Genomic DNA, 123,896 nt, shown 5'->3' with positions numbered 1-123,896 from the left:
TTCAGGAGAACAATATTTGGGATCCATTTTGGGAGACCTAGATCAATTCGCAGAGCTATAGTTTGAATAATGTTGCATGCTTGAAACTGAGTCTCAGAAAACTTGTTAATAACTGTGCTACCATAGTAAAATATGCTGAAAATGCTGTTATTTGTTATATTGATAATATCTCTAGTTCTGGAGTCATGATTTTTTGATGCAAATATTTTGACACCATTTATCTTTTTGAATGCTTGAATTTCAGAGGTTTTTGAGAATTGCTGTTTTGATTCTTTTTAGAAAAGTGAACTAAAAAATTTAGTCGTTTAATGGGGTCAATTCACGGTCACGTGTCAGGTACCAAACAAACCGCTTCGGTTCAATTTTCAACCGTTCTGCGCATGTCGGGATGTCTGCCGATAACGTTGATGAAACTATTCTTTAGTAAATGTTACGCTAGCCAATCAATTATTAAAAACTTCTGATTTTTTTTTAAAGATATTATTTTGGATTATTTTCCCCAAATTCTCGTAGTTATATAATTTTATTTCTTATATCAAAATTTTAATTAGTATTTTCAATGGAATTATTGTTTTTGCATAATTAATTAACGTCGCTTTTTAATTCGTTTGGTGCTGCTTCATTCTTTCCTTTCCCATATCCTTTTAGCCCTCCTTTTTTTATCCAAAGGATACATTTTGACAAATGACTATGGCAGTGTTTTTGAAAAATTACATGTGTTCTTTTTTTACATATTATTTAAATATTATTGAATGTTGAATCTTATAAATATAGTTATTTTTAAAAATAAATTATTACTCTTAGATAAGTTAATATTTTAAAGCTTACTAATAAAATTATTACATTTTTTTTCTTATGTAATAATTTTTATTAATATTGAGACTTTGATGTTTTCAGTTTGCTTAGAGGAAAGTACATGAAATTCAAATTAGTATATATTGAATAAATTATGTTTACAATTTCAAATTATGAAATATAAAAAGTGTAGATACTTTTTTTTTTAAATCTACGCAACTTATGAATCAGTTATTTCATTTTAATTTATAGAGATCATTAAAGGAAAACAAATAAAATTACATTTTCATATTTTTTATTTACACATTACAAAAACAAAATATATATATCGATAAATTTTTTTGATAATTATTTGAAAAAATGTGATCAAATGGCAATAGGATATAAAGATGAGTTAGAAGAAACACTTTTATACTTTTATAGAATTTTATAATTCAAAATTGATATGTTAAAAAAATAGAAAAAAAAAAAGTAAAACATGCATGTAGCAATGAAGTTGGGAATAAAAATTATATAATAAATGCTGATATGGAAATTGATTTTCAATGAAAAGACCTGTATTTATTAAAACAGAAATCAGTGAGGTGCACAATGATATAACATGATATTATGATAACAGTCAATTTCAGTTTAAATACTATAAACTATTGACATTTCATTTTTGACAATAGAAAAGTTGTTTGATACTGATATAAATTCACTTTGAATCCATCACAAATCTGCAAATGTAATTAGAAAACTAGTAATAATGCTTTCTGGAGCCATCCATTTTGCTCTTTTGTTATTAGACATGATTACCCAGCAATAACTGAATAACATGAATTACTAAAAGATAAAGAAAACTTTAAGGTTCATAATAAAAAAGTAAAACTTCATAATACCTTTTATTATAATGCCAAAAACTAAAAATCAAATGCAAAAATTATTTGATGCTAATTAATGGTTTTTATACTTAACTAATTTATATATTTAATTAAATGACATGTGTTTTCAAAACTTAAATATATATATTTCTTATATATAGCATTCAATTTATCAAATTAAGAGCATTTTTAATAAAATACATCAATTATATATATATTATAACAGTCAATAAGAAAATTCAATTTTCAGTAGTTAGTAAAGATTTTACTTATTAAATAAATCTTTAAGAAATTTATTCACTTCCACCTAAGTTTAGCATTATAGCAGTTGTTATTTTTGCAGCAGGAGTTTGTTTACTTACATTAATTAAATTTAGATAAGATTTTTTAGAAAATGCAATGTAATATTCATGTAAACATTTTTAAACCTTCTAAGCATATTCAAAATTATCAGAAATTTCATCAAATGTGAATAAAGTGAATTAGAAATGCTCTCACGATTTTGTTTGATTGTTTTTGTTGGCAAATCGCTTACCAAATTCTTTTTTTTTTTTCGAAGAATTTTTCTAAAAAATTACTGCAACATTTGCGATTACTGGAATTCCATTTACGATTTAATAAATGAACACACACTGAATGAATTCTTCAAAATGATCGAAGCATATCACCAACTTTGAAGGCTTGAAAAAATCTATACCAAAGGTACCAACCCTAGGCAGGATTGTTGAAAGGAAAATAAGAAAACATTTTATCATGACAGTCACTCTTTTGTGTTTCGTATTAGAGCATCCATCAGCACATCAGTATTTCCTTTTTTAACACATAATAAGAAGAAAGAAAATTAATCAAAAATTATAACTTCAAATGTAAACAAAACAAATCCGCTTCATACTCGGCGGAGAAAGTTAATGGCAGACTAATCGACGAAAGCGGTGCGGATGAAACTTAAATGCCATGCGCGGATAGCTCATGACATGTGACTTTTACGTCACATGAATTGACCCCATTCCATTTTAAAGGGTGTACCGCATAAGAAACACGAGGATACGTTGCAATTTTTTTTCTTGGTCAATTCAGCTATTGCACTCTTCTCTGGAGTGGTTTCCAGTAATTACATCATTTGTATATGTTTTAAAATGTGTTTTAAGTTTTTTTTTTATTATGATTTCTCGAGAATGATGGCTACAAAATACAAAGATATCATCTGAAAAGAGAATACATTCAACACCTTCCTCTACGGTTTCATAGAGATCATGCATAAAAATGACGAATAGAATAGGTGAAAGAACAGTGCCCTGAGGTAAGCCCCTGTTCAGTGTTTTGATTCTAGAAAGAGACTACTTCCAGCGAATCTGGAAAGTTCTGGGAAGTTGAAAAACCATTTTGCCATATTACCTGTTATACCAAATTGTAAGCATTTGAAAATAAGGCTGTCAATATGAACAGGACCATATGCATTTTTGATATCAAAATTCACCCCAACAAAGTTTTTTTTTTTTTTTTTTTTTTTTGTGAGCTTCTGAGATTTTATCCTGAGTATAGTAAATACCGATTTTTTTAAAGTTAGATTTCTTCTGAAGGATATGAAACCATGTAGGCAATTGTCAACCTTTTTGTTACAAGTTAAATAATAGGTAATGCGTTGAGTAAGGATACGTTCAAAGACTTTGCAAAAACTGAGGTTAGGGCGATGGACCCATAGGAAAAAACTTTCGTTTTGTCTTTGTTTGGTTTCGAAATAGGAATGATTACAGTTTGTATCTATTGTTTGTAGATGGCAGCCGAATCAAATTTGTGTTGAAACAATTTCAAAATAATTTGAAGTTGGTCATTGTTGAGATTTTTGAACCAGGTGGCTGGGATGTTAGCTCCAAGAGTAAATGTTTTAGTTTTGTAGATTGCTTACTTAAGTTCCCTAATTTCGGATTTGCTGTTGAGGATGGAATTTATTCCAGAGAAACCTAAGGGAATGAGTTCAATATTAGTATTTTGATTAGAAAACTTTTTAGCAAATAGTTCAATTTGATGTGCTGGATCACAAATACAGCGATTGTTTTGTACAGTTTTTGTTGTGTTTAGAGTTCGGATTTGTGTGATTTGAAAGTTTGTTTAGAATTTTAAAAAGCAGTTTTGGATTACGAGATATTGTGCAAATTTTTTCCAATATTCTCTTTTTAACATGAAAACGAAACCGACTTGCAAATTTTTTGTGTTTTATCCAATCTGTCGCGGAAATGTTTCTGATTGCTTTTTTTTTCGAAAGTACTTATTGAGAATGGCAAGGAAGATTCCACCAAGAAGGATAAGACTTATACTATAATAGATTAAATGAAGTGTTTTGGGTTATTATCTCAGTTGCTGACCGTAATTCCTTCAATGGAACATTGGCTGGCATTGTTAAAAATTCCATGTGTTTGTTGTGTGATCCCCATCCAACTAATTGTTTTTAAATTGTGACTGACACTTTCTATAACCGACCAGAAAGCAGCTATCACGTTATGATTGTTGTTTAAAGTTGAATCCATTACATAACAAGAAGGTTGATTATAAATATCAGATGAACAGAGAGTAAAATCTAAGTTAGATTCAGTTCTTAAGGAACTGTGCGTGAGAATAGTTGTACTAAGAATTATGAAATGTGAATAAGTTAGCCGATCAACAAAATCGTTACTCAGAGCCGATGAACGGGTTGCTCCCCAAAGTGTGTGATGCAAATTAAAATCGCCGAAGATGAAAGTAGGTAAAGTTAGAGAATCAAAGAAGTGTTTTGCTTGATCAGTATCAAAACCTTGTGTAGCATATAAATTAATAATGTTGAGTTTCGTATTCTGGAATTTTATTTCGACTGCCAAGAGTTCCAAGTTAAAGTCTTCTTTAATATTGTTGGGATTATTCTTCCGGACACGTTAGCAAGAATGCCAATTAGAAGAACACTACCCGGTGTATTTTGTCTATGTATACGGGAAAAAATTTGTTCTGAAAGGAAAAAAATTCTGTTTCAGAAAGAAATGTCTTTTGAAAAACCTAAAAGGTAATGGTAGACAAAGGAGGGATTGAAAGCCTGAGCTTTCCCCTCTAATTCCCCTGCAATTCCATTGCAGAAAGGTCATAAAAAGACAGTAAAAAGGATTATTAGAAACTGATCCCAGCTTGAGACTTTAAAAAGGATGAAAACCAGGAGGCTCGCAAATTCGAACCCGAACTTTGAAAAGAAGGATAAGCAAATCCATCGTTTAGGGAAACGAAAAGCAAAAACACGAACAAAAAAAAAAGGAAAACGAGTAAAACTCATTCAAACAACTTTTTAAAGCTAAACTTGTAAGAACACCTGCATCCCATTGCATCGAAATGCCCGTAGCTTGAGCCACAACTTTTGTGGGTTTTTTCCCATTGGGAGGTGGCCTCTTGGTAAGATCTCGGCTTCAGAACCAGAGGATTTTGGATTCGAGACCCGATTCCACCGAAAAACCGTCGTGTAAGCGGGTCTGATGCACGCTAAATCCGCCCGGGCCAAACGTTCTCCCGCTGGTGTGGTGCTGTGTGGAGACGGGTGCCAGCTCAGGCATAGATCTCGTCCTCTATGACTGATCTATGACAACGGTTCAAAATTACGAGGTCCGTCCCAAAAAAGTCCTAGTGTTGCTTTCAAACGGGGCGTTAATATAAATAAACTAAGCTAAAATTCTTCTCCTATGGCATTTGTTTAATTCATCTTGATTAAGCATGTTGGCAACATTTTGCATTAATTTTCCTATAGTTTTTTGAAAAATTTCAATGAGCATATTTGTTTGCTGTTTTAATTTCTCTGTGATATTTATGACTATAGATTCAATTTTTTGGGTTACAGTTTCCTCACTTCAGTATATCAATTTATTTTGACTACGTTAGAATAACCTGATTTTGAAGATTGTTGGAAAGGCGTCTGATCTCTTCAGTCATTAGGTGGTTTTGACATTTAAATTCTAACATTTGATATATTCTGATGTAATGGAACAAGATTTCGATGTCGCTAAGTGCGGACCCTAGCACTATTCGGGCCTTTGACATTGACCATCATGTTTCACCACATATACAACAGATTTGTTGGATGCAAGAAATTGTGACATTTAATGCATTTGTCTGGGTCTATCTATCTATAAACTTCTGGATTTTTTAGTTTAACGAAAATCTTAATGGATTCTAGTAACGCAGGGCCGAGTATTGTAACGAGAACAGGAAAAGAGTCTCGAGTCGAGTTAGATTTAACAAATATTCTCATTTCAATGATTTCTATATCGTTATTACGTGTTAGTTCCTCGGCCAATTCTTCTAGAAATGTTTGAGTAGGTATATAAAATATCAGGAATTGTATATAGTGCGAAGTGCTTCAGCATATCAAATATCATTAGTGAATTTTTCACTCTTAAAAAAGAAGTTTCCGTTAGAAGTAGGATGCATGTTAATGCTAGTTGAAGCCTACCTTATTGAGGTACATTTTCAAACGAAGAGTTCGAAACAGTAAAGGCCGAGTGACTCGATTTAACTGAGTGAAAACTTTGCGGCTTTTAAAAAGAATATATATATATATATATATATATATATATATATATATATACTTTCATTTCCGCTAATGTTGATATCTACAATAATGTCTCTTATTCAGTTCACTAACTAGTAGGGATAACTCTGAAATCTGCTCTTGTAGTTTAAGTAAAACATTGTCATCTCTAGAGCAAGCTACAACGATATTCTGATGTGACGTGGGATTTTATTTCCCACATTTTATCGACCATTGTCACCAATTTGGCTAAATCGACGCCACTGATGGAGAAAATGCTCGAGATTGCCGCGGGTAATCTTTGAAGTCCGAGAGTTTTAAGAAAAGCTTTACCTACCTCATCTGAAGCTAAATTCTTCATTTCACATAACAATTGTGAAGATTTTCTATCACCCAATTCCACCTCAGTTAATAAATTTTGGTCTTTTGTGTTTCGGTTTCAGTGAAGATGGAAATTAATCTGTCTTTAAAAGCCACATATTTGTCATCCCTTGAGGGATTGGTCAGAATTTCCGACATTTGTGATAATACTTCAGCGTCAGTGGAACTCACAACATAATCGTATTTTCTTTGATCCGTCGTAATTGCAGCATTTCGATATTGAGCTTTCAGTTAGAGAAACCATATCTTTGGGTCCGGTTTCCAAAACGCAGGACATCCTAACTCTAGTGATCGATGTCGCAGCATTGCTTTTGTCTATCATTTTCGATTCTTGAGTATCATGTCCAGTCGTCACCAATGAAGTGGATATTTTACGTTAATCGTTTACCTGTAATAAACTTGTAACTCTTTAAATGAATAAAATTATATGAAGCGATAACTTAAGAAAAAGAACACAACTCGTTTTTTTTTTTAATCTAAACAATAATCTACGTTGTTGCCATCTTGCAAAAATTAAATCATAAAAATAAGATGAAGAGGGAACATAGAGGACTCTACACAATATGATGTAAAAATGAATTTGTGATTTTATATTTTCGTAAATTATTACGAAAAATCGTCGAAATTTCGCTTTTCAAGGTATACACATTCCGAATTTGATATATGTAGGTCAAACGGTGTGTCCTGTAAAGCGCTAAAACACACTAAAAATATAGATAGATAGATGAAATGACAGTTTTATTTTATATTCAACCTTATTAGAAAAAAAAATTAAATCTTTTAAAAAATTGTTAGCGTGATTAAAATATTATTTGCTTGGAACAAATTTTTGAAAATAACAAGACTATTTGCTATTTCAGATAATGCATTTTTATTTTTCGCTCTCTTTCTCTATGTTTTGGCTCCTCAATTTGTTTTCGAAGTATGAAATCTGAAATATACTGATATTTTGTGAAGTATTTCCAGCATAACAATAGTCCTTTAATTACAGTCTTGGTTTTTAATTTTTCACCGTAGTATATTTCCCTAAAAATTATTCCTGTAAAAATTATTGCATACCAACTGAAGTGAAAGTTATTTTCCCTATAAGTTGCTTATTTACTATGCTGATAACTGCAACTGTGTCAGTTTAAGCCGTACTATGACAGCAATGGAGTGTTGCGCGAAATTAGAAAGTTTTCTTGAAGAGCAAGAATTAACATGCATTTCAGAAACCACGAAAGAAAAGATTGTCGAAAAGTTCTTAAACTTTAATCAACTTATTACTGAACTCAGAAATGAAAACTCTGAGTTAAAAGTGATTTTAGGTAAGTTTGTCAAACTTGGAAGTTCAGATTACTTCTTGCTTATGTGCGTACATAAAAGAAATTCAAATCGCAGAACATACGTATTTCATGTGTACAATATTTCTTTTGCGCCACATGTAATGCACATCATTCCGTAAAAATTTACGAAAACGAGTAACAATTGAGAAATATTTGATCTGTTGATTTCCCAATTTTGTAATTATCTTCGCTACGAAACGGTAATTGTAAATCGTTTATTTAGATTGCGAATGCGTTACACTTACTGTCAGTGAAGAAATTGACTTCGTAGAATGTCAGCCAGTTTTCTTGAATGCATGGAAGTACATTGAAATTATTGTAACATTTTTAATATTCGTTAGAAGTACAAGTTTAGTTTTAGCTTTTCTTTTATGTTTCGCACTCCTTTTTAATATATTCATTTAGTTTATTAATTCTGAAAATTATGAAAAATAAGGAAAATTCTAATCTATTTTATTGTACTAAGAGAAGTTGTTGTTAAATATCTATTTATAATCTTGCTCTCTCTTCCACACTATATATATGTGTTGCTGTGATTTTGCTTAAAGTATAATATTTTACTTTTTAATTCTATTTCAATAAGTTTAAAAAGTATACTTTTGAATTCTATTCATTAAATTATCTGAATAAAAAGGATTGTCAATGTTTTTTGAGATTTAATTACGAAATCTAATTTTAAAAAAAGTATTGTCGTATTTATTTTATTCTAGATTGTACTATATAGATATAAACAAAGATTGTGTCAGAATGACATGTCATGTTGAATAAACAAATGCATGCTCTTATCATGAAACTTATATAAAATGAATGTAGAAACTAAAGTTTTTTATAATAAAAATATATTAGAAAATTCAATGTTTTCACCAGAAATCAAATTTTTAGTGTAGACTCCTATCTAAAATTTTTAAATAAATATTGCAACAACAATCAGAATATTTCAAATATATTTCAAATTCAGACATATTTCAAATCTAAGGTGAACAAGGGCGTGTGCACAGCAAAAATTTACTATAGTTTGGACATGGACAATATAGAATACGGAAAAGATACAATTATATTGTTGTTTCTTAACAAAGTTAGAGAAAATATTTTGTAAATATATGTAAAAACTTACTATTTTATGTAACATATGAGAAATGTATTTGTGAAAAATAAACTACTTAAACTTTGGATTCTCCATGTATTTCAAGGTATATTTAAGCTTAAAAAAACAGTGAAATTTATTAAAAAATAATTTGATCTTGAATATGGATTCCCAAATCTATTAATAGCATATGCTCTTATGATTAAGTAAATTTTCCCTTGAAGCTATTACAAGCTTATTTCACCCAAAAAGTGAGTTTTATCCTCTCAGTTGTATGTATAAATTTTTTTAACCCCTTCGTGTATAATGACAAGTCTGACTCACATATTGAACAACTAAATTTTTAATCTTAAAACTGAAATTAAGTGAATGTTTTAAGTAATTTAAAATATAAAAAGAACTTGAAAACATATCATCTCAATGCCCTTATATTATTTTAGGGATTAAAATAATAATAATTGTACCAAATGTTCCAAGATGTGCCATCTTATTAGGAAGTTAAGTAAATTCGTATCTGAAACATTTAATGTGTTATGTATAAATATTCTATGAATAATAATAATATATTTATATATAAATATTCTATTCTATTTAAATCATTTTATTTAGACATTTTTATCCAAAGTCTATTACAAATTTCAAAATACCTGAAATTCTATATTTTTTGCCACAAATAGTATTTGAAAGAAAAAAAGAAAATTAAAAAATATGTTCCCCAATTACATAATCAAAATACCGATTGCAGAATCTGATGAATTTAGGTAGTAATATAATTAATAAATTTAATACTACATGGATAAGCTCTTTTAGTATAGCTAAAATGCTGCAGTACAGCATATATTTTTTATCATCCATTGCAGCTCTTAATCTTTCTTTAGTGTAATAGTTTCAGCCTTTATAAATTAGATTGCAAAAAACAAATATTTTAATTGCTAAATAAACTTACTTCGCAATTATACAATTTACTTATTCCAGTGATTTATACTAAAATCACATAATTTGGAAGCAGCAAAATAACTCTTCTTAGCATGCATATTGCAGAAGAATGTTGGGATAAAAAAGTGTTTTAGTCAATTTAGTTTTACGATTAATAGTTTTTAGTTAGAGAATTTTCATAATGAAATAAATGAATTACCAATTCGTTACAGAGGAAATAAAAATTATATAAATAAAATGATGATTAATTCTAGAACTATTATTAATTGAATTTTGAATTAGGGAAAACAACTCTATTGGCCTCTTCTTATATAATGTAAAAATGGTTGCCTAATAATTCTACTGGCAAGTAATCAAATTACTCGACATGAACTATTTTTTTTCATAACCTATGATAACACTTTAATCTAAAGAAAAAGAACAATCAATAAAAATGCTATGCCTTATTCACTTGCCAGCTTATTAATTATTCTGCTAAATATAGTGCAAATTATAAGCTGAATAAATGACATTTAAATCGGATGTCTGAAAATTTGCGAACTGAATGGTGACAATATCTATCGCATTTGCCCCTCTGCTGACACTGCCTCTGTTTCAAATGACTATATTATTTTTTTATGGTATTTAATAAAGTTTTAAGCCATACAATTCTATTTTTTTTTTTTTTTTTTTCCTTTGGGAGTTTAGATTTTTTGATTTATTTGTAACACATTTTTAATAAAAAAAACAAGTTAAAAATAATATATGAATTTCTGTAATAAGATGATTTAAAATAGAAAGTGAAAAGAAAATTTACTATTATTGGTTTTGTGGATATTTAATATAATTTATTTTAAGATTTTAAAAGTTTCCAATGATACATTTTTTTATAGTTAAAATGTTTCTACAAAAATTGAAACTCAAAACTTAAGATTTACATTTGTCATTTTAGCAATTCTTTATAAAATTTTTATAGGCAGTTATAAAACAATTATAATTTGACAATTTATCAGAACTTCTGGATAGTTATGTAATTATTTTTATTAATTATATAATAGCAGTTTATTACATTTTAATTTTATGGAATGTTTAAATAAGCATCATTCAAATTTAGCAAATGAATGCAAAATTGATATTACATCGATTAATAAATAAAAATTCCTGATGTGGAATGTCAGTATGGTTTATTTTGTGATGAATTTTTTGTTTATTTAATTATATTGAATATTTTATAATCACAAACCTAATTTAAAGTTAAAAAGTTACTGTATACTGTTTAATAATCTAAAAATTAGTTTGTATTTCACATGAGGAAAATGTAATGTTTTTTTAGTGTAGGAAATGGATTAAGTTACTGTTTTTAAAAATTAGTTTTATTTATTTTGTTATTTCTTTTTTCTTTTACTATTGTATAGAATTTTTTAAATAATGTATATATCTAATTTATAATGTAATTATTGTTAATAAATTTGTTTTTTCAGAAAGTGAGCAATTTAAGTTTGAAAAAGAAATATCAGCCTCAAGACAACAGCTGCAACAAAGTACAGAATCATGTACGAAGCTAAAATTGCAGATAGTAGATCTAGGTATTGAAAATTATTTTTCGTGAACTTCAAAATTTTAAAATACTTTATATCTGGCAATTTTATTACTTCTCAGATTTGTAATTCCTGGTTGCCATTATAGGTCACATAGAAAAAAAATGTAATATACAAATAAAAAAAAATTAGATGTTATTTTATTCTCTGTCAAATTGTAATTAAATAAAATGAAAATAAAGTTTTTAAATTTCACTTTAAGAAATTTAAATGATTAAGAAATTTAAATGTGATATCCAACATGCAAAATCAGTGCAAACAGCTATTTTGTTCTCTTTACCTTAAAATTATTCTTGTCTTTCATATACTGCTTTAGAATACTTTTATTTATTTAAAACTCGTAAATTTCAGTGTAAAGATTTTTCAGTCTAAAAAAAAAAAAAAAAAAATTTATATATTTGTTACCTATTATCCATCTTGAGGAAGAAATGTTTTTAGCTATTTTGAATGATGTGTATTGTAAAAAGAGAGAGAGAGAAAAAAAAAGATTTTATTTATACTGTTTGAATACTTTTACCTACAATTTTTAAATGTTTAATTGAAATTAATGTATTTTTTGAAATTAATTATTCATTTTAATCTATTTTACTTAATTATTTATCATGAACGGTTTCATTATTGCTGTTAAAATGATAAATATTAATTACTTAAAATATTAATAATTTCTGAAACTGTTAAGAAGTTTGGTATTTATTCTATTAGTGGGGCTCTAGCTTACCAAACTTTAGTGATTACTATCATTATCATGTCTTTACAGTGAATGTTGTTGATGATCCACTGATGCAAATATTTAAGCTTGATGACGATTGGGACCTTGCCAATAGAATAACAGCATGAAGAGTTTCTTTCAGATCAAATCCACAAACTCTATAAATCTCATCTCCTCAAATTTTCATTAAATTTGGCACTGGTGTACTATTTATATAGAGTTAGGGAAAATGCCAAATTTTATTGAGTTGTCGACTCTGGATTGAATTATAGCTACATAATTAAAAATGTCTTAAGACTGCAGGCAATTTTTTTTAATTACTCTCTCTCTTAATTGTCTTAGAAAGCTGTCATTCTACAGCTTTTCATGCTATTTTTTGTCGTATGCAATATATTATAAGCATGTATAATTTTTTTTTGTATAAAAATCTAAATAAAAAAAAGTTAAATTTTAAAATTCCATGAATAATTACTATTGTTGTAAATTAATTGTCGTGAATAATTAGTAATGTTGTTAATTAATAATGATAATTTAGGGATGATATGTTAGTTGTTAAAAGTATTTTTAATAGATTATATTTTATATATCCCTCCTATTAGCTTAATATTACATATATACTTCTGATGATATATAGGTATATATATATACTTTGAAAATAACTGAGCATGCAAACTTAAGAAAATCTTTACTTCTTTTATAATGTAAAATCTTAAAAGTAAATATGATGAAGATAATACAGTAAAGTAAAATCTTTATTATTTAGATCTGTTTGTCATTTGAGGTCTGAAAAAATCCACATTTGCTCAACATTCTTCAGTTTAATCCACATAATTCACTGTTGTCAGAATGTCAATATTTCTTGGACATGAGAATAATATAAATGGCTTTGATGAGTGAAAAAAATGATTTTTATTTCATCAATTATTATTATTTATTTATTTATTTATTTTTTTGTAAAACATACCTGAGTTACCAGTTTCTCTCATAGATAGCTGTGAATGAATGTTTTTTAATTGTTTATTTGGAGATTTTGATACTTCTTTTTCCACCAACTCTGCAAATTATCTGAAAAGTATCTTAGAAAAAATTTTGATCTAGTTATTGTGAATGAAAATGCGTTATTGCTGTGTTCCTTGGATAATAAATGCTTGATCAAAGCAACTTTTCATGAAAATTCTGATTAAGTATATTCCTCTTGGGTTCAATATGCAGAGTCTATCTTAGTAATATTTTCATGTGTCATTTCAAAAATTATTTTTGTATTCAAGTTTGATCTCCATTTGTTCTTTCCAAACTAGTACTGGCTGCCAATCTTTTTTGAGGAAACCCTTCCTCCCTTCCCACGTTCCATTGCAAAATCCTTTTCCATATAATGCAATTGAAAAGTACCACTCTTCTTTTACTTTAAAATCTTTCCCATGATTATAGGGATTTAAATAATATTATATATTTTTTCATGGTACGACAGAATCATCTGAAAAATAAAGAATCTTGTTGGGAATTTTTTGAAGTTTAGATGTTAGAAAGGATATAAGTATAAACAACAACTGTATTGTATTCTAGGCAATCAGAAATAATTACATAATTAACATGTTAAACTTTATTTTCCCATTTGTAATATATTACAAAATTATGGACCGTTACCTACAAGCTTATTTCTCTGCTTCATCTTGTAATATTATGCAATTTTTTTTTCAGAAAAAATGCAGGTAACAAGATCCTGATTCTTTGAAATTTTTTTTTTAGTTCAATAATGTTTCTTTAGCATGGCTGAGAAAAATTTGTTTATAGTTTTTGGATAAAATTTTCGAAGTTTTATATTTCTATAATTCAAAGCCAAGTCGATATACCTTAATGAAATTTCAGTCATTATGAATAGTGACTGAATGGCTAATGTAATATTTATTAAAGTCTAAGATGGTGAGGTAAATTTTGTTTTAATCTTATTGATTTAAAAATTGGCTATTTTTAGTTATATTTTTAATTTCTACTAAAAATTTTTTTGAAGTATTAATTATATATTTTTCAAAAACATGCTAATGAATCTGTTTATTTTTTTTATTTATTATTTTTAAGATAGGGGATTTTAAAAACGGTCAAATGTGCAAATTGTGACTGATATATAACAAATGTCAATGTTCATTAAAAAAAATCGATTACTTTAGCTACAATGTATTTTCTCTGTAAATTTGAATGTAAATCTCTAATCAAATTTCTACTTAAAATTGCTGGAATTTTTTTTTTTGTTTCTTGTTTATTTTCATGATTTGTTGAAGAATTTAATTTTTCTTTTAAATTTTTAGAGGAAAATTTAAACTCTATACAGAAGCAATGGAGAGATTTGCAGAAAAATCACGATTCTGCTATGTTAGAATTGGTGAGTTAATTTATTTATTAAAAAATTACTATTTTATTTATTACTAAATTTATTTATTTAGTTGTACTTTTGATATTAAAACCTCTTGGTATCTAGTTATTGCAATCACTTGATATCAAATTTTAAAGACAATTTTTAAAAAAAACTGAATTCTTTCAATGTATAATGGACTTTTTCAAAATATTATATTCAATTTCAAAATATTTTAAACATATAATTTTAAGAAAATAGGAAAATAACTTCTATTATAAGCCCTCCATTAACCCTATGTACATCAGCATCAATGATATCTAATGGCAATTGAGTTCCAGATTCCTCACTTTCCGAAATTCAGAATTTCTGGATGTTTTATTGAAGCTCTCTAGCTTTCCTGAATTTTTTTCTTGTTATTCTTAAAATTTGGTTACTATCGCCAAATTAAAATTTTTTTTCAAGTCAACAGCTCGACAAACATAATGATTTAGACAGTTTTAGTTACAACCCTAAAAATGTATTGTTTCTTTTTATTTTAAAAAAAATTTATTTAAATTTAAAAAAAAGTAATAAAGAGAAAATTGGATGCTTATTTAGTGAAACTTCACTTTTGTTTTTTTATTGTTCTTTTTTGTGACTATTCAAAGTATTGTTGAACCTTTCATGAGCATGTCAACTAGGCCTTTACATAATTTTTACTGGAACAGATATATTATTGTAGCATTTAAACTTTGCTTTTGAATGTGTTCAGTATCATCAACTGATAGTTTAATTTTTGTTAAGTTTGAAATAAATATATTTAAAATGAATATATTTATTAAATTTACAAAAGTTTTTAAAGGTCTTATTAGGAAAAATTAAATGTGTACCTGGGGGGGGGGGCATGCATAAAATGAACTGATTTCATGGTGAAAAACTGTTGCCTCTAAAGAATTATCTTCATTAAGTTTGTAAGTTTTAACCACTTATAGTGGCAAGAAATTCATAACTGTATATACTAACTGTATTCGCTGAAATTCTCAGGTTATACAAATATCTGATCTTTATAAAAATTGGAAACAAAAATTTATATCTTTTAAATGAATTAATTTTTGATCTAAGAATGCTCCTGCAAATTTTGAATGTCTTATGTTGTAATTTTTAATATTGCTATCTGGAAAACAGTCTCAGTTGATGGGTTGCAAACATTATTCAGAGTGCATAGCATCATGAAATGTGCTTAAAAAGTGCTTAATTTTCTTTAAAAGTTCAAAGAAAACTTTTTGAGTAGTGCCTACACCTATTAAGATAAACTTAAAATCGTTTTTTCCTTCTACCTTTTTCTTTAACAAATGTGCATTGTTGCTTAATAATGGGAATATTAAAATATTGGGAAAATTATCCCCAAGGGGAAATACAATATACATATTATGTCATAGTTGTTACGAAAAATGTTCGAACTTTCGTAGAATTCAAAGATGATGAAGTGTTTTTTTTTACTGAAGTCAGACAAATGTATTTTAACATTTTTTATGTATTTTTAAAGAAAAATATGCAGATTGATCTAGTGAATGGAAAATAAGAATACAGCAAGATGAATAGGGTGCCCCAAAAAGCGTCTTTTAGTTTATTATACTTTCGAACGTTGTTCCCTTTAATATTTCTTTTTGGAGCAATCACTTGTACAACCTATTAAAGGGATTTACTATACACTGTCTATTGAATTCTTACTCATTGCAGTGTATAATTACGTTAGTCGACAGTATAATATTCAAGTATGATGAAATTTTAATTTGAAGCAGTAAGTTTTCAATGATTGTGATTTCTTTTATTATGGTTTCATTTATTTATTTATTTTTACATGTCTCTATCCATTTGAAAATTGTTATTTATTGGGCCAATCTCAGCGTTTTATTTTTTATATATATATAAACATCTGCTAGATCAGGTACTTAACATTTTTAAAAAGATTTTCAAAACTTTTATTCTTTAGATGATTTTTACTTTTTCTGTTTTTGTAACTCTTGGCTATTTATTGTTTCCCACTGAAATCGCTCTGTTCTTATGAAGATTTTCCTAGTTGACAAAGCAATGCTCAGAATTTAGGAACTTGAAATTTTGCAGGAAGTTGCTTCAGAGGTATTAGAAACCCATAAAGAACGGATTTTTCGAATTTTTTTTTATAAATTTAATTTAAAAAACCAGAGGGAGTGGTCTCTCCAAAACTTTCTCGCATTTTTTCTAGTAAATTTCTAATAATTGTCTTATAATCTTCTTGTCATAACAGAGACTGCCGTACTATAGTTATGGATCTTTAGCATGAAGTTATTTGTTTTTTTGAAGTTTGGCATTTGGAGTTATACCTTTAGCATGAATTTAGTATATTTTCTCCTTGGTGAATTATTTGGCAATTGATGCAGGGCATGCGTTAATAGTATCCAAAAATTGAATTTGTGTTTTAGGCATGTGTTTCTTAACCGATTGAAACAAAATTTGGCACAAAACTGCACTTGTAGTCACAAATTCTCATATGAAATGTGATATTTTTAAATTTTTGCATTTTTGAATTATCATTTATTTATTTTTGAAAGTACAGACCAACAGGAAAGTGCTTAAATAATTTTGTGATGTTCATATTTTTAAAATTGTGCTCAGTTTGTGCAATATATGTTAGTTTCCCCCCTCCCCCCAAATTGCCCTATTTCAATGAAATAATTTTAAAATATGCATGTATGTGCATTATATTAATATTCAATATTATATCAAATTTTTACTTTAGGATCATTTTCTTGATTTTTGATTGGCTTTATCATCTCTGTATCTATTTTTAAATTGAATATGTTAAAATTGGGGGACGTTTGATTGTTAGAAGAATTAATTTTTAAATAGTAACATATTTACTAAACCCTTTCCATTATGTATCTCATAATTAAACGTTTTTTATTGCTATTAGAATAAATTTGTTTACAATGGTAGAATAATTTCACTTTCATCTCATTTGCTCTTCATATCTACTGTGGACTGTTCTTATAAGGGCCACATTGCATAGCAGTGCACATCTCATGATGCAGACACTCTTTGAATATACCCAATGAATTTGTATCTTTATGTTCTTGTGATTGTGTTTTTTCTATGTCCATTCCGCAAATAAAAAGGGTTTAAACTTACCTGCAATATTTTATTAATTTGTGCATAATGCTTCTCTAGTAATAATAAACACATAGTTATACCAATTTGTGAAATTGTTTTTTTTAAATACCTGTTGCTGAAGGTTTTTAATTTGTTTTTAAAATTAAAGGTTTTTAACTTAATTCAGAAAATTGTTTTGGAAGTAAGTTGATATTTTTTATTTAATTCTGTGGTATCATACTTTAAATGATTTTAATAAGTATTGTAGTCAACTCTTTCTTTTATCTTTAAATATTAAATATCTTTTCAATTTTTTGTTATGTTTTGATTTAAAAAAAAAATTGATAATTTGATCCAAAAGCTAAATCAAAATTTTGCTTTTTTTTAATATTAATTACATTTTAATAAATTTTAGATTAAATATTAAAGAAGTTTCTAAGACTTATATTTTAGAAGTTTTGTTTTTTATATTGGCCTGTTCTATTAAAGAGCATTAATTTTACTTCTAAATTCTCTGCATATTATTGCACTAGCACAATGATCCTAGAAAAAGAATTTTATTCAGATAATGTATGTAAAGCAATCAACCTATGAAAGCAGTCTGCAATTGGAAGGACTTGTGGATTGGTAAACTGTTAAGAAACAAAGAAGAAAAATATCCATTTCCTATTTTCTTCTTTGAATCTGCTATGAAGATTTTTGAACTAAAAAAAAAAAACATTAAAGATCAATAAAAGATTGTTTAACTTTTCTTGTTTTAAGTTTGTTATTAATGTTTCAATTATTTCCTTAAAAAATATTTGAAAAAAATTTGAAATTTTCATTCTTAAGGAGGGTTTTTTTGAGAGGGGGAGGTGATTTTTTTTTTTTTTAAAGAACTTATTGAAACTCAATAAATTTCCTTAAATATCCTCAGAAAAATAATCATAATTATAGTTGTTTGTTCTGTCTGATGCATCATTTTTTTTTATCTGTTATAATCACAAATAATATTATCAGCAAAAAAAAAAAAAAAAAAAAAAAAAAAAATTTAAAATATTAAATAAAATATTATCTAAAATTTTAAAATGTGATCTAGATCTATTGAATCACTAAAATTGTACTACTTTTTATAGTTATTAGCAGACTAGATTTGTCTAAATGTTTCATATATGCATGGACATAAATATTTTTTTTCTGCATATATATGTATGTTTATGCAAGTCATATGATTTGAAGTAAGCTGTAAAAGAACTTGTATCTGGAAGTTTTTCTTTGAAATAAACTAATATATATATATTTTTTTTGCATAGTTTTAGAGAAAAATCAACTTATTTTTTCAATTTTATGTAAAAATGTTCAATTTTTGTGTTATTCATATCATTATCAATATAAATTTGAGCAAAATTGTTCCTTTTTCCTTATTGTAAAATTGTATAGTGTTAAACACAAAAATTTTATTTGCCGCTTGTTTATGGGAAGGTAATTTCATTGTTATAAAATTTTTTATCCTGTACAAGCTAATCCTTTTTTGTTTGTTCCCATAGCAATCTGTAAAAAGAGATAATGAGATATTAAATCAAGAAAAGAGAAATCTGACTGAGCAGTTGGAAAAACGAAGAAATGAAATTGAGAAGTTGAATGGTAATTTATTTTTAACATAAATATACATCTTTTTTGGCTAGAATTGTATGTAATAGAATTTTTCTGATTTAATGATCATTAGAAAGAATACTTTTGAATGCTACAGTAAATCATTAAAATTTTCTAATTTCAGCATTCTTTATATGTGATATGTATTACACATAAATTTAAATAACATTGGAGTTAAGAAGAGCAGAAAATTATATATTTTGTAGGTAGGGTAGTTGAGGCTTAATTGTGCAAGAACAAGATTTAATGTTATAATTGTAAGATAAGTAGGTAGATAGTAGAAGCAATGAAATGTGTAATTTTATGTTTAAATTATATTAATAAAATGTTGAGTTTGAAAAGGGGGAAAAGAATTATAAGCAAGAAATATTAGAAAAAAGTTTTATGTAAAAATTGAAATTGTGAACAACGAAATTGCCTCTTAGTTGGTTTTCAAATGCTTTTATTTATTCCAAATTTTTACTTTTTTTTTCACTACTCAGTGATAATTTTTTCTTACACTTTTTGTTATACATATATATATAGATTCATATCATACTATATTTAAATTATTTGTACTTAGCAATATCCCAAAGTCTTAAATTTGATGCATCAATCTTTAAAGCATAATTAAAGGTTAGAACAATAGCATTTGCATAGATGGTTTTATAATTAAAACAAACATGTTTTTATCATAATTTTTTGGTATAATTTTTGATTTTTTTTCTTGCCCTCAATTTTTAACAAAAATCTATTTAGTACTTTTAGTTACGACATCATTTTTTAAATATTTGTTGAAATTCTTTTCTATGCTTTTTTTCACTAGATGATCTCAAGAATTTATTGGATCAATTAACAGCAGCCAATGAAGCTAAATTTGAAGCTATTGCATCTGCTGAGGAATCTAAATTAAAGGAATCAAATTTGCAGGTATAAAACTTTGCTGTGTTTCAAGGGTTTTTTTTTTCTCTTTTTTTCTTTTTTTTCTGTGTATCATTTTTTAAAATGTGTGGTGTGTGTGCGGAGTGCAAATTGGATAGAACCAAACTGCTCTAATCAAAAAAGAACTTCTAGATGAAAGCAGAAATGTATGTATGGGGAAAGGAGAGGATGCAGATTTTTTTAAAAAATTTTTTCCTGTTGATGGTATCAGTGTAAATTTCTTCTTGCATTGTATGTGAGAAGAAAGATCGAAGAAAAAGAACAGGGGGAAAATTAGTTTTAAATAAAATGTTAACAATTTTTAAAAAATTACAACCATAACATATATAGATTATTAACTCTGATTGTGACTGCAATATTATGTAGGCAAAAATGAGAAAGAATTTGATAAATTCTTAGTTATAAGGAACCAGTTTTGTTCATCAATTGCTCATTGGTTTTTGTTACTTTTAAATATTTAAGGAAACTTCTTTTTTGATAACTTTTCAAGGAATTTAATGCTATGTAAAAACTTTATTCACTTAGTAAATTTGTTTTTATAATACGAATTGTGAACTTACACAGTGTGTCAAATAAGTTTTAAGACATGTCCCAGTGTGCAGGCTATAATGGTGCTATGAGAGTAAATGTGCATGTGTTATAATGTCCATAGTCTACCGGCACTCTGCCAACAACCTGTGCACATTTTATTAAATGACTGAGAGAAGGTGAGTGTTCATTGCAGAAGTGATTTTTTTTTTTTCATGTTGATTTTTTAAGATGGAGCAAGAAGTGAAATTTAACTTGGTAAAAGTTGTTCGGAAGTATACCAACTCAGAAAAAAATTTATGGCAACTGTTGTAAGTTGATCAATTTTTTTTTGTGTGGTACAAATGTTTTTTGATGGAAGTGATACTGTAGCGAAACTCTGTTATATAATATTTCAAATAATTATTCTGGGCTGACATCTACCCAATATCTGTTTTGGCTGAGTGAATTTAAAAATATACTGAATAAACAAGAATGTGACATATAAAACATTTAATCGCAACATAGCAGGGCATCAAAAAGTTTTTTAGTACATATATAAAAGTGAAAAGCAGAACAGCTGACATAATTTTTGATTAGCTCTGATTGGTTGGCTAGAGGATGCCATTCTCAATGTCCTCCCTCCTTTTTGAGGAGCTGAATACCTTCCAGGGGTGTTTGTGCTCCGGGGAAACCCCGGAATTCCGGGGATTTTGAACTTCGATACCCGGAAATTCCGGGGATCGTCGTTCAAAAGGAAGTAGGAATAATAATGAATTATTTATTTTGATCTGGGTAATTTTGTTTGCTTTGAAAGCAGAAAACGCAAGGTCAGTGTGTGTGGTGAAAACTTTTCCTTTCTTTCTCCAAAGGCAGTGATAATGCGTGAAAAGCGGGAAAAAACTTCTTTTTTGTTCTTTCCTTATTGCGAGTTATGACTCATCTCCCCGGTTCTCGGACATTCTCTTCTGGATTCTTTTCGGCAAGTAGGCGCGGCAGAAAAAAAAAAGGGAGAGACTTCGTTCAACCAGATGTGCGATAACGTGACTCTGGGTTCAAAGGTCTTATCTCTCCTGGCGTGGCGCCAATAAGTAGAGAAGGGGGATTTTTCGCTGTATTAGCTATTTGTTATTGATCGCTTCGCAACTTTTTTTTCTCTGCTGTGTAAAATTTTCGTTTCATTTATTGATGCACGTGTAAATTTTTCGTTTCGCTTATTGAAATATTTTTTTATTTATGTACGCAAGAGAATTTCACTTTGAAATTTCAGCATATGAAACAGAAATTACCCCTTAAAAATTCATATCTAATTAGTTTTACAGCATTAGATCCAGAGCTAAGAGGTAAAACCAGTACAATATTAGCTTTTGAAAAATTATCATCTTTTATGTCCCATATTTTTAGTGATAATGAAAAGTCAAAAGTAGAAGCTGAAATAAGGTTATACCAGAGTGATATTGATATCACCAAAGAAATGCTCTACACATCTGATGAAAGTGGAAATCAAGTCAAGTGTACAATTGATAAATATTGGTCTAAAGTTTTTAATTTAAAAGATGATTTCACAAATGATTATAAGTATCCTACATTGGCTAAATTGGTCAAAGCCTGCCTTAGCTGCTTCCATGGCCCATTAGTGGAAAGTGCATTCAACTTAATGGATACACTTGTCACTGACTATAGAACCTCTCTTAAGATTGATTCCCTAGATGCAGTGCAGACTATTAAATATGATTTAATGGCTTCTAAAGAAACCTCATGTGAAAAATATGGCTCAAAAAATCCAATGACTGATCCAATTCACAAAGATCTCTTACTGAATATGAACAGAAGTTGGAAAACATATCAAGAGGACTTAAAAACATGTATTTCAGATGAGTCGCCTATAAAAGTCTCTGAAAAACCTTCTACATTAGCAGAAAAGCAAACTGCTTCTACCTCTGCATGTGCAGTTCTCGAGGAAATTTCTTCAACTGTAAATGAGGAAAATAAAAGTCAACCTTCCTGCAATTATGAAGTTCACCACAAAAGAAAGACAAGCCCACAAACATCAGAAAATAAAAAAAAAAGCAGCAGAAATTAGATAATTTTTTTAAAAAGAATTAATTCAGGTAATTTAAAATATTTGCATAAAATGTAGTAGTTTATATGTTTGAAAATTTATGGCTATTAATTTTGCAAAAAAAAGTAATTCATTGAACTTTTATAATTAGGTCATTCAATACTTCATAATTGTAATTTTTCATTTCTCCCCCCCCCCTTCTCGAAACTCCAAAATGCCGGTAGTAAGTCCGTAAAAGTTTCCGGGGATTTTTTGGGGTCCCACAAACACCCCTGACCTTCTCAAAAACACTGGGGGAAGCCACCAAGTTTGATCTCTTGGGTTTTTTAATAGTATGACCATATCTGGACACCTGAGGCTGGTCAGCCTCCAAAGAATCAGTATTAAGAGTATTTATCGACGATTCAGTCAGTTCAACTTTCTGGAGTGGTAAACTCGTCAAGTCCTTTACACTGACCTCAAGTGGAAACACATATTGGATTGGACGAATACGAGTACAAGACTGAGTCTTTAATTGTACAGTTCTCACCAGTCTATCCTTTCCTAGAATCAATTTTATTACCCAAACTGAAGGCCACTTAATACGCTTTTTCACATCATCCCTAATTAAGACAATATCTCCTTCATGAATATTTAAAGACTGAGGATGTTGTTTCTGTTGTTGAGTCAGCTGCCATAGATACTCAATCCTAATTGCTGTCTCAATTCTTCCATTACTTTGGCTCAAAATCTTAATCTTTTGTGGTAATGATTAGCATTGACACATCTAAATCTTTAACCACAACATTTGATCTATCAAACAAAAACATTCCTGTTGTAATTGGAGTAATATTTTGCATGTCTTCAGAGAGAGATATTAATGGACGTGAATTAATGACCTTTTCACATTCACATAAGATTACACTATTTTCTCATAAGTAAACATAGCTTTGCCTAAAATTCTTCTGAGAAGCTCTTCCGTAGTTTTAGCAAGCCTCTCCCGCCAGGCAGCTGTGGGAGGTATAAATTTTCATGTGATATGTTGAATATCTGCATAGTGAGAAGCTTCATTTCAGTTGAAAGAAAACAGTTCATTAAAGTCATTTCTGAAAGTAATGTAATTGTCAGAATAAATTACTGGAGGTCTTCCTCTCCTAACTACAAAAAGATAACAAAAAGGCATAAGTGGAAAGCAAAGGGACTAATTCCAGATGTAATCCTCTACAAAGAGCACAGGTGTAAAGGATAGCCCAAGATTTATGACCCTGTTTAATGTACAGAGGGCCAACTAAATCTACACCTACTCTTTCCAACCTGGCTGCGTTTTCAACTCGTTCAGCAGACCATAAAACTGGATCAGTCATGGGAAATTTACTCTTAAATCTACACCACTCAGCGCAGACATTCCATATTTTTCTGATAGTTCTCCTGCCACCTAATATCCAATACTGGTCATGTATTATGCTGTGAAGCAATTGTGTTCCATCGTAATTCTCAGTATGGAAGTGCTCTACAAGTCTCTGTAAAGGTACATTTGTTAGGCATTAAGATTGGCGACAAGAAAGAAGGAGTATCTATATGTTCAGTAATTTGAGTTTTTTCACAAATAACATTATTTTTGTCTCTCAGTATACACATATTGGGTATTCTGATGATGATTAGGTGTGTGCCAAAAGTGGCATTATATCGGTAAAAGCTCATAAATAAAATTTTAAAATATAGAATTTAAATAGCTATCAAAGGACTAGCTATTGAATTTTTTTTTATAGCCTTGTGTACTTGAAGCAAAAAACAGCCAAGGGAATAAGAAATAATAATAATATTAATAAAAAATGGAGCAGGCATAAAAAGAAAAAGCAGAGAGGCCTAAATAGCCCAAGCAAAAGAACCTACATAATATTCCAACAGCATTATTGAAACATAATTTGTAAATAATAAAAATTACCGAAGATGGGCAATTTAAATTTAGAAAACAGAAAATAAATAATTACAAAAAAGAAAAAAATATATATAAGTAAACAAAAAAAAATAAATAAGCAAAGAGAAAAATATGAATAAACAAATGAAAAAATAAGTAAATAAATGAAAAAATAAACAAACAGAAAAATACTCAGTCTAAGGTAGAGTCCATGATCAGGAACAAAAGGCCAGATAGAGTTCTTCTTGCATTTTTTTCTTGTACTCACTAGATACTGCCCACTTTTAACAGTGCTTGACAAACTAGAATATAAACTATTGTTCAATTTGGAAAATTCTGTTTTCATTATGATATAGGAAATCCAAAATATTTTGAGCCTCTAAAATTAATTTATTCTTTAATAGAATTTGGGAAATATTTAGTTGAGGTTTAATAAGTTTTCTCAACTGATGAAGAATAGGGCAATGGAAAATATAGTGTGGAATGTCGTCATAAACATTACCATATCTACAACTTCTCAAACTAAATATTTTAAGATAATGCGGGCAAAGTCCATAGTTTGTGGTTAATTGGGCTAAATATTTATTGTCAATACATCTATTTCTTTTTACCTGAGAAAAGATACTGAAAGTAAAGTGGCCTTTTTCATTATTTTCCCATCTTAATTGCCATTCATCGATGAGAATTTTACGAAGACGATTGTTCTTTCAGATTCTGCAAGGTGATAGTCTGTTGCAGATTTAAGTGAAGCAGCTTTGGTAGCCAGATCAGCTAGTTCATTACCTGTGATGCCAATGTGGGCTTTAACCCATTGTAATAAGATATTACCATCTACCAGACTTTTAACATCTTCTACTGAATTATTTTTGGGGTTGAATTTTTGAAGTGCCTTTAATACACTAAGACTGTTAGTGAATAGATGATAATGCAAATATGGTTTATTATGGTTTTTCCAATTTAAAGCTTGCTATATTGCAAAAAGTTCTGCTTGAAAAATTGAACAGTGATTTTCAAGCCTATACTGAAACTCTTCAATTTTGTTTTCGCCTTCTAAAACACAAAAATCCGTACCAAATTGTTCATTTATTTTCAAACCATCTGTATAGATGGAAAGCGGAGCTGTCATTGCAGAAACATCCCACTGTATCTAGGGATTGCAATACCGGACCATAGATAGGGATTGCAATACCGGACCATAGATAGGGATTGCAATAAAGTTCAATATCGGTATTCGGTATTTTTTTAATCTTAATACTGGGATACCGGTATTAGAAATTTTAGAAAAAGAAAGAAAGCACAGATGTTTCTTTGTTTTATTTGCCAGTTTTGTTAGAGAGCGTAAATATCACAAAAAATAATTTGTAACTTATAAATTATAACAGTATATAATCACAAAAAAGTAAAGAAACATCTTATTTATTTAAATCACAAAAAAGTGTAAATATCACTATTCAGCCTGGGGTACTATTACAACTTTTTGAAATGTGATCTTAAAAAACATAATGTATCAATTGTACTGTCATTAAGCCTGAAAAGTAATTTTGTGTAAAAATTACCAGCTGTCGAAAACGCTCTTTCGGCATCTACGCTAGTTGGTGGTACTGTTAGCAATGCACAATATACTTTTTCCAAGTATTTACCTCTAAATCCCTCATCTTCAAATAAATTGATTTCTCGTCGGATGGTTTTGGATATAGCTGATTTCTGTATTGTATTTTGGTTTGTTGAAATTTTTTTATTTATCGCTAATTCTAATTTTTGTTCAAGAGACAATTCCTTTTCACTATCAACAGTAGTGACATCATAATTTTCAATAATTGAACCGAATTCTTTTGAATGTGGATAGGGTTGTGGGTAAAAAATTAAAAAAAAAATTTACTCTAAACTTAATCTGATTTGAAATGGTTATTTTCTTTTCTTCTTTTTCATTTTCATTTTTAAAAATCATTATAATTATGTAAATACCATAAGACATTTTCTATTTCGGTATGCCTTTCTTCTGTGTGATTTTTCAATGTAATATATAATTCTTCAGATAGTGATGTGTGCTGTTCTTTCAGTGACTGCCACATAAATTTATTGTTGAATTAGCTGTTAATAAATTAGAATCTCTCCAACATAATGCCTCAATAGTCAGTTTTATTGGAAGTAAAGCTGATATAGTTCTGGATATTAAGTCGAATTCACTATCTGAAAAATTAATTTACAGGTTTAAGTCGGTTATTGCTTTTTGGATTGGATTTTTCAGTTTCAAAAATCGTTTCATCATTAAGAGTAAACTATTCCGTGTTTTAGAATCTAATATTAACATATATTCTGTTTTATTTTCAGTTAGTATATATTTTAGTAAAATATCCTTTTTATAGGGGAACGTTTAAATATCTTAACAATTTTTCGAACTTTATAAATTATAGGAAGCAATTCTTGATAGGTTAATATTTCATCCTCATTAGCATTATCTTCAACAATTACATTGTCATTATCTTCATTGTCAATATCACTCTCACTCTTACTCTTTTCAAAGTTGGAATCCGAAATTTCTATATCCACAGTATTTGGATTCTTCTGTTCTTTATTTTTTTGGCATAATACATCTATTATTCCTAATTGAATTCCATGTGCATAGCACAACTGCTGATTTGCACCAATCAACATTCCAACTTTTTTCATAATTGTTGCTTCATCAGTCGTTAAGGATACAATATTTTCTTTCAGGAATAATCCATGTTTTGCTAATTTAGATTTAAGCAATTAATTAAGCCGTTAATTAGCTAATTCATTTCGCCCGTTATGGAGACATAAAAACAAAAACATATACTATTTTGCTATGTTCGCGATACCTGAACATATAATGGAGAAATTTTTAAAATTTCTAGTAAATACCGAAAAACCGGTATTTAAACTTGTGAATACCGATATTACAAAATTGTACAAATGGCTCAAAATATCGTTATCCCGGTATTGCAATCCCTATCTGTATCTTTTCAATCTTACTGGGGTGAACCCATCTATTTTCTTAACTAATCATTTTAGAGACCTGAATTGTTTGGTCAAAAATATTGATGTCTTTATGGTGATTTTTTTTTATCCAATACCAAGCAGTTTCAATATCGCATATCAGATCTACTGGTTCAAGTCGAGTAATTATTTGTAGAGTTGTAGATGTTGTACAAAAAGCCCCCCGTTATTGCTAACAGTGCTTTACATTGTACGCTATTTATCTTTTGCCTTTGTCTATTAGTGCCCTTCCACCAGGTTGCAACTGCATATACTAAAATTCTTTCCAGGGCTCTTTTGTATAAAATTTTGACAATTTTTTTCTGATAGTACTCTATTGTACTTGGCACCTGTAAGCCTTTTTAAAATTTTAGTCATCTTGCTTCCCACTTGATTTATATGGGCCATACCATTTTATCTGTCATTAGCAATAATCCCAAGAATCTTCTTATTAGGTATCACAGATTAAGTATAGCTTTCTCATGTGGAAGACTTTAAGTTTGTACAGATCGAATTAACCAGATCTCGGCACTCACTATTGTTTCTAGCAATAATTTCTCTTCCATTCTCTCATTAATAGTAGTTCTAGTATTATTAATAAATCTGAGAACAAATGTTTCTAATCTTGAGTGAAATTTGGAAAATTTTTCGTATTTTAAAATAAAGTGAAAATATGCAAGTGTTGCTGCTAATAAGGAAAGACTTGATGACATTCCAAAACTACTTGACAATGCTGTTACACTATTTGCTCTCTTGCTGTAAGGTAAAAGAATCTCAAAAAATCTATGATGGGGTGTTATTTCCAAATGAAGGGAAATGTTTTCAGTATCGGCAGAAATACTGATTGGATAACTTCAAAACCTATCAATAATATCCAGTACCTGTTCATTTAAATTTGGACCTCTATACAATAAATCTTTCAATGAAATTTTTTCAGTTTCATGATCTGATGGATCGAAAACTGCCCTTATTCTAGTAGTCTGTTTTAACAACTAGTTGATGGGGCAGGAACTGAGATGTTTCTGTTTCACTGTCAGTCCTTTCAATTAGTTTTAATTCTTCCATTCCTTAAACACAGCCTTATAATCCGCCAGAAGCCCATTTCGTTGTGTGCCTGCGTACATCTTTTCATGCCACTTCCAAGTCAATTCTTTATTGGAAAGCAACTCAATAACATCTGATTTAAAAGGCAAACCAAGTTTGTATTTACCCGTTTTGTTCCGCTGAATTTTCATATTGTTTTTAAATTCCTCATTCACTTTTGAATGCTTATTATTTTCATTTAACTTCTGAATTGGATCAAGAATTCCAATGCTTTCCAGACTCTACAACTCACTGATAGATTAATATCTTTAACTTTTAAGAAATAGCATTTAAAGCAGCGTCACTGTTTGTACAACCTGTTTTAGCAACTTCCCATTTCCCTGTCAAAATATATCCTAAAAGCATTTTAAACAAAAACAGAATCCAATCTGATAGATTCATCTAAAAACAAAACTCCAGCAATATCTGCTCCTTCAATAAATTAATTTTGCAGTTTTCAGATTTTAGGTCTGACAAAATTATATCCTTTTTATTCAACTCGTTAATCACAGTAGGATTACTAACTTTTGGCACAGTGCCACAAATCCTTTTTTCCACAATACAAAGATTGTCTGAGTCATCTAGTGAACTAAGAAGCAATTCATATGCATCATAAATCTGACTGCATTTCTCCCCCCCCCCCCAAATAACATATATTGCATTTTTATCATGTTATTTGATTTAATGCCCAACTTCTGGATTGTGTGTTTTGAAATATAATAATACTAAGATCCACTGTCAATCAAGGCTCTTAGTATTAGGACTCTGTAGTTATTAGCACACATTTTTCACAATTAAAGTCATTAGAAATATGTTATTTTTGCTACAACTATTAGGCAATGAATAAGTTTCAATTACATCAGACTTACATTAAATAATGGTGTGACTTGGCACAATATAAGCAGGAATTTTTTCTTTACAAAGCTTGGAAAAGTGCAAAACAGAGAAACAACAAAAATGTGCACGATTTTTCAAAATACTTTTTTTTTTCATCAAGAGACATATTTCTAGTTTCTAAACACAGTCCTTGGAAGGATGCTTCTTCATATAAAAGATGCATGGTAAATTCCATTTACTTGTGCATTTCCTACTATGAGTGCTCACCAGTGTCACAGCAGTAGGATAATTATCGTTTAATTATGACTCCTTTTTTCCCTTTGACTGGAAGGAGAACAGAAACACTTTATGCTAATTCCACATTTCTTCACCTTTTACTTGTTTGAGAAAATGCATCAATTTCTCTAGTGAGTAGTTTTTAACAGGAGATTCATCTTTCATACTTCTATTTCATTCACAAGCAATCAACATTTTAACAAACAGACACAACTCCACTAAAGAACTTTAAAAAAATCACTATATTTTTCTTGGGTATGTTCAAGACTCTCAATGCCGTTTCTTAGCTTCTAACTTATCGTATAAAACAGGTAGATTCGTTTTCGAACTTCCAGTAGTCGCGTTTTCCATAACCAAGGGTAACAAGTCCCTTACATATATTTAAACTAATTAATCGTCATGTCCGAATCTTTCTCAAAGCTGCGAGATCTCTTTTGGATATTCTCCACTGCAGCAGGGAAACGCTTATCACATGAGTCACTTTCGATTTAGGCACAACGGCTTGCAAGAGATGCTGCATTTTATCCTCATTAGGAATACTTGCGTCGTCCTGTATTTTCCGAAAATGACTCCAAAATGCTAAATAATCCTTATAATCATGGTTAAACTTTTTAAGCTCTATCTTCGGGAGCTTAAACTTTCTCTCCTTAGAAAATTCTTTCGTAGATGTATCTTTCAAAGACACTTGTTAAATTTGCGACCATAGCTACAAAATATTTGTCTCTGTATTTTTCAGCCGACAGGAAATCTTTTTTCATATGCTGCTTCGGCATCTTGATCTTTCAAAATAAGATAAGTTATTTCTGCTTTGCATTTTTCCAAGCACGTAAATTTATCACCAATTTCCGATTTCGAAATTGAAAGTTCTTTCATATTAGGAGCTTCTTTATTATGTTCAATTTTCTTAGCACAGGCTGTAAAAGACATAAGGAGAGATGTTTTAAGCTGTGTCACATTCATGTTTTAGGCTCAAAATATAAACTAACAGTCAAGACCTGCCCCACAATGGACTCCAGAAATTATGTAAAAAAACTCTATGCTACTCAATGTTTCAAATAATTATGCTGGGTTGACATCTACTCTGATTTGGCTGAGTGAATTTAAAAATATACTGAATGAACAAGAATGTGACATATAAAACATTTAATTACGACATAACGCTGCATCAAGAAAATTTTTAGTACATATATGAAAGTGTAAAACAGCACAGCTGACGTCACTTCTGGTTAGTTCTAATTGTCTAGGGGATGCCATTCGCATCAGGTACAGTAGAAGATGATCGGCGATATGGCAGAAAAATTTCATCTAGAACGTCTGAAGTTATCGAGAAAGTATGAAATTTCATGACGAAAGATCACTGTGCGTCATTGAGAATGATGAAAAACTCTTTAAACATCAACAATTCGAACCATTCTGCATAAAGATTTGTGTAAAACAAAAGTGTATGCTAAATTTGTTCCACACATTTTAACTCCTAAATAAAAAGCAATGAGAAGTGCACATTGCAGAGACATTTCAGCCATCATTCATTGGAAATCCATTGTTACAGGTGATGAAACCTGGTGTTTCCAATACGATATGATCTCGAAACAAAGCTACAAAGCGTGGAATGGAAGTCATAAAATTCATCGATAGCCAAATAAAACAAGGAAAGTTCCAATCAAAACAATGCTCATTACATTCTTCGATGATAAAGGTATTATCAACAAAGAATTTGTTTCAGCTGGGCAAACAATTACAGATCAATACTACTAGCTGTTTTAATGGCTAGAATTCGTTGCATTTGTCCAGACTATCGGACTGAAAGCAGTTGATGTTTGTAACACGACAATAGACCCACTATTATCGTGTATTGTTAATCGATCCCCCTTATTGCTTTTTTTGGCAAAAATTGTCTGTGTGGTGTACCATCCTGTATTCACCCGATTTAGCGCCTTGTGACTGCTCATTATTCCCAAAACTTAAAAATGAAGTAAAAGGGTAGTATTTTGAGGATATTTCGACCATACAAGCTTCGATGCTTGCTTTGCAGGCCATTTCACAAATTGATTTACAACGGGCGTTTGATTCATTAATAAATTGCTTTAAAAATTACATTGAAGCTGGAGGATCCTATTTGGAGTAAAAAAGCAAAACGGGTATTAATTTCTTGTTTCCATCTTCTTGTTAAAAAAATTTATATCATGTAATGTAGTTTAGATACTGATGCCACAATTTGTTTCTTCATTATTAAAATTTTGAAATAAGTCAAGGACATTTAATCTATTCTGTATATTATATAAGGTATTAAATTTTTTTAACTTTGAATAATTAATTCATATTTTTATTTTTTTAGCATCAAGTTAATCGCTTAGAGCAGGAAAAAGAATTATTAAACCGACAGATTAGTGATTTGCATGCTGAGTTAACTCAAAAGAATAGCGAAATTCATACTTTGAAAAGAGAAAAATCTAATAATAGTTTGGAATTAAAGACCCTGTTAGAGGAACGAGCTGATGAAGTAAGTATTTATATCTTTGCAAAGTATTTCCCTAAATTTGATATTGTGACTAGCATTTTTTTTAACTCCCCCCCCCCATTTTAATACAAATTTACTTTGTATTTCATTCTAGAAATCTGTTTTAGAAAGTAAAATATCTATGTGATTTTTTTAAAAAAATGACATTTCGGCAGTTTAATTGGTTTCTTACAATGGTGCAAAAAGCAATTTTGTAACTTTATATGATTTTCAGGTTTGTCTTTTTGTTTCATTTAAGAAACAGTAATTAATTAAACTATAATATTTGGAAAAAGGGGCTGAGTAGGATGCATTTCTTATCATATCCTGCCTTTTCAGTGCATTTAAATTATTGATTTTTGATACATCATCACTAAAATAAGACAAATATGAAGTACATACTTCTAAAGTTAGGAAGAGTAAAATTCAGACTGTAGGGAGGATGTTGTAGGAATCCAGAAGAAAATGATGAATGGGAGCAAGGATTTATCTTATAATGTGGACAATATCATGCAATATACCTTTTTGTGACAATAAGTCTTGAGTTTGGTGTGTTTTAAGATTGTTGACAACAAATGCCTGTTTGCTGGCAATTAAATGATCTTGTGCCAGATAATTTCTGTAATTGAGACCTTGATGGATGCTTCTAAATGACAAAATTTTTCTATAGAAAGTCGAGTCTTGTATTGCTTCTTCATTGGTGATTTCACAGTAGAATTTTCTCTTTGGTTTTGGACTTGTAATGAGGAAAATGGTGATTCTTTTCAAAAATGTTTTACATTCAGCATTGTAGTGGTTGAATAGTATAGACAAATGTCAATATTGTTGTACTTAAGTTTTTCAGTAAACAATCCTAGTGCATACCTTATGGAACAGACAAGAACATAATGGGCTGATTAATATCCATGTCTGATTTGCAGAGTTATCATAACTTTATCAATTCTGACTCGTGTTTTTATGCTTGCAGAATCATTGCACCTGGGATAGGATTTGACTTGTTATTTTACTCCTTTATTTTGTTTCATTTTTGTGTGACTTTAATCCACTTATACAGGATTGTCTATAACAGAGCACTTATCTCATACTGTATATGGAATCTAATAAATCTATAAGAGCTTCCATACTGAGGAAAGGGATGTTTGTTCTTTCTTGGTGTGTGCTGCAGCCATGATCCATTCAACAGAATGCAGAAAAATAATGCTAATTTTTAATTTTATGTAATTACAAATTCTATACCTTTATGCACGACAGATAATCTATTTTTTTTACTAATTAAATTGCTAGTAATTCTTTTGTTTATCTATTTAATTTTTGATTGATCTAATTTATTTTAAGTTCAATATTTTAAAATAAAAATCTGCCATTGAAAAACTATTTAAGTTATTATATGCAATCATATTCTGTAAAAATATCAAGTACCATAGCATGAATATGTATTAGAAATGAGTTATTTTTTCTAAATTTTAGATTCACATGCTGCAAAAGAGGTTAGATTGTTATAAGGAATTGGTTGAAGAGAGAGATACAAGAATAGAACAGTTAGCAGAAAAAATTCGTCAGCTTAATCAGTCTAATGCTAAATTAGAAGAACAGTTTAATTTGGAATTAAATGCCCAAACAAAATTGATTGATTTGCACAAGGTAAGGTTAATACATTAAAATTACTTTTTAATTTGAAATTTTTTAAGTTTATATTTTAGAATAAGTTTACTATGTTTTAGACTGTATTATTCTAAATGAATAGTAAGTAAAAAATAGTGTTTATGGTGGCATATTTCTTGTAAAGTTCTTGTGTACATGCCAATAAATACTAGTAAAATAATCTGAAAAGTAAAATTGAAATGAAATATCAACTTCCTATGCTTGTGATTGGCAAGTATTATATAAATTTAAAGATAATTATTGATAAACATGATATCTGTTGCTTAGATACATTTCAGAAATTGCTGGCTTTTAAATAGGAAGATAAAAGAAATTTTAATGAGGTTAATTTCTTTACATATTGAACTTGAGTTTAAGGTTGAGGATTTTTAAATGATAACCAGCTCTTTGCTTAGTAATGGGAAAGTGATCATATTTTCTTGAAATTTTTTAACTATATTAATAAATGTGCTGACTATAAATGTGTTAACTATATTAATAAATGTATAGCTAATTTACAAATGGTATGACTATTTGAGGCCCCATACCATTGATTGATTTCACAAACCTTTTGTTTTCTGTATTTAAATCCAAATATACAGATATTCAGTTATCTCAAAATTTATGCATATTTTATGCTCTCCAATCCAAGACAAGGTTGAGTGCTTTTTAGTCTTGCTATACTTGCAGATTGCTAACTATGATGGCATAATTATTAAATTTTTAAGCAATTACTATTATTTGATTTGAAAATTAGAGTTTTTTTAATGATTTATATACCTAATCAAACATTAATTGTATGAAAAGTTTTTTTTATTAATATTTTATTATGTAGCTTGCAAAAAATTCACCAGTATTCTTAAATTTAATTTCATGGATTATTTATAATTTTTGAAACTTATTTCTCTTTGGATTCATATTTGATTTTGATAATAAAAATATTATATGCATATATGATTTGACATAATTTTGTCAATTTTTGTCTATTTCAAAGTTAGTTTTTCTCATATATAAATAAAATGTTTACTGTAATTTAATTTGTGTCCCCCCCCCCTTTTTATTATACTTGATGAAAAGATTATTGATATTATTTTAAATTAAATTAAGTTTAATTTAATTTAGTTATATTAATATATAATTTTATTGTAATATCCCATTTTAAAGCAACATAAAGGTTATTTTGGAACGGACCTCATAATTTTGAATTGCGGTTAGATGATGAGGATAAATAAAGTTAGCTCAGCATAGCCAAGCATGGCTGTCAAAGCACAGCCAGTATTTCCAGGAAAAAAATTCCAAATTCAAACTTCTAATATTTAATTATTCCTATATTTTTAGAATGCAAGTGAAGAAAACCAAAAAAGAATAGAAGAACTTATGCGAGCATTTGAAGAAGCTCAAAAACTTCTTAAGGAATCAAATGATTCTTGTGAAGAAATGGAAAAACATTGCGTGGCCGTTGAAAATAAGTGCAAAGTTCAGCTAGAAGAAAAACAAGCTGAACTAATGAAATTAAAGGAAGAAATAAAAAGAGTTAAAGATGCTGCTCAAGGTGTGTAATATTATCAGTCTATCATTTGATAAATCATAATAAGAGATTATCTCATTTTTAGAATTTTTTTGTTATTTCACTTACCTTCCAGCAAAGTTTTTACATAATTTTTTCAAATAAGGAATGAGATAATAAAAGAAGAATTTTCATCACATGAATAATTTTTGTTAAAAGAATGTATAGAAACATTATTCTTTTCAATTAAAGTAAAATAGTATTCAAATAAAAATTAATATGTGAAAAGAAAAGAAAAAAGAAAAACGCCTAACAATAATGGCAAAAACTTATAAAAAGTGAATTTGAATGATAAAAAGACTGCTTTATATCTGTGTAGCAGATTTAGCATGATCTAAGGTGCACTACAAATATATATACTCAGATTTACTAATGAAGGGCAATTTTTGAAGCATTTTTGTTGTTTCAGAAAAACTTAATCTCTCCATGCCATTTTCAATGCAATTAATTTACGATAAAGAATTTTTAGTTATTTTTAAAATAAAAAAATAAGCTATAATATATGTATAATTAAAAATATTTACACTATTGTATAAAATGAATGTTATGAAAACTCAAAGAGCAGAAAACTCCATGCAGCTCTAAGTAAAGATTACCAAAGCAACTGATTAAAAATAAAAGTAAACCACAAAACTTCAGGCCAAGGCTTTTGCAAACTGTGTTATAGCGTAGAATTATGGAGCAGCTGGATTTAAAAAGTCGTATATTATTTAAAAAGGATAAAAATAAATCCTAAATCCATTTTATTCCATTTATTAACAATTTTAGATGCAAGCGAAGTTAGGTGTTTGATGTAGTGGAACACTGTGCCACAAAACGTTTTTTAATATAAAATGTTGACCTAAATTTTATTTCCATCATAAATATATAATTATCTTTTTTATAAGTAAACAAATGGATTTTGCTAAAAGCAGAATCTTATAACATTCTATTTTGTTCTAGAAATATTCTGATTTTGTATATTTTTGGGATTTATATAGAATTCTGAAAGACAATGTGATAAATTAACATTTTCATTTTATTCTGCATATTAAATTTCCTATTCATTGTACATTTTTGCATTTCTGAGAAGTTGAAATGTTAACTGTAAGTGATAAAAAATATCCATGGTTTAAGATCAAAGCTTTTTTAAATTTTAATCACTTTCAACTCATATTTGACCTAATTTCTTACTATAAAATTGTTTAGAAAATTTATTTTCTACCTTAATTAGGAGTATTAATAACTAAAGTATTAAACAATGATTATGGTTACTCTAAAATATGAATTATTTTTAATATCTTTTCTATATTTATGTTCATGAATCCTATTAAATTCATACTGTCAGATTTTAGGGATCAAAAAAATTCCTTGCGTGTGAATACATGTGATTTAAAGTATATGCCTATGACTGCTAATTTTGAAATTTAGTCTGACATCATCCTCTAAATGAATATTTATCTTCAAGAAGGTAAAAACATTGTAATCAACAAATAAAAGGTCCTAGGGGACAATGATGAGGGCACAGTTTTCTAATTTTACTTCATTTTTTTTTTATCTTGAAATATATAATTCTGTTGGAATATTATTGTCCTTCCTGTTTAGAAGTAGGCATTAGAAAACTACCTCAATTATGCTCAGTAAGATCAATCACAAAATGAGAATGCAAACCATGAAAGCAACTGCACACACAACTAAATGTTTGATTTAAAGAAATAAGTAGTCCTTTTCTATCTTTAAGTTTCAAAGATTTTTTTTTTTAAAGTCAGATATTACTTTTTAAACAAAGTTATGTAGGTAATTTTATAAAATGTTATTCTGGTGAAATTTTTTAATGAGGGATTAGTTATTATTATTACTTATTAAAAAATCATAACATTGCTGATAGTTTATTGCAATCTTATTTGATATTCATTTTTGGATGAGCATTATTGAACTAATCAAGTGAAGATAGAAGTTTTTGTGGGAAAAAGAAGCTGCAATATTTTTATCTTTTAAATAATTATTTTATCTTTCACATTGTTTTCTTTTGACAAAACTGGAAGGAATTTATATCATATTCTAATTATTTAATATGTTAAAAATCTAACAAACTTTATATGAATTTGAAATTAAAAAATTTGTTACTTTTGGATCAAGTATCTTTTTAAAAAAAATGTAATCTCTTAAAATATTTTTTGCAAATCGGTTAATTTCTGGTCTGACGAGCCATCACTGTTCATGAATCTAAGGATCAAATCAATGTGAAATTACATTGACCAATAATAGATTTGGCATAACTTTGAATCCATATAGTAAAGGCATGGCTCAAGAGACAAAGTTGGAATAAGCAGAGGAGTTTTAATACTCTTTATATTTGAAATTAATTTATATAGGTTTAAAAATATTCAATATTGCTAAGGCTAATAGTATTGATTTATTTGAAATAATTTTGAGTATTATAGATGTCGATTCAAGGATTTGAAACAAGAATCAAAATGGGGTTCCTAATCATTTCAAATTGGGAAGATGCATTCATGTACATATTCATATTTTGAGCATATATTGTTATAATTATCCTAATGTTTTTCATTTTTGTTTCTTTGACAGTTAAGCTTTTTTTTTTTTTTTTTTTTTTTTTTAAGGGAGGGGGTTTAGATTCTCTTTAGTATTTTTGTAATATGTCATTTTTACTTAAGAGTGTGTAACATTTTGATTACTCTATTTATTTATATAATTTTTTGTTTCATTAAGTAGTTGTATTTGAAATTTCTTTACCTTCATAAAAAACAATTTTATACTGTTAATTGGCAACATAATAACTATAAGGATTTATGGAACTAGAATATTTTTTAATTAGTAAAATTTTAATAGGTTTGTGGCTGTACAACGTTCTTACTACTATTTGTAACAAAATTATATGGTTTTATACTTTGTGTTTTATACTTCCCCTCTTTTTAATCCTTTATGTTGTATATATAAATGTCGATTGTGAATAAAGTTAGTTGGCTCAAACTTTCTTGCCTGAATGGTCAACCAAGTACCTGCAGGTTGATATTTTTATTGCTCAAATTTATTTTCCTTAAAAAAAAAAAAGTTAAAAAAAATTATGGAAGTTGTGAAAGAGCACTATGATAAAGATTCAAAAAATTATTTTTAAATATTTAAGTTTTTTTAAATTCTGTAAAGGCTCATGATATTGTAATGATTTCTAAATTTTAAATCTGTCATTTAAAGTGTCAGTATATTTCTTTTTGATTTAGTTTTGAATCAAGATACAATTGAAAAGATATTTCCAGTTGCAGCTGCAACCAGTAAAGTTCTCCATTCTGGTATTACTTTAACTGAATTATATGTTGAATATACCAGGCTGCAAGAAGAGCTACAATCACAAAAAAATGAAAATGCTAACTTGACTAGAGAATTAAAACAGATAATTACAGTAAGTTCTCTTTTGCAGAAAATATTATTCAAAAGGCATTATATATATATTTGAAAGCAACGTTTCTGTTTAAAAAAAGTAGTGTCTCTTGAAAAGTTATCATTTGGAATAGTTGCTTTTTTAAAAACTGCAAAATACATTAGTTTCTATTGAATAAGTTTTGAAGTTTAAATCTAATTTGAAATAGAGGATAGTGTAAAGAAAGATTAATTTAAGCTTTAAATTAAAGCCATAGATATTTGTTGAAGCAGATTAATACCTTTAGTTCCATTCATTGATTATTTATGCCAAATTTTATCTATTAGTTTCATTGCTAGTGTCATATTCTAAGATCGAGAAAATAAACTTTTTTCACTTCAATACATTGAAAAAAAAAATCTTATTGCAAGAACTTGTCGGAACATTAGAGAAGGTCTAAATATTATTAATATATTATAGTTACATTAAATTTTCTGGTTATTCAAAACATCTTAGAAACGGAGATGTTATTTAGCTACTATCAATGTAATTATTTTCTCTATATTAAAATTGTATACAAATGGTTAATGTAATAATTTACCTTTTTCTGAAGAAACCAAATCATTAGAATTTTTGGCATAATTGTTAAATTATACTTTTTAATAGTGTCTGATGTTTTTGTTGGATAATTTTAATAAAATTTATAATATGAGACATTAGATTTATTATGAACTCAAATTCATTTAATGCTACTGAGTATGGGATTTGATGCTGAAATTTTCATTAGAAATTTTTTTCGAGAACTTTATTTGTGTATGCAAATATAATTTATAAAATGACCCATCTTTTATAAAATTGCCAAATGTAGGTGTATATTGATCTTTAAATATCATCCAGATTTTATTTCTTCTGTTGTACTTACTAGTGTATAATCTTAACAAAAGATTTTAATCCTTTTTTTTTTTTTTTTTTTTTTTTTTTAGGAAATTGAAGAAAAAACACCTATTATTAACCAACGAATGCAAGAATACAACAAACTAAATGAGACAATTTCCTGTCTCAAAAGCCAACTTGCTAATGCTCTAGCAGTATGTTTAATTATATTAAAATAAATAATATGCTATTTATGGTAAAATAATATATAAATTATTCTTTTAAATGTGACTAATCTTTTAGCTAAAATTTTTTAATTTTCTTGTTTTTGAATATTTTTTTAAACTTTTATATTGTAATAATTTTTCAGCCAGTACTTGGATAAAACAGTCCAATTTACTTTAATGAATTTTTTTTATCCAGTATACTGGCATAAATTTAATTTTTAAGTGTACTAAAATAACTTCTAGTACTCATTATAAATTCATTAGAATACTTTAATATAATTATATTATAAGCATTCTATTATTCCTATGTCATTTAATATCAGATTTATTTAATCTTTTTTTAGTTTGAATTTCAAAAGTTTAGAATGAGATTAAAATATTTCAGTATGTTTGAACATTGTATTGTTGTATTTGCAAGTAATTTTGTTGTTAATTGAGCATAATTATAGCTTTAAAATTGTATTTTGTAATCCGCTTTCCTAAAGTTAATAAACCTTCATAGTATAGTTTCAATATATAATATACTTTATTTTTTTGAATTTATTTTGTAAAATACATTTTTTATATAGATTTTACTGTAATAATCTTTACAATTTTACTTTTTTGATTTCTAATATTTATTATAAAAAGTTTCTTATTGGAAATAAAATCTGCAGAATGTATTTTAAGAGAAATTAAAATGTGTGATTGTATAAAATATTTAAATTTTTTAGGATTATGAAAAAATTCTTGAAGAAAGAAACGATGCCAAGCGTATTTGCAATTTAACTGCTAGAGAAAATGCAAGGTTAAAATCTCAAGTCTCTGATTTGAACAGACAAGTATGCTTATTTCCTGTAATTTTTTTAACCACAATGTAAGATTTCAATGATTTAAAATTCACATTTTTCTATATGTAATATACTAAGGAAAAATCGATAAAAATGTAAAATTAAAAAAAAAAATAGTTTTAAGATTTGTAAATTGTACTATAAGTATCATAAATAAACAAATTTATAAAATATTGTATTTTTATTCATAAAATACTGTATTGTTCGATTTGTGTGGTATCTTCATACTCACCGATAGCTATGGAATTTCCGTAGTTGCTATAGAAATTAGGTGAAAATTGCAGAGTTTTGGATATACAGTACACTTTCAGCTAATGTGACGGGAGGGCAGAGCAGATAACAAAAAACCTGGATATATGTGGAGTTCTATGAAATTAATCCTTTGCCCACCCAGAAGACAAAGTTTTTATATCAGAACTCACTTTTATAATACTTATTTATTCACTTCTTAGTGAGTTCTAAGCTCTATTTATTTTCAAGCCATGTAGAATGTGAATGTGGCTGCTGCCCAGAAGCAGTTGCCTGTATCATGCCGGTTTAAAATACAAGGCTCTGTACTGGGAGTTTATATAATGCACTGCACGTTTCAAGAATTTATTAGAGAAAAGTAAGTTAAAGGATATAAACTGTTCACATTTTATCATAATTTTTTTAATTTTTACTGTGGTAGACTTAAAAAAACATTAAGCATACTCCAATAACAATTTGCGAATATACTGAATGTATTGTGTAGTTATAATTGGGAACAATGGCAATGATTGGTGTCTGTTACACACTGACGAAACAATGAATAACAAGCAGAACGCTGCTCTTTTCCTGTTACAACTTGTTTTTTTGCACAAGACACGTAGGAGGATTGTAGCAGACGCCTGCTTCCAATTATTTAGTAACACAATGCAACTCCTTGCCTTTCCCATTTAATTATGATAAAAGAACACTAGGCCTTGTAGTATGGAAACTGTATAGTTGCGAACCGGATACACAAAAGTGTACTGTATAGTGAAACATTTAGAAACCTCGCTCAGTAATGCCAGTTAGTGAAAGAATTTTTAGCATAATTAGAAAAGAAAATGGCATTGTATTCTAACATGAATATGAAAACACTGGTGTGCCTCCTCATTATAAAAATGTCTGTGGGAGTTTAAAAGTCACTTAAAAAAAATCAGTCACCTTCAGTCAAAAAATATTTTACAATATATTTAGTCAATAATAATCTGTTAAATAATTTTGAATAATAATTAATAAAAATGCTTTAAAAATATTTATTCTTCAATAATCTGTTGATACTACATTTAATGTAATATATATCTAAGAAGTGCTACAGCTGACTGGGTAAACAATGTTGGAAGGTAAGTATCTTAAAACTTACATTAATTTTGTCAATTTACAAGTGAAATTTAATTGCGCTTTAAAGTTTCATAAAGTATCAAGTTTATTGTGATATATAATGATACAGTGGAACCTTGCTTAATGAGCATAATTCATTCCCCAATCTTGCCTGTAATGTAAAACTCTTCATGAAATGAAACAATATATTCCATGTAAAGTAGAACAATGCATTCCTTTAAACAATTATTATAATGTAGTTTATTACTCATAACGCATGCTTTTTTTAATGCAAAGTTATCTAAAGACATTTCTCTTTATCAGTGTTTCAAAATTTGGCAAAAATGAGATCCGGCATTATCTTTAAATGAATTTGTAACTATGGAATTTGTAACATAGCTACCGCCTTTTTAGGAAGATGTTTTTCAACATTTGATGCAATAATTTCCTATGCTTTCAGCATGTTATTTATTTCACTTGAAGTTGTTATTCTGTTGTGTCTATTATTTTTTTTTCCCTATTTAAACAAATTTCTTTTACAGCTTTTTGCTGTGATGAATGTAGTTCTGTATGCTCTTCAGCGGGTCTGGCTATTTTCTATCACCAACTCATTTCTTGAATTTACCTCTAGACCCATAATCTTGGTCAGAATTTTCGTTTTTGTTGAATAGGACTTCACTGGCGCTTGCTCAAACACCTTGGAAGCATGTTCAACAACACTATCTGGCCAAATCTTCTTCTGTGTAGATATAAGGACTTCAAACAATTGCTCAACACAGATTGACACAAGCTAATCCAACATGTGACAACACAATGTCTTGCATTTGTTCTGTGAAATGTCGCTCATTATACTAATTGCTTCACTATGCCAAGTGCTTGTTAAGTGAATTTTGATTGTATATACTATTTACTATTCATTAAAAAAATAATGATTTTATTCTAGTTATCTAGCTGTAAAAATGACCATCTCCAAATAAAAAATTCTTAAGAAAAAAAATTTTCTTCGCATGTAGCCAAAATGATATTTAACAGATTTAGTTGTAGCATGTAGCCAAATGAGATTTAATAGATTGAATTTAGTCAATTCATTTTGTGCATATTATTGTTAAAACACGATGGCAAAAGTTGTTTTCTATGAATTTTTGAATTAGTTCAAAAACTGTAGCTATTTTGTTCAGAAGTAAATTTATGCACTCATTGCAAAAAGTTAGTCGGTCATTTGGGTGAATAAACTCTTAATATAAAAAGAATACTATTATATTTTTTTTTATACAGCAATGATTTTAAATGCTTTCATACTCATTAAAATTTAAAGTTGTGCTTGCACCAAATTTTTCTTTTAATAAGCAAGTTATCATATACAGTGATAAAATGTGAAACGTTTTGAAAGCATTTTAGTGAAATTATGCAATGTTATCATAATTTGTACATGACCTCATTACAGTCAATAAAGATTTGGATGCTAGAAACTTGGAGATCCCTTCCATTTATCGAAATAGACATTTAATTGTAACTGAAGGGAGGAATGCTTTCATTTTTACTTTAATTCATTTTCCGTTTTTAAAGAACTAGATTCAAGAAGTAGATTATTTCAAAAAATTAAAGAAGAAATCGCATCAAAATGTTATACATGTGATCATAATTCACAGTGCACTTGCAGTATGAGCTAGTTTCAACTACTTTCTTAAATATGAAGGACAATCGACACTTTTAGGATTTTTTTTCCACCTTAATACTTGGTTATCATATCCAGTTTTATTCATAAATATTTATGAATAGGACCTGTTCAACATTTTTTCATCATCTTGTTCAAAACTGTAATAACTCAGAGGAGACTGAAATTCAAATTTATTGCAGCAACCACATTACCCAAGTGCAGGTCTGTTTTGCAAGGCTCACAAAACTGTTATTCTATTTAGCAGATTTAGTTCTGAATCTGCATTCTCGTGTGGAGATAGTCAATTCTGTAGTTAATCTTCATTTTTCAAGTACATTTAAAACTTGGAGAGGTCGGGTTTTTGAGTATTTTTGTCTTACCAAGTATTAGATAATATCATATAGATTTGAAGTCTCTAAAAAAAAAATGGCATTTGAAGAAAATATGAATGACTCTTGCAATTACATGGCACATATGTAATAAAACCATGAACTGATAGCAGGATTGTTTCTCTGCTGCAAAACCATTGTTCATATTTATGATTTATACATCTTTTTAACAGGTTCAAGTACTTCTGAAAGAAGTGGAAGAAGCAAGAGGTGGAACTATTAAAAATCACTGTGATAATTCTGCTATGAGTGAAGAAGTAACATCCAGTGATGATTTTACTGCTGCTAAAATTATTTCTAGACATTTAGTTACATTTCGGTAAGTATTAAAACTTTAAAAGACCATTTTTTTCTAGTTGTGGTATATTAAAATATTTTTAGAATTGAGATCGGCTTAAGAATAGAGATTCATTTAACTTATTAGATAAATTTAATTTGATTAGTTAATTAATCATCAAGTAAATCAAAACATGGCATTTTATGTGTCATAAGGAACTGAAACTTCTAAGTTCCTGTCTTATTGAAAAATGCATTAGAACTTATCTCAATCTATATAACTTCATTCAAAGAGTGATAAATTTAGTGGGAAGTATACTTCCCATGGCCTTTGAATGGGTTAATATAACTTTTGAAGGGAAAAACTAAGTTTTGGATATTTTTAATTGGTTGATGCACCAGTTCCTAAGCTTTTTTACCCTCATATTATATACTATTATTTTATTTGAACATATTTAATGAATTATTTCTAAAGGTGATTATGGAAATTGAGTCATTCATCTCTGGCATTTTAAACATATCTTTTAGTAGATAAGTTTGGTTGGTAAGGAAAGAATACAACTATTTCCTCATACACTATGATGGAGTTGTTTTAATTCAAATTAATCAGCAATTAACTTTTTTTTCTCCTATGAATGCAATTTAGATTTATTTTGTTTAATTCTAGGTTAGAATTCAAATCTGTTTTTATTTCTGGATTTTTTTTCAGTGTTTAAATGAATTTTTTCTTATATTTTTAATGGTTACAAATAATTCATTTATTAAAGTTTTTAATTCACAAAAGGGCTGTACTTCTTTATAATGTATTGATATAAAAATTTCAATAGAACTTTATTTTTAAAAATAAACATTTAAGGTCTGAACTGGTAAATTGCAATAGTTATTTTGATTTTTAATTATACAGCCATACTGTGTAAAATACTGTATACTGCATAGTAAAATTACTGTTGCTTTAAAGTTATTACTAAGCAAAAAAGCTTTTAAAAGTAATTATGACTATATTTAAATTAATTGCGCTGCATTTTTTGACTGGAATACAAGTTAAATAACTATATAATTTTTGTTTATAATATTTATTGTGTAATTCTTTTTCCTAACTTCTTTTGCTTGTCAGATTTTTGAGTATGTGATTCTGTTGGCTTCAAGTTAACAAAGTCCTAATATATGTATTACTTTGGGCTTATATATTACTTAATTTAAATATATTACTTTGTTCTTTGGTACTTTAATATAAAACCAGCAATTGCATTTTCATTTAATTCTTGTTTGATTTTGCTCTTAACACTTTCGCTGCCGCCACTCACAGCTGATGTATGGGTCATCTATATAGTTAGATGACTTCTTTGCTATTTCTTAACTAAAGTAGAGAAGGGATCATCTAATAATTTCGTACAATTACATATTATTTGTAATGCACAAGTGCGTGATGCAGCAGTTAATGTTAGTCTCTCGTAAAGCTATAAAATTCATGTGTATTTTTTTTTCTCTAGATTATTAATTTTGAGGTTTAAATATGTCTAAATGAATGGACAACTGAGAAATAAAATTTTTAGCATTCTTTCTGCTTTTTTTCATATATTATATACTATTTTAGCTTTTGAGCAAATTTTAATGAATTTTTTTTAATTGACAAATATATTGTTTAGTTTACTCAATTGGGTTACCTCCACAAAGAAAGGAAATCTTTTTAATGCATTGTTGTAAATTTAAACTAAACGAATAAAATAAGATATTTATAAAATTTTCTGTTTCCATTTTGATTCTTGAATTGTAATTGTTATTTAAATATTTTAGTGACATAGAAGAAATCCAAATGAAGAATCAAAAGCTTCTAGCAGTTATTAGAGATTTAAGTGAGCAACAGGAAGAAATGGAAAAAAAATTATCAACTGAAATGTAAGGTTTTTTTTAAATATATTGCTATCAAAAATTTTATATGACTCATGAAAAGAAATTTTCATATTTATTGAGTATTTCATTTTTTTAAAAATTCTACATGATTCATTCATTTTTCTTAATTAGAGAGATGATTATATAAATTTCATCCTCTTCCTTAGTGGCAGATTTAAATATTTTGCAGCCCTTGACAGTTCACATTACAATGCATCCATCCCTCTTTAAATGAATAAGTCAATTTAGTTTCACATTTTAATATATATTACTGTTCTATTTTTGGTAATTGTTTTCATTTTACCTCTTTGTGAAAAACTATTTGTTTTTATTTATCTATTATGACTCCAGATACCTAATATCTACATTCGCGTACAATATTATAGAAGCCAAGGAATGGTGTTTTTAATTATTCTGATTATTAGAAAATTGAGAATGGCGACTTGCAAATATGAATACACATTATGAAATATTTTATTTTTTTAAATAGAATTTTGTTCAATAAGCTTAAGATGATTAGCATACAATAAAAGAAGTCTTATGGTTATGCTAATTGAGTGTATTATAATTTGAAAATTATTAAATTATGAAGCAAAATCAGATCAGAGTTTTAAAAAAAAATTGTAACAATTTTAAAAGACAGTTTTTTATAATATGCATCAAGCTACTGCCATAACAAATTCAAAAAAAAAAAAAAAAAAAAAAAAAAAAACCCTGTGTATTAAAGAAAATAATAACATTATAATAGCATATGAGTGATAAATGTAATAAAATAAAATATAGGTTTAATAATTTAATTGCAGAAGGACACTATTATAAAATATGCTTTAAATGATTTTAAAAATCTGATTAAAATGAAAGAAATAGCTGTTTAAAAATGAATTGTCACTAAAAAGCCATTTTTTTATATTTTAATTGAATTAAAAATAATTTTTGCAATAATTTGTTCAGAAGTTATGGCAGAAAAACTTCAAATCTTTCAAACCCCATTTCATCTCTTTTATACTATAGGGCTATAGAAACTTTTTAATAGTGTAGTAATTAATTCCTTTTGTGGTTTTTTTTTCTTTTTCTTTTCTTTTTTTTTTTTTTACAAATTTTGAGCTTGTGATTATTTATGCTTCCAATTTAAAATTTTTAAATGGATAAACTTTTTAAAATAAAGATACTTTCCTAAAATGAAATTTTTCTTTTTGTCAATTAATGCAGTACATCAAAATTTGAAAAAGAGATTATGAGTCTTTCGGCACAGTTGGAAGATCTTCAGAGAAAACGAGCAAAGCAATCTGAAATGTTAGAAACTATCATTCGTCAAAGGGATATGTATCGTGTTCTCCTGACAAGTCAAGGTTTTTCAGAAGTCAGTTTTTATTTCATTATTTTTCTTTTAAAGGCTTTGCATTTTTCTTAAGTTATTAGTTTCAGTTAATTAACATATTTTTATACTTTTATGCCTTAGCATTTTGAACCATATTGGTTAAAGTAAAGCAATAATTTTTATAAATAATGAAGCAATATTAAAAAAAATCTTTTATATACTTGTTAATATAAAATCCCCCCTTCCTTTTTTTTACTGTTTCAAATTTTATATAATGACCCTTTGAACATTTTTTAGAGGTGAAAATTTAAGTAGCAACTTTGATTTGTGAAATAAATTTTATATACATATTGAATTGATTTTCTTGCTATCGGATATTTATGTTAATTACAAGCATTGTAATGTAGTTCAGAAATGTACATTTACTTCTATATGTTTATTTTATGTATTTTTAAAATAGGATCACAATTACATGCAATGAAATATCTTATTTTTGATTGTAGTCTCTTCTTGGACAGCCCGATGGATCTCCATCTATGTTACAAAGATCTGCATTTTCTCCCGACCCACAGTTGAAAGAAACAAAGAGCGCTATGAACCAATTGCAGGCAGAATTTAGTACTTATAAAAAGGAAAAAGCAGAAAATGAAAAGTAATTCTTATTTTGAACCATTTAAGAGAATTTTCTTTTGTATATACATTATAAAGCTGGAGTTGAATTTGTATTGTAGTTTTTATAGAACTCTGTATTGTAATTTGATTATCCTGAATTAATTATTTGAATTTTTCAGTTTTTGTGGGACTCGGTTTTACAACTGATTTTCATCAATCAAATATATACTATGAAAAGTTTTGCAAAGATTATGAAGTGTATATTAATATAGCAAGGTTTTAATGACAATAATACTGAAAAGCATTGCTTTGGCTGTCTCTGAACATGCTTATTTTGTAATGACAGTATCTACATATTCTAACAATCCCCTTTTTTATAATAACTGAGATGTTTGTAATAATGGGATATCATCCAGCATGTCTTCCTTTAATGATATTAGTAAAAGGGAATATGTATTTTATGTCTATTATTGTAATTGAGTTTGTTTTATTTAAGCATTTTTTCAATGCTTTTCTTATGGCATCTTTAAAACAGTAATGATAATGAAAGTAAAATTGAAATATAGATATATAATATTTTGTAATGTTCAAAATATGTTATTGTTTATAATATTTTTTAAAATTTTATTTTAGTCAATTTATGTTATTTGTTGCTTACAATTTTGAATATGTGCTTAAAAGATTGCATAATTATGGCAATTTAACATTTCTTGGTATCATGAATTTAAAAAGAATTATAAAAAAAAGAATAGCCTATTCAATTTTTTATTTAGAAATGAAAATCTAATCATATAATTTTCTACTCTTGTTTGCTATTTCAGAATGCTAAATGAGCAAGTAGACAGAATGCGAAATGAAATGTCTGATTTGAAGATTCAAAATGCAAAATTAGCTTCTCAGGTAACTCTTTTTAGAGAATTTTGACTCATTTCTGTAAACCTACTTTAAGATATTAAACCATTATTTTATAAAAACAAATGTAAAAATTCTTATTTTTTAAAAAATTATTTTAACTAATTTTTACTTTTAGTGTGAATATTATGAAGAGCGACTCAAAATCTTACAGTCAAATTTGGAGACCTATAAAAAAGAATATACATCTTTTAAAGACAAGAATAAACAGCACACTGATTTGATTGTTCAACATCAGCAGACTATTAACAGTCTAAGACAGGTATTGAATCAGTTTCACTTGAAATGAAATTGCTGTGCACTGTGATTTCTTACATTTTGTGTTATTAAATAGGATTTGATGATAGCACAAGAGAAGATTGCCAAATCAGATGTAACTATAGAAAACTTGAAAGCTGAAAGAGATTTACTAAAAGGTGTTGAAGCACGACTTTTGCAAGAAAAGGAATCTATTTTCCGTGAGCAGCAACACCAATCGCGCATGATGGCTAACCTGCAAGCTGTTCAGGTATTTTCTTTTTCTTTCATTGCTTAGTGTCTATCACTTAAAATAATTGTATGGTAGTCATAAAAGAAAAGTAAAGATTTTAGATCTGACTCCCCCACATCATGAGAAACCATAATTAAGAACTAATTAAGAACTTCAATATCTTTTACACTAGATCTATCAGAATCTACATAGACATAGCTTCTATAAGCAATCGACTAGCAGTTTGACTCATCATTTTGTTCTAGTGTTAACAGTTCTGTTTATAATTTTTTTTTTTGTTCAAAATAGAACACAAAAAAAAAAAAAGTAAATTACTTGCTCTTTGTATTGCCTTTAGGTGATATTTTTGGATACTTTCAAGCTTTATTTTTAAAAATTTTAACAAAAACATTTGTTAAGATTGCCGCTAGATAGCAGATATTCAATTTTGAAAATGCTTAGTAATAATTTTTTTTCTTTTGGATCATCTTTAGAACTAAATTTTTTTTGTTCAAACATTTTCCTTTTTATTGGTAATGATGCAGGTTATAACTGATGGGTCTAATAAAGAATTTGATTTTTTTCCTCCTTCCTCTATTTGACTATTTTTCACTGTCATATAAACCACATTTGACTCTTTTACAATGAGAAAAAATCTTGACATTTTTAATAGTTTGTCACCTAGCAAAAGCATGTCTTTTTTTGAATTAATATAGAAAATTCACCAAATTTTATCTGCGTGGATAATAAATATAACATTTATGAAATAAAATAAATTTTAGTAGCTGTGATTCATTGGAATAAAAAAATCTTCATTTTTAATGATAGTTAGGTTTAGTTTGAGTACTTTGAAGTAAATGTAAATGCATTCTTTTGTTATTTATATATTTAAAAGAGTAAAGAAAAGCAAATCAGCTAACCAGTTTAAATATTGGTTTAGTTTTGTTTGTCTTGAGATAAAAATTAGCCTAAATTAAGAAATTCAATGTATCTATCAAGAAAGAGATTCACACAATGAAGATTACATGATAACTTGAATATTTATTAAAACGCAGTTAGCATCTCATAACCAGAACATAGGAAAAGAAAAACACACTTATCAAAGATGCACATCAGCTTGTACACTCATAACAACCACATTCAACTTCAACATGACCAACTTATATATATATGTGGTAATAAACAAAAGGAAAAAAAACTGCACCTTTTTCAATGATATGCTAATTACAGCCATCTTATTAGCATATCATACTACATACTAGCTCTTGGGCGATTACATCGAATTAAATGCAGCTCTAAAAATATGCATCCAGCAAATGCTGCCGATAAAATGAAAGGAAAGTTTTGATTTATTCCCAACAGGTTGTTTCGCATGAAAGTTCACAACCTCTATGTATCATCGTTGGCTAAAAATAGCCAACTCTATATATTCTCAGTTTTAAAAAAATCTGTGACATATCTACTTAGCCAGAACCACTGAATCAATTTCACTCTATGTTTGAGATATGACAAAATAAAACTCTGCTATATCTAATAATAAAATAAAACTTTGCAAGATATTGCAGTACCTTTAACTTCAATAACTGGTTTGGTTTCAAAAATTTTTGTCATCAATTTTACTGCTTTAAAGTGTAGCAACAGAATCAGAATTCTCTATTATTGTGAATATTTTTTTTGTTGTGACAATAAATGTTTGTTCATCAAAGTTGATTGACATGATTAAATTAATTTTGTCATCTTTGGCAAACAGCTATTCATCCATGATATAAATATAATAATGGTGACTAACTGTAATCAAATATGTTTTATGAAGAAAAAAAGAATTTTTTAAAAACTGATTATAAAATAATAATAGAGCCTTATGTTTAGTTGACTGTTTGCAAAGTTGTGAAGTTGAGTATCGACAAAAATTGATAAAATTGGCCTAATTGTTGAAATTAGAATTTTTTATTCTTATTTTGCAATATCTTTTTAAAATAGAAGTGGAGAAGGGCAGGTGATCCTTGATAAAATACCTTTGAATTATAAACATCTATGCAAAATTAATATTGATGTAATTGATTGGTATGTTATATATTTTATTTAGTAGTTAGGATTGGTTAAAGATATGAGACCTCCCCCCTTCCCTACACAGACATATTTTAAAAATGTATAATGAAGTAATGTTTCTGAGCTTTCCCTTAAAAATGAGGACATTGGTCATGTACAGGGTTGTCACAGTACCTGGAGAATTGGGAAAAATACAAAAAATTTAAAAATCATCTACAAAACAGGGAAATTTATTAAAACAGGGTTGCAACACCCAGGGAGAATCGGAAAAATACTGAGAATTTAAAATTAATCCTAAAGAATCGGGAAAATGCAGGGAATTTAAATTTCTTAGTTATTTTTTTCGTAATCTAAAATATGCTGAACTCGAATGATTGCAAGAATAAATGATCATAGTCGCAGCTTCCAAAATTGGAACAGTACCATTCGCAGTTGTGTAATGCAAAAACTTTTCCCTTTTTTTCTATATAGATCAGTTCAGTTTCGATTTGTGAGACAGTTGTTCTTTTCCCATGAGATTCTCGAATTGCAACTAATGAGCACATGCAAGAAATCTGTAACTGCGTGAAAGAATAGAATATATTTCTCTAGCTGGAACATTCCATATATGGAAGCAGTACAGTAGTGTTTAGTCTACCATACTTGAGTTTATTGAATGGATTGTTTATTATTTGAGAAACTGTGAGCTTATTCAGAGTAGATTAAAGAATTTTTTTAAACAATGAGCCACTCAAAATCATGTTTAATACAAATTTAAAGAAATGATCCTAATTTTGCTGGGTTTGCGAAGTTCTATAAATTTTATTTGTTGTGTACTGCTCATTTTGTAAGAAGTTAATAAGCCTAAGTAATATGTGAAAACTGGTACTTACAGTCATGCCAAAAGGGGAAAACATACAAGACTGCCTAACAATCTGAAAACATCAAATTTACTGTCCAAAAATAAACTGTTTTTGAACTTTTTAAGTTCAGGAACAGTCATTTAAAGCTGTTTTTATGGGCATTAAAACTTGTTACATTTCATTCGTCTTTTAATGTCTTCAATAATATATTGGAAATATTTGCTTGTAGTAACTGCATAAAAGAACAGAATACATTTCTTAGATAGAAATAGCAATGTCCAATCTGCGGAAGCAGCATGGTGGTGTTTAGTTTACTATACTTGAATATATTGAATGGTTTGTTTATTATTTGAGAAACTGTCAGCTTTTTAAAAGTAGATTAGAGAATTTTTTTAAAACAACGAGCAGCTCAAAATCTGTGTTTAATATGAATTGGATGGATAAAGAATCAATTCTGATTTTGCTGTGAATGGGTTCAAGAAGTTTCGCAAAATCCATTTGTTCTGTATTTCTCTCTTTGTAAGAAGATAATAAGCTTAAACAATACAGGAAAACAGATACTTATTAGTCATACCCAAAAGAGCCAAATTTACAAGACTTCATGCAAGTTCAAAAGTGTTATCATTGATGTTGGAATTTGTATTTAGAAGAAATGCAGAAGAAGATGGCATGTCAAATCCAAAAACATTGAATTTTAGTGTCCAAAAATAAGCCGATTTTGAACTTTTTTAAAATTCAAGAACAATAATTTAAAGATGAATTATGGATATTAAAATTTGTTGCATCACATTCATTCTTTATGCATTCAGCAATATATTGAAAATATTTTAACATATGTTCACGGAAAGTGAAATAGCTAAAAAATGTACATTAGGCCATATAGAAATGTTGTCTCATATTTGTTCAGATTAGATCCATTAGCTACATAAAACTGATGATTGAAAAATCTTCAGAAGTTGTAGAAATTGATGTCTAATTACATGAATTGTCAAAAATAAGTATATAATAAAAAAAAATGTAATCTTGCTTTGTAATAATTTTTTTGTTAAATAATCATTAAATAATTTGTCATGATAACAAAAATATTTCATATTTTATTTCACCCAAGTCCTTATTTTTGTGCGACTTACAATTAAAGAGCATTAGAAGTAATATATCCCCCTCCCCAAATTTTGTCTTGCTAAATTCTAGATAATAAATAAAGACTTTTTTTTTTTTTTTTGTATATAAAAACCTTCTGTTAATCAATGTGCTATTATTTCAAGTAATGTTAAACTGTTTTGAGTGACAAGCCTGTTAAAAGCTGGGAAAGTACAAGGAATTTCAAGTTAAATTCCTTCCCCTCCCCCTTCAAAAATGAAGATTTCAGAACATTGTAAGAATAAAACATCCCAGACAATGGTTCCAAAAATGGAACATTATTTCTACTCGCCCCCCCCTTTTTTTTTTGTATAAATCAGGAATCTAATTGCCTCTCAAAACGAAATTGGACTGAATTGTAGCCAGTGAGCATGCATAAGATTGAAACTACATGAGAAGATAGAATATATTTCTATGGAAAGGAATAGCAACATTCAATCTGTGGAAGAATTGTGGTGGTATTTAGTACCCACGCGTGAGTTTATTGAATAGTTTGTTTATTATTTGAGAAATTGTATACTTATTCAGGGTAGATTAGATATTTTTTTTTTTTAAACAATGAGCTGCTCAGAATCCGTATTTAACATAGAATGGATGGATAAAAATGTTGATCCTGTCTTTGCTGAATGGGTTAGAGAAGTTCTACAAAAGTTGTTTGCTGCATACTGCTCAGTGTGTATGAAGATAATAAGCTTAAGTACTAGCTAGCCATACCAAAAGAGGAAAACATAAAACTTCATGCCAGTACAAAAAAAATCATAATTGATATTGGACTTTGTATCTAAAAGGAATAAGGAGAAGATGATACATCTAGTCTAAACAGACATATTTGATGCCCCGAAAATAAACCGATTTTGAACTTTTAAATTCATATTCAAGTTAGTTGCTTAACTTTTATGGGCATTAAAACTTGTTTCATCGCATTTGTCCTTTAATGCATTTGGTGAAAATAAAATAATCAAGATATGTACTTTACGTCATACAAAGATGTTCATTACTTGTTATGAATTAGCTCCATTTTTTCAACAATCTCTTGAGAAATCTTTAAACAATAAAAAATATGTAATGTGCTTTGACAAATTTTTGAATCTCATTTCATAAAAATATCAGAAGGATCTTATTGTAAAATATTGGTATGAATCAACCAGTAGTCTCTAAAGGATATTGGAATTCAGTATTTTTAAGGTATACCACTGCTCAAGAATTGTTTGAGAATTTTGAAGAAGTTACATCAAATTTGAATATGAAGTTACTTTTACAAATTAGTATGGATGGCCAAATGTAAATTAAATTTTTTTTAAAAAATTGAAAAAGAGCTTTTGTGTAAAAATGATTATAAAATTTTAGATCTAGGTACATGTGGATTACACATAATCCATGGAGCTTTTTCGTATGAACATAAATGTATTAAATGGAAAGCAGATGTTATTCTAAAAGCAGCATATAGAATATGTAAGATATTACAGCTAAATGTGCTGATTTCAGTTATTGGTTCTTCTGAATTTTCATTGATGTTTTGTTCTTTCCATTATCAGTAGAAAATAGTTGTATTTGTCAAAGTGCTCTGAAAGTTTTTGGTAATGTAAAGAATTGCATAGATTTCAATTTAAAAATGCTTTCATAGATCTGCCTTGAAGGATAAAATATAAAGGCTTTTAAGATAAGTTGATTTTAAAATTAGCTTCTCTGATATTGCTAATGTTCTTCAGCAATTTCCTTAAAAAAATTCAGATACCAGAACCAATAATGCTTTTTGTATATGAAAATCTTTTCATTTTTGTTATGCTTCTTTTGACAATGTTTTTCATTAATTGCTTAACTGAAGAAGCAAAAACATTAGACACTTATATTCAATACAGCGTGATGTGCCCAAATAAAACCCAAGGCTCAGAAAAATTACCAATATTAGAATAATGACTACAAATTATTTGATTACCATTGGGATACTGAAACTGTAAAAGAGACATTTTAGCAGAGTATTTTATATTTGTAAAAAATACTATAAAAATCAGAGAATGCATGTCCAAAAATTTTACTGTTTCAAAAACTGTACCATGTTTAATCTACATTTATTGAGGAACCCTGCTTTTTCCACTAATTAAATATTGTTACTCCATTGTAACTAGTACATTAGTGCTGTCCACGCATTTCCTATTACATTGCATGTTTGTATAGGAAACTTTTTTCCAGATTTGAGTGGTAACCCTGATAATATATAATGTCATAAACTTTTATGGGGGAGGGGTTTAAATGCTCCTGTTAAAATAATAATAATTAAAAAAAAAATGCTTCACTATCCTGAATTAGCACATGCAAGATATTCTGAAGTTTTATAAACAGCAGGAAAAAAGTTAATTGAAAAGAAAAGTCCATGAAACATGAAACAGCATTACAAAAGAAATTGTTACATGAGAAAAAAATGAAACTGGTGATTGAAAAATCTACAGAAATTTATGCCCAAGCGTATGAATTGGCAAAAATAAATACAAATACATTTTTTTTTCTTTTTTGTTAAGTAATCTTTAAATGATTTGTATCATGATAACAAAAATGTTATTTTATGTTTTCATTTCATCTGAGTCATTAATTGTGTGTGATTTACAATTAAAGAACATGAAAGGTGATCAATATCTCTCTGCTTCTAATATATTAATTTTGTCTTATTAAATTTCGGCGATCCTGACGTCTCTTTCGTCCTCGAAAGTTAAATCAAAGTAGAAAAATCTGAAAGAGTTAACAGTGTCTGGATAAACCAATAAACATTTTTTTTTTTTTTTTTTTAAGTCTGAAGAGCATGTTTTCATGAAACCAGCTGCTGTGGAAGTTGTTTTGATTCGTCATGACATCTAACTTTTTCCACGTCATAGCGATCCTTAGGTTTAACCTTGACAATCCGATACGGTCCATGAAACTTTGGTCTTAGTTTGAGTCAGTTCCAAACTGAGTCCGTTGTATGGCCACTAATTCACCAAGTTTGTAGATGCGCGCCGTTTTTCTTCGTTTGTTGAAACTTCTGCGATTCTCTTCTTGCATCTTCAAAATGTTTTCCCTTGCTTCTTCTCTCATATTATTTCGATCTTCCATCATTGCTTTTGTGTATTCTTCTTCCAATATTTCCTTTAAATGTAAATCAGTTGTATCTTTTAATTTTACTCCAGTTAAAAGCTCAAACGGGGTAAACTTTGTATTCCTCGAAACAATACTATTGATTATTTTCTGCACTGATGCAACATGTTTATACCATTTGGTAGAGTCTGTTATCTAGAGTTTTGATAGAATGGGTATTAAAATTTTATGCATTATTTCAATTTGCCCATTTCCGCTAGGAATTCCTGTGCTAATTTTGAAATGTTCAATATTTTCATCCTGACAGTATGTTTCAAATTCTTTTGAGGTAAAAGCTGAACCTCTGTCTGTTATTATTCTCGTCGGATTTCCAAAAATAGATTGTTGAAGCTTATGTTTAGTTATTGCATCCTGAGTAGATGTTGATTTAACCGGATACAACCAGACAAATTTTGTAAAAGCGCCACTATTGAAAAAATATGCTGATAGTTCTTATTTGTAGAAGGCATAGGGTCAATGAAATCGATGTGATATGTACTTAAAAGCAAATTTTCTTTTGGGATGGGGTTAAGGAAACCTTCACCTTTCCCACGTTTCTTATTACAAAGAATACACTCCACGCAATTGACAACCACAGTTTCTATTTTCGACCTCAACTTTGGTATGTAAAATTCTTGCTTTAAAATTTCTTCCGTCTTAGCCACAGCGTAATGTCCTTTATTGTGAATTTCTCGAATAATTTCTCTTTGTAATGCTTCTGGGACTATGAGCAACTCTCTACCATTATCGTATTTGTATAAAACTCCATTTCTCACAATGTGTTCACCGTCTTCTTGCTTATCTATCAAAGCTTTTAATTTCTTAAGGAATTCGTCCTGCTTTTGAACATTGGCTATTTTAGTGGTCACTTCACTATATGAACGAGTAACAACAAGTACTGCTTTTCGACTAAGATAATCTATGTGTGCCATTTGTTTTCCTGATCTGTAAACTATTTGGTAATCAAATTCCTCTAACTGTAAAGCCCATCTTGCAACTTTTGGTGCAAGATCTCTTTTACTCATAGTTTGTTGAAAAGCGGAACAATCAGTCACAATTTTAAACTTAGAGCCCAGTAAATAATGTCTAAATTTTTTCAACGTTTCAATTACAGCCAAAACTTCTAATTCATAGCTACTATATTTTTCTTGTTGTGGAGATGTTTTTCGACTAAAATAATGAATAGGATAAAACTTATTGTCTGTTCCCTGTTGCAGCAGCTCTGCTCTGAATCTCTGACTGCTAGCATCTGTATGGAATTCTAAAACTGATCCCTGTTGATAGAGATGCAAAATTGGCTCCTGAGTTAAAATATCTTTATTTTCTTAGTAGATCACTAAGCGGTTTTCCGATTTTTGAATAGTGGGGTATAAATTTCCTGAAATAACTAGCAAGGCCTAAAAAGCTTTGTACTTGTTTAACAGTTTTTGGTTGTGGAAATTTTTGTATAGCTACCGTTTTAGATACAGAGGGCTGTATAGTTCCGTTTTAGAATCTATAGCCTAAAAATTCTATTTGTGGTTTTAAAAACTGACACTTCTTAAAATTAAACTCCAAACCGTACTCTGATGCAACCTGTAGAACACGTTGTAATTTTTCTAGCCCTTCTATCTCGGATTTGGATGGTATAATAATGTCGTCTATATAAATCAGTACAGTTCCGGCTAGCATCAAATTCCTGAATATCACATTAATGTAACGCTGAAATACACTCAGACTATTGGAAAGTGCAAATGGTACTTAAAGAAATTCCCACTGGTCATGATGTGTTACAAAAGACGTAAATTTTGTGCTATCTTTCTACGTCTACATGAAAAAATCCGTTTTTCAAGTCCAAAGTAGTAAATATTTTTGATTGCTCAAGTTTGTCAAGCAAATCTTCTATGAAGGATAAAGGGTACCGATCTTTAATCATCTTTTTATTTAGCTTACGAAAATCAATGCATAACCTATAATTATCATCCTTCTTCTTGCATAGAACAACAGGGGAAGAATAACTTGAAGAGCTGGGTTTTATTATCCCTTCCTGTATCTATTTATCAATCTGAGTTTCAACGAATTTTTGTTCTTTAAAAGACAGCCTTCGAGGGTTATGACTAATTCGAATATCATCGCTCAATATTATTTTCATTTGCAACTCCTTACTTTTTCTTTTGTTTGGCGAATACTTATTTAAAAGACGATTTATTTCCAGTCTCAAGGTTTTTTTTTACATGACTCATGTCGATTTCATCATAGTTTATCAAATCCGCTTAATGAATGAAGTATGGTAGAGGATGTGTATTTATTTTATTGCAAGTCTTAGCAAAAATAGGTGCCTATCTGTCTCTTTTTAGCTCCTAGGGACGTAGTGATACGACCTTGACCAGCCGGGTGTAATTTATTTGGGCTGTTTTCCCATGAATGATAATTTGGTTTTCTCGGAATGAAAAGCTCAGATTATTTAATACGTCCATGCCGATGATTATTTCGTTCGGCATTATTTCTAACACATGCACATTAGTTGATATTACATATTCATCAATTAATATATCACAATAAAAAAAACCTAGAGGAGTAATGCTATCTCCACTTATACCAGTTAATTTCACATTATCAGTCGTTAAATTGGGTTTACCAATTTTCAAATAAAGATCATAATTAATCATAGTAATATCACTTCCAGTATCAATTAATGCATCACAATCTACACCATTTATTTCAACATTTTTACTAAGCTTATTTACAGTTTTTGGAGAGTTACGAATATACACTTTATTAGAGAGAGAGGCTTTAAAATCTCTTTGCTGGCAGATACTGGCTTTGTGGCCAAAGCTACCACATTGGAAACATTCCAATCCTTTGTTTTTAAATTTGCAATTAATTGATTTATGGCCAGCCTCATTGCAATTAAAACATTTGTTATTACTCTTGTTATAGTAATTATCATCAATATAATTCTTTTGAGCACGAACGAACGGCAATGGTGAATTTTTAGCTTCTTTCGCGATATCAAATTTACTTCTGTTTTCGGAAACGCGCCAATTTCTGTTTGTTTCCTTTTTAAGGTGACTTCATGCAGCTTCATATTCGTTCAGTTTATTAATCAAATCTTCTACTTTCTTTATTTTGGGCAAATCGTCGAGAAAATGATCGCGTACGTCATTTGCTATTTTACTCTTTAACTGGTCAACGACCATTGCTGCTTAATCTTCAAAATCGGTTATTTCTAAACAATTTATCCATTCCTCAAAAAAGTTATTCAGTTCAAAACCGAAATCCCGCCAAGAAGAAGAAGAATCTCGTTTGTGAGTAAAGAACTTCCGTCTGAGTTGTTCGGAAGTTAATTTAAATCTGCAGCGGCCAAACAGGCGATAAATGACTGTTTGTTTCGCCAACTGGCGATAAGCATCAATCATACCTTTGGAGATGAACTTTGCTCTCCAACGGATACGAGTGACTCACTTCCTGCCTTCGCCAGATGGCTTAGAACTTCTGCCTCGTGCTGGTCGATGGAATTACGGCCAATGTATCATGATATATATTTGTTAATTTAATTTGTAATTAAAATTTATTTTTTTTATTTACATGGCTGGCAGTTTTTATTAAGTAAAAATGTTTTAATACTTTAATTTAAAGTAAATTTGGCAATGCGTGTTAAACCACGCACCAAAAATCTTTTAAGCAACAGTTTTTTTATGTAATCATAGTCATTAGCTGATGGATCAGGTTCACGAGCAATTAAATTGACTATATCCAATGGTAATAACCCGAGTAAATAAGAAATTCAGTTTTCTTTTTCAATGTTAGCACTACTTATTTATTTTTCAAATAACGAAAGGTAAACACTTATGTCTCCGCTATTATCATAATTCTTTAGCAATTTTAATATATCAATCTTAGGCATATCTGATACAGTTAAAGTATTTTCTCTACTTTTTAACTCAAGTTCTAACTTTTGGAAAGTATATTCACGTTCATTCTTTTCGGCTTTTTCAGCATCTAACCTTTCGCGTTCCTGAGTGATAGTTAAAAGTAAGTTTTTTACGAGCTCCTCGTCATAGTCTTTCAACTCTGTTATCATTGTAACTAACTTTCGCACTTTGGCATCCTGTGGTGCCGTTAGTTCTAATTCGTCTACTAAAGTCAGTAAGTCGCTCTTTCGTGCTCGTGTAAGAAATGCCATTCTTGAGAATAAATCAAAATTTTGCTCACAATTTCTTCAACGTCGATCCACACTGCGTCAGTCCACAAGGAGTTGGTATCCAAAAGGTTTATTGTAGCACGTCAAATTGCTCTACGTCAAATTTCACTCCTGTTTGGCTCTTCTTTCGTCTATGTACCGGTCTTCATTAAAATCCGGGCCGAACCCCCATATTTGTGGAAAATGGCAACGGCCAGCATTAATATGAAACTATATTTATTATAATTAAAGGACAAAACATTACTATGCTAACATAAAACATATAAAGATACATGAGCGTGAGCTGTATGTCTTACAGACTCACTACCCAACTCTCATCTAGAACTACGTCGCGTCTTTTGTTCAGAGACCCGTCTTGTCCGTGACCTCCGAGAGATCACGTCTCGTCTCGCACCTCTCTACTGTCGTTCAGACCCGTCTCGTCTGTACTCCGTCTAACAAGCATCAACATCTGTTGGCCAGCAGATGGCGCTCGTCATCAGGCGTTCGTCACTACATATAATTAAAGGTGGTAGTTTAAGGTTTACTTTATAATCAATAAAAAATGAAATTGTGGTTAAATAACAGACGTTTTTGTTAAATATTTAAATTAAATTCGCATGTGACTCTTAAAAATTTAAATTTCTGCAAATTGGAAATGGGACTTCATATATATTTTTTTAACCTTTTAAAGCTTATATCGGTTTATCATTCATTAATTATTGATCCAAACTCTGGATTTTTTTTGTTTATATTTAAATGTGCTTGTATTTTTTTTTATTAAATTTGTATTATTTATATCTGAATGATTTTTTTTATTGTTTTAGAATAACTTAGAAAGAATTGAAGGAGAAACTAAAAGAAATCTCCAGTATCAAGTTGAAAAATTAGAAAAAGAAAATCTTATTTTAAAAACTAAATTGGAAAATGCACATGAAGAATATCGCTCTGCTGTAAAAGTTTGGGAGGTATGTATTTCTTTTTGAGTGAAAAAAAATTAAATATACATTTTTTTTCTCTATATGGTAATAAGTTCTTTTGTTTCAGAAACAAAAGAAAGAACTACAAACAAAAATTGATGCTGAAATTGACAGAAATAGAAAAATTCATGAAGATTTAGTGGATGCATATTCACAAGTGCATGCTTTGAATCAAGATGTAAGTAATTTTTAAGAAATTAATTCATTATCTCTTACTGATATAATTTACTTTACTTTTCTTTTCTTTTCTTACAGTTGGTCAATACAAAAACACAGCTTACTCCTGAGAAATCATCCACTGCAGAATCACGTATGTATATTTCTTAGGAAAAATATCATTGCTAATATAACTGTTTCAAAAGAAATGAAACACACATTAATCTTTTACTTATAAGATTAACTAGGCACTGAAAATTGCAAAAAATGTTCAAAATAAAGTAGGGAAATTCGGTTATGTTTATAAAATGGCTTTCCTGTTAAGTTTTAAAAAATGATCTCCCTCGACAAAATTGATGAGCAAATTTTCCTTTTGCTGCAGTTAAATCATTATAAAACACTGCATACCTATATCTTTGAAAATCATTTATTTTTAATATTAAACTGAAAATTGATGAGGACCATATGTTGAAATAGGAATTGGGGTTATCTCAAAAAGTGGAAACAAAGATGTGATTCAAGTTCTTTCTAATCCTGCCTCTACTTGCTGTGCATTTGCAAATTTCCTGCACTTTCACACTGAGCCAAGAATAATTTTTCTTAAGACAAAGAAACTGGATAGTTGAAATATGTTAGAAATTAGTTGATATGTTACAGTGAGGTTCATGCATAGAAGTTCTTAAATTATGAATTCCCAAACTATTATATTTTATTTAAATATAATGATTTAATTCATGTACACTTGATAAATGACTGACTGATAGTGATTGAATTTTTTAGTCTATTTTGCATCTTGCAAAATTCCTGTAACAGTAATAAAAATATTAGTTGATTGAAACAATTTATTTTATATTTAACTTCATTTGCATAAAAGAAATTTTGTAAAGTAAATTTTGTGTGTAGTACAAAACTTAAACTAAAATTTCTTTGATCCATTAGATTACACAAAGACATTCTTACTGTTGAAAAATGTTTTGCAAATTTTATACCAGTAACCAATTTTGAAAGGTCATTGTTACTCTATATATTTTCCTTAATTTTGCTGTTTTAAATGGTATACAAGTCATTTTAAAAATTCAATCAGTTGTAAAGTACTGTCAGTTGTAAAAAAACTGCAGAAGCAATAATTTTCTAACTGACCAAATTTGTTTAGCAAAATCATTAAAAAAAAAAAAAAAAAAAAAAAAATCTTTAAAGTCTAAATTTTTTTGAAAATTGGCATTAAGGCTATTTTGTCAACATAAATTAATTTTAGTTTGAATTTGAAGTGCCTGCTTATCTGAGATAGGTAAAAAAATTAAAGCACATTTCAATTTTTTTTGGAACATTCTGTTTAATATTATCATAATTTATTCTCCATGAATTTTCTATTTTAGCTGTTAAAACACCCAAGTCTACAGTACCAACAGCTGAAGTTAAAATTTTGAAAGAGAAACTGAATGAAGCTGATGCAAAACTGAAAGGTATTAAAATGTTATTTTATCCGTATCATACATCATACTTTTCTAATGAGATAAAATCTTCAACATTTTTGGAATCAAATATTATTCTTGGGATTGATATAAATATGAATAATATTGTGCAGGAGTGTGTGTGCTGAACTCCCACTGGTTTTATTTTGTGTTTGTTTAAACTTTGCTATACATTCAACAAGTGCTCTCTAATTTAAAAATTATATGAAACACAAATTAATTCGTTGGACACATTATTAGTATACATTTCTCTTGCAGTTTTCTCAAAAAAATTTTAAAAAGGGAAGGGCAGCATTTTTCTTTTACATTTTGATATACATGAAATTAATTATCTCAAAAATTTACAAAATTCATTCATGCTGTCCTCTAAAACAGTTTTCTTGTTCCGCAATAAAAAAAGTAATTTTTCTGTATATTATGGGTTAAGCACTCAGCCATAATGTAAGTGATGTTTCACTAAAGTTGGTGGGCTAATGTCGATGCAACTTTGATAACATTGAATAATTTTTCTTATTTTGATGCGTTGATTTCATTTTGTGTTTTGTAAATTATTGCTGTTTCTGTTAATAGAATTATTGTGCACTTCTAATTTGTAAGTTGATAAAAAGTATGGACAGGAGAGTACCCACTAGAAAGAGCACAAATCATTAGTTTCTTAAGCACTTTGCCAATGTGTTTTTGTACTCCATCTTTCGTAAAGTAAATCTGAACAAACAGTTTTGAGATATGACTGGTTGGCTAAAATTCAGTTTAGGTGGCATGCATCTTGTAGTGTTGGTTAATATATTTGCAAGTGTTTTGCATTATTGAAGCTTGTCTGAAATTCAATAACTGAAAAGTTTTTTGTTTTGTTTGCTGAACATTAAATTTGATTTTACATTGATTTTAATTAATAGAACATTGAAATATATTGTGCAATAAATTCATATACAGTTACGAATATTTTTTACAATAAATAAAGAAAAGAAAATACAACTATCATTTGAGGATATGGATGCATCCAAAAAAAGTCGGGGGGATTCAAACAGCAGATATGATGGCCAGCCTGATCCTTGTCCTTTATATGAAGTTTATAAATATGAAATTTATTATGTTTAAATACAATTGAAAAAATTCTGGATTTTTAGAAAAATTTTGAGCAAATATTATTTTTTTTGTTTGGTTAAAATTTATAAGGTTAATGCATTTCTTTATACTGTACTGTACCTTAATTATTCAGATATTTCAGATATGTTTGAAATCTTATTTTATCAAGCAAATTATTTATTAAAATAAGTTTCTTGTACAAGTATTTGTTTATTTTTAAGAAAATTAACAATTGTACCATTCTTTTTTAGCTATGGATAATAAATTAGCATTAACTGCACAAAGTGCAGATCAATATTTGAATATGTGTAAGGATCTAGAATTGCGTGTTAAAGAACAAGATGAAGTAAGTTTTTGTTTTATTGCTCCTTTTGCTTTAAATATTTCAGTTTGTTGAATTGTTGCATGCATAACTAGAGCATAACATAGTGGATATTTAATTTATTAATTCCTCCTAGATAAATAAGCAACTTAAAGAATCGATGGAAAATGCTTTGAAATCCAACAGTGAAGGTATCTAATTCATATCTACTTTTGTAGCATAAATACTATTTTGTATAACTTTTTAGATTTTATTATACTAGCTGTGCATTACCATATATGTAGAAAGCTAGTTACATTCCTGTGAAATAGAGATTATTGATGTAAATTTAATTTGATGGAAAGAATCTTATTCCAAATACTTTGTAATTTTAATAGCTCGGGTTGCTTTAGAAAAAAATTTGGAGGATATGGAGAAAAATAACAGAGAACTTATTGAAGAAAATATGAAACTGACACAAAATTCGAATTTGCAGGTGAGATTTTAAAATTATTCTTATTGACTAGAAGATTTGCCCATTTTTTGATGGGTTGTCATCATGTTAAGTTTCCCTAATATGATTAAATTTTTTGGACTGAAATGATGAGTCCAGCTTGTCATGATCATTTTTTTAAACAAACTGACAGTAATGAGTTGCATTGGCAGAAATTATTAAAAATTGATGGGTTTTTTTAAAGTTTTATTTATGAATTTTTTTATGAGGGGGGGGGGGACAATATTCTGAATCAAACCTTCCTCTTAAAAACCAAGGAAATTAAATAGTCTGCTTCAGCAGTGCTGATTTAAAATAAAATGTAGCATTTAGGATTGTGTCTTGGCTTTGTCTCATTTTCAGTCGTGTAATTTTATTTCTTGCTTGCTTTAATTTCTGTAACATCTTCTTTATGCATATTGTGTATGAACATTTTAATCAAAACTTATTCAGATCGTAACAGTGATCCACCAAGAGAAAAGAAAAAAAGAAAGAAAAGAAAAAAAAAACATTTTAAATAATTAACCTCTAATAATTTAAAAACAGATAATAGAAAATTTTAACAATGAACTAAGGTTTATACAAAAACCAACTTTTTGAAAAATCGGTTTTCAAATTCGACATTTCCAAAAAACCCGGTTTTAGCCGGTTTTCGAATTTTTGTCTAAAAAAAATGAATAGGGAAAAATAGAATATTTTTCCCTATTCTATTTTTTATTTTTATTTTATTTCAATTTATATAAAACAAAAACGAAATCAATATCAAAGTCAAAATATAAAAAAAAAAACAAAATTAAAGATTACATATACATATTACTTACACAAAATAACGAAAACTCAAACAAAAATTTCAAATAATATTTATTTATTATTATATTATTTTCACTAATTTTAATTTCTCCTAAGAAAATAGGATTTTAAAAAACATAAAATTCCACTGAATGGTGGCTAAGTCTCGTTCTTATTTTGGACACAGTATTGCCTGAAATTGAAAATACTCGTTCACTAGTTACTGAGTTTGGCATTTGGTTCTTTTATTCGTTTGTTCAAATAATGAAAATTCAGCTTTCAGTGTCTTTGGATTTGTAAGTTTTTCTTCAGTGTCTTCAAGAAACTTATCAATTATATTATTTCCGACAATTATTTTATGAATTGCTCTCAAATGATTATGTAGATTGCTCATAGATGATCCTTGGCAGCTCAACATTTTATTACAATGATTTCAGATTGCCTTGTCTATCCCTAACTTTTTGAAACTATCCCAAACATCCGACTTACCCATTTTTATCTAAAAATGAAATTAAAGTTATTGAATAAATATTTTTGACGTTTATTTTACAATTTTATTATTTTAACTATTAATATTAATGCAGTTTAAAATCTAATCTACACATTTTCAAGGAATTTTGAAAGCAACAACAACAAAAAAAAAACACTTCTTAATCTAATTCCGATGCTTGCTAAAGACATAATTTATGTTAAAACGTTGCGAAAGAAAATCTGGAATATTTTAACACCCTGTGTTTTATTTAAATTTCCATTAAACAGAAGTCGGAACTTCTTATTTTACACTAATTTTTGATAGAAGAAATTTATATAATAAGATTTAATTTTTAAAATATAAACATAAAAATTAAGCATACTTAATACTTACGTTATTTTTACCAAATATAACAACTTTATATTTTTGTTTCCTGTTTTTACCTTCGCAATATTAAGCAAACCTGTCCTGACTCGAGCCGGATCGGATTCTGAGACCAAATTTCGACAATTCCATTTCATTAAGGGGTGAGACGCGGTACGATGAGCACATTTGGCCTTGGATTTCTCGCGTTAGATACTTTTTATAGTTCTATTTTTTTTTTCACATGTATGTGAGTGTTATTTCTGATAGCATTTTATTTTAACTGAATATTTCATATTGATATGGCTAGTTCAAGTGGTGTAAAAAGGCTTTCAGGAGTGGTGCAAAGAAAATTTTATGATATCATTAAATACTGTGATCAAGAAGCAGAAAACGGGGAATTATTTATTCCTTTCGCACGTTCTTTGAAACGAGCCAGTCAAATTGCTGACGTTTCTATTAGCACCGACTTCATACCGATAGACAAAACATCCAACGAGAAGCAAGAGATTAACTTTATCTAAGTTTTGTTTCACCTAGAAAAAAAAAATGAAAAGGGATGTTCATGAAAAACATAAATTGACGAATTTGAGGCGCAACTGTGCAGTGCACAAGCACTGACCGACATAACTTGCAACATTGAAAAAATGTGTTTGCTGCTTGTTGCATAGAATGAATAGCAAATCAAATAAGTTCAAAATTAATTTTTACATAATAATATGAATTCTTAAAATCCGTTTTCTTAATTTAAAAACCGGTTTTCAAATGTGACAAATTTACTTTAAAAAGCCAGTTTTTAAAACCGGGTTTGAAAACCGTGAAACCTACAATTAACCTAAAGAATTTGTGAAATGAGAATGAAATGAATCAGTATAAATATTAAATAATAAAAGTTGAAAACCTCAGTTCATTGACCTATGTGATAAACTGGAATTAAAAAAGTGTATATAAAATATAAATTTAGAATTCTATGAAATTTTTATTTCAATAATAAAAATTAGTTATGAAATCAGAAGATTTAGGGGATCAACAATAAATTAATCAATTTGACCAACTATATTTATAAAACACTAACATGACATGCATGATGCAAAAATCATTCTTATTATTATCAAATGTTGGCAAACTGCTTCACTGAATATTTTTATAATTGATATTTATTTAACAATTTGCCTAGTTAATTAATGGAGCTTCTAAATATTATGAGAAATCAATGATCAGCTGCAAAATTGAATGCAGATTCCTTAATGCTAGCTTTTCATCAAATGTTTAAGCTCTATTAAAAATTTCATAGCATAAAGTGAAATTCTTGATTTATAAAAAGTATCTTAATGGTTTATTCATTTTCAAAAAATTCTTTTTATGTATGTGATTTTAAACATACAATATTTTAGGATTTGATTTGTAATGTAATGTATATAATATATGAAAGATGTTTGTGATTGTTGATTATAATATGAAAGATGTTGGTGAATGACTAAACATATACACTAAAACATATACTGGGATTTTATGTTTTGTTATGATGTATACCAAAGGGACTTATTTTAACTCTGCCCTGTGTTATAAGATTAGTTAATTAAATTTTTATATTATAATTTATGAAAGCTTATTAATTTGTATTTTATGTTTATTATGTTTCATACATTCAATTTGTATTTAAAAATTTTGAAATATAATTTTTATGTAAGCACGATCATGACATGAAGTTTGTATTGTGATTTAATGTTTTTTTTTTTGTGGAATCAGGCTATTAAAGATATATCGTAAAATATCTTTACAGTTTATTTTATTATTATTTATGTCTCTTTCAAAACACTCTTGTGTTTAGGCTAATGACTTGCAAAAAAGGTTAGCTGAAGCCCTAAAATCAATAGAAGATTATAAAAATCAGGCTGAAATGTCTAAAAAGACTGCTGATCAGGCTCGAGAAGACTGTCAGAATCAGTTGAGATTGATGAAAGATGTATGTATGCATCATTGTTCTATTTATGAAGTCATACTGTATTAATATTGAAATACTAATATATTTTGCATTCTTTTGAAAGGTTCAAGAGAAATATGAACGAGAATTAATGTTGCATGCTCAAGATATGCAAGCACTTACTCAATTAAAAGAAGAAGTAAATATATACTTTTTATTACTTATCCTTTTTAATCTGAACATATATTTAATTAATATTCTAGTTAATTATATTCAAAAATATGTCTACATGGAAATACAAAAAATGCTGAAATTATGAATGAATGGCTTCTATTTAAGTCGTCTCTTTTCTACTTTATTTTATAGAACTAAGAAATTAATACAATTTTGTTTTGTACTAGGCTTTTAAATTGTAACTAATAAAATGTGCTTATTTTAAATTAAAACTTTCTTCTTTCTTTTAATACAAAACTGTAAAAGTATAGTTACTAGTGATCATAAAATAAAAAAGAGCTCCTGCTACCATTATGATTTTAAGCTTTAATGGGTCTCTTTTATTTAAATAGATATACATGGGGGTATCCCCCCAACTCCGTTTTTTTTCTTTCAAACATCAAATCAATCATACCACGTGTTATGAGAGTGAAAGTATGCATTTTGGATATTAATATTCAAAATGCTGTAAAATATTAACCCATTACTATATTTTCAAAACAGTTTGTTTTAATTAAATAAGTATTTTATGATTATTTTTTCCCTCTTTTTGGAGATCTTTTTGTTGAATTAATGAAATAACAGACATTATTGCTATTTCTGTAAAACATTTTTTTGTTTTGTTTATTTTTAAACATTATGAGCACGAATTACTTAGTTCTTATATGAATGGTTGCTATAAACAACATGAAATGAACATTTCACATTTTTCTTAAATTTTGTGTTTGTTTAAAATTCCATACATTCAACAAAATGCTCTATAATTTAAAAATAATACAAAGCACAAGAAATCAGTTTGCTTGCTACATTATAGGTATACAAGCCTTCTGTAATTTGTACAAAAAATTAAAAGAAAGCAGCATTTTTCTTATAAGGTTTGATGTATATGAAACTGTTTGCCACAAAATTTATAAAACTCATTCATATTGTACTTTTTTTTAATTTAAAATCTTTAAAACCTTTTTCTTTTTATAAAATAAAGAAGAAGAAAAAAATCGATAAGGACCGATTTTCCACTTTTTTCTTAATTTTACGGATTAAGTAATTGAGGCATTGTGTAAGCAATTTTGATTTAATTGAAGAATTTTTCTTATTTTGATGCAGATATTTCATTTTATATTTGTCAGTGAATTTTCTTTCTGCTAGCAAAATTTTTGTTCAATTCTGATTGACATGTTGAGTGAACAGTATGGGTAGGGGAGATACCACTTGAAGAAAATAAATAATTTCATTCTCAAGTAATCTGTCAATATGCTTATATTTTTGTACTACAATTTTCATGAATACATATGACAAAGATTTCTGAGACATGGCTAGTTATTTAAAAGTTGGTCTAGATGAGCATGAATCTTCTAGTGTTGGTTAATGTATTTGCAAAAAAAGGGAAAGGGTTTTACAAAATTGAAGCTTATCTAAAATTCAGCAAATAAAAATGTTTTTTTTTTTCTGTGAATTAAATTTTATTTTACATTGATTTTAGTTAAAAGAGTAGACCAATTTTTCAAATAAAGTTAAGAACAAATTGTGCAATAATTAAAGAGAATAAAACAAAGCAACATCACTCTGAAATTATCAGAAACATCTGAAAAATGTTAGGGAAATTTCTTTAAAAAAACTTGGAAATGACACAAAAATTCAAGCAGTAGAAATGCTGGCCATTCTGACTTATGTTTATATTACATGTAACATAATAGCAGCAAATTATTGAAGAATAGATATTTCCAAAGAATTTTAATTAGTTGTAACAAATATTTATTCAAGATTATTTAATAGACTTGTATTGTTGACTAAATATATGAAAGATATTTTTTTAAAAAATGACAGAACGATTTTGTTGATAAAACAAATTACTTGTAAGCCAATTACAATTTTTTTTTCACTAAATAGTAAGCAATTTTGCTTTTTTTAAGATCATCATTGCTCAGTTTAACATCATAATAATAGAATCCCTCCCAACATAATAATTGAATTTAATGAGGCGGGACTCCAGTGTTTTAACATTCATGCTAGAATAGAAAAATTTTCCCTAACCATGCTAAAAACTTTACTGGCGGATATTGCTGAGCAAGGATTTCTGGAAAAAGTTTTTTGTAGTTATATATATCCAGGGTATTTTTTGTAGTTTTCCATAATTTTTTGCTATTTATCCATAACTCTGTAGTTTTTACCTTATTTCTGTAGCTGTTGGAGGGTATGTATTAATATGCTGAACTGTTTTTAAACCTGTGTATAAATTGGTGAATTGCTGAAGGTCATTTCAATTAGTTGGATTATTGTATCATTTCCTGTCTTTGCTTATCTAATTTATATTTTATTTTTCTAAGCATCAAAAATGTTCCTTTAACATTGAAAAACTTAAAGATGCGGCAAAAGCTGCAGAACAGACTCTGACTGATAGTAAAGAATCTTGGGCTCGTCAAGAAGAAATCTTCCGTTCTGAAATAGAGGCTCTAAAATCAAAGATTAAAGATTTGGAGACGTGTAACCACAACCTTTGTCAACAGCTGGAAATAGTAGGAAGTTATATATATTCTATTTAAAATCATGCTATTTAGTTTATTTATCTTTTCATTTGATATTTTTTAACAACTTGTTTTTAATTTATTTTTTTCTTCATTTTTTTCAAATATTAATTTGAAATTGATCAAACTTTTAAAAAAAGTTATTTAAATATATTATTACAAATTTGAAAAGAAATAACTATCTCATGAATACTGCATGTAAAATATTAAATGATAATCAAAGAATAGATGCATAATATAATGTCACCTTATGTGTATATCCTGGAATTATGATAATTTCATTGTGGATAATTGTCTGGAATTACTCATTAATTTCATTATTTTTTTTCAACTCTAGTCCCACTCAAAAAGTTATATTTGAAGTCTAAAGTAAAAATATGCATTTAATTATTTGAGAAATCGTGTTTTGACAGTCTAGAAAACAAGAATGAAAAGATTAAAAGAATATTATTTGAGAAAGTGCATGTAGTTTTATTTGCTGTGCTTTCATATTCTTTAAGATTTCCAAATAATTCTTCATTAATCAATTTTTTATTTAAATTCTATTGCAATTATTCATATCAATACTTTATTATTACAATTATAAATTTACCTAGCTTTATTTACTAAATTATGGGTTTTTGTTGTATTCTGTTATTAATCTGTAAATTAATATAAAAAGTTGCTAGTATATGTAGGAATTCTGATTAAATTTGTATAATTTGTTAATAGATGGGAACTCAAATGGCTGCTTTAAATTCAAAGAATTGGGAAGACACTCCTTATTCATCCATTCAATCAGATTTGAAAGATACTCAGCATCTTTTACAAGTTATCCAGTATGTATTTAAACTTTAAAAAAAGGAAAACATTTGTTCATTCTATTAATGAAAAAAGTTTTTTTACAGGGTTGCCACAGCACCAGGAGAACCAGAAAAATACAGATAATTTAAAAAACAGAATTCAACAAAATTTGAAAATTTCCATAAAAAAAAAAAAAAAAAAAAAAAAAAAATACAGGAAATTTGTTAATAAATTCTTTCCCTTCCTCCCCTATCTAAATAATTCTAATCTTTGAATATTGAAAGAATAAAAGATCGTAACCATAGCGCCAAAAATGAAACAACCATGCAATTGCCGCGACTCGAACATTTTTTTTCTGTATAGATTAGTTTAATTTTGATTTCGGAAAATTTTTCTCTTTCCTTAAGATTCCCAGATTGCAGCTAATGAGGATGTACAAAACTGCTATAATTGCATAAGAGAATAGAATAAATTTCTCCACAGAGGCTTTGTGGTGGTGTTTAGTCTTTTACATGCGACTTTATTGAAGCATTTGTTTATTATAATATGACGAATTGTGTACTTATTCAGAGTAGATTAGATTTTTTTTTAAACAATGAGCTGCTCAAAATCTGTATTTAATACAGATTGGATGAATAAAAATATGAGTTAACTTTGTTGAATGGGTTAGAAAAGTTCCACAAAATCCTTTTACTACGTACTCTTCGATTTTTAAGATCACAATAAGCTTAAGTAATATGGTAAAAAAGGCAGATATTAGTCATACCTAAGAAGGAAAACATACAAAATTGCATGTCTGTTCTAAAAAGTCATAATTCATATTGGATTTTGTATCCAACAAGAATACAATATAGAAGGGCACATGGATTTGCAGTCTGAAAATAGGTTGATTTCGAATTTTTAGTTCTAGAATAATCATTTAAAGCTGAAGTGTTATTGATGTTCATCCTTTAATGTATTCAATGATATATCAAAAATATATATTGCAATTTTTAAACTTCCTTAATGAACTGTAGAAAATAATTTCTTTTAGATTCATAAAAATACAAATTAGAAAATTTATTTTTAAAACTACTTTTATTTGGAAAGTTATTTATATTATGCACATTAATGTACCTCAAGTAAATGAAAACAACGAGTAAAATAGACTAAATTAAATGTTTGAGTAAATTTATCACGAATATAAAGAGCCTGATAACATCTGTAACTTAAGATATTTCTTCAATAATTGACAAAAATAGTAATATATATCTTGGATAAAAAATATAGAGCTTAAAAACATTTCTAAAAAATAAAATAGTAACATCAAAAATTATCTATTTATTCCATATTTCTGTTAAACTATACATTTTTATTGGCATTCTGTTGTACATTCTTCTATAAATGATAGAATTTGAATGATAAATTAAATAGCTTTTTATGAATCTTGTAAGAAGTAAGCACATATTTGAATTAAATGTTTTTTATGGAAGTCTAGGACAAAATAATCTAGATAATTGTGTCAAGGGTATATGAGCAATAAATTATTTTTAAATATTGAGAAATGTTGTATTCATAGCTATTCCAGGAAATTGCAACATTTTATTATTTTCGTTGCTGCTTCCATATTATGAGAAAATTATACCAAGGAGCTTGCATATATATTATAGCAAAACATCTATCATACTTATTAATTTATATATAATATAAGAATGAGATACAGTCATGTTAGCATGATGTGTTGCTGTAAGAATAAATAGAGAAATATCAGGACAGTTGCAATTAAAATCTGCAGTTATATTTTATTTTATAGTATGATTTTTTTTTTTTTTTTTTTTTTTTTTTTTTTTTTTGTGATTTAATCTGAATTGCTGCTATTTTTACATATTGTAACTTTTTTTATATTACATATATTGAATGTTAGTGATTTTTTTGTTATGAATTTTTTAGATTGTGAATTATTGGGATGCATCGGTTCATGATTAATACTTCAAATTGTTATATTTATAAATAATGAAGGGGTATACACTTCCTCCTTAAGCATAGAATAAATTTCAGATTCAGTTCAAAAAATAAGATTTAAGTGCTATTTTGTTTACTACCTTATTTATGCACTGTTTTCCTGATATCATGCAAAATAGTATGATATGAATGTATATGTATATATATGTATACAAAACATGTTTTAGATATTTATTTCTAGAAAAAGAAGTGAATATATGTGAAACTTTGGTTGTATACAAATTTATAATTTTGTAAATGTAGAAATTGTTTTTGTTAGAATCAAAGAAGAAAAAAGAATATTAAGTGTCTTATACTATATTTAATAAGCAGTTATATCTAAAAAAACACTAAAACATTGTGCATTTCAAAATTAATAAAATATATTTAGTTTTTATGATGACATAAGTTCTGAGGTCTCTGAAATTTATGTGGAATGAAATATTCATATCTAAATCATCATTTGTAATTTCCTAAGAAAATCGTTAATTTGTTTTAGCTGCTGTTGGACATTCTTGAGGATAATAATTTCGCTGATGTTTCAGTTCGGCACTTTCAATGTGGTTTCGAAATTGTGAAGCAAATGGGAGGGAAAATTGCAAAATAGTCAAATCTAAAATAAAATCATCACAAATCAATGGATCAGCTTACATGTTATAAACTAAATGTAAAATAAGGACATTTTTATCAGTATTTAATTTGATAAATTTGTGAAATTTAGATGGTAATTGTAATCGTTTAAAAACGGTCATTACTTTTTGATAAAAAAATATAGATGAAAAGTAAGTATATTTGAGGTTAATAATTGAGTTAATAATTTAACCACGAGTATATTTATGGTTAATAATTTGATCTCAAAATCTCTTAAATACCAATGCATATGAAAAACTTAAATTTATATCAGAAAAACTACATCTATTATATGTTTATTTAAAAATTTACATTCCAGTGCAATTTTTTTTTTTTCCCGTTAATAACTTTTTGTAAAATTTGGCAAATATGGAAATAAGTTTTTGAAATCAGTATATGTTGTGAATAGCCTGCATTCTGTACAATACTTACTTTTTTTCTTTTCTTCAGATTTATTAAGAAAGAAAAAGAAATTGCTAGCACTCAATTTGATATGGTGCAGTCTGAAAATATTAGATTGCATTTGAAGGTTGAACAACTCACTAATGAGTTGAATAGTGCAAAATCTGAGTTAAAGGATTTAATGAATGATATTCAGGTATCTATAATCTTTCATAGTTCTTGGTTATTGGTTTCTGAATTATTAATTAAAAACAAGATTTAAGATTACTTTTGTGATAATACTAATTCTATTTTATTAATTTCCTTCCTACTTCAGGCTAAAGCAGCAAGTGAAGCTCAACATGCAGATTTGTTGAAAAAAATTGAAATGATGAATTTATTAAGTGAGAGCAACAATTTATTACGAATGGAAAAAGAATCTATTTCAGATGCTAAAGCCAAATTGGAGATAGAGGTAATTTTTTTAAATTCTTTAAATGCATTCACATTTCATTTGTTTTATCATTGTGTCCACTACTAAAATTTTAGATTAGATTTAAATTATAAAGAATAATAGAATGAATAATAAATATGCTTTATTATTGCACATTTTATTTTTCTTCTCATGTCTGCATTTTTAATAGAAGATAAATTATAATAGATTATAAAATTGGATCCAGCTGTTAAACCCAAGTTTTTATTTTCACTTATTGACATATCTGAGAGTTTTTATTAGTAAATTTGAGTGATGTAATTACATTTTTCAACTTTCAGTTTCTTTTTTATGTATAAGTGAATTATTAAATGCAAACAACTAAAAAATTTTTTACTGATTAGTTTCACCAATGAACAAAAATTAAATTTATCCCAGTACTGTCCAATTCTAAAAGTGTAGTTGTATTGGGCTGTTTAATTTAAGTAGCTTTCTTAGACTATAAAACCTTCGTTCATTTTAATTTATTTTGTATTATTTAATCTTTAAATTTTATTTAAAAATTAAAGAATTTCTCTTTTTTTTTGGGGGGGGGGATATTTTTTAAATAGTCATCTGACTTTTCACTACACAAGTTTTTCTGCACCTTGTGACTGAAGCAAAGTTACTGGAGATTAATTAAGATTTGGTTATAAGTGTGAATGCATGTTCTCGAGAATCTTACAAATGGAGAATCTGTAATTTATCTATTACATTATGTCAGACTTTTTGAATTTATCTTTCATTTTGGTTTTAAATTCTGCTTATTCGCTTTGAATACAAACAATAATTGATTCATTTAATGTAAAAATTTGTTTAGTTGACTTGTATTCTAATATTTTGAAGTCAAAATAATTTCTTGATGTTTGGGAAGCTGTAAAAATAATTCTTTTGTTGTCAGATGTCAATGTGGCTATTGAACATGGATTTATTATCAACAACAAAATGTTTGTTGAAAATTTGAAAGAAGATTCTTTATTTGATCTAAGAACTATGTATGATATTATAAACTTTCATGGGATATTATAAACTTTCATGGAGTTGTTTTAAATGTTCCGATTTCAAAAGATTTACTTAAGTTTGCTAAACTAGCCTGTGAAGTATGAAAAGTGGGTATGAAAGAAAAGAAGTCCAACAAATGCTGAGCTGCATTGCAAATGAAATTGTTTCAAAAGGAGGGGCGGGGGGATGAAACTAATAACCGAAAAATCTGCAGACATTCATCTCAAATATATGAATTGGCAAAACAAACAAATAAATAAAAATAATTCACTAGAATCCTTAATTTTGTGATTTATAATTAAAGAGCATTAAAGGTAATTAATATTTGCTCCCCTTCATAATATATAAATTTTATCTTGCTAAATTCTAGGCAATGAATATAGCAATTTTTTTTCTATATGTAAAAAATAAATCTTTTAATATACTATTATTTCGAGTAATGTTAAATTACTGCTTCCATTCCTTGCTTTTTTTCAGTCATTAAAATTATGGAGTATTTTTATTCCATTATGACCAGAACATAAATGCTGTTAGTGCATTTTCTCTTGTGTTGCATATACATAAAAGGACCCCTCGATTTCAGTGGCAATCCTGAATAAATAATTTAACATGGTGGACCAATTATTTCGACTCTAAACATGACAGTTCTAAACTTTAGAACCTTGATCCTAATATTCCAAGTCTAAATTTTTACAAACCCACATGACAAAAATTAGTTTCTCACTACTTGATAAGTATCTACAGCATTAAATAAATCCTCCCCTTCCCCCTGCACTTCTTTTCTTAAATAAGAGGATTGGAGGTTGTTGGTACTCAATCTCATGTGCGTTTGTACCCTTGCTTTTATTTCTTTGCTGCTCTTATTGTTGTTGAGTCTTGCCCATTAGTAGGCAAGATGTTAAATTTTATAGATAATTTCTAGATGTTTATTAGAATTTTTTAAGAAAATTAATAAAGAGGCTATAGTGCTTTTTGATTCTTGGTATTGAAGTGTTAATTATTTTCAATTAAGATTTAATCAAATACTAAATTTTGAATAAATTATCATTTTTATATACCTATCTCTCTGACTTGTCAAAACTTTTATCTTTAGTTATTTTAATGTTTCCAGTATAGCACCTTCATTTTTCGGTTCTTTAAAACCATAGTATTTTTATATAATTTCTTTAAACTGATTATGCTTGTCTTTTTTTTTAAAAAAAATCATAACTGTCTTTTTTTTTCCCTTGTTGCTAAAAGTTTTAAATCTTAACTTTAATAAAATTTTCTGCTATTGTATTTTAACCTTTACTCAAAAGTATAAATTATCTTATCTATTTTCAGTGCAATTTGAATCTTGCAGAATTTGAAATTTCTTTTGGTACAATTTGTATTTCGTATTTTAGCTTCAAGAATTGACAGAAAAATTCCAACCCCTCAGTGAGAAAGAAAAAGAAATGACTCAACAAATTGATATGCTTTCTGCAGAAAACAATGCTCTGAGGCTTGAAGTAAAAAGTTGGCAATCACGAACAAATCAATTACTGGAACAGTCTCATCGAATAGGCCCTCAAGAATATAAAAATTTGATGTATGTTGTTTATAACATTTTATGAAAAATGAGAATTTAATCTAATTAACTAAGTTTTAGTGTTGATTGCCTTCATGGATGTTGGGATGTCACTCCAATTTTGCTCCCTTTTTTTAAATGAGAAATAAAGAAAAGGAATTTAATCTCTCTTATTCAATGTGATCATTGTTTTTTTTTTCCTAGTGAATATGTTTTGTTTATAATTAGATGCTGGCAAGTCCCTGCAAAAATAAATGCAAAGTATTAAAGTTGCATATATTATATTTTATGTTGGAATTACTTTATTTTACTTTGAAATTAACATAAAATCACACATTTTTCTTATATTAATGTTTTATAAAAATAAAATACCAAATAGCTTAAATATGAATTGTTTCATTACTAACATTTTGTTATTTCATGCTTGCAATATTTAAATAAAGTGATAACACATTTTAAATGTGAGAATAAACAAATAACTTAATATTTTATTATGAAATGTCTTCCTACCATTCACTCTCCACTCTGTTCCACCTCCCCAACAATACCAAGCAGATCAGAGAATTTTGACACTGCTTGCTTGATTTATGATTATACTACTAGTTTCAGTGTAACTTTTAGCATTATGTATAACTGCAAATTGAAATTCTTACTTTGTTGAATTAGTAAACTATTTCTAGAACCAAGTCATTTGGAACATAAAAACTAGTTATATTCAAAGTATGAACAGTTTGAGATAATTTTTGACTTCATTTGAAATCATTTGAAATTTCAGTTTAGCACAATTGAAATCATGAGATAATCTGTATTCATGGTTTCACATTATGGAGTTTTTATAGTACTGAAAGAAATATATATTTAATTTTAAATGTCCTTTTTTAGTACAACATAAGATTGGAATTTTAAAATCCAAATATTGGCATAAAATTTAAAATTTTCTGGCTTGGAGTGGAGAGATTTTTCTTTATGTGTGAGTTGTCTGAAAATATTCTTATGTTTCAAAGGTTCTTGAATGCATATCTGATACTTTCCTTTTCATTTTATATTATGAAACTTCTTTCTGTTTTAACTATCACTACTTATTATTCAATTGTAGTGTTTTTTAAAACATATGCTATTGCAATCATGCCATGTTCCTGTTTCTGTCTATCAAGTATAGTGAATATTCCTATTTTTACATATTACATGTTAAAGAAATATTAGTCTAGAATAAATGTTACTTGAAAATAAATTAGGATATAATAGAAACCCTAATAAATATGTTAAATGTGGTATCTTTTTTTTTTTATTCTGATTATTTTTGCGTTTGCATTATTGTATTTCACGCTTTAATTTTAACAAAATTCGCAAATATTATTTCTGAAGAAATTTGGGTGTTAAATTACTTGAAGTATGTTATAAAAATCTGACATTCTGTTGCTGAATTTTAAGTTAACTGTTTAATTTCTCATTATTGTTGTTTGGCTGTCTACAGTGATTTAAAAAAGTTTCTTTTATCTGTAGTAAAAGCACCTAAACTTGTGTCTTGCATGGTTTGTGAAATTCATTAACATAAAATTTAAAATCTTTAATTTCATCTTTTCTTTCCCATTTAGTCGTGATATGGAAGAACTAAAGAATCAAAAACAAAGGCTTGCTGAAGAATTACAAAGAAAGCAGGCAGAAATTTCTCAACTTAATTCAAATATTTCCTCTTTAAGAAAGGAACTTGAAAATGCCAGGAATGAAACAAAACAGAAAACGGAGCAAGTTGCAAAACTCACTGAGGATGGCGTTGAGCATCAAAAAACACTTCTTCAGGTAGTCTTTTCTAGAGTTCTAATTTCGAACTAGTCAGTTATTTAAGGTTCCTAGACTAAGAAGGGGCTGAAGGCAGATTAATTTTAAAAATATGGTTGGATTAATTGTCTCCCCTAAATATTGTAAAAAATGTTCTATAAATTATAAATTTAATATTTTACTAATTAAAATTGGTCATTTTCTTTCTCTCATTACATTCATTTAGTTTTTATAAAGATTAAGCATGTTTAGATGAAATTGTGTGTAAATTTGAATATTGTGCTGTGATAATAAATAGTCATTTTCATAAAATTACTGAAATAAAAAAATCAACCTAAAATTAATAATTAAATACTAAAAATTACATTGAAATGTGAAACTAAATTGATCAGTTTATTAAAAGATTGATTTCATGATGTGCATTGCCTAGGGCTTCAGAATACTTAAATCCACCACTGTGTCTCATTATTCCAGTCTTAAGCAACAGACTAATTTGTTGGGAATATTTTTTGTGCTTAGTTTAATTTGGTTTTAATCTCTTATGCATAACTTGATGTACATGATTTTCTGAACAAAGAAGGAGTTTCCCTAATGAAATTGAGTCCCATAACAGGCAAAATGGCAAAAAACATAAACATTTAGGTAATCTGTTTTAGATTGCATACTGTCATTTGTAGTAATATAATTTCACTTTTTGATTTCTCTTGTAAATAGATCTTATAATTAACAGGATCTTTCATCCTTAGCTTTCATCTGTGGTGGAAAAAATTGCAAGATTGAATATTTGATAAGACAATAAAAACTATTTCAATTTTGTTATGACTGTGGAATTTAATGTTAAAAATCAAATAAAAGCAAGTAAAAATTTAGGAAAAAATTATAATTAAATTGGAATATGAATAGATTTTTTTTAATTTGAAAATTAAATTTGTACTCTAATATTTTAGCAAGTCATGGCAATTGAAATGCAGTTAAATTTTGCTTAATCGTTAAAATTACTTCAAATTGTACATTCTAAAGTAATCTAATCTGAATTTGGTAGATTTAAGTCAAACAGTCTGTCCTATAGAATACACAAAGACTTTAGTAATAGATTTCTCTTAGTAACAGATAAGTATAACAGACCTTAAGTATAGATTTTCAATACTTTAATTGTATTATTCTTTAATATATATTTCTTTCCTTGATAATTATATTTTTTACATTATATTCAAAATACTTGAATCAAAATCATTATTTCTGTTAAAACTTTGCAAATTTATTGGTCGTTGTGCTGAAAATTCAAATAATTTGAGGAATAGAACCACAACATTTATATGTACCTGTTGAAACACTATTGTACTGTAAGATCAGTTTAATTTTTGATTCATCATTTTACTTTTTTTATTCTTTTTCAATTAAACTCAGAAACGATTTAATCAATATTTTACTTTTATATATTATAAAGATTTCTGGTGTATAAATATTACCGTAATTTTTTAAAAATCATTTTGTGCAATTATCTTTTATTTAATGGAAGAAATTTTATTTAACACTTTAATAGTTACTGAACTGAAACATTGTTATGTAAAATACATCTTGTATGAGAATTCTGACTTTTCTTTATTCCAAGCATTTTTTCCTTTTCCCTTTTCTATTTTTCCCCCTTTTAAAATGAAACAAACAGTTTTTATAAAATATTAATTCAAATGTATCATGTCATAATTATTTTAATAATTTGAAAATGGGGCAAATTTTGATTTAAAATTAATTAATTAATCTATTGAATTGAAATATTTTTTATTTATTTTGTCTATATATCAAGTTGTGAAATACAATTTAATTTTTTTTATAAAAATAAGTGCAATATTAGTTTATAAATCAATGTAAATGTCTGAAATCATATGATGGTCATATAACAAAACCCTGGGGCAAATTGTATCAAATATCCCTCATGTTTTGATTTATGCAGTTAACTTCCTGCTTTAATACCTTACAGTTTTCTTGTTAAAAAATTTCTTGAGCCTTTACTGACTGAAGGAATGAGAAATAATTATTTATAAAGAGGTAATTGAGTGAAAAGGAAGCACACATATACATACATATCAAGCAGATATTATCCAATGGCATTAAAACACCTGAAACCAAATTACGTTGTTGTATCATAAATCGGAAAAAGAGTAGAGGAAATGTAAGTGAAACCCATAAAATTATAAAACTATAAGAAGAAATTATAAAAAATTTATGTATATGACTTAGCTACAGTAGAGGTCTCAAAAAATATGAGTATTAGAAATGCAATCCAGTTATTTGATGTTTGTCTTATGTCTCTGTATGGAATTTACATGTGCAGAAGAAGATAAAATTTGTTAACTCCTATTATTTGGTGAAGTGTGGGTTTGCTTCCACTGGAAGTAAAAATTTAGCTAATGAACTCTCATAGCAAAAAAAAAAAAAAAATGGTGTGATACTTAATTTTCAAATCTTGTCATTGTTTGCTTCAATTACAATTCTGTTAAAGATTGGCTTTTATAGTGATTAAGTAATTATATATTTCTTGTTATAATTATTATTATTTCCTATTTATTATTATTTATTTATTGTTATATTTAAGTAATTATTATATTTCTTGTTATAAATCACTTAATATCATTCGTTGTCACTATACAAACCAATAATAATTTACAGATCTTTTTTTTATTGTTACAATCTGCTCCAGGTTTGGTTTGGTGGTGTTTATTGGCACAAAAGCCATACTGCGCCATAAAAATGATTAAAAAATAGAACATAGGGTGAGTTTAAAACCACTAGTCTTTGGGATGTAAAAAAAAAAAAAAAAAAAAAAAAAAAACCTAAATTAAATGGAAAAAAACCAGCAATCTTTAAAAATCTAAAGATTTGGACGGGGTTGCTCCCCGATGAGGTCCTACATATTTAAAAACGATGAATAAAAAAAATGTATGCGATGATAATTAAAAACTGGACATTCAATTAAAATATGTGAAACACTGAAATTGACATGGCACGTTGAACTGGTTGGACAATGTTCTCCAAACAAAAGGTTTTTATGTGCAAAACGCTCTTGTGTGTAATCTGCTCCAGGAAGAATAATATAGCTGTTATGGGAAATTATAACAATTGGTTTGTTTTGAAAAAATATTTTTATGCTAAAATTATTCAAATTGTTGAATGTTTCTCTTTTGTATTTGATGAATAAATAATTATACTATTTAAAAAAGCAGTATACTATTTAATAAAGTAATGAGAAATCTTTAATGATTTTAAAAATAGAAGCATTTTTCCAAATATTGTTACAACTAACATCCAGTACCCCTATCAGTGAGAAGAAAATTTAAAGATGTGGAAACTTCAGTATATGTATGCAATAAGAATTGTCTTGAATTTCTTTTCAGATTAAAAAAATTGGCAGAAAGTATAAAACACAATATGATGAATTGAAAGTAAGTTATGATGCTCTGCTAGCTAAGTCTAAAGCTACAGATTCAACTAATCATGACCAAATGATGCAAGAAATGCAGAGAAAAGTTGAAGAATCAGATAAAATTGTAAAAGAATTAAAGGAAGAAATAAACAAGCAGAAAGAAGTATTTATATATCTATTATCTTTTTAGCTGTTAAAAATTTTAGTGTTTGATTCAGATTTGTAAGCAATTTTTTAAATAAGAAATGCAATTTATAATTTTTGTATAAATTTGTGATTTGTCTTAGTGTTTCAAGAAATTATTTCTAAAGTAAACAAAAGTTATTCATGCTACATATTTTATACTAAATTCATGCTAAAATAAAATTATTCATGTAGGTGGCTTAATTTATTAATAAGTGAACAGTTAAATATAAAACATTTTATTGAATTTAAGATGTTCAAAAACTTTTGCATGAATACTGTCGATTCTTCATGAAAATATCCTTAATAGCAATTACAGCAACATACCAGCTAGAGTGGTTTCCATGAAAATTTCTGTCATACTCTCCAATAAAGATCGTATCATTCCTCACACAAAAATGTGTACCTTGAGTGAACCCTCAAATGCCTTACATAGTATTGGTGAACAGTAGCAGTTTAACAATTATTATATATAATAATTGTCATGAATCTAATATTTTTACTAAATCTGTAATGTAAATATTTATTTTCGATGCCTTTTTTCTCCAATTCATTGAAATCAAAAATTTTCATGGAATTAGATATTTGGTAGGTTATATTAGTAGTCGCAAGATAACCTATCAAATTTCATTAATGTAAAGTCATTGCAATTTTTAGTTGCTGCCTTTACATGCATGTGAAAGTAGACAAAGAGATAATCCACCCTCTTGCAGATTTGGTTCAAAATTTGATAAAACCAGGCCGCATACCTGGAGTGAATGAATTAATAGAGTTTCTTCATAATTTCATAGAAATCTGCAAATTTGGGGTAAAGTAACCAAATTTCAGCTGTCTAGCTCAAAATATTTAAGTTATCGTATTCACAGGAAGACATAATGCCAAAAATATGTTTTTCAAATTCAGTTGGAGGGAATCAAAAATATAAGTCAGTTAATACTTATCAAAATATCAAGTCCGAATTTTTTGATGATTATAATGCTTCCTGTGTATTTCTTATGTAAGAAAGTAAAAAGGCATAAATGTTAAGGGGGGAAAAAATTGAAACTGCCAAATAATGTGACTGTTTATGTACTGAAGATTCTTCAATTTTTTAGCGACAAAGAGAGAAACTTCCAGTCTTAAATGCTATTAATAGACATACAACAAATTTATACAAATTTTTAAAAAATTTAAAGCTGTGAGATTTCAGATTGAGAAAAATAATGATTGGAAATGGCAGAGTAATTAAATAAGAAAAATGTAGGTGTTTGGCTTTCACATTTAAACGCCAAAATTAAATTTTTATTTTATGTTGCACACTTGGTTGGGTATAAAACGCCTATATAAAGATGGGGGGAGGAAGAGAGAAACTAAAGGGGTTTTTATTGTTAAATTTTTTTTTAATGTATTGTGTATTTATGTTTAATTCAAGTACTTAAAAATAAAAAATTTTTTTAAAAAAAGCTATTTTGATTGTATCTTACTATAGTACTACTCTGTTGCTCAAAACATAAAACTGGATATTCATGTTTTAATATGGGGAAAAGGTTTGAAAGTTATATTGAATATTATGAGATAAAATGTTATACTATACGAGTTTTAGCTTAATTTTTTTAAAAATTAACTTATTCACTTTATTATTAACTTCATTATCACTAAATTTTTTTATTGTCTATTTTATTTTGTACACATATACATGCTTACAATTGCTTAAAAGTGTAGAAACTTCAATCCATGAAGAAACATTTAGAAATCCTGGGACAAATTCTAGAATTCAAGTTTGAGTCAAGTTTTATCAATAGTTACTTTTGAGTAGATATTATTTTTTTGGAATATTTATCACCATATAATTTTGAATTTAATATTAAATTATTTTCAAATTAAAGCCTTTATTGGATTTAAGCAAAAATTGACTTTTATAGTTTCATTGCATTTATAAATATTTTCCTAAATTCAACAAATTTACAGGCTCATAAATAAAAGCATTTACCCTTTTAAAATTATTATGAGAATTTTAAAATGGTTGAAACATTCGTGTTGAAATTTCCCAAGCCATTTAATGTATAATTTATTTACTTAAGTTTATAAATATTCATATAAAGCTTGACCAGAAAGTTTAAATTGTGTGATTACTTGATTAGCCCTTGAAAAATAGAAACTAAAAGACTTGTTTGTTTTTTTAGATTGTGTCTTTGTTTTATTTTCATGAATCACTGTAAAAAATTTATTATAAATCACAGTCTGATAAAAATTTAGGTTATTTTTATTTACTGTAAAAATATAAGAGGAACTTTATTTTAAGGTGAATTTTGTATGAATGTAATTCAGTTATACAGTGGTGGCCAAAAGTGTGGACATTTTTTCAAAGTTTTATGTTTTTCAACTTTGCATGCTAGTAGAATATATTATTTTTCACTTAAATACAAATGTTTATAAATCAAATTGAAGGTAATTTAATGTCGAATTTGATAACAAAAACAGTATTGCAATATCTTTATTACAAAAAAAGTTATGTTCATTTTAGTAAGATCTATCTTAGATTTGCATTTTTTTTAAAATGATACTTACACAATCAATACTTAGTAGGATAACCCTTATTTTTTAAGACAGCTTCACAGCATCTTTTCATCGAGTGAACAAGTGTTTGGAGTTCATCTTTCATAATTGCATGGTGCCAAGAATCAATTATAGATTCAATAAGTTTTCTTTTATTAGATGGACGTTTTTTTCGTACAAGAATTTTCAAACGTCGCCACAAATTTTCAATTGGATTGAGATCAGGGCTGTTTCCTGGCAATGGTAATACATCTATGCCTTTATTTTGAAACCATGCTTTGCATACTTTTGCTGTGTGGCATGGAGCTGAATCCTGCTGAAAAATAAATTGTGCTTTGTTGGGGAAGAAATCCCTGATGGAAGGTATCAATTTTGGTTCCAGGACAGTTTCGATGTATTTTTTGGTATTCAGGATGCCATCAATCACTTGAATTCGGACCACACCATCTGCAGACATACATGCCCAAATCATGGCATTTGTTGTTGTTTTTATAGTTGCTTCAATGTAATCAGGATGAAGCGCTTCACCTACTCTACGTCTCACGTATTTTCTACCATCACTACCAAAGAGCGATATTTTAGTCTCATCGCTCCAGATTACTTGCTTTCATTGATTTTCTGACCATTTAATGTGTTCTTTTGCCCACTTAACGCGTTTTTCGCGTTGCTTTTGATTTAAATATGGTTTTTTCCTTGGAATTCTAGCTTGTAGTCCAAATCCTGATAACCTTCTTATTGTTCTTGAACTTACTGCAATAACCGCTGCATTCGTTTCACATCTAATGGCATCTGATGAAAGTTTTCTATCTTGAAGGCATAGCCCTTTAATTTCTCTATCGGCAGTAGCACTTGTGCATTTTTTTTTTTTTTTTTTTTTTTTTGCCTTATTTTCCACTGATTTCGTTTTTTCATAACGTAAACAGAACTTTCGTACAGCAGAACAAGTCACAACCACCAACTTGTCTTGCAATTTCAGCATAAGAGAGGCCATCTTCTCTCAATATGACAATTCGGCTTCTTTTTGATGTCCAATCAGTTCTTCTTGTTGGTGACATTGTTTAAAATTAGTTTTTTTTTAATTAAAGGACTTAAAATATTCAAAAACAGCAATACTCTAATTGTACTAATATGCATCATTCCGCAAAATATTTCCACAACAATAACTCTTTTACCATCCAAATAACCTAAACTATAGTTAGACATTTGATTGGTCCTCAGAACAGTGTTTATGATTGACTAGTATGCTTTTATTACAAATCATGTCATTATTCAAAACGATTTGTGTTTGTTTGTTCTACTAAAATGAGCGTAACTTTTTTTTTGTAATACTGATATTCTAATACTGTTCTTGTTATTAAATTCTACATTAAATTACCTTCAATTTGATATATAAAAATATGTATTTAAGTGAAAATTAATATATTCTACAAGCACGCAAAGTTGAAAAACATGAAACTTTCAAAAAATGTTCACACTTTTGGTCACTACTGTACATGCTACATGTAAAATACTATGTATCTATATGGATTTTAAAAATCAACTTAAAAAAAAAAAAAAACCTTTATTAGACTAATAATCAAGCAAAGAAAGCCATGGATACGGCTCAGTCAAAAGCAAATGAAAAGGAAGAGAAAGCAAAGAAGATCTTGGCACATTTTCGTCAGAAATACTCTCAATTAAATGGTATGTGACTTTTTACTTTTTGATATTTAAACTCATAAGGAAGAAAAGTTTGTATAATGTGATCAAATGATTATTAACTTTTCTAATTTGTTTTCTTAACTGGGTCTGTTTATTATTTTTAGTTCAAAAAGATGCTTTAGTTGCAGAAAACGCAAAGTTGGCCAAGGATGTTGAAGAATTCAAAACTAAACTTTCGACTTACATAGAAGCAGGTAAATTGATTTTTTTTTTTTTTTTTTTTTGTTAATTGTTTGATTTTAAAAATTGTATATATTCCAATGAAGTAATATTATGGATGCCACTTCCATTACTCTTTTCAGGTCCAAATCGGATATGATCCATTATACCTGCATCCATTATATTAAGGTGCATATCATCATTAAAAGTCCTTAAAGACTGTTTATTTTTTATGGTCCTTATATAAGGACTTTAAAACTGCTTATTGTTTATCCAGATGTTTATATTTTTCTTCTGATGGGGGGGAGGTTTCTTTTTACCACTCTAGATCTGGCCATTTAGTCTATTTTCTTTAAGTTGTATCTTTCAGTGTTTAACAGGTTCAATTAATCCAAAAGTCAATGTAAAAGATTTTATCTCAGTTTAGGAAAATACTGATAGATTGGGGAAAATATAACCTTTTCATTTACTTGAATCTTTTATCTTCATTTGATTGTTTAGCTGTCTTAAGGAAAAATCATTTCTTTTTAGAGCTAAGTTTATGCATTCATTTAAAGCCACAACGGCAATAATAACAACAAATTAGTGCACTACAATAAGAAGAGAATTTTCAAGTGATAAGAATGATAGTCTATTTTTATATATTAAATAGCAGCAGTACTATTTAATGCCTCCGGGGGTGTTTGTGCTCCGGGGAAACCCCGGAATTCCGGGGATTTTGAACTTCGATACCCGGAAATTCCGGGGATCATCGTTCAAAAGGAAGTCGGAATAATAATGAATTATTTATTTTGATCTGGGTAATTTTGTTTGCTTTGAAAGCAGAAAACGCAAGGTCAGTGTGTGTGGTGAAAACTTTTCCTTTCTTTCGCCAAAGGCAGTGATAATGCGTGAAAAGGGGGGAAAAACTTTTTTGTTCTTTCCTTATTGCGAGTTATGACTCATTCCCCCGGTTCTCGGACATTCTCTTCTGGATTCTTTTCGGTAAGTAGGCGCGGCAGAAAAAAAAGGTCGAGACTTCGTTCGACCAGATGTGCGATCACGTGACTCTGGGTTCGAAGGTCTTATCTCTCCTGGCGTGGCGCCAATAAGTGGAGAAGGGGGATTTTTCGTCGTATTAGCTATTTGTCACTGATCGCTTCGCAACTTTTTTTTCTCCGCTGTGTAAAATTTTCGTTTCATTTATTGATGCACGTGTAAATTTTTCGTTTCGTTTATTGAAATATTTTTTTTATTTATGTACGCAAGAGAATTTCACTATGAAATTTCTCGATATAAATAGTGATATTATACAATTAGAAGAAGGTGTCCGGAATGCATTTAGGTGGAATTGGATTGAACGGAGAGATGGTAATAGGGATACCATCGGCACATGGTGCAAGAAAATAAATGCTGCTGGACAAGCATATTGTGTTTTTTGTAACTCACTGCTGAAGTATGGTGAGGAAGGATTCAAGGCTTTCACAAATCATTCTAAAACTGTGACGCACATAAAATATTCAAAGTGCATTAGACATTCAATGACTTTAAGTAATTATGCTAATTCAAAAAATACTGGAGACTGATGCTCGGCCATTGGATATAGTGACAAGAAAAGCACGCCAAGAGGTAATAATAACTTCGTTTATCGCCGAGAATCCTCTTTCTTTCAATGTAGCTCCCAATTTAACTGAACTCTGCAAACAGTTGAGCCGCGATCAGACGGCACTAAACTCGTTGGAAATGTCCAGGACTACTGCATGTTATAAGATGAAATATGGGCTCGCAAAAACTATTAAGGAAAATATCATTAAAACTTTAAAGGAGACTCCATTTTCTCTAAATTTGGATGAAAGAACTAGAAATGCTCAAGAAAGTATACTGGCAATATTGGTGCAGTTTTATGACAACAATCAAAATGAAGTTGTAGTTCATCATTTTGCATCTCTAAAGATGGAATCTTACAATTCAGAAGCTGTTTTTAAAGCAGTTGTTAATACTATTGAAGATAATAATATTCCATGGGCAAACTTAATTAGTGTATTAATGGACTCATGTAACACCATGCGTGGGAAAAAAAAAGGGTGTTGAAACCAGACTACGATCAAACAAAGCACCCCACTTATTAGATATTGATGGTGACACATGTCACACAGCTAATAACTGTGCAAAAAAATTTGCTTCATGTTTTGATAGATACTTAGAAGATTTGTTTGATGACATCTATTTTGATATGAAAAGCTGCAGTAAAAGAGAAATTTTTTTCAAAATCTGTGAATCCCTTGCCATTAAAAAACTTAAGCCATTGAAGAGACCAGACCATAGGTGGGTGTACATTTTATGTGTTTTAGAAAGAATCAAAGATCTGTGGGATACTCTTATTGCATTTTATTTTAACTACTTGGATAAAACTGATAAAAGGGATTATTTTTCTTATGTTGAAACTGTATACAATAAAAGAAATATTTCTGCAGCTCAGAAAAAAATTGTTGAAGGGGTGTATTCTTGCTTGCATTCCCAACAACTCACAAAGGATGCTTTAGCTCGGAAAAAAAGAATACTAAATGGGTTATTTCTTATGCAAAACAAAACTTTATTGCATATGGCATTATATTCAGCAGTATTATCAGAGTTCAACACATATATTAAATTATTTGAAACAAAAAAACCAATGCTTCATTTAATACATTCCAGTATTTATAAATTGATGGCAAAATTTTTCTCTTTTTTTTATGAAGCCAGAAAATATAGAGTGCACCTTATAATGATTTATTAAAGGTTGATGTCACAAATCCAGAATTCCATCTACCTAGCAAAGTAATATTTACTGGTGCAGAAGCTTCCACTCTCCTGAAGAAATTATCAAAAAATCATCCAATAGCAAAAGAATTCCAAATTTCTCTGATGAAAGCTTATACTAATACAGCACAGCATATGAAACAGAAATTACCCCTTAAAAATTCATATCTAATTAGTTTTACAGCATTAGATCCAGAGCTAAGAGGTAAAACCAGTACAATATTAGCTTTTGAAAAATTATCATCTTTTATGTCCCATATTTTTAGTGATAATGAAAAGTCAAAAGTAGAAGCTGAAATAAGGTTATACCAGAGTGATATTGATATCACCAAAGAAATGCTCTACACATCTGATGAAAGTGGAAATCAAGTCAAGTGTACAATTGATAAATATTGGTCTAAAGTTTTTAATTTAAAAGATGATTTCACAAATGATTATAAGTATCCTACATTGGCTAAATTGGTCAAAGCCTGCCTTAGCTGCTTCCATGGCCCATTAGTGGAAAGTGCATTCAACTTAATGGATACATTTGTCACTGACTATAGAACCTCTCTTAAGATTGATTCCCTAGATGCAGTGCAGACTATTAAATATGATTTAATGGCTTCTAAAGAAACCTCATGTAAAAAATATGGCTCAAAAAATCCAATGACTGATCCAATTCACAAAGATCTCTTACTGAATATGAACAGAAGTTGGAAAACATATCAAGAGGACTTAAAAACATGTATTTCATATGAGTCACCTATAAAAGTCTCTGAAAAACCTTCTACATTAGCAGAAAAGCAAACTGCTTCTACCTCTGCATGTGCAGTTCTCGAGGAAATTTCTTCAACTGTAAATGAGGAAAATAAAAGTCAACCTTCCTGCAATTATGAAGTTCACCAGAAAAGAAAGACAAGCCCACAAACATCAAAAAATAAAAAAAGCAGCAGAAATTAGATAATTTTTTTTAAAAGAATTAATTCAGGTAATTTAAAATATTTACATAAAATGTAGTAGTTTATATGTTTGAAAATTTATGGTTATTAATTTTGCAAAAAAAGTAATTCATTGAACTTTTATAATTAGATCATTCAATACTTCATAGTTGTAATTTTTCATTTCTCCCCCTCCCCCCCTTCTCGAAACTCCAAAATGTCGGTAGTAAGTCCGTAAAAGTTTCAGGGGATATTTTGGGGTCCCACAAACACCCCTGCTGCCTCTTTATGCAATACACAATTTTTTTCTCCCTTAATCATTGCCGACTTGCTAAACTTTGATTGGAAGTCTAAAAATTTTTTAAAAATATATTAAAAGCATATATTAAATAAAAGCCTACTTTCCATGGGAAAAATTAACCCTATCCGTTTTCTCGATCAACAATGGAAAAAATATCAGGATAACTTATTAGTGGCAATAAGGGAAAGAATTTTAGTTCCACATCAACGTTGAAATATAATATTGCAATATATACGTAATTTTTTTTAATAGAAAAAATATGGGGGAAAAAATTGGACTATTTGAAAAAATAATTTTATTATTTTAAGAAATACAAATTATTGCAATATTTTTTTTAATTTACTGTGGAAAAACAGAAAAGTTTTGTTTATTTTTAATTAATCAATATTCTAATTAAACTGTTCAAGGCCAAATTTTATAGCTTTACGTGAAAGATGTTGAATTAAGAATCAAATTAATATTGATAAAATAGTCATATAGAATGCTGAGAAGAATCCCTAAAAAAAAAATTTTTTTTGCATTATTTAAAAATCGCTACTCATTTGCTATCGAAAAATGTAATGAACCTTATTTGTAAATTATATTTATATGTAGTTTGCATTACTTTTCAGAAGAAGAAAATGTTCAACTAAAATCTCAGACTGAAGCTAGAATCATAAACCTTGAAAATGAACTTAAGAAAACTGAAGAAATAAGAAAAGAGAGGGATTATTTGCAAAAGCAATATGATGAGCTCTTACAAAAGGTTGTAATTTCTAATTGTTGCCATTATGATTGTATTCATTTCTTATAATACAAAATATAGAAAGTTTTGCATCCTTGATTTTATGAAACAGTCTCTTTAAGATTTTCTATATTACTACTATTTTATTGAAAGTAATATTTTTAGGAAATGTAAGAGAAAAATCTTTGCTTCTTTTACCCAGATCTTTGAAGTTTCGTCACTGTATTTGAAATTGAATATTATGCGCATTTGTATTTACTATTTCTTTTAAGATTAATTAAATAATCTTAATTTGGTTTGCTCCATTCGTAAAATTCACTTCTTTTTAAAAGTGTCATTTTTTTTCCCACGTAACTTTTAAAAAAATTTTATTCTTGTTTTGGTGAATGTGGACCATTTAAAAGTGGTAAATAAAAATTTCTATTATATAGTTATTCATTGACTGATGTGAAAAATACTTTCAAAAATCCTTGCTCTTTTAGAAATTTAGTTAATTCTTTTTCCTCCATATTATTCAATACAAAGAAATAATAAATTTTATTTTGTAGGTATCACAGCAAAAACAGAGCATGAAATCTCCTATTGTAGGTTTAGGTGAAAGAACTAGGTAAATATTTCTTCAATATCTTTGAAATATCAAAAAATTAACCCACATATCCATTGTAAATTAATCAGTTTTTTTTTTATATCTTTGATATAAAAAAATTATCATTTGAATATTTATTATAGTTCTAATTCTTGAAAAATATTATTTTAAAATATTAATTTTTTCCTAAATGTAAAGCCTGAAATTAAAATAAGAACAACAAAATTGATGATGTCAAAATGAAAATTTCTTTCCCTTCCACTTTTGACCACTTAGTGTATTATATCAGTGGTGTAAAAAACCCCAGTTTAAAATTGTATCTGAAGATAGTTATTTGGGGGAAAAAAACTGAAATCTAAGTGAACAGAACTAATAAGATGATGTTGATGATGATTAATAAGATGATGTTCAACATAATGTTGTGAAGTAGATCAATATTGTTAAACTGAAAATTTCTCAAAATTATTTTTTAAAAGAAAATATGTTATTTACTTTCTTAAGAAAATGTGTTATTTCTGTTATTAGAAGTTACAGTACACTTCTATTTTTGTTTCAATTTGCTATAATAAACAGAATTAACATTGATCTATCTAAAGATGCAAAATTTAATGCCTCTGAAGGGGAACATGCTATAAATCATAAGTAAGCATGCAAGGAGGTGGATTCATTTTCCTTAAAGATATATAAAAGATTTTTTTTTTTTTTAAAGATTTACTTATCTAGAAAAATATCTACTCAATTATAGATTTTTTTTTATTTTGCAGTGGTAGTGGAACAGAACCTCTCACTGCTAATATCAAACCTCTTACATCTCCATCTACTTCTGGTGTAAGTACTACTTTGAGGCATTCTCCTCATCCAACTTCTAATGTGAATCGACCAACTCCAACTGCAAGTATTCGTCCCATGGCAATTGGCACTGCTACTCCTGCTGCTTCACAGACACGAATGGCAACAGTGTTGCCAACAACAGCAACTCCATCACATCCGGAAGAAGGTAAGAAATATTAACATATAAATTGTAATTGTCATTAGAAATTCCATCAACTTTAAATGAAAAATTGAATTGTCTTAAAAATGCAAAAGTGTTTCTACCTACCCTGATCTTCCTCAAATAATTGAAAGGTTTGTCATATTTTTCCTCTGTCTGTGGAGTGACTGATTCTGGCTGTCTATCATTACCAGTCTGGGCATCGTAGGATTGCTAAATCTTTTGAAATGGAATTCATTAACTCCTTGGCATCAAGCTGCGTAGGCCGAGGAATATCGATGATTTCAACTTAACACTGAAGGCAGAGATTTCAGATGCATGGCGATAGGAAGTTTAGAAATGGTTGTCATGCTATCATTGACTAGGTTTGATTATTCTAATGATTGTGGTAGATCTTTCCTTCACAACCCATTCCCATATTCTATAAAGGAGTAAGGGATAAGGAAGAATACACAAAAAAGGTTGTTTCCATATTTAAAATTTTCTGTTTACATATGTATATATAATAGCAAAATTGCAGTTAAATACTTTTAAAAGATGCCCATCCCATTGTGCCATAATAGTTGACAAACACAGATGACTAATCATGTTTTTATTTCGAAGTTCATAAGTTCTACCCAGTTGTTAAAACTATTCTATTAATAAAAACACAAAAATTATTCCATTGCCTTTTAGGTTTATTCACATGACATTGCTCTCAGAAATGTGATGTGTGTTTGAATTTTTGATTAAGAAAACATAATTTTTTAAATAGCATAGAATAATATAAAAATTCTCAAAGGCTGCAGTAATTTTTTTTTCTTTCTGAATAATATTTGTTGCATAAATAGTAACTTTTTTATTATATGTTCAATGTTTGCCTTTTTCTTCACATATTGCATCCTGAATTGTTTAAGTATCAGTAATATGTTAAAGAATTAAAATTGTTTTATTATTATTTAGATATCAATTATACTAGTTTTTACTATACTATCATCATGTAATGAGAATGGGTTGTTTTATTCATGTAAATATTACTAGGAATAAATATGCTTTTAAAAAATGCTTTCTATTAATAAACTGCTTTTGAAAGGCTTTTAATTTTGTTAACTAAATTTTTAAAATATAATAATTTATTATAAAATTTCTTAAGTATTTCAATATCTGAATTGAAATAAAAAAAATTGGTATAGCTTTTAAAAACTTTTTTTTTTTTTAATTGTGATACTTTCCTGATTTTTATTTTTTAGATTTTTCTTGTTTCTGTATTGTATGAAGCTTTTAAAAGCATGTCTCATAGCATTTTGAATTGCTTTATCAGCTGAAAATTTTTTTAAAAAAAATTGATAAAAAAAATATATAATTATTTTTGGGAAAAAGTTTTTCTTTGTAATGATGTGGAAAATAAGGTTAATTTTGTATTTGATATTACCCCCACCCCACCTTCCCCCAACAATTTAGAATGAATCTTTCATCCATAAATTTTTCAATTGTAATAGCAAAATTTATTTTTTTAAAAATCATGCATTCTCTTAATGATATAATTATGTAATGTTTCAAAATTAAAAATTAAAAAAAAAAAAAGAACCAATGAGACAAATTTTTCATAATTAAAAAAATAGAAAAGGAGAAAAAAAGCATTAAAAAAAAAAAAAGATTAAAATCAGAAGAATGTGCCAGTTTTTGAAATGTATTTTGATAAATGATAACTTTCTGAATTTTTCTTAACAGAATTTCTTTATATTTATTGAATATTGTAATTGTATAAAATATAAAGCAGACATTCTTCTGAAAATTCCTAGAATTGGAGATGATCACTAGGAAACTTTTTAGATGTTAAAGATACTCTAAAGATCCCTGAATGGGGAAGCCAAATTCTAATAGATTTAGTGTTCATTTTTTAAGGCTATTTGATGGTTTCTTATTTAACTAAATGCTGTAAAAAATTTTTAATGTAATCAATTGTTGTAAATTATATATTAAAAAAATTGCCAAAATTCAGCAAACATTATTGTTATTATTAAATTTATATCATTAAAAAGACTTATTTTTATAGTTTAAAACAATGTAAAAGTCATATTTGTCCCGTAATATTCTTTGAAATTATCGTTGAAAAATGCCAAAATTAAACTTTTTGATTAAATTTAAAAAAAAAAAAAAAAAAAAATCTCTATGAGGTGTGCATTCTTACACTCCAAAGTGTGTGTGTGTGCAATATGCTAAATTTGGTAGCGATTGATCAATGCAGCCTATTCGTATATTGATGACTCAGTTTTCATTCATAATGTTAAATTTTAGGAGCTGAATTTTAATGAGCTCTGTAGACATATGTTGCCTTGTAGTGAGAGTGATTTATATTTAATTAATTTTAGCTGTGCCATCAACTCCAGTTTCTGTTCCACAAGCAACTGTGCAACCAACACCTGCAACAGCCACGGTAGCTCCTACTACAATGGCAATTACAGTGTCTCCTGTAATATCAGAAGTTACTCCCACTTTAGGTAATGTAGAGATTATATTTGAAGACCTTGGTTTTGTGTTTCATTATTGCTTTGTATTTAGTATTATATGAGTAGTAAACTTTAAGTATCACTCCAATTGTTAAATTAAGTAATGATGACTCATCATAATCATCTCAGAATTAGTAGTGCTACAAAAACTATTAATTTAATATAATTGCTTTTCTTAAATGATGCTTTACTCATAAGTAGGGCTGGCGATAACAGAACTTCATCATCGCAATATATCGCCTTGTGCATATTGATATTTTTCGATATATCGTGATATTATAATTTATTTATACCTATTATAAGTTATAAATAGTATCTCTTAATATATTGACTGATCAGAACGACTCCAAATAAAAGAAAGTTTAAATTTATATAATAAAAATATTTGTCTTCTTTTGAATAAAAATAGTTAGAAAGTAATTTTGTAAAAGTCCTTTTAATAAAGTGTGTCCATGCCAAAGCAGTGCCTGCATATTACAATTTATAACATTGCGTTTAAAACAAGTATTTTTATATATTAGAATATGAAAGTATTTATAGATATATTAACAAAAATTCTGTTTAGAGGACAATAAGAATAAAGAGCAACAAAAATAAACACTAACCGGTAACCAAAACGAAATGGAAAACATAAATTCATTGTATCGTGATTTGCTAGGCGAAAGCAGAACTATAACATTATTTGAGTACACTTAAGAGTGAAAATATGAGCTGCAAGTAAAATTGTGAATTTAATCTGCTTTTATTTCTGAAGATGAATAATTAGTCATTAAACAAAGGACAGTCTACAACCTTCTGATAACCGCAATTATTTTTCTATAATGGGAAGTTTCCATAATGGAAGTTCAGTTAGGGAACAGAAAACAGTTTATTTCAAAATTACATGCTTAAAACAAGTATTATATATTAAAATATGTCAGTATTTATAGAAATGTTAACAAAAATTATGTATAAGGGTGAAAAAAAAAAAGGAAAAGAAAGAAAAAGGAACACTTATTACCAAAACGAAATCGAAAATGCAAATTATGAATATCGATTTTTTTTGTATCCCAATTCATCTTGAACTGTTATTCATGATGTCAAAATATCGATATTTTTCGAAAACTGGCATCCAAAAATCGATTTTTTTTCTTCTTCGATAAATCGAAAATCGGTACGACCCGACTCGTGAGTAGCCTAAATTTTTGGAACTGAAATTCGGATATGAAATTTGTTATGCATTATTATATCTATTATATTTCTGCATGTTTTCTTGAATTTTCCGAGTGGTTTTATTTTTTACATCCTAGTAAATTAACAAAATTTATTAAAAATTTTAGAATTTAAAATTGCTGGTAGGCATAAGATACAACATTAGATAGTGAATATTTACCTGGACAAAATATTGCCTTGCTAATTAACAGTTACAAATATTCTCTAACATAATCAAGTCAAAGTGTCTTCTTTCTATTTCAAAAGCTTATTGCAGGCCCAAAATTGTTTAAACACAAAATGCGAACATGATGGGGGAAAAAAAATCTAATTTTATTATATCCAGGCATTTTTGCAACAAAAACTTGGCAAGCAGAAAGCATAATGTAAATTAGGCATCTGTCCTAAAGCACTTTCTGGAGACATCAATCAGCAGTGAAAGGGGAAACAACCATTGTCAAAGAGATAAAGTTCCCTTGTTTTAAAAAGAGTTTTTTTTTTATGACCCTACTTTAAAAAGAGGAAGTAAGCATATTGTATTTTAGCCATTCTGTGGATGTCTGAATAATCAGCCAAATTGGGAATTAGAAAGTTAAATTTGGCAAATTTTGAAAAACTATATAGCAAGAATAAGTTTGAAAACCATTTGAGTTGAAGAATTTCATTATTATTTTGAAAATAAAAAATATATATATTATTACTATTGAATTATGAAAACCTTTTTTGTGTATAGACAAGGTTGAGAAATTCCTTTTGCAGATAAAATGTAGTCATTAGTGGGAAAATTTTAATATGCTCTGGTCTAATGACAATATGAACTGATATATTTGAGATTTGTAGAGTTTTATAGGAGGTTTGAATAAACAGAAAGGCAGTATTCATCAAAAAAATTTTTAGGTTGATTTCAGAGGCATGTGCTTTTTATTTCCTGAAATAGTGACATGCTTTTAATCACTGTTGGCAATAATTTAGAATGTTAAGAAACGCACATTTTCCCACAGTAACATTTTCAAACTTAACATTTCTTTTAAACAGTGTTGAAAGGAGTTAGCAATTTTTATCAAAAATTTTCGAGCAGCATTAACTTGCACTATATGTTTTTATTAATTTTGGAAAATCTTTTGTATCTTTTTTATTTTTTTAAATCGTGCTTTTTTCCCCCCTCAAAAAAAATTATATTTTAGATGTAAAATTAAAAATATAGTAAAATTCTTTTTTATGAAATTGGATAATCCACTAATAAACGGGTATCTTATTATATATTGCAATGCATATCAATGAATCAATAAAAAATATAATATTTATATAACTTTATGATCGTTCTATGAATGTTTTATATTTAGTATATTTATTGATGCTTGTATTACAGGGCACGATGAAGCTCAAACATCGTCTATTTCCACTCTACATACTGTTACTACAGCTGTTTCAATGCCAATGACAGCTTTAGTTCCACCCAGAATTGATGTGCCAGGTATTTTCACAATCCTGTTTTAATTTTAAAAATATTGAAAGTATTAATTACTGTACATTTATATAATGAAGTAAACTGATAGCAACTTGTAAATGTCACTTCTCTTTATTCTATAAATTTATTAAATATAGAATTAAATTTGAAAGTTATAAAATATACTTTGGCTTTTCTTTGCTGGCATAAAAAAAATTGTGATTTAAATATAATTTTTCTTTCTAAATTGATATCATTTATAAATGTAGAAATAAGAATAAAGGAATTAGTATTTAATACATTTGACACATTTATCAGCATCAAAATAATTTTTAAGGCATCTTTCTTTTGAATTTAAGATTCTTCAAGAAGAACAGCAAGAATTGAACTCAAATTCTGGGTGGCTATTTACATTCAGCTATTTGAAGTATATAGCATTACATTGCTTTATAATTTCCTTATACAATTTATATTCTATTTTCAGCCTGAGATTTTTCATTTTCTAGTACAGTTTTTAGGAGCACAATTTATTATTTCCCCTATAAAATAGTATTATTTGGAGTTTTCTATCATATTCTAAGATAAATAATAAAATTGAGAATCTTTTTTTAAAAAAATGCTCCACTTTGTATTTCTCGAAATTCTAATTCTCAATAAATCTAGATAGTTCTCCAAATCTTATTTAACAGTTTTATCATTTATCTAAATAAATTTCGGAAATAGCATTATAGTTTCGATTCTAAGCTAAACATTTTATTTGAAATTATTTTTACTATTACTTTTTTCATATGAAGAATTTGGTTTATTGATTTTTAGGGTGATTTTTTTTAATTTTAAAATAATACTTTTAAAGTAAAAAAAATCTTATCTTATTATTAAAAGAATATATAATTTAAAGAAAAATAAACTCTGATATTATATTTCCAAAAATTTATCCATGAGAATTTTATCTAAATGATTGATGAAAAAAAGTAAATTATCCTGAATCTTCAAAATAATTATAAAATATTTTTTTCTTGTATGAATAAACATCATATATTGACCAAAAATATTCAGTAATAGAAAAAAATAATATTTTTAAAACTTTATTTAAAAAGAAAATCTATAAAATAAAGGAAATTAAAAAAAACATTTCCAAGTAATTAATGAATTTTTGGTAATTATGTTATTTTATTTATATATTTCAGCAATTTTATGAAGAAATATTTTTTAACAAAATAATTTCAAAGCCACTATATATAGAGATCAATATTTTTTTAAAAAGTTAGTATTTGTATTGGTTACTTATCACTAATATAATACTGCAGTGTTAAAGAAGTATGTAGCAGTAAAGTCTTTTCTGTTATGTGCATGAAAGTGGATGGTAATTGTAAAAATATACAGAATTTTTTTTGTGTGAATTCCTCCTTACCTCTTATTTGCCTTAAGGAATATAGAAATGAACTGTGAAAGAGAAACTCCAACTGTGTCATTAAATCCCTGACTGTGTTATCACAGAAGCTATTTTCAAACTCTGTATTTCTCATCAAAACTAGTCAAATATCTGAGCTACTTGCTTTTGATACCAAACTGAAACCATCTGTCTGAAAAATTTTGTTTGCTATCAGAGGGTTAAAAACATGTGGATATTGTAAATTAAATTAGCTGTTTAAAATAAATTAAATCAAAATTTGTTACTTGGAATTGAAGTAAAATATCAAATTTTTGTTAAAATTTGGAAAGATGAGAAAGGGGCATGATGAAATTAATTGAAATGTTTCTGAAGAAAAGTACAGTTATTTTGTAGAATATTTCTGGGTTAAAATAAAGTATACGTTTGCATACAAAAATATGCTTTCATATTGTTCCTTGCTACCAATTTTATATTTAATTGCTCAATATTTTTTGAAGATGGAATCATGTCATTTTATTAAATGCATTTTTAAATAATGAATTAAGTGGCAAATATTATAGTGTTCTTTATTTACAGATCAAGTCTCTGAAACATTACCTGTTGATTCCCCAGCCCCAACAACATCTGTGATTGTATCTCCTCCTGCAACACAAACACAAGTAGTTACACCAACAGTTAAGAGGCCTCGGGATGAGAGCCCCGGGTATTAAATTCTTTAATAATTTTTTTCACCAATTTTTAAAAAAAATTAAATCTGATTTAACATATAAATATCATCACTGAAATCAACACATTAAATCCATAAAGATTATCCATTGTTATTTAGGTCTTCAGAAAGTGGTGATGCTTCACTTAAACGAATAAGAATGGTGTCTGAAGGAAGCCAAACCAATCAACAGACTCCTACATTAGTTGTGGTACCAACAAACATTGCGGTTGTGCCAGCTGCTCCTGTTGTGATGCAGGGGAAATTGGAGAGCTCTCCAGTTAGAGAACCTGAGCCACATTCTTCTAACATTCAGACTGAAGCAGAAGATCCTCCAATTCTGGAGATAGAAGGTAGCCAGGAAACTATAAACTCGTCTGTAAATGAAGGTCAGTTATAACTATACTGAACATCAATGCTATACAAATTGTAAAGTAATATTAATTTAAATTATTTGAATATAATGGAATGCAAGAAATGAAAAGAATTTATTCAATGGAATTTTTTTTCATTGAATATTTGCTATTATTTTGTATAATCAATGGAAAGACTGTGAAAAGTGATCAGGTGCTGAGCAATTGAAGTGATATCTCAGTTGTGTTAGACGGCAAGTGTCATGGCTGTGCACATATTATAATGTTTTGACCCTGACTGATCAAATAAGAGAGTAGCATAACAAAAAACTCCTTAATTCACAGCCTTATATATGTATACAAAAACAACTTATTCTCATCTAGGTTAATATTATTTACAAAATTCACACAACAGTTGAAAGTTTAATCATGAAATAGCTTTTCGATCAATTCGGAGAAAAACGCTAACAGGCTGTTTGCTCATACGGTTACTCCAGGGGCAGCTCCAGAAATCCGCCGATCTTTATTGGGTAAATCTTAACACAGAAGCCTGGAACTTCATACAAAATCGGGAACACTTTTAAGCACTCGTGTCTCTCCAACTCCTCCTTTAAACTGTTCTCACTGATCTTCTCTCTTTTCTTCAAAAAATACCGAAATCTGAACGAAAAATTTCAATGAATGGAAATTTGAATGAAAAATATAATGTTTCATAACTTGTAGTTTATGACTACTTAAAGCAGTTTGGCAGAATACATTTGGTAAACTTTATTAAAGAATTGAGAAAGTTGGCAATATGAGTCCATTCAAAATAACACCTATTTTTAGTAGCAAAATAGTTGTCAATGACATAAAGAAAATTAGATTTCTTGATCTCTTTAATAAGGTTAAAAAAAAATGCTGAAATTGAATATAAAGCTAGTGCACTTGCATGTTTGACAAACCAGAAACTTTTCATTATTAACAAAATTAATTAGTTGGGGAAAGTTATTAATGAAAAATTTAATGAATTGAAAATTTTTGGAAAAGTCTCTGAGGTGGAACAATCTTTTATTTACATATTGAATAAAATTACCATGATTTTTATATTCTAGATTTGATTGCTTATGTTCATAACCTTTTATGAGGAATTGGACTGTTAATAAAGTAGCAGTATACTTCCCTCCCTCCTTATACTAACTACAGTTTAATTAGATAATTTAAGATCAGCACAAAATACCTTATAAAAATGTTTTTCAAATGAAAAAAAAAAGTTTTAAATAACTAAGTTTCAGTGCTGGTGATAAATATACTGCGATTCTTGTGGCATTTCATACGTATATATATATTTGTATAAAATTGGGCCTCTACTTAGTTAATACCCAACTTAATTCATTTCATTTGAATTTATAGTTCTATAACGAAAAAAAAATATTATTTTAAGGCTAGTTCTCATTTTTTAAGTTAAAATTTAATATATGAACCCTGTATATTAATATGATTTCTGATATAAAAAAATGATAAAAAATTATTTTTTATTAAATACTTTTCTGTCCCAAAAATAAATTATGAATTCTGGTAAATTCATCTTATGTAAAATGGATATTGTATTAGTTCTTAGTATCTCAAGTGAAACAGAACAGATAACAAAAACTTCTTTCAAATTACATCAGTTTCTAGTAGAAATGCATTGCGATCAAGTAAAATGTTTATAACATTTCTCTTTCTTATATGTTTTTAGATTGCAACCATCTTGTTTTTTTTTATTTGCAGAGTAAGACAGCCATATGAAAGAACAAAGTCTTATTTATTTCCAATACAAATAATGGAACTCCACAAAATATTATATATAATATTAAATAGTTGAATTTTAAGGATTAAAGAATTGCTGTTCTTGTGACTTTATTTATTGCTTATATGTCAAATTATTTGTAGCTGACTAAAAGAGCGATTGCCATATTGTGGCAAATAAATAATAATTCTTAGGTAAAAAGCGTATTACAGTAATTCTGTGCTTTCCATCATTTAGATGTCTAGTTTGAGTTGGAATCTTCAAATATTGACTTAATTCTTGTTTATAAAAAGAATTCATCTTTTTTTCTGGCCCTGGAATAATTAGTGATGTTTAAAATGCTATTCTATTTAGTTATTGATGTTACAAAATGATTAACAGTTTTACGTGAAACTAAAATCATAATTTAATTAAGAAACAAATCTTTAATTTAAACTGATTTTATTATAATAAATTACAACAAATGTATACTAATAATTAAAATAAATGTATTATTATAGTAGTAACAAATCTAAAGTAACATTTATTATTATTATTTTTTTTTTTTTTTTTCAGATTGAATGTGATAGTTATAAACTTAAAATTGAACCCTTTTATTATACTTTTTCTATAATGCATATTTTTTTTTAAACAAATCTTTAATGCAATTTCTGTATAAATTTTATTTTGTCTAAAAATAGCTTATATATACTTTTTTACAGAATTGGTCGCTGCTGCTATTGAAAGTACAGAAACAGAAATTCTAGATAAAGATGAGCAAATAATTGATGTAAGAATTTTATTTAGTCTTATTGCAACTCATTATTTTTTATTGCTGTTGAAAATATATTTTAATGCAATTTATGCAGTGGGAGCCACAAGAAGAAAATAAAATAGATGAAGACTTTGAAGCTGAGGGTATGGAAGAAGGAGCTATTGAAGAAAGTGAACAGATGCAAGGAATAGATGTTGTAAGTAAAGATTTCTGAATTTTTTAATTCCTAAAGTCTGAATTCTTGCTACATAATGATATTTTATGCTCAAATCTGCCTTTAATGATATATGTCTATAATGATATTATATGCTGAAAATAATTGATAAAACTAAGAAGACGAAAAATTCAAAAGTTTGTGCGGGTTTGAGACGCATGGGGATAGAACCTGGGACCTTTTGGTTAGCAGTCCAGTAACTAACCGATTTTGCTAAAACAGCTGTTCGAGCAGAAGCGCTGTTACTGGCTTATATGCGATTCACCACAGTACTCTCCCTCCAGTGAGGCGAAGGGGAGACGAACGATATTGCGTTGAGTGGTGATGTATTGAGTAGTAGCTGTTGTCTTAATGGGCCATACCCTTATTTGAGTTGCGCCAAGCGTTATGGCGAGAGTTTGTGGGTGCTGATGCGCCAAGTGTGTCTGGCGACTTAGGGTTGCTGCGTCACGTGAGTCTGACGACTTTCCTGCGCCAAGTGAGTCTGGCGACTTTGGTTGCGGGTAGATGGCGCCACAACAGCTGTATGAAGGTTGAAGGTTCAGCGTCCGAGGTCACGAATGTGCAGGTTTGGGACGTGCTAGGATAGAACCTGGGACCTTTGGGTTAGCTGTCCAGTAACTAACCAATTTTGCTAAAACAGCTGTTCGAGCAGAAGCGCTGTTACTGGCTTATATGCGATTCACCACAAGTTTTTATTGGCATCTAAATAATGACACCATTTTTTTTTCTAAAAAATATTGGCATTATTACATTTTAGTAATTTAGAAGCAACACACTGAGCAATTTAAGAGTTTAGTCATGATTTAAGTTGCATTTCATATCATCACATCTTATTTTTTGCATTTTATGCTCTAATTTGTATTTTAGAAATAATTTCTTTTAAGTACTCTCTTTTTATAATTTTTTTCTTCCTTTATGTTATCTGATCCATTAATACAAACAAGTAGCACTTGCAAATACCTATAATATTACTTTGTCAAAGATTTTGAGACATTGCTTGTGTTTATAAGTAGTAAATAAACTTTTAAAGTGAAGTGTAGAATTTCTATAGTATTTATTTTTACTTTCTGGTATACAAAGTGTATATAAAGTATTGTAATCATCAAAAAATTTAAATTTGTAATTTTAATGAATCTCTACATTTTAGATTTCCCTGAGTTTCAAGAACACAATTTTCACTTTATATGTCTATTCTGGTGACAGGAAAGAATATCAGGGATTGCATATATTCAGTAACACTGCTCAATTCATGTCAATGGTCTATATTTTGTAACTATTGTTTGTTGAACCATGAATAGTGATTACTTGTCAATGCCATACAGTTTGTCAGCCTTCCCCAAGGTCTGCAATTTTATGTGGGGAAGGGAAGTGAAACTTTTATGAGAGTATGGAAGAAAGTTTTGGGGAGACCACTACCACTGACTATACTACTAATTTCAATGGATTTAAAATTTTTATTATTTTTCCATTACAGTCACCAGATGATGAAGATATGGTTGAAGAACAGCAAGATGATACAGAAGAAATGCTGGACCAACCAACTCCTACACCTGATATTGGTAGGTTTTTATATATTTTTGTACGTCCAGTTTCTTAAATGCTACATGTTGTCTACCATCCAATTATTGTAATATATGTATGTATTGTTGTTGATTTCTAAAAATTTATGAGCTATGTTTAAATTGCTCCCCTTTTCTGTTCCAGACAGGGAAGAACAATTTAAGTAATTCTTTTCTACAATTTGATTATCATTTATAGTCAATAATTATTTGCATTTGTTTCTCCTTCATGTTTAATTGTCAGACCAAAACAAAGTGGTGACAACTTTAGATAATTGTTGACTTTAAATGTTGTTCAAATTTTGCAGATAATTTGAGCATCACCCTCTCATTTTTTTTGTGTGTGTGTGATGTTTGAAAAAATGTATGTGCAAACCAATTTTCTTGAAAGTTTATCATTGGTTGATTGAATTAAATTATCTGTTGCTTTATTGGTAATATTAATAAATTAATAATTCATTTCATTTTAAAAATGTATTTATTTAGAAACATTTGATATTACAAATCAACATCTATTACATATTAAAAAATTTTAAGATTGCTATCATAGAATCGAATGAATACTGTAGAATGTCAATTTATTTCATTTTTACCAATTAGATATTTTGGATAATCAAATGGATGCAGACAGCAGTAGTTTGCAAAATGCCCCTGCTGAGCAATGCATGGCTCCCCCTGCATTCCCACCAACTCTCGAGATCTCATCTAGTGTTGCTCCAAGTGTTGAGCCTATAATTACATCTAGTGCTTCTTCCTCAGCACCTAGAGCTACATTGGCTGTAGGTCCTCCTAGGTTAGAACGACAAGCACCAGTAAATAGGCAGCACCTTACGCCTTTCACAATACCTGTAAGTAGATTAAATTATTATATATTCATCATTCAAATAATACTCAAATTGTTCGTTTCGACTAAGGCAATTGAACAATTAGAGAAGACAATTATTGATCTTAACATTTGAGTGTCTTTCATAATCAGATAAGAACATTTTCTTTTTTAATCTATAATTATAAAAAAAATGCCTTTGATACCATATAAATCAATTCAATATGTTGCAAGATTACATAATTTAGTCACATGAATAATGTAAAAAAATTCATAAATTATGTTTTTAAAAATGAATCAATAAAAAAATTTTAAATTATTGATTTATAAAGGAGAAACATTTACAGTCTTATTTGAATTAATAATATTTATTTTGAACAGATTGAACAAAAAAAAAAAAAAAAAAAATATGTAATTCTGTTTTATGCAGGATTGCTAAATTTATTGCATATTCATTTTAAAATTGACATGTAAATTTGAATTATACTTTTAATCTTTCCATGGTATTTCTAGGTATATGTTAATTGTGGACTAAATGATTAACATAACTATTGGTGAAATTTGTTGACCTACTCTTATAAAAAAATTGTCCTGATCCTTTTTGATCCTAAATGATTAATCTGATCCTTTCTCATTATGATATACTTTCACAAATAAAATAGATAGCTAAAAATGCATTTTTATTTGTCAATGTATAAATGTAAATTACACTCTTTATTTGATCTTATTCTTTAAGAAGCACAATTTAATTCTATATTTATTTATGACTAATTAGAATTACTAATGATAAGATATTATTTGATTGCAGGGCCAGGGATCAAATTTTGAAGAAGGTGATGATGGAATTGTTCCTTCAACTCCCACATTATATGTTCCAAGACGAACAGATGGTTTTGCTGAGGCTGTTAGGTAAATAACTGAAACTTTTAAATTTTATACATTGTGGTTATAAACCCAACATTTTAAAGACAACAGAGGAAGGAAATCATTAGTGAAGCAATATAAATACATAAGCATCAAAATTTTGAATTCTTAATTTTTGAAGAAAAAATTTGTTATTTGTGTCTTAAATTTCTGAAGTTATAATTATCAAGGTGAGCAATCGGTTTGGAAAATCGGAAATGGTCAGGGAATTCCCGGAGATCGGGTAAAGTTAAGAACATTTATTCTGAATCTTGTCTTTCCTTTGAAAGTAGTAGAAAAATCCATCTCACTTGTAAAAATTACTGTGACATCCAGCTTTACCGGATCACGTTCTTGGTTGCATCAGACTTTCTAAGGGAGACTTAGCATCCGAAACTTATTATTGTAGATTTTTTGGCATGAACAGCCTACTGGAGCTGATCTCACATATATAAAATCTTTTGAGGATAAGAAACAACAACTATTATAAAAATTAATTTTAACTTTTTATTATCAATCTTTACAAAACATTCCTTATTTAATGGTACTTTGTAACTCGAAAGATATATCCAATTCAAATATTTAAGGGAATAAATGCTCATTCCAATTAGGGTCATTTTTTTATACATAATTTTTGTTTGCACTTATTGAAGTTTATGTTCTATTACAAATTGAATTGGATTGTATTTAATATGCAATATTTTTTTTTTTTTCAGTTCACCTCATGTTCCTCAAGTTAGATTCCTTTTCTCTAGTTCCGACAATTCACCTACACAGCAGGGTATATCTCAATTGGCAAGTCAAGGAGGTAATGGTAATTAATAATCTTATATTATATCAATGATTGCATTAAAAAAATTTTTGACAAAATAATTTAATCTGTTTTGCAGGTTATTAACTTAAACTTTTTCTGTTACTTTCATTGTGGGCTAACGTAAATAAAAATATCCAATTTAAATTTGTTTAATCATTTCTATTTATGCAAGTTCAATATTTTTACAATAAAAATTATAATTCTTGTTAGATATATAGAATAATTCTAATTTTCAGCTTAGTTTTTTATTAAAATTTTTCAGATATCTTGAAATGTTAAGGACATTTAAAATATTTTCTTTAATCACAATTAATGCTTAATTTTTACTTTACACCAGTATAAAAGATGCACTCTCTAAGATAGAAGACTTTTTAATAGAAGTATGGTACAATTGCATCTTATTGTACAAATATTTTTTTTTTATTTTGTGTGGGAATTCTGCTTAAAATTTACATTTGCTGTTAATATCTGCTTTATATTACAATCAAAGCATTGTGAGTTAGAGATTGACAGGATTTAGAGATCTCTTGATAAATATGTTGTTCCTAACTTATATTTCAAGTAATTTTACACAACCTCACAACCACAGAATTGTATTGCATTATCTATATACAATATAGTTGCAGTATATCCTATGCTTTTTTTTTTCTATATTTGTGTAAAAATTTTGTTTGCCAACTATTTAAATGCAATTAAAATTAAAATAAATAGATAAGCTGTAAAAAGCACACTTTCATCAATTTTGTAATAGCTGTATGTTTCTATGTATAAAATATGATTTTGCTTCACTTAAAATTTGCAAGTTTGATATAGACTTACAATAGTAAATATCCTTTGGGTAGAGTAGAAAATACAAGGATGTATTTCTGAAATACATGGTAGCCATTAAGTTACTTTCCCAGTTTATGGAAGATCATCTTCTAAAATTTATAAATAAATGAAACTAAATTTCATATGCAAACATTGAAAGCCATGGGGAGATGGATGTGGAAAAGAAATTTAGCAACAAAAGCTACTGGTAGGAGAGATTTTGATGTTATCAAAAGAAAGATGGACCAATAATTATAATGGAAAGTGAGGATGTTCTAATAATGGACTAATGGAAAGTGAGTTATGTAAAATTCCATTATGTTTGAGTAATGAATGGGTCATATAGAAATGAATGGCATACAGTTTGAAATTCATAAAAATTTATCTTTTATTGATCAACAGTAGCTTTCCTTGGTCCATTTGCATTTTCAATGTGCTTCTCTGTGCACACATTATTGAATTGACAATTTGTAGTGCAATTATTTTTTCTTTGTAATTCTGGATATTTCTTCCATTATTTATTTCACATACAAATAACTTTTATTTGAGAGAATTATTTTATGGCTATCCTGTATAAAATGCTTTATAAAAAAATGGCTTATCACTCAAAAAAGAATGAATTTATTATAATTTAGATTTTAGTTTTAAAAAATCTTCTGATGAATTATATAATGCTTCTGATAATTTAGAATTTCATTCCAATCTAAACTAGTTGTCCAAAGCTTTGATACAGATGGATATTGAATTGAATTCAATAAAAATCAAAAATTAATTTATTGTATTTAAAGAAATGTTTTATTACTGATATGGTTTTTATTGCCTTACTTTGAATGAAAAAGATAGCAATGCAGTTTTATTTTCTGTATATTTTTAATTTAGCTTTGGGAGTTGATGATACAAGAATGGACTTATCTCAGTTTGATGAAGGAGGTAGAACAGTTCCATCAACACCTATACAAGTTTCTCCTCCAGGTATGATTTGAGCTAGAACTAATCTGATATACATTGATATGTGTGAAAAGTCATTATATAAACTCTAAAGAAAATAATAATTTTAAAAAATACAGACTTAATTCTCAATTGCATTCTCAATTTATGCCCCCCCCCCCCTCATTTTTCTCCTTGATTTAATATTTTTTTCAGACAAAATTTACAGATTTGTGTGCAAAGAATAATGAAATCAGAATTCTCATAATGATAGTATTAATCAAAACTTTCACATAATTTAATATGTTTATGAGGAAAGCATTAAATTCCAGCTTTGATCAGTGTTTCATTTTGCATATTTTTTAGAATTTCATTATTGCTGATACTAATTTATTATAATTATTTTTAAAACATGTGTGGGGAATATGAGTTAGCTTTTTTTGTTTTAAGTTTTCCCCTGAAATGCCCATTTCTATTAATAACTTATTGGTAGTTTAGGTATTAGAAACCAATAGAGTAAAATAACTACTGAATTACCTTGCTTTTTCATTCCTGATTGATTTTTTCTATAATATATAACATTTAACTGATCCTCAAGTTTACATTTATGAACTTTTGTACTCCCCACCTTATATATATCATGAAATAAAATGTCATTGTAACTATGTATTTTTCTATACAGGTTATAGAAATTTAATTATCTTTATGAACTTGAAAAACAGAAGCCATAATGAATCATATATGCAAACAGAAATTTGTTTTATTTCAGTAGGAAACGGTAATTGGGATTTTCAACTGAAATAAATATTAATATTATAAATACAGTTTTCATTATTAAGGTTTATTTCAAGCAGAGAAAAGGCATTTATTGCAACTTAGGTAATTCTATATCCACAACCAAATTCAAGCAATGTTTTACATAACCTTTCCAAATGTAAATAAGTAGAATAGTAAAAAATACCTTGAATTTTATTGCGCTCTAATCGAGGTCGCAGGAAAGTACTTGATTCTTTCCTGAATTTTTGCAAAATTGGCAAAATGTATACCATTTTTTGGGAGGAGGAGATGAGATAACCAATTTGTTATTTGATTTTACGTAGAGAGTGTGAATGTGCTTATGAAATGATACCTAATAGTAGCTTGTGTAAAATTACTATTAAGCAGTAGCTGTCCACTGTTTAACAGTAAGGGTGCTTGTGTTATATCTTGAAACCCACTTTGAATTGCAAGATGAGAAATGCAGATGCTCATTTATCTCTTCACTTAAACATCTAGAAGTAGTAAGGGAAATAATAAAATATTTAAATGTGAATGCTAAAAAATTTATTATTTGTATTTTTATGTTTGGTTTATATAATTTTATGTTCCTTAAATTGTTTTAAAAAGTTCCTTGAAATGTTTTTCATCCCCCCCTCCCCATTATGAATGAAAACCTTTAATTAGAATCAACAATTAATTTTTGTTCACTATTTACCTAAAGTACTAAAAATAAGAATGGATATTAATTTATATTGTGCATTTTTGAAATTCCTCTTATTTTCCCTGAACATTTTGATCCATGCAATTTATTTCTAGTCGATTCCTATTGTCATTACTGCAATCCCTTGAAAAAAGTAAAAACAGGATAGTACTGTATAATATGCCAAATAAGTGTAAAATTGGAGCACTATCTTTATGGATTTTTAATGAAGGAAAGAATTTAATCAAAAGGTTAGAGGATATTAAAAATAGTCATATTCAATCAATCATATTAAGTCATTGTTCAGTGTGTATGTTGTGGCTTTTTGTAACAACCTTACAGTAATAATAATAAAAAAAAATCGTTTTTCAGCTGGGTAAATCATGTTAGACTTAAAATTAGCAGTTTTTCCCAATGGTTAACAGCTTTTTTTCTATTAAATTTATTGTTCCACAAATTTGTATTATATTACAAGTTATATAGGGTGCCCCACAAAGTGGAACAAGCATTTATTTCATTAAATTAAGTAGGAAATTATGTGATTTTTTTATCTGTATTTTAGTATCTGTATAAGTAAATAATAAAAAATGATTAAATGTTATGCGATCTACATATACTAAATTGAGCATTTAGTAAAGTGTTTCTTTTGCGTTCATTTACACACAAAGTTTCATGTGCCAATCTAAAATAACTTTGCAGATATATGTTTTTTATATGAAATTGGCATAAATTTAGATGGGAGCATTTATTTTGGAATGCAAATTTATTCAGTGTAAAAAAAAAAAAAAAAACGGCATGTACAAATAATATAGTTCGAATGATATATCATTCGATTATCATGGTTTGAAAGAAATATACTAATGATGTAATAAATGCATACAGTTCTTTACTTTGATTAGTTGACAATTGCATTTTCAATTCGATAAAGATGGAAAGAGAAACTTGAGAAATTGAACATTTAACAGGGTTGTCACTCCACCAGTAGAATCTGGAAAACTGGGAAAACACAAGGAATTTGAAAATCGTCTAAAAAAATACGGAAAATGCAATGGAATTTGAAAATGTTCATAAAAACTAGGGAAATACTGGGAATTTTAAATTTCTTAGTTATCATTTTCAATCTAAATCCAATTTCGATTTGCAAAACAGTTTTTCTTTTCCATAAGGCTCTCAAATTGCAGCTAATGAGCATGCGTGCAACTTCTGTAACTGTGTGAAAGACATTTCAAAGAAAACATTTCTCTGGCGAGAATAACAGCAGCATGGTGGTGTTAAGTCTACCATACTTGAGTTTTTTAATGGTTTCTTTATTATTTGAGAAACTGTATGCTTATTTAAAATAGATTAATTTTTAAAACAATGAGATGTTTAAAATCCATATTTAATATGAATTAGATGGATTAAAAAAAAATCAAGCCTGATTTTGCTGAATGGGTTCGAGAAGTTCTGCAAAATCCAATAATTTCATATTGCTCGCTTTGTTAGAAGATAATAAGTCTAATTAATATGGGGAAACAGGCAATTACAAGTCATGCTAAAAGAGGAAAAGGTACAAGACTGTCTGCCAGTTCAAAAGAGTCATCATCAATGTTGGACTTAGTAACTAAAGCCCCCTTCTGAGGGCCCATGCGCATCGTCAGTCTGGCACATTTTGTCTTCTTTCCCTTAACTTGTGGTTTTCTGGTGTTCTTTGATGTCTGTTAATTTTACCGACAGTCTGAGGGAAGCTCCCGATCGACATCCGCAGAGAGAGAGAGGTCCTACAGTGGATCAGATGGCATATTTATGACTGTATCCATAAAGACAATAGGCTGTTGGAATGGGGCTTAAGAGGAATACAGTAACAGATGGCACGTCAAATATCAAAACGTCAATGTCCGAACATAAAATTATTTGAAATTTTTTAGTTCAAGCACAATTATTTAAAGCTGAATTTTTATGGACATCAAAACTTGTTGCGTTACATTCATCCTTTAAAGAATTCAATGATATATCGGAAATATTTTTACATATATTCATTGAAAGTGAAATAGTTAAAAAATGTACACCAGGTCATAGAAAAATGCCATACCTTATCTGTTACTGATTAGCTCTATGAAACTGATGGCTGAAAAATTTACAGAAGTTGCTTAAATTGATGCCCAAATACATGAATTTTGTGAAATGAATAAAAAAACTTAAAAAAAAATAAGCAACCTTGCTTAGTAATGTTAATCATTAAATGATTAGTATCATGAAAATAAAATTTTTGGTGTTTTATTTCACTTGAGTTTTCAATTTTGTGTGATTTACGATTAAAGAGCACGAGAGGTGATATATCCACCCCCGTAATATATAAATTTTGTTTTGCTAGATTTTAGATAATAAATAAAAATAAATTCTTTTCCTCTGTATGTAAATATAAAAACTTTCTTTTAATACACTATTATTTTGAATAATGTTAAATTGTTTCCTTTCTATGTATTTTTCACTCCATCAAACCATATTTCATTATAGCTAGCACATGGGTGCTATTCAAGCATTCCTTGTATTTTGAATATACATATAGGGAAAACATTGGGAATTTTTTCTCCCGAATTTGAGTGGCAACCCCGATTTAAGAAGCTTCAGAAAAGTGATTAATTTTAAAAGTAAAAATAAAATCCTTTGCTCGTAATTGATGTTAGATCTTCTCCTTAAAAATAACATATTTCAGTATAACAAGGAACATTTAAAATGGTGATGATTTTTAATGCATGTAATTGCAATTTAGCTACACGTACATGCAAGTATTGTTTGAAGAATCCATAGGTATCAAAGATATTCAGTTTGAAGAAAAATTTTTAAACACTTCAATTATGCAAATTATCAGGTCTTTTAATCTTTTGAGGTCTTTATTATTCATAATATTTAATTGAAGAAGTGTTCCAACATCAAACAGCAGTATGCAAAAGTTGTCTAGGTCAATAAATTTGTCTTTTAATATTTCAGCAAATTTTATAAATAAAAATATGAAACTTTATGTGCTTAAATGCATGTAAATTTTATAATCGACACTTACACTAACGGATTGCATTAAAATTAAGTTTAAAACTTTTTATAATTAGATTCCAGAAGCCTAAGTGTATCCATACAGTGGCACGTTTCATTTAATGAAACTTTGTATTGGGAAATATCTAGGCTCAATATTTAGGAAGTAGATACTTGTTCTACTTTATTGGGACACCCTGTAATAATTGTAATAATGTTGTGCAATTTGTCACTGCGTTGAATTTTATTATCACCGATATAAATCTGATGGATTTCTTAGTTTTTCATAGGTTTTCTCTTTGATACACTATCTGGCCAAAAGTATCCGGTCACTCTTTAAAATGGTGGTTCTGGCTGGGGACGCAATTTGATGTGTAATTGAAAGCTATAAAAGCGGTTGTATTTATGTGTTTAGTGAGGCAATGAGTAAGTCAAAGGAGCTTATTGAGTTTGATCGTAGCAGTGTTGTGGGATGCCACCTTTGTGGGAAATCAGTTCGCAAGATTGCGGATATTCTACAAAGGCCTAAATCCACTGTGAATGATGTAATTGTGAAGTGGAAATGTCGAGGCAGTGAAACTGCAGAAAAACAGACTGGTAGGCTGAGAAAACTTGGTAAATGCAGCCGCAGAACTCTGAAAAGGGTCAAGAAACAAAATCGCAAGTCCTCATTGGTGGAAATTACTGAGGAGTTCCAAAGCTCATCAGACGTTAGTCTTAGCAGCATAACTGCTCGTCGAGAGTTAAAAAATGTGGGATTCCATGGTCGTGCAGCCACGCACAAGCCGAATATCACTCTGCAGAATGCGAAGCATCGATTGCAATGGTGCAGAGCTCACCTTTGGACTGTGGACATGTGGAAAACTTTTCTTTGGAGTAATGAATCTTGCTTTACAGTCTGGAGTCGGATGAACGAGTCTGGGTCTGGCAGATGCCTGACGAACGTTTCTTTAGTGACTGCATTGTGCCAACTGTTAAGTTTGGTGGTAGTAGCATAATGGTGTGGGGGTGTTTCTCATGGTTTGGCCTGGATTCGTTGGTTCCTGTGGTTGGAAACATGAACCCTGAGATGTATGTGGAAATTCTGGACAATGCTGAACTCCCAACTCAATGGCAATATTTTGGGGAAGGCCCATTTCTCTTCCAGCAGGATAACTGCTCCATTCACACATCAAGGCTTGCAAAGACATGGTTTGATGCAATGGGCATTCAAAAACTATACTGGCCTTCTTAGAGCCCCGATCTAAATCCCATAGAACACCTTTGGGACAAATTAGAGCACAGATTACGTAGCCAGTGTAATCAACCATCCTCGCTGCAAGCACTCACTTCAGCTCTGATGGACACCTCGAAGTCAATTCCTATAGCCACCTATCAAAAACTGGTAGAAAGTGTACCCAGACGTGTGCAGGCTGTCATCGATGCAAAAGGAGGGCCAACATCATATTAATATGTGTCTCAGTACGCCCTAAGCCACTGGGTGTTCGGATACTTTTAGCAGATAGTGTATAACGGAATCTATTTTTTCTGTAATATTGTATGGCTTGTTGAAATTTTATATACTTTATTATAATAATAAATTTTAATTTTTTAATAGCTGAAGCTACTGTTCCAGATGTTATGTCTGGATTACCAACAGAAACTACTGTGACAAGTAGTCAATTAGCTATTCCATCTATTAAAGTCGATTTGGCCGAAGAATCATTAGATCCGACTACTAGCATTGCTACAACGTAAGTGTTGTGCATTTTCTGTTGTAGTCTAAGGCATAAAGAATAATTGATAGTTTGTACTTTTATCTTAAATGTTAAAAATATTTGTTTTCAGCATTTTTTTTCGGTGTGAGAATTAGATGTTTTAATTTACAATTTCACTTTTTCAAAATGTTTCCATGCCACATATATGCATGCATATTGCAAGCATTTAATTTGTTCCTTCTTGTATTTTATGCCTTATTTCTCATTTGTGAATATAAAGGTTGGTCAGTAAAGTCCTTTCTTTAAATTCAAAATGGTGTCTGGTATAGTCAGGGAAGTAATATGTACTTATAGTAAAATGACTATTGCAGAATTTATTGAGGCAGGTTACAATGAATGCCCTTATTGGTTAAATGACAAAAATGGGGGGGGGGGGAACCAGCCAGAAAGTCCAATTAGAAAAATATATGCTCTACCATAGTAAAAATACATACATTCATGATCTGTAAAATTGTTAGAGATATTTTCAATTAAAATTATGAACTTTTCTTGACATGAAAAAGGGTTAGTCTTAGATTGAAAAATGTATTCTGCAATATTAGCATGCAGTTTTTCTGAGTTAAACAATAGCAAAGTGAAATTTAAGCAACATACAAAATAAACAATAAAAAAAATAATAAAATTCTGAAAATGTAGTCAAGGGGAGAGGGAATACCAGAGAATATATCATTAAATACATAATTTTAATCACAAATATTTCTGTCAGTTTTATAAATAACTCTGAAATTTTCTTCTGTGATTTGACATTTTTTATTTGACTTTTTTTTTTTTGGCTGATTTTGTAATTTCATTAATTTGCCCTAAAATCTTTGTAACCTGTCTCTATAAATTCAATATTGTTTCTTTATTATAGGTGCCCTTTACTGTTATATAAGATGTCATTTTGAATTTAACAGGCTTAAAAAGACTTTACTAATCACTTGTGTATTAATCATTTGTAATTTTGAAATTATTATATTTTTTGTTATTTTTACGAGTGATATGTAAAATTAGACAGTTTTTGATGTACAAAATTGAACTTGAGAAAAATTATTGATATTTAATTGTATAAAATTTCATTTTAGTTCATTCCAAAGCTATTTTGTGAGTGGCTTTATCTATATATGTTTGTTTATATTCTTTTATGTTAATAGTGAATTTTGGGTTTCAGAGAAACTTTTGCAACTGAAGCAGCTACTTCAGCTACTAATGAAGGTTCTTTTGGATCCAAAGACGTAAACAAAACAGAAAGTGAAGTAAAATTATCTGCTTCTGAAGGTAGTCTTTATTTTTGTTTGCCTTTTAATTTGCCTTTATGTGACTTTTTGAAATATGTATGCATATTGAATTTCATACTAATGTATGACTTATATGAAATATTTGTAAATGATTTGAAACTCCTGTGTTAAGTATGAATCATAGTGTATTATGTATATATGTGTAGAACTATGCACCATGTAGTTTTAATCCTCAAAATTCAGTTTATGTTAAAAGCTGGTAAACTGTTATTTTTAATGTTAAGAAATATTTAGTGACTCATCAACATTGCAGCAGTATGAAGAGTATGCCCACATTTACTTTGAATGACTGTCCCCCCCCCACTTCTCACTTTTTAGTAGGGCTAAAAATATAAGTGTTGTAAATTTGAGGCTCTGTTCTTTAAAAAAAAAAAATGCTGTTTTTACTTATGTACTTTAAATGTCAAGTGGGCCCATTTTTGAAGTTGATTTTCTAAACATTAAATTCTAAATTGAGTACTTATTAACAATCTGCTCTAGCAATTAAAAATATGTTTAAATGAGGTTTCTCTAATTTTGATATGATCTTAGTTATGGCATTTTCATTATTACTTCTAGTTATTCCAATTAAATAAGATTAGGATGATTAGTGTTTATGGGATTTGTTTTTATGAAGCAGCAAAGTGAATTTTGATTAATGTATAATATCTTATTTTAGATTTCTTTTTAAATATTTTCACTGAATATATGATATGATCATAAAGTAGAGTTAATTAATTGAAAATTTCGGTTTCTTCATAAATGAATTTGAAGTTATTGACCAACTAATTTTAATTATATAATTTCATATTTGATAACTTAAAAGAATAACTTATGCGCACGATGAGTTAAAAATTTGAAAAACTTTGTGCATTTAGTAAAATTTTCCAGTAGTGTCAATTTCTTTTAAGGCGACACCCCGGCCGCAGAGACTTCAGAATCAAAAGTTGTGAAAACTGAACCAATTTCTGATGAAGCTAAAACTACCCAAGAACCTGAACAAACCAATAAAGGTAGGTGCAAAACTTACATTTTTTAGGGTTTACCCTGTTATAAAAATAAACGAAGTACCTTCTTTTATATTTAAGGTTTTTAATTTCTTGATGAACTGTAAGTTACTTTCACTGTAATATTCTATTTTCATTTTTAATTAATCCATTCTGTATTTATTTTCCAAGACAAGTTTTGCTAATAAAAAAAAATCTTTTGCAAATTTAAATAGTTTTTATAAAATATTTTGGAACTGTTTATTAGAGAAACTGCAAAAAGTAAATAAATAATGTTCCATAGCTTTTGAAATCAAATCGCTGAACTGATTGCTGAGCATCAATGGTTGTTGTTTATGTGACATTTACTTATTTGTGATTTATTTAGTTTTCAATTAATGTTTTTTCTATATTGAATATAATTTTCGATCTTTTTGTGAACAAAAATTGTACACATTTTTTCGAATAGCTATTTTACAATCCTAGTATGATATATTTTTATGTTTGTTGTATTGATTATTATTCATTGTAAATATCTTTCATATATTATTGCTTTAGTAGAGTAACTTTCTGTTATAAAAGTTTGATTGTTTTACTATATCCTCGAAACATTTACCACTTTTTAGCTTACACATAAGATAATCATCATGTCTTTTCTTTATTCAGCAGAATTTGAGTGCTGATACTTCTTGGAACTTCTTCAAAATTGATGTCCTTTTGACATATACTTGAGCAACTATAGCAGTGTATATTCTGCAACATCGTTGCATTGATATTTAGACTTTGTGCAGTTTTCAAGAATTTTTATATACGATCAATAGAAACATGAAGGAAAGCAAATATGAACAATTATAATTTATTATAACTATTGTTATAATTTAATAAGGATTGTCAATTATTTTTCTAAATAAAATGTCATTCTAGACATGGTCTCTTTTATTTATTTATATACATTTAATATATACTTGTTTCAGCATTCAATTTTTGGGAAATAACAGTTTTATTATGTGCTGTAGTTACTGATAACATATGAGTTTTAATGTGATATGTTTAAAAGATTTTATCGAAAAGTCACATTTCCTGTTAATTTAATTTTAAATAAAAATATTAGTTCCTTTATTTTTTGTAAATAATACAACTGGTAGTTTTAACATTGATTCTGTTATTGACTCTGTGCAATCTAAAACTTGAAATATTTAAATTTGTATATAAACTATAAACAAACCTTAAATAGTTATACAAGAAGCATTTTAATGTTATTAAATAATATTTGTGTATGCATAAAAATAATTTTATTTATATATGCACATAAATAATTCTTATGAAATATAAAGAACATCCTAGCTTCAATTTTACAAATAATTATTAAAAGTATATTGGTGATATTTGAACTCAGAAGTCAAACGGAATAAGATGCACTGATAATTATTTTGTAATAAAAGCTTCAACATTTAAAAAAATATTTAAATTAAATGTATTGCTTTGAGTAAATATTAAGCATGGAAGAAGCAGTTGTGGTAAGCAATTTCTGAGTTAAGCAATTTTTCTTTTCTACTTGAAAGAAAGGAATGAAAAGTATGGCAAAAAGTATATATTTTATGTAAAATATATACAATTATGAAGCATAATATTTTATGAAAACATCTTTTTATTCAGACAATACTTCAGCTGTCTCTTCACAACGGAAACCTATAGTATGGAAAGAAGAAACTGAGTCATCCACTGCTGCTGATCCTGAATCATCAAGTGCAGCTTCTGAACCTGAAACTCCATCAGCATCGGTGCTGCTTCCTACTCCAGGACGAAGTAGAACTCGTGTAAGAAGGGCCAGATATGCTAGTGCCAGTGCTGCTTATGGTAGAGGAAGAGGAGCAGAAACTACATGGTCATCTAGCTTACAGCGTGGTAGACGAGCCACAAGAAGGCGTGGCATGTATTAAAATGTTTTGCTGTCTACTTGGAAAAATGCATAATAGAATGGATTGTATGAATAATTGAAGTTATTTCTTTAAAACACTTTTATTCGAAATGATACGACAAAGATGTACCATTTATTGTTGATTATAAGTTCATGTATTTCATTTTTCTTTCATAATGCATAAATTCTTTTAGTCACATTGAAGATTTCCCCCCCCTTTGTCTTGAATGTAGGATTAAAATGAGATTCATTCAAATTAAAAAAGATATTTATTCAAAGCTTGTCATTTGCTTCTAAATTGAAACAATAACCAAAATATATTGCTTGTGATTTTCTAAAGTAGTGTGTTCAATCTTGTATTTTGTAACCTTAAATAAGTATAATTTTATATTTGATTTTCTTTTTGTTGATAAAATAGTGAGTTCTATCCAATAATAATAAAAAAGAATTAAAAAGTCAAAGTAAATAAAGTTATAAACATTATGAAGTAACATGTATGTTTAATTAGTATATTTATATCATAAAATTTATTGATAGGCTGATTAAAATTATACAAACATCTTTTTTTTAAAGTAAGGTTTGAATTTAAATTATTTATAATTTTTAAAATTATTTTGCATTGTGAAGAGTGATTAATCACAAAATTGCGGTTACTAAAAATATGTAGTAAGTTCATCTTTTGAATCCTTATTATTTGGTATGGAATCTTTGCAAATGCTAATTTAGGAAAAATAACAGATGTATGTATGTATGTATGCATGCATGAAGTTGCTACTTTTGAGTAATCAAGATTTAAACTGTACATTGATACAAATATAAAGGAACTGTGATAAGATTGTATGAATCCATTTTGAATAATTCCCAAACTAATTTGTTTTGTTTATCTTTATTAATTATGATGGTCTTTCTATGTGCAGTACAATACTTGTTTTGATACACTATTTCATAATAAATACATCATCAACATCTGTGTCCATTTTTTGATTTATTATTCCACATCACAAGATATTGTGCATCTTAATTTGCTTTGTTAACAAAAAGAACGGAAAAAGATTCGAAATTTCTGGAAACTTCCCCGTTTTAGATTTCCCAGAATCTAAAAAACATATATTTTTTTTAATTACATCTGTCTGTGAATACGATAATTCAAAATGCTTTAAGTGAGACGGATGAAAGTTAGTATGTAGACTTTAAGCCGTGTTATGAAGTGAAGACGTTAACTGCTAAGTATAAAAAGCTTGAAAAATAAAACTTATTACACGAATATAGCATCTAAAAGGCCTCTCCTTGTCAAATTTTGAATCGAATCTGTCAAGGGTTGGTCATATTCATGAAAATACAATAATTTAAAAACGCAGTGAATTAAATGGAATTTGGTATATAATCTCTTGATTATAATTGCAGTTGTCAGATTTTAGTTTCAGTTTGAGAAAGAAAGCACATTTTGTTTGCTGGAACTTCTATACTAACATCATAACAGCGATTAATCGCTAAAGAAAAAGAGAAAAATCCACTAAAGTTCTCATGCTAATAGGCTCTTCCGCAACCATTTTTCACCAATGGCACGTGATTAATACACAAGCACCGATTTCCTTCACTATGATACGATGAACACAACTCTAAAAAGAAAAAAAAAAAAAAAAAAAGAGAGAACTTGTTGCTATCACGTATAGGATATTCATAATTTCAAGAGAAATGGGATATCATCTTTATAATAAAATATAGGCGAAAGTTTCAGAGATCTCTAGCAGTGGTTCCTTTTCTACTTCGTCATAGAGACAAGTATTCTTGATTTATCCATAAGTTTTTATGCCATTCGTTATTTCTGAATTTTTTTTTTATTTCTAGTTTTTCTTATTTTATGCTGCTTGGAAAGATGAGCTTCAGCATCTAAACGCCGTAACTCAGCACGAAGATTTAACTAAACGAAATTTGGCCTCTCATAAAAATGTGTGTCAATCTGTCGACAAAAAAGCATACTAGGTTTTCCTCACTGCTTTGTTTTTAAAGTTTAGTTGTATTAACATCCCGTTTTAAAGCAACTCTAGGGCTATTTTGGGACGGACCTCGTAATGTGGAACCGTGGTCAGATGACGAAGATAACACTAGCACCCCCTCTCCGAACTTCCACATCGAACCACACCGGCGGAAGGATGTTTGGCCCCGATGGATTTAGCATGCAACAGACCGCTTACACGATGGTTCTTTGGAGGAATCGGGTCTCGAACCTGAGACTCTCTGGTTCGAAGACAAGACCTTACCCCCATGGCACCGTGGCCCTTTCCTCATTGCACTAAAATGCATCACACTCATTTATGGGATTCTAAAAATTAAAATCTGTATGCACCTGACATTTAAGGTCCACAAATTTTTGAGGGACGCAAGTGAATTTCGGGTAGATCATTCCTGCTGATTTTTATGTTTGCTCTTTTTTATTTGATGTTTAATATTTTTGGATTTATTCAGGACGCATCACAGTGTTTCACTATTATTACAGAGAACAATTTTTTAGTTCTTGATCATGTTGCGAGCCCCCTCAATCACAGGGCCTCGGCGCATGACATCCGCCACAAGCCCCAGATGGCCGGCTCTGTGTGCACCTACGCATTTTGAATGTGGGTGTCTTTATGTAATGTGTCAGATGACACTGTGACAAGAGCATTTTACAGAAAGTGAAGAGTGCGTTTTGGA

General features: G+C 28.3%; 1 protein-coding gene across 2 annotated transcripts; it reads left to right on the top strand.

The window, feature by feature from the left end:
- Positions 1–7,715: 7,715 nt before the first annotated feature.
- On the top strand, positions 7,716–122,169 carry LOC129975146 (nucleoprotein TPR-like). Of its 2 annotated transcripts, none has more exons than XM_056088106.1 (54): positions 7,716–7,883; positions 11,382–11,486; positions 14,511–14,584; positions 19,192–19,288; positions 20,103–20,206; positions 32,213–32,377; positions 33,842–34,015; positions 35,354–35,567; positions 38,804–38,982; positions 39,924–40,028; positions 40,754–40,861; positions 44,416–44,561; positions 46,313–46,414; positions 47,618–47,768; positions 48,230–48,378; positions 49,160–49,238; positions 49,369–49,512; positions 49,585–49,758; positions 61,845–61,985; positions 62,065–62,175; positions 62,253–62,307; positions 63,530–63,616; positions 64,963–65,057; positions 65,170–65,224; positions 65,411–65,508; positions 68,961–69,095; positions 69,178–69,252; positions 71,591–71,779; positions 72,500–72,606; positions 75,632–75,779; positions 75,900–76,037; positions 78,422–78,606; positions 80,181–80,385; positions 83,757–83,948; positions 88,072–88,186; positions 88,309–88,398; positions 92,974–93,107; positions 93,635–93,693; positions 94,437–94,669; positions 97,015–97,143; positions 99,713–99,817; positions 101,760–101,886; positions 102,010–102,278; positions 104,715–104,782; positions 104,862–104,963; positions 106,459–106,543; positions 107,144–107,391; positions 108,175–108,275; positions 108,986–109,077; positions 110,773–110,865; positions 116,886–117,021; positions 118,196–118,302; positions 119,213–119,314; positions 120,944–122,169. In XM_056088106.1, exons 1-54 carry the CDS (start codon positions 7,718–7,720, stop codon positions 121,225–121,227), a joined length of 7,131 nt encoding a protein of 2,376 aa, XP_055944081.1. In that variant the 5' UTR covers positions 7,716–7,717; the 3' UTR covers positions 121,228–122,169. The 2 variants fall into 2 exon arrangements, with proteins under 2 accessions (XP_055944081.1, XP_055944080.1); XM_056088105.1 differs by having other exon boundaries at positions 108,986–109,083.
- Positions 122,170–123,896: the final 1,727 nt, after the last annotated feature.

The sequence above is a fragment of the Argiope bruennichi genome, chromosome 7, assembly GCF_947563725.1.
Source record: "Argiope bruennichi chromosome 7, qqArgBrue1.1, whole genome shotgun sequence".
In the NCBI taxonomy this organism is placed as follows: Eukaryota; Metazoa; Arthropoda; class Arachnida; order Araneae; family Araneidae; genus Argiope; species Argiope bruennichi.
This window is presented reverse-complemented; position numbering and strand designations above follow the sequence as displayed.

Bases quoted from the DNA above. Each gene is read 5' to 3' on its own strand.
- LOC129975146 (XM_056088105.1), top strand. From the start codon at position 7,718: ATGACAGCAATGGAGTGTTGCGCGAAATTAGAAAGTTTTCTTGAAGAG. The intron at 49,239-49,368 runs GTAACTCTTTTT...TTTTACTTTTAG, and splicing joins ATGCAAAATTAGCTTCTCAG to TGTGAATATTATGAAGAGCG. The intron at 104,964-106,458 runs GTAAGTAAAGAT...TTTCCATTACAG, and splicing joins AGATGCAAGGAATAGATGTT to TCACCAGATGATGAAGATAT.